The sequence below is a fragment of the Bacillus rossius genome, chromosome 13 (genome assembly GCF_032445375.1).
Source record: "Bacillus rossius redtenbacheri isolate Brsri chromosome 13, Brsri_v3, whole genome shotgun sequence".
In the NCBI taxonomy this organism is placed as follows: Eukaryota; Metazoa; Arthropoda; class Insecta; order Phasmatodea; family Bacillidae; genus Bacillus; species Bacillus rossius.
Window position 1 is genome coordinate 30680996 of NC_086340.1, and position 144179 is coordinate 30825174.

The 144179-nt window shown below is 38.7% G+C and overlaps 2 protein-coding genes across 6 annotated transcripts; both read right to left on the bottom strand.

Annotated features, from left to right (window-relative positions):
• Positions 1-21096: 21096 nt before the first annotated feature.
• Positions 21097-75232, bottom strand: LOC134538615 (cadherin-related tumor suppressor-like). The gene is made up of 3 exons (XM_063380046.1): positions 69883-75232; positions 23679-23869; positions 21097-21178 (listed from the first exon to the last, which is right to left on the bottom strand). Exons 1-3 carry the CDS (start codon positions 75040-75042, stop codon positions 21097-21099), a joined length of 5433 nt encoding a protein of 1810 aa, XP_063236116.1. The 5' UTR covers positions 75043-75232.
• A 30468-nt stretch (positions 75233-105700) lies between these two features.
• On the bottom strand, positions 105701-134783 carry LOC134538423 (serine hydrolase-like protein). 5 transcript variants are annotated; one of them, XM_063379742.1, is made up of 4 exons: positions 134438-134783; positions 132908-133064; positions 127481-127859; positions 113056-117781 (listed from the first exon to the last, which is right to left on the bottom strand). In XM_063379742.1, the coding sequence occupies exons 2-4, from the start codon at positions 133026-133028 to the stop codon at positions 117313-117315; spliced, it is 969 nt and encodes a 322-aa protein (XP_063235812.1). In that variant the 5' UTR covers positions 133029-133064; positions 134438-134783; the 3' UTR covers positions 113056-117312. The 5 variants fall into 5 exon arrangements, with proteins under 5 accessions (XP_063235814.1, XP_063235815.1, XP_063235816.1 ...); XM_063379743.1 differs by having other exon boundaries at positions 132908-133050; positions 134438-134766; XM_063379744.1 differs by lacking the exons at positions 113056-117781; positions 127481-127859 and adding an exon at positions 105701-106724 and having other exon boundaries at positions 134438-134766.
• Between the last annotated feature and the right edge of the window lie 9396 nt (positions 134784-144179).

Sequence of the window (144179 nt, forward strand, 5' to 3'; positions counted from 1 at the left end):
AGAGTGTCGATACTTGTATCATAGCCACTCACGAGCAGAGTGTCGATACTTGTATCGTAGCCACTCACGAGCAGAGTGTCGATACTTGTATCGCAGCCACTCACGAGCAGAGTGTCGATACTTGTATCGTAGCCACTCACGAGCAGAGTGTCGATACTTGTATCGTAGCCACTCACGAGCAGAGTGTCGATACTTGTATCGCAGCCACTCACGAGCAGAGTGTCGATACTTGTATCGTAGCCACTCACGAGCAGAGTGTCGATACTTGTATCGCAGCCACTCACGAGCAGAGTGTCGATACTTGTATCGCAGGCACTCACGAGCAGAGTATCGATACTCGTGGCGCAGCTGCCCGGGAGAGACCTCACAAAGACGCCGCAGCGCCGGCGACCCGGGTAATGTTCCCTCGCGCGAGGAGACGCACGCCCGTGCAGCCGACGCGCGGAATGCCGGCCGTATTGTAAACACCATTGTCATTACCTTCGCCGAGGGACCTTGGGGCGCTCGCGAAACCTACCATTTCTAGCGTCTGCCAATAGCGTCATTACCTGAGGCCGGGCGCATAAACTACGCAACAAACCCACCTGCCAGCCCGACGAACGCGCAACACGCAAAATGTTCAGAAATCACATTACAGGGTACCGGTTTACAAACTGCGCAATGCGCAATAGCGATACGAAAGAGTTGTTCAGCTTCCATCTTCATTGCGTGTCGGCTTGCGTTTATCAACGACCACATTTGAAGAAAAACGTGTCAAAAACTTTTAAGAACGAAAACTTTTGTGAGTGGAAGAGCCCGATGTTCTTTTTATTATATTCACACATCAAGTTTATACATGTTAAACTTTCACAAAGTGATGGAAAATAAGGTCCTTGGCGAATAATTCACCGACGTTTCGGTTACTGTCCCCTGATGATGGCGACTGCAATGTCGACCGAAACGTCGCCAAGGACGCGGCTACAACCCAGAAGCCAAAGCCACTTCAGACAATGGCCGTGAAAGCCTGCGAACATTATTGATGGAAAATAACTATTTTTTTATCCTTTCTTGAGTGTGTCCAGATGTACCAACTCGCGATTAGGCGATTTTAAATTATTAACTCGTAGCTTCTGAAGCGTAGATGCTGGGGCTAGGGTTTTGCAATGACGGACTGGATAATTCCGCTATCTGCCGACAGCCTTTTACGGCGACAGGCGACCTGCCGCTCTGTCCCTTCTGCAGCGAGACCCGATGTGCCAGCTCGCGATTAATTAACGTGACGGAACTAACACAACTATCTTATATGCACTCAACACATTCTTGTCTCCTAGCTTTAAGCACAAGCGCTGACTGAGAACCTGAAGGGCGACCAGTACTGTCACCCGCCACCAGGGGCGCATGCGTCACTAGTACATTCAGGTGCGCACAAGCAACAACGTGGGCCGAAAGGTCCAAGCTACCGACCCCAGGACGGTTGAAATTGAAATTGTTCTGCCCCCGACCAACTTTTCCTCCTGGACCATCCTTCTTGGTCCTTGCCTTGAACCTGCCTGCTTGATGCTTGCAAAATTTAACCCCGCGCGAATGAGCCCAGGGTTTTCCCTGTGTCTACGCAGATTTTACCTGAGCCCAATTCAACTAGTTAGAATCTATATTTCAGATTAGGTGAGTTAGTCATGATATCAATTGCTGCCATGGCTGGCCAAACCCCGAACAAATTGCTACCCTTTCTGCATGGCTGAAACCCAGAATGATCAGGCATAAAGGCTTCGGCCTGGGACGCACTAGAGTCTTCCCTATCCCAGACCCCCACCCAAAAAATATATACTGCTCTAACGCATTGCTTGCGAGTCGGCTAGCTAAAACATCTACGACACCGATATTCATTTTTTTTGGAGGAACTAGCTTTTTTTTAACACTGGATTGAATGTGGTCGACATGAAAACTTCACTAATACCTAATGTGTAAAGTACACTACTCCAAAAGTACATGACTTAAACGAGACCATGGGAAAAGCGAGAATGAGATGGTATGTTCATGTCTTGAGAACGGAAAGGGGGGGGGGGGGAGAGAGAGAGAGAGAGAGAGAGAGAGAGAGGTTGCCTAGGAAAATGATGGGTGTTGAAGCACACAAGAAGAAGGCCCCAAGGAAGACCAAGGAGGAAGTGGAAAGAGCAGATAGCTAATGGGGTGCAGGAGAGAGGAGAAGTGAAGGATGAGGAATAGTGGAGGGGCAGAGGAATATGGAGGCATCCTACTTTCCTGACCCAGCCGCATGCTGGAAGCAGTTGATGATGATAATGATGATGACTTCTAAAAAAAAGTTTTGCACCACTCAGTCATCGTGCAAGCAAGGTGTGTACCATTAAAGAGCACGCACATGTATGATTCGCAATGGTGGCCCCAAGGGTTTCTTCCGGGTTGGGGTAACAAACACAAGTCATCTCACCAGGCGGGCTAGGCATAGCCCTATATTCATGCAATAAGCGGAATATTTTATAATATTCAACATAGTTTTGGCTTTATTATTAGTACGTTTCTCGTCTCCGAATCACAGTTACGATTGCCACCACAGTGAGTGGCTTTTTAGTTCCAAAAGCAACCTGCCCCCTCCTCGCTCTTTTTCCCTTCCGTGGAATCTACACAGAAAAAAAAAATATTTATGGACTTTCCTTTGGAAACCTGTTGTCAAGAAATAGTTTGTAATATTACAAAAAAGATATTGTAACTTTGTACAACACATGGTTATTTTTGCACATATGAAATACGTTTGTCGAGATAATACTGAGTATTTCTTACGCAAATTGGCGCATTATTTTATATTTTAATTGATGTTTCATTTAGACGTTTTTTTAAACATGGAAAATATATTCTGATATTCAAAAATTGGATTTTATTTTGTTCTATTATGATTACTAATGTGCGCAGTTAATACTGGAAAGCTATTCAGGGAACGGTTTACAAATAACTTTTAACTATTGTATGTACTATGGCAACACAATATTACTGTGCACGCTATTTTGTAGTGATATAGCGGTTTTCATGTAAATGTACAAATTTACAAATATCTGAAATTTTACATAAATATTTCTGTACCATTTACAAAAAAATCATGTTATGGTCATGGTACAGGATTTCCAGAGCTTAGGCTTTATTTTAGATGAGTTTTTATGTTAAAGTTTGTGATTTGGCGTCATACGTGTGCACTTTCATTTTTACGCTTCGCAGTAAACTGTTGGTTCCATGCTTGCACACAATTGCAGGCGAATCTGATATTTTTAACGAATATTATTATTTGTTTTTGTGGTGACAAGAAACTTGATAGCGCAGATCTTGCAAGCAACCGCACTTTCCGAAAGAAAAAAAAAGTTAATTCCGCTATAAATTTCAGTTAGTAAGTTCATTGAATATATTCAATGGTAAGTTCAATAAAGAAAATGAGAAGAAGAAAGGGAGAGACAGAAACAGGATCCGTGTAATTTGCTTTGCAATGCCGTATCCTTTGACAAGTAAAAACGTTCAACCATTACAAGTACTTAAGCTCGGAGATATTTCTTCAGCGTAAATATTGCTACAACTGAAGTGTGCCATCCGAGAGAATCTTGTCTTCCATAAGGCTTACCAATGAATTTTATCGCACAGCGCCATCAGTTATGAACAACCCGTGACAGCAAATAATACAAGCTGGCAGTGAAATCGAAAGATTCAAAATAAACTCCGAGTTGATAAAAAAAAGTTAGCGTATTAGTTTGCTGTTGAAGTAAAATAGATTTTTCACGCAGAAATTTGTTTGCAACTCTTCAAAAATACAAAGTGACAAACAAGTCTTACTGCAAACATTTCGGCACATCGAAATATGTGCAATTATACACTTGAATTAATAATTTTTTCACATACTTTTATTGAATTATCCTCACAAGGGCGAATATTGGTTTAACACAATTTAATATATATATATATATATATATATATATATACGCTAATGTTTATTTTAATTTGTCATTACTATTCATTTGTGTAGTCCATTCTTGAGGTTTTTCTATGCGACATCATGATTAAATTAAAAAGAAATGGTTCAGGACCATGAAATGGTTTTAAATTGTATTATTTTGACTTCGTATTGTTACAGCTGGTTGTTTTGTTTGATAGAATTTTAAGTCTCATGATCATGTATAATACGTGAGTTTTAAAACTAAGTTCTAGCTTATAATCCTATCCTACTAATCATAGTTCTCATACAAATATATAAATATTCCCCTTAAGATATTTCAGTGTTTGTTACTGAATCGATTTCGATGACATTTAGAACAGCGTTAGCCTGTTAACTGGAATAACACATCACTACGAAATTATCCAACTGCAAGATCGGATTTGTTTAATAAAGTCGAGTGTCGGTGTATATTTATTTGACTTGGCGTGATTTGAGAGAATGCACAGCTCACGACAAAAATATCCAAGCATTTTCTTGGAAAATCCTCGGGAGACCATTGAAATTTGAAATCAGGATTCTGGAATGGAATCCGTATCCGACTTGACTGTCATGCTGTCCAACCAACTTTTAAAAAGTATTTTTTTTACAATGTAAATTGGTTCATTCCCAACTTTAAAGACGTGTTGACAGCATATGGAAGCACTTTAGACCATAAGTCGTCACGAGGTTTTCATCTTATATCGCCGCGATGAACCTGCAGCCGAAGTTAGTCGGTAGAATTCAGACACTTCCTGTATAGTCCGGCTCACGCCTGGATTGCAGCACAGGGTAAATTGCGAGCACTGTTTCCAGATTGCAATTACCCAGCCCGTTAACAATAAAAGTCTTATTTTGTATACCATCGATAGTTATAATTAATTTTAATCATTTTTTAAATTTTTTCTATTTGTTAATTTTTAATGCTATAGTTTTATCACGGCTGTAGTCATCCTTACAAAAAAAATATAATTTAATGTTAAACACCAATTATTTTTCACAAGAGAAACAATATTTTGCTTATAATAACATGTAATTTCATAATATTTGTGGTATTTACAAAAAGACAAAAAATAATATTATAAAGAATAATTTTGAAGTAAGAAAATCTGTTGAAAACAAGATGACGTCTTTCAATTACCAATAATTAGAAATTAGTAATGAATTTTATCAGATGTTGCTTTTAATTACATACAACAGGAAAATGTATTTCCCAAATTTGTATTTCAAAAATTCATTACATTACAATGCTGTGTCCAAATAGATTTATGGTCAAGGATGTATATCTTGCAACAGAGCACACCGAAACCAAGGACAGCACTCACAACAATAATCGCGCATTGCAAAGAGAGATTAAACGCCACATTTAAACGCTCACTGCAATCCAAGGATAAAACGCGCTGTACACTCTTAAATATTTTCAGCTTAAATTTGCGAAGAATGCTGGTTACAAATAATCCATGGATCTTCGTAAATTTACGGTTATCTTCTTCGATGCACTCACACTCAAGCTTGCTTTTGTGAGTGCTAACGTTCCTGTTTGATTTAGTGAATTACAGTCGAAGTCTAACAAAACAAAGAGGAAATAAAACGTATTATTATTATAATAAAAAAATGAGAACAAAACTTACAAATATGCAGCAAGTTTTCCATAAGACATAGTTTTGATACCAAACCTGTTTCACAGTCACACTTCTGCAAGCTCACGTGGGCCCCCTCAGTGAGGGGAATCCCCACCTCCACCCCCCCCCCCCCCCCCCCCCCGGGATATAAGCCCATGCGCTTGATCGTACTGGGTTTCAGCCACGCAGAAATGGTAGCAAAACATGCAGCGTGTGCTACGTTTGGGGATTGGCCAGCCATGGCATTACTTAAAAAAAACAGATCTCGGAAGTCGAAATGCGGTGTGGTTTGTACGAGGCTTCGGTTGTGAGAAATTGCGGAACAACTCTCTTCGTTCATTTTAAGTGGGTTCTTCGTTGGAAGAACCTAGCGACCTTCAAACACACGCTGAAGAAACACCTACTCAGCATGATAACTACGCGACTCACCTGCTGTAAGAATGTGTGTGAGAGAGTTAATATGTGTGGGAGAATGGTATTTATGTTATACTATACCATACTGGCAACTAATGGCTCTTAACCTTTAATTACATTTCAGCAGGTGTGTATGCCAAATTCGAGTACATTTTGTCTTTGTATATTTAGTTTACATTCAAGTTTGTTTTATTATCAAGTATTATTTTACTTTTGATATGCAATGTTGATTTATAGAAACGTACATGTTTAATGTGGTTAGGTGTAAGAAACGGCGTAACGCCTTAAGGGGCCCGCCTCGTAGGGGTTGTATGTGTGTCAGTGAGGCGGGATGATAAGCGCGACGCTCGCTGGTGCTTCTAGCGCGGTGTCTCGTCTAAGCGCAAGGCTCTGAACTGATGCGCAGTCTTCTCGTCGTCAATGGATAACTGTGAAATTTAAGCGGTGACCGTAACATTATATTGCGGAGAAATGAAGATAAACGTGTAATACAAGTCCCTCAAGTGCTTTCAAGAATCTGTACCGGTTGTTCTACGCCTAAAAATTACTCTGAAACATGCGTTTTAGCCACTTTAACTCTTCTAAAAATACAGTTTAAAAACTTAATCCGAAATCAAAAGTACTTTTCGGCTCTCAGCGAACCCTTAAAATGCTTTTCGTAAGCAGACCCCACTCGGATATCTTGAGTAGTTTTGAAATTGCGTTGTTTTTCCTGAAGCTCTGCGCATCGTGTGCGTGCCCGGGTAGGCGGAGCCCTTAAGGGGATTGGTGCAGGACAAAAAACAGTCATTCGTCAGAATTTGTTGGAAATGAGCTTAAGTGTTTCATAAATGCTTGTTTATTACTACTGTATGGCCAGCCAGCACGTATATAAGCTAGCGGGTGAGATTTGGCAAGTTAGTGGCGAGAGAGCTTCTGTGAGGGGAGGTTGTCGAATGTTGCAGCTCTGAGGCCTGCCATCTAGCGGGAATCTTTCGAAGGTCTTCCACAATATCGCCTTTCTCTCTTTCTCTCTCTCTCTCTCTCTCTCTCTCTCTCTCTCCAACACGGACACCCAACCAGCTCTTATCTTCGCTTCCCATCTCGCCCTATCCTTCATTCTCGGATCAGGTAGCCGCCCTTCCCCGCGTAGACTTTCATGTTACTCCAGGAAACCACGACAACCTGTGAAAAATTTGTCCAAAGCTGAATTTTTGTACTGTGGTAGAGTTGACTATGCTTAATAACATACCGAAAGTTTACCGCTGTAGACCTTGTGCGTTATCACCGAAAATTTGCATTTAAGTCCTAGGTGACAGCAACTTGCATCAGTCCATTAAAATGCTACCCATTTATACAGTTTTTAATTTAGACTGTCCATAAACTTACCAAAATAATCTAGAAACTTTAATACACCCATTAATGTTAGAAAAAATTTAAATTTTTAATATATATGATATAAAGCGATTAATTCACGACATATTTTTTTTTTATCTTTGCCACCCAGATAAAAATACGATTTACACCGATTTGAAGAGCCCAATGCGAAAAAATGTCTAAATAAATGTTTTTAATTATACTTTTAGCTTTAATATAGTATATTTATAAAGAGTCTAGCATAATTAGTTGCCTCATTAAAGCTGCCCGAGCGTTGCAGTGTACTGCGGCCGTACTGATCTTTCACGGCCGGCGGGCTTTGAAACACGCTGCGTACTGCGACACTCAATAAACTTGGTCTTATTTATGGATTACTTAAAATATATTTAATGCATATGATAGGGTGTATTCATGTTACATCTATTGAGATATACATATTATTTTTTTATATATGAATCATTTTTGATACAATAAAATTAACAATAAACAATTTCTGCTTGGAACTTGTAAATCAAAATTCTAGAGGACCGCTGGTTTTATATATGTGTGTTCGTATTTTGTTACAAAAATTTTATTATTAAAAATTATTTTAATACCAAAAAATATAATTATTTTTTATTTCTAATACATTATATTATTTTAGATCAGAACTGTGCAAAATTTTAATGTAGCCTATATTATAAAATATATATATATTTAATTGTATGAAATTATTTTACTATATAACAATTGAAGAAAACGATACACCGTTAATGTGCTTATTGAGTTTTGTCACTTTTATAACATAATTCGGATGATAATATTATTTTTTTCCAGAAAATAAATAATACATAAGTTGTGTTGTAAAATGTATTGATAGAATTACATATTTAGTAATTTTTTTTCTAAGTTAATTCATTGGAGTGCTGCGCCTAGCTTACTTCGTTGAATTGCTAGTGGCAAAGAGCGGTGGTGGATGTTTTTGCAAGAGTTTGACCGTATTTTATGACCCCAGCTGTGAGAGGGTGTTCGTCCCAGAAATCCTAACGGTCAAGGAAAATAGCCTTTCTCTGTAGTCACGTACGGGTCTGCTACTCGCGCAATATCGTCAGTTTATCACAACTTTCCGGGAAGTTCTATTGTTGTTATTTATTTATAATTTAGAAATTAAAGAGTCGATCATACTAACATTTTTATCTATGCAAATTGCATCCTGGAAGATTTTTATCTACGTTTGCAGCAAAAATCACTTGCAGTTAGGAAACTTTTATTCTTTCAGAGTAAAATTCAGTCTGGAATTACCATACATTAAAAACCTTAGTTTTCTGGAGCAAAAAACGTCCCAGCACGAGCGACTTTAACACTGCTGCACACACACTACGCAGCTTGAAATACATCAGTGGTCAGACTATTGTACCAGACACTCAAAATATACACATTTAAACCTTAAAAAAAAAAAAAAAACACACAGACAATATTTATGAAGTGATTTTGACGTTACGCTCAACATATTTATGTAACATGTAGTCAAATTTCTATAAAAAATATATTTTTTTTCTTACCTTTTATGATTAAAATTACCAATTTAATAATAGGACGTTTTAACTTTGAGGTGTTTATCACAGTTACCATGTAGGACATTATTTTATATTACTTTGGTGCCATAATGAGAACCGACTTAAAAAAATATTAAAGTTATTAAATTTACGAAACATTTTTGTGGATCATTGTAGAAATTATCATTAAGGACTCAACTGCTCATTTATTGGTGTGATCACAAAGTTTCATCGGTAAACTTCTGACGTGTTACTAAGAAATGATCATTCTACTACTGTACAAAATTTTTCCTTTGGGATAATTTTCCATGTATTAAAAATGTTTGTTTCTTAACAGCGAAATTCGTCTCGATCCGAACCTACTTCGACAACCTCGCAGTAGTATACACTACGCGGCTCGGATCGCTTTAGTAGTCAGACTAATTGTATGAGACACTTAAAAAATATACCAATTGAAAGATGAATAAATATGCAACAACGATTACTTTAAGCGATTTCCACGTTGGGCTCTTTAAGTTTATGTAAGATGTATTTATATTTCCTTAAAATTGAATGAAAGTGAATTCGTTAACTTTAATGATTTAAAAGGTCTATTTTATAGAAACATGTTAAACTTTGTGCTTTTTATCACTATCCTCAGATAGGGCAATGTTTCTAGATTATTTTGGGTTCCATACTGAGGTCTACTCCATAAACTGCATTTGCAATATCCATTATTGTGGATCGTTGCAAAAAAATTTAATTTTGGACTTAACTACTCGTTTTCGGTGTGACACACAAGGTTTGCGGCAGTACTTACACTTTTGACGTGTTACTAATAAATGTTCATTCTACTACTGTACAAATTTCGGCTTTGGGATAATTTTCTATGTATTAAAAACCTTTGTTTCTTCACAGCGAAATTCGTCCCGACCCGAGCCTACTTCTGCAACCTCGCAGTAGTATACACTACGCGGCTCGGATCGCTTTAGTGGTCAGATACATTGTACCAGGCTCTCAACAAATAAACTAATTTAAAATTTAAGAACTAAATCGTGATCGTAAATTGGCCGCCATGGTGATTTGCGAATTTATGGAGAAATAAAAGCAGTTAAAATCTTATGTAGTTTCCAAGAGACATTATTACATCACCAATCATCTTAAGTAACAAGTTTACAAAATTTCAACATATTCATTAACTAGTCAGTTTTTTTTCAAATGTGTTAGTATTAACAATCTGGACCATATCTAGTCGGTGAGGTCTGTATTGTTACAGACTATCTGTATTCCGGTATTTGGATTTTGAAGCTACTTAATGATTCGCTTTCAATGTCTATTAAAATATACCTAATGCTAATTGCAGAAATATTTCTACTCGATTTCAAAATTATAATTCCTGAACATTTGTAGCGGACACATTTCAATGTAACACTCACTGATTTTCGAGTTGTGTTGAGGTTTCGCATGCCACTTCGTGTACACGAGATGGCCCCTGCTCTGGTAACAATGAGTAGGGACACCTGTATTTCGCGAATACATTTCGTGTCAAGGTATTTCACAAAATACTGTAGCTTTTTATAAGAGGAAAGGCAAATTGTGAGGGTGCAGCAGTACTGTGACCACATTCTCATTGGCCTCGTCAAGAGCGGGACGACACCTCTCACCGCTCTCAGCCAATAACCACAGGAGAAAAGCTACAGCATTTTGTGAAATACCTTGACACGAAATGTATTCTCGAAATACAGGTGTCCCTAACAATGAATCATCACAACCGGTGCCGTCTGTACGAGCGTCTTCACAAGTTATCCTGAAATATGTTCTTAAATATTAATTCAAGTGAATTCTTAAAATCCTACACACCTTATCTTAAGTGTCGTAAATGAATCGTTATATTTTGTAAATCCATATAATATAGGAGCCACCATGGCGCGAAGCGATGGACGCGATACGAATAATATTTTTTTTTACCAACCACTACATCAGTAAATATTTGTGGTTTCCATTCGCTATGAATTCAAGCATGTAACATTTGTACTGCTTCTTCAATTCGGCCACAGTTAAATGGGAGGCTCTGAATCCCTGAAAACTCCTTAACAAAATCAACGATGAATCACAGGCATTATAACAAACAGTTGTCACAAGTCAAGTAGCCAATGAGCAGGTGACATTTTTCGAGTCCGTAGAGGATTGACTATCGTACAGGTCATTGGCAACACGCCCTTACGCGCATGGTTAATACCCGCATGAGTAGAGCAGAGGTGCCCACCTCCCCCCCCCCAAACACTATGACTCACCCCCCCCCTAAACTAATTATGCCCCCCCCCCCCCGAATTTTTTTATGCCATTTTCTAAATGATTTACAATTATTTTATAATATTATACTTTTTTAGTATTATATTTTATCACATTTTGCATTAATTAAAACTGATTTTCTAATAATAATTTTGGTAATATCAGGTAATATTTCCATCCTGAACCGACAGATGCCAAACTGCTTTTGTTGAGGAAAGTGCGGGGTTGCCAATTTGATTTACAAGACCCCTTTCATTTATCAAAGCACCAGAATCGTATTTTCACATTAGAAGCTATAATTATGTAAATAATATATACATTTTTCTCGTCTTTTAACCACCCCCCCCCCCCCTGAAATTTTAATGACGCAGTCTGCGTCGTTACCCCCCCCTTGTGGGCACCCCTGAGTAGAGTGTAAAGGCGTAAGCATGATACACATCTGGTCCTCATCTAACCGCGCACACTTAGAGTTAACTCAGGATAGGGTGAAAAATGTTTACTAATTTTGCAGTCCTAACAGTCACCAACGAAACGCCAGCAAAATAAATAAATAAGGCCACGAATATTGTTCGTGAATGAAGGCGAAGCTGATACTTTGGAAACGTTACCAGCATATATTAAATAATGTTTAACTATTATTTACGTAGCTTACTTCTTAAAACTGCATTCATGTAAACTGATTTTGTGTGAGACTATGTTGAGTGTTTTCTGCTACACTTATTTTTCTGAAAAAAAGTATATTGTGGCTTAATAAACTTGTTAACATTGATGCCTGTCATAAAAAAAATTCAAACGTAATCATACGGATACATGTTGAGTATAGTTTATGAATGGTTCACGCATTGCTGGAAAAAAAAAAGCATGTTTACAATTTTACACATCTTTATGTTGTCGCATCGCGTCCATCGCGTTGTACATACGCCACTCTGAAAAATAAATGTATGGTAAAAAAGCTATAATAAAATAATCTCTTATCTTTCTTTATTCTTTTTTCTAAGCGCTCTAATGGCTTTCGATAGTTTTGTTCTTTTGTGTACTATGCTTGGTGGAGGTTTCTTCGGCATTTTATTCCTGAATAAATCTCACGCTTACAACAAAAAACATCTAGCTAAATCACTGTGTTAAATAATAACAGAGAATAACCATTCAATTATACGCCGAGCTAGACCAAACACGTTCTCTTATCTACTGAAAATGAGTACGTTGACCTTCATATCAGTTTCGCGCGAAATCCCGTCTCCCCTTCGTAAACAGCAGACAGCTGAGGCAGGGTGGGAACGAGAGAAAACACTGGCTGCAAACAGTTCGGGAAACTGTCGCAAGGTGTCACTACTGTCCAGCGCGCTCCATAATTTCTCGTATCCGAGCTTGCACGCTGCTCAAACTTCTACAGCTACGTTTTTACTTTAGGTCCGACTGCAATAAGCTAAAGACTAAAATAAAGTCAATCATTCAGCCGACAGATATATTGGCGTTTGAATTACAAATGAAAACGCGAATGTTATTAAATTCGCAAATGAATATCACGCAATTTCGTAGCAGCTCATTTATTAAAATTAAAATTGTAAATACGTTAAATTAATAATGATTACAGATAAAATAATGGTCACAGTCATATCTCCCGTGTCTGAAAATTTATCTGCGAAAGTTTTACCACTGAATTCTTTATAGTTTATTAATAAAGCTTGAATTTAAAAAATTCCCGAAAATCAGCAATAACTTAATTAAAATAAAAAAATTAAAAAAATAATTTTACACCAGAATGGTTCAAATCTTCTCTAGTAGCTGAATCATTAACAAATATATTGTTTTTTTTAATACGATGCTGGTGCACCAATCCCCTTAACTTCGCCACCAATAAAGTCGATAAATTAATAAATTAATGAATGAATCCACTGCAGTTTCCAACGGCGTGGCGCGGGCCGCAAAGAGCGCGCGACCAGACCAGAACGCACGTGCGCGCGCAGAGCGAATGACCGCCGGTAATAACCGTTTACCCTGAGGGGGGGAGGGGGCAGCGGGGGAAGGTAGGGGAGGTCCGCGCGCAGTTCCCTTCTCTCCCCTCCTCCACGAGCCCGCGGGACTAGGGGGAGGGAATGGTCCAAGGCGAAGAAGTGGCAGGCGGATCGCGACTCCAGCGGGCATGCACACCCACGTGACGGAAAATTGCGTGGAAACGATTCGCAACACTCGACGGTTTTTTTTTAAACAATAGACCTGTTAAAAAAAAAAACACACGCCATGAAGTACGCAGTTGAAACATTGTCCATGCTATGAAATACTGTCGTACTATTGTGCAAGTTTAGCGTCTTGCGATCCGTTCTCCGTAGTTGGGCCCGGTCTGCAACGGCACGGGAACAAGGGACGGATCTGCAGGCACACGTCGGTATCGCGTCTGCTGCTTCCACAATGCCCGGAAACGTAGCAGAATGAGATTGCATTTCAAGCTTGCGGAATTTTAATGTAACAAATAAAATATATAATGCTTCGAGATTATAGCACGGACGAAATTCACACTTAGAGTAAAAATAAACTGCAAAGTAATATTCTTGCACTTGAAACACGTTTAAACGTATTCAAAACATAAACAAACATGGCTACCACCGCAGCCAAATACTCGTCTTCGATTGGTCTCACGAAGCGACGTAAACGGAAGAGCTAATCCGTACTGGTCCGTCTCCGTCTGCGTGCTTTTGTAAACACTCTCTGTTCCGCAATATCCATCTTTGTTTACGTGATCCGTCGTCTCCGTTTCCGTGCCACTGTAGAACGGGCCTTAGATGGAAACTCGTTGTTCGATACGGGATTGCCAGAGCCAAATAGGAGGATTACTACGGATCCAAATTGTGCCAACTTTGGTACGGCCCAGTTACACCTCGGCTGTTATAAAATAAAATCACTCAAAGTATTGACGCTGGTGATTGTATATACGTATCGCTCGCTAAGAACTTCATGTTCAACATATTTCGAAAGGGTATATCACTTTTATTTTTTTATTATTGATAATCTAACTAAAAACTAACTGTATTTGTTTGGGAGGGGTCTGGGTTAGGAAAGACTTTAAGTGCGTCCTAGGTCGAACCATATACGGCTTTCAACCACGCGGAAATGGTAGTAAAGCATGCATCGCATTCTTTGTTTGGGGATTGGCCAGCCATGGCAACTATTGATGTCATGACTAACTCACGTATCTTAACTCTAGACTATGACTAGTTAAGTTGAGCCCCGGTAAAACCTGCATAGACACAGGGAAAAACCTGGGTTCATTCATGTGGTGTTGAATTATTGCAAGCATTAAAGCAGGCAGGTTCCAAGGCGGATGGTCCAGGACGAAGTGTTGGTCGGGGAAGAAAGTTTCAACCATGCTGGGGTCAGGAGCTTGGACCTTGCAGTCCACATCGAACCGCCTTGGACGCGCCCCTCTGATAAGTATTTCCTTCCCCTACTCCCTCTTCCACCCAAGCTTACTTCTCACGCTCCTTCCATCGTGCTGATAGCTCGGAAAACTTGGATGTGCTAGTTACCGAGGTTATATGTTACACATCACTGGAAATTAATGAAAGACTCGCTAACATTTTTTTTTTTTTTACTGTATGTGTCCTGCATTTATTGTGTTGTTGCGTAGTTTATGAACCCAGCATTAGGGAGGAGACTTCAACTAACGATTCGATCGGAAACCTTTCACGGCTATTCGCGGTCGTCGCTGACCATTGCCCTCTGGTCTCAGAGGCGTGGCGATGACCCACTGCGGCGGCAGACACCCCCCCCCCCCCCCCCAACCAACACCCTCAGGAATTTAAAAAGGTTCCTCCTTAAGGAGGCCACTCGCGCTTGCAAAATCTTAACTTTGTAATGGGAATGATGAACGTTTTCCGATGGCCACCCCGCTCCATTCCTTCACCGCGGGAATTTCCTACGTATTTTTGCCCATGCACCTCGGTTTAATGTTAAGGAAGCTTACGGTTCACTGACAGACACCCCCCCCCCCCTCCTCCTCCCATTTTTCTCCTTCCCGATCGGTCCACGAAAATATCACCTCTCGCTCGTGCAACTTCGCGGTCAGAATAAAAAAAAAAACACTTTTGAACAAGATTATTCCAGTGTGCTTGAAATGGTGTTGATATAACCTAACCAACACTTCATTTTGATCGCAATCACCTAGACGTGAGCTAACCTACACTATCACGACCAATAAAAATAAAAAAATAAAAAATAATAATTTTTGCGAGAATTTTAAATCTTTAGCAACGGTTTTACGTATCATTTATCTAACTGAACAAACCTGAACAAACTTTCTACCCGGAAAGGGTAACAAACCTAACCTAACTTTTACTTTTACAACAGATATTTATAGATACATCCATATCCGAAGGTGCACGAACGCAGATTTATGGGGGGCATCTGACTCGGGATGTTTAAAGGTATGTGTATGCGCGCGGGAATGCACTGCAATTTTTTGTGTGAAAATGGAACAGAAATATTAATATAAAATTACTGATACTTGTAAATTTTTACATTTACATGAAAACAGCTCTGTCACTAAAAAATAGTGTTCGAGGTAACAATGGGTTTGGATTCTTACCCGGAAATTTATGCTTTGTGTTGTCCCAGTACCTCCAATAGTAAACCGTTCCCTGAATAGCTTGCCACTATTGACTGTACACATTAATAAGCATAATAAATTGTGCTTGAATGAAACATCGATTAAAACATAAAATTATGTGCGAATTTCTCGAGAAACACATTTCATATGTGCAAAAATAACCATAGCAATGTACTTTACAAAGTTGAAATATCTTGTGGTACCTATTACAGATTATTTCTTGGCAACTGGATTCCAAAGGAATTTTTCTGCGTGCGAACACGTAACTTGAGAGCGCAGCAGTTCTGATTGGTTATCTGCTCCCCCTCACCTCTGTCCCTCGACGACAACTGACGCCAGGGGCGTAAGTCCTGCAGCACCCCCCCCCCCCCCCTCGGGGGGGGGGGGGGTGACTCACACCGCCCACCGTACGAACATCGCGAGCTAAAGGTCACGTCACTAATCGCGAGGTGGTAAACCACACTACGATTTTATTACAGCGGACGTGGTTTATTATTCTTGTAAAACCCACCCTCCGATGAAACCGCTGCGTTCAAAACAAAACAAAAAAATATATATTTACGATTTGTCTGGGGAGTTCGTCAATTTTACGCGAGGCGTTATAAATGCCTGCCTGTTTGTTTAAAGCAATTTCCATGGACATGCGCCATTGTTAGTTCACACGGGTCGTCATAGGAAAATCTTCAAGAATGTTGAGAACAAGCCAGTATCAGCTGATGTCAAATGCAAATGCTACACACACTCTTTCTTAGAGATTACAGTAGATTTTCAGACCTTTCAAAGAAGAATTCACCTCAAATAAACTAAGAGTTCTTCGTGATTTCACATAACTGAATCATCGCAGAAACTAGGCCGTGTTTCAACTTCTGAGTTCTGTTTTTGGGGGGGGGAAACAAACTGGTAAAAATGAGGAAAGTGGTTTTTTTTTCAGGATTCGTAAGAAGTTTTAGAATGTTCTGCTGGTATGCCAATATAATGTTAATGGATTCCATGTTAAAAGTAAATTAAGTTAGCACCCGTAAATTTACGAAGATAACGGTAAATTTACGAAGATCCCTGGATTATTTGTAACCAGCGATCTTAGTAAATTTAAAGTGAAATTTTTTTAACAGCGCACCTAGATAATTCCGTGAAAGAAATTTAGGAATTTACAACGCAGGCGAACGCAGTGAGCTGATAACGTACAGATAGTTGCAACAAGAACTGTATCTTGGACAGCACAGCGACAACAGACGACCCCCAAGATGAGCATAACAAAGTAGTTGCGACGTTTCGGGAACTGACATCTCTGCTCTCGTCATCCGGCACAAGCAGACTGACAGCAATGGCGTCAGTCCATGAAACTGCTACAAATCAATCTTTCCCATTGAATGATCATCAAACAACCAGCAATGCCTAGTCTTACTCGTCTTACTCAGGAATATCGTTACAGAAATAAAACTAGAAAAAAAAAATCGACCATTGTCAGTTTAACACAACATTCACAAACGCAGGAGCAGAAAACTTTAAAGAATGCAACAGAATCGATACGAGTAATAATTAAGTTGGGTGATCTCTTACCGAGGCTAAATATTACGTTTAAACTCTGTCAGAATGTGCAAGGAATCTAATATACCTTCCCCTGAATTTGCAATACAGTTACAATTACACAATACGTGACAGTATATGGCTCAATTACTTTCGTAAGAACTGAGAAAATAACAAAAAATTCAGTATATAAGAATAATGACTATGAATTTGACAGTAACAAGCATTTGTTACAAAAATAATAAAACACAAAATCATCTCTTGAACTTTCAGCCAGGCGTGTTTTAAGTGCTTAGTAAAGTGTAAACCCTTATTTCGGTTTCTATCAATATTTTTAAAATCAAATAGTACACTAATTATATTATGAAAGAGTTTTAAAATCGCTGACCAGTTTCAGAGTAAATATTTGAATACGGTTACAGATTTCAGATATTTGTTTAATACTTTCAGTAACACTTTGTCATTTTAAAAGATATCACTTATTTTTTTTAAATTACATTGAATATTTTTATGATTTATGTAATAATAATTTGTAATACAATTATAATACATATGAATTCATAATTTTTATACTATAACATAACTTTATAAAACATTTTTTTCATTGCACTAAAGAATTATGTCGACTAGAATGTAGGCTACATCAAACCCACACATTCAAAGTTTAATTAATCCATGTTAGCATTAAGATATGAACTGACCACCTCAGTTGACAAATGGATCGAAAGAGTTAAAGGTGTCGCACATTTTACCAGTCGGATGGTCAAAAATCCCGTTCTTTCACAAGGAATTTTCACAGAGGATTGGGGGTTCAACAGTGGAAGGACCCGCCCCCTCATAATAGGTATAAATCAAAATTTAAAAAAAAAAGTATTTCGTAAATTTACAATACGTAGGGCTATGTATTCATGTATCTGCTGAATACGAAAAAAAAATGACAGGACAGTTCGCGTCGGTTGCTTTTCGACTGATGCTGGAATCACAACAGTGTGACGGGTTCACAGCGTATTTTTCAACAACCACTCACTCACATTGAAAGCTTCCACCAAGGAAGTTATCAAAGAAAACCTCAACGGGAGGCTATTAATTATAATTGTAGACAGTGGCGTAGCCAGGATTTGAGTATGGGGGGTGTTAAGAAGCATGCGCCCCCACCCCCCTTTCGTATTAAAGCGAGGGGTGGGGGGTCCTCTCCCGGGAAAATTTGGAATTTAAGGTGTAAAATAATGCTATTTTAGCAGTTTTCAGTTCTTAAATTTAAATATTGTAATGGTAAAATTTTTATTAATTTTAATATGATATTTGTTTGAGTTATGAATAAGAAATTAATTAAAGATTTGGTGCTAAGGGTCTCCCCCCCCCCCCCCTGGCTTCGCCCCTGATTGTAAACCAGAGGACTGAGTCCGGCGAGCGGCCGATGTTCTCGCCACGGACCGTAGCGGCGGGCGGGCCGGATGTTTGCCGCCGCGGCAGTACAGCACGGCTGGCCTTGGACGCAGCCCGGCGGGCCGACGAGACGAGCAGCGGCGGAGAAACAAGAGACGTACGGACTGGAAATGTCACGGGGCTGCTGTGAGCGATGTTTACGACGCCCGGGACGATGGGACGATGGACTGGGGGGTTCTGCGCCTGGACGGTCGTGTGTTCGACTCCCGCGACACTCGAGGGGGTCTTTACGACGGGGGTCGTAAGTCCGGGGCCGTCTCCTCCGGCGATCGCGACGGACGCGACGCCCTTTCAACGGGTCGTATAACCAGTCGCGCGTCCGACACGTCCGCGGCCAGGACTTCATGAAGGACGGGGTCGCTTACGAGTACAATCATCATACAGTCCTTTATAGCTGGATTATACACTAGTTATTGATTAGGGAACTATTAGAACTCCAACGTTCACGCATAGAAAATTTGAGTAATGATTTTGCTCCACAAAAGCAAACCGAACTTTAATAGTTTTTTTTTTTATTTTATTCAAACTGTCTTTCATACATTGTTATTATGTCAATAATTTAATGATTTCGTTAAAAAAAAAAAAGTCTAAAGACTGTGTATGAGGCATATCGGGGCTATAAATAGGCAGGAAAACGTTATTGCAGCCCATCAAGGATTACAATAGTTCTTCTAAAATAATCTCTCTTTAAGTATGTATCAGTAATTCTGAAACATCCTGTAGCAAAATAAAAAACAATCCAGGTATGATGGCGCCGTTTTGAACGGTCCAGAAGAGAGATGGGTTGCGTGCGAACGAACGGACCACGGATATTTTCTTTTTTATTGTTCTGAGAATTGCTAGTTCAGTTCGATTTTCATATTCATGATTCTGAAGAACTGCTCTAGGTTATTCGTACCTGCATGCAAACTCAGAAACAACGCAAAAAAATATATATATATATAAAAAATTGTTGGAAACGTTAGGAATGTTCCCGGTAAAAGGCGAATTTTAATTTAGAATTGTGCTAGCTAGTAATTTAAAAAGGATTTTAAAAATAATAAAATACATTTCCGCTCCAAGATAAACGAAAATTTTTAATTTCCGTTGAGGGCAACACGTTATTACAAAGTCAAGCAAACCGAAAACGAGTTTATGTTATAATTACCAAAAATAGTATAAACATTATATCATAATGAAAACTTTTAATTAATGTACCTTTATTTTAGTGGTTAAATACTAACATAAGCTAACAGCGTCTCGCCCGATAGAAATTTTTGCTAGAGTAATGCATCGAATTTTCTTTGCCTAAAAGTAACAGCGAAAATGTACGAATAAGCTAATTTTCTTAAAGAAGAATAAGCACTACAACCCAATCAAAGTTACATTAGTCTTGAACGTACACAGAAACTTTATTGAGTGAATTGGTAATTGTGAGCCATAACATGCTGACAGTGTAGTACTTTGCTTAAGTCCAGGACTGTGAGCTGTAATGTCTGTCTACCACTAATACTGCGGAAGGCGTCGATAACCCATTGCAGAATCATCTTGCCCTGAGAGACCCAAGTACGTCGCGGCTACTACACCACTGCAGTTTCCACACTCTTACTTAGTTTCCACTGTCCAATATAACATTTCGTAAGGAAAAATTTCGTGAATGGAACGGAAATGTGTAACCACGGTGCTGCCATCTGTGGCGGATGGCGCAAACAAAGCTCACAAAGCCAAGGGAAACTGTATAGTATTAACTGTTTGATGAATTTTAACGATATGGGCTGTATTTTAATCAAATTCCTTGTCGAAAATCATGTCCAAAGCCGGGCTTTAGTACTTTTCCAAATCTTTTTCGCTTTTACCGGAGCCATTTATTATACAGTTTGAAATTTCGCTCTTCAAATCACATTGCATGTATGAAATAAGTTTTTCCAGGTAATACATGAGCATTTCTTACAAAAATTGGCACATAATTTTATATTTTAATTGATGTTTCATTCAAATATATATTTTTAATGGAAAAAAAACTAATATTCAATACTTACGGTTTTGTTTTTGTTTATTCTGCTTATTTATGTGCGCCATTAAAACTGGAAAGCTATTCAGGAAACGGTTCACAAATTACTTGAACTATTGAATGTATTGGGACGACACGATGCATAAATGCCCAGGTAAGAATCTGCGGAGACTATTTGTGGTACAGTTGCTTTTTAACGTAAATTTACAAATTTTGCAAATATCTGTGATTTTAAATGAATATTTCTGTCGTACAAAAAAAAGTTTTCAGAGTGCAGTGGCGTTGGCCTGGTGAGGGGTAAAGAGGGTTTGAGAAGGGAAAAGGTGGGGGTGAGGGGGTTACATGTCATCACAGAGGCAAACTATTACGCCGCGCAAGCCGGTAATTTAGACGGTTGCAGGAGGGGCGGGGGTAATAGAGTCGCCGCGCGCCACCCAGGACGGAGACCGCGCCGGCCACTTCTGAGGTCTGCACGGAAGCCGTGCCTTCCGCCAAACACACACCCCTCCACATCCTCCTCCAGGGCCAGATACAGCCCATAGCCAAGGTGATGTGATCACTCTTCAGCCGAGGCCACACTAACTACCCTTGCATGTTGTGTGTTCCCAGGGGCTCGTCGTACACTACACACCACACCCGAGTTTCACTAGGTCACCTGAAATTACAGCACACAGACAAGCCTCTAATGCACACCAACACGACACTACATCACGCCAGTTAGACGATCTAACTGGTGGGGAGCTTCACTCCCCCGCCGAATTAGGCACACGTAACTTTTATAGCATTACACAACCTATACCAGCGCACACACAGGCCCGTGTGCCAAACCTATCCCACAAAGACACGCACCCCCGCCGTCGATTCAAATGATTCTTCGCCAATGTGTGGGGTGCACCTGAATTACTATGCACTTGGCGAGTTGTAGAAACTTCTGTTTCTGGCCTCGCCCACGCTTACTGCCCCGGATGGCAACATGATGAATCGGCGGCGGCCGAGGCCACACAGACAGCTGCGCTATGCTCGCTACGTCCGCAGCGCCAGGTAGCCAGGCGCCAGACAGGACAGTCTAGTTCGCGATGTCGGAGAGACGCATGCCGTGGGTATTCCAGTGATGATTCCGACGATGATAACATTCTTGCTGGCTCTCGCAGCACGTGAACGTAAAAATAAATGGGATCATGAATTTAATACAAAAACCAAAAGAATTTCATCATTTGAAGAAACAGTTGCTAGTGAGGATAAAACCAAATTTATGGATTATTTCTGTATCAATTCAACTCAGTTTAATATCATTCCCTTGGAATCAAATCCCAGACATTGTCCTGCACATCTACACACATTCTTCCTTCGATTTATTCCATAAACATGGATATTTTCGTAATCTTTAAATTAACTTCTCCGTCGACTTGACTATTTAAAGCTCAATACTGAAAGAAATTAAAAACTACATAAAAAGCAAACGCAGAAGTACAGCCGCGCGAAAACACCTGTTTTCCTTTATCTGCGCATGCGCGAACTATAAACTATACAATTGTTTGTTGTCAAGCTGTTGTGAGATTTAACAGATTAGTGTATATCATACCTGTATTTGTATTAAAGAAGGCAACAATATTTTGTTTTCGTAAATTTTTTTTGTGTGTGTACCTGAATGACAGGTACTAACTAGTTCCCACCCGGGGCGAGAACTCATCTTGGGCTCACGTTATTAGCCAAACCAACCAAACCAAAACCATTCCCGACACCTCATATCGCCACCACATATTAATTCCACTATCCCAGATATTTTTTATTCAACTTATATGTTAAATAAATATATTTATTTCAAGTATTTCGTTTTTAATGTATCGCAAGTTGGGCAGTACGCGAAAAATACCGGTTTTTAAATATTTGATGATATGCATGTATCAGTAAGTAGCTTTCAAAACAATCAATTCTGTCCATCTGCCCTCTTTTTTTTGTGTGTGTTTTAACACTGCGATATTCAAGTAAATATCTATAGTAAAATTTAGCGCCCCCTAAATGCAGCGCCAGGCTACACTGTTACAAATATTCAACTAAATTTTACGAAGAATGCTGGTTATAAATTGTCATGGGGTCTTCGTAAATTAACGGTTATCATCGTACGTTTGCGGGTGTTGAGTTCACACACTTTGAACATTAATCGACAAATAATAATCTTATTATATTAACAAAAAATTGACAAACATTTTGAGTCTACAGCATAAACCTTCTCCCCCCCCCCCCCCCCCCTTCCGCATGTGTTTTACCTTGTTCAGAACGTAACACAGAACTCGAAATTTGGAACCCGACGTTGTTTCTACTACGAAGATACAGCTATCTGAGGTTACGAATAAATCTTCGCTTATTTCAGGTCAAGGGCCCCGCCTACCGGGGCACACACACGGTGTGAAGAGCTTCAGGAAAAAAACCACGCGATTTGAAAACCACCCAAGATATCCCAGTGGGGTCTGTTTACGAAAAGCATTTAATAATTCGCTGTGGGCCGATAAGTAGTTTTTTTTTATAAAATTTTAGAAGAGTTACAAAGGCTAAAAGGTGTGTTTTCAGGGGGTTTTTTTTACATTAAGAAACCAGTACAAATTGAGGGACTTGGATTATTACACTTTTACATTTTTTTTTTTTTTAATTAAATGTTGCGGCCACCGCTTAAATCTCATAGTTGTTCTGTGCACGGACGAGTATAGTGTAGAATATAACTTTCAACTTTTAGAATGGCGATATCTTAGGAATGGCGATTCTTAGGGAAAAAAGTATCAGGGCCATTTTTTTTTTAGATAATTTTATAATCTACAATTTTTGTCTGGGCTGTATTTTTGATAAAACTTACAATTTTTTGAGAAAAATAAAAAAAAAACAGAAAATTTTGACCTTTGACCTTGAATAACTTTTTTTAGCACACGTGGGATCTATGGGGACTTTTGGCACTTTAATAATTATACTGGAGTACCCAAGGTCTCTACCAAAATTCAGCTCTGTCGGAAGCTCCCCGGAGCGACCCGGGACAGCCCCGCTACACGACCCGCGCGCGGCGCTAACACGCGTGCCTCGCCTCCCACGCCGACCGACGACGTCCTTGCTTTCCTTCTCCTGCGCCGAGCAGGCGCCTGCCCCGAGGCGCTGCGTGGGCTCGCTCCGCCACTGCCGGGTAACATATCTCCCCTTTGTTACATCACTCCGGGATCGAGGTCATTCCAGTCGAACACTCGTCATTCAAGTCGAGGACACTGCGGAAGCGATCGGCCGTGCGCTGTTGCAGGTGGACACTCTCCATATTTATATATCACTCTATACATTATATATACATCCCTGTATATTTATACCTCACTCTATTTACATCACTATATATTTACATATCACTCTATTTACTTATTCACTTAATGTAACATCACGGGTGTAAAAAGTCGCGCAAGTGACGGTAATTGCAAGACTTTCAGTGTTTTTTCGTTACCTTTATTGCATTTGCTTTCGGATCACACAGTCTCTAGCCAGATTTTCACTAAGTTTTGATTTTAAAAAAAAAATTTGGAAGGTCACGCGAGCGATCATAATCTCAACGCTTAATTTGGCTTCTTTTTTTTCACCGCCGTTAGACGATTTTTTAATCAATATCTGGCGAGGAATCAGAGACAAAACATAAATTGCGAGGGAACGATCGTGTATATTTCACAGGTAAAGCTCTCACGTGATAGTAACTACAAGGAATGAAATACAAAAGTGTCTCGAATAAATGAGTTACACTGTAATTTATTTTTTGTAAATGGAACGGAAATCATGTAAAATTTAAGTTATTTGTAAATCTGTACATTTACAAAAAAAACTGCATCACTACAAAATAGTGGGTTCTTACTCAGAAATTTATGCTTTGCGTTGTCCGAGTAGGTACCTCCAATAGTTAAATTTATTTGTAAACCGTTCCCTGAATAGCTTTCCAAGGTTATCTACGCACATAATAAGGAAAATAAAATTAATAAAGTCCAATTATTGAATATTCGAATATATTTTCCATTGTTTAAAAAATCTTGTTTACTTGAAACAAAAATTAATTATAAAATTATGCGCCATTTTTCGTTATGAATACGTATTTCATATATGCAAAAATAACAATAGCCATGTGTTGTAAAAAGTTACATTATATTTCTTGTAGTATTAGAAACTATTTATTGGCAACTGGTTTCTTAAGAATTTATTTTATTGGTTTTCAGTTTGACAGTGGTATCATTTTTCCAAGTAACAATTTTTCTAACTTATCTTCAGTATAAACTCTTTCACGTCACTTCTTGATTCGCTTAACCAGTAAACAGAATCAAGATTAAATATGTTGAGATGTTTCAACAATCAAGTCTTACCCGGGAATTGCACTCTGTCGGCTCGTATAAAAAGGAACTCGATAGACTCGATACTATTATTTTTGTAAATATTCATGAAACTCTACCGCTACAAAAAAAAGGTCGCAGTAATACTAGGTCTGCATTCTTAACCAAGCATTTATGATGTGTTGTCCCAGTACCTCCAATAGTCAAAATTATTTGTAAACTGTTCCCTGAATAGCTTTCCAGTACGTACTACGTCCAGTATTATAATAATAAAACTTAATATTATTAATAATGTTCGAAGGCTTTGTCTGAAGTAGCTTGGCTTCTAGGTTGTAGCCGTGTCCTTGGCGAATAATTCACCGACGTTTCGGTCGACATTGCAGTCGCCATCATCAGGGAGCAGTTACCTACTGGGTAGCTGCTCAGTAGGTACCCAGCTACCCAGCAGGTAAGTTAACTGCTCCCTGATGATGGCGGCTGCATCGTGTGTCGCCAACTCGCTCAAGAAGCCCTGGGCTCCCGGCGTTGGGCGGTCTCTGCCGCGGCCTAACGAGCATGTCATCCGGCTGTCAGGCTGTCAGTCAGCCTGTCTCGCCGCGGATGGTGACGTCAGCCCGGGATCTGGCCTTTTGTATGGTAATAGAATTATACATGCAGATATTCTCAGCCAAGTAGGGTCCGTTCTCTCGCTCTCTCTTTTTTTTCCGCCACGAACTCTGACTTAGAATCATCGGTAGCACAATGCATAGAGAACAAAAAAATAATTGTCTATAATTTTAAAAGTTTCCTTTGGAAACCAGATGTTAAGAAATTGTTAGTAATTGTACAAGAAGGATATTGTAACTTTGTACAACACATGGCTATTGTTAATTTTGCATAAAATGAAACACGGTTTTCGAGATAATACTGAGAAGTTCTTACGAACATTAGCGCATTATTTTATATTTTAATTGATGTTTCATTCAAGCATATGTATTTTAAAAAAAACCGTGGCAAAGATAATCGAATATTCCAATCAATGGATTTTATTTTATTTTATTATGTGTGCAGTTAATACTGGAAAGCGATTCAGGGAACGGTTTACAAATAACTTTGTGTCTTCGCTGGCCAGGAAACACCCCATACAGGAGAAGGAGGGAGGGATTGTAATCCCCTCGGCAGCCGGGCCAATGGAACACCTGAAGGGCGCGACGAGTTCTTCGCCCAGGGGTGTACACACACAGGCTTGGCAGCTCCAGCTGATCGCAACACTGTAGACTCGGCGTGTTCCACCACAGCACCCCCCCTGCCAGTGATTTGCGCACAAGTCACGAAAGACCACCTTGAAGGGGTTAAGGAAGAGGACGTGGCGGAAGGATCTCTGGGGAGACACGATGCCGACATCATTGCGATTCGTTGAAGCGACCATTCCAGCGGCAGGACACGTCATGGCATGGTCCTCTGGAAGGATGTCTTGAATGGTGTATGCAGGTTTGAGGCGAGCCATGCAAACAGCAATCTGCCTACCATGCATCTGGAGAGTCGAAGTTTTTGCTGTGCGACAAACAACGGAGAAAGGCCCTTCATAAGGAGGTTGCAAGCACCATTTTGGACCATCGTGGCGAACAAAGACATCGGCGGAAGTTGCTAGATCATTGAAAACGAACGTCGTTGGTCTATTGTGTCTTGTGCCGCCAACAGGTCTGAGGTCACTTAAATGCTGTCAAAGCTCTTGGCTGAGGCCTGGGGCCTCTAGCTGTCGTGGTCTAGGATGGACGACGAGAAACTCGCCAGGTAGGCGTGGTGGTCGCCCGTATACCAAATATGCCGCAGAAGCACGGAGAACCACACGCCATGTAGGTAAAACGTGCCCCCAGTGCTCTGTCAGACGGCAACGTATGGCGGTTTTGAGATGTCTGCGCATCCGCTCCACCATGCCATTCGAGGCAGGATGAAAAGCGGTGGTGTCCGAAAGCGAGCCAGCTCCGTCGGATAACTGAGGTCCCTGAATAAGAAAGGACTCCAAATGTCGCTCTTGGTCGGTGGTGATTCGCAGTGGAGTGCCAAAGCGTGGATCCAGGTGGTGTAAAATGCTCAGGCTAAGGTTGTATCCTCAACGTTTTCTACTGGAACTACCCCGGACCACCGAGTGAAGCTTCTATAACGGTAGCCCTGTGAAATTGGCAAGGTTCCCATGATGTCGACATGGACATGGTCAAAACGGGAGGAAGGTGGAACGAAGGAACCAATAAGGGCTGAAAAGTGACGAGAAATTTTGGATCGCTGACATGGTAGGCCTATTGTCGACAGTCTAGCTTGATAGAGGGCCATCTTTGGGTGACTAGCCGTACAGATGCATTGATGCCTGGGTGAGCCAGTTCATGAAATAAGTTGAATGCAACCTGTTCAAACGGGGCTATGATGAAGGGCCGTGCTGTTGGTGTGGAGACATCGTAGTAGATCTCAAATGGGGAATCTGACAAGCATACCTTCTGTAGCTGCAGACCAGAATCTATTTGCAAGGTTTTTTTGGAAAACAAAAAAGAGGGGCTAGTGGTCTGTATACACTGTTAATATCTGTCTTCAACTATATGGTGAAACTGTTGGCTCCCTAAATAAATGGTTAGTAGCTCCCGATCGTTGGCACCATATTTTTGTTGAGTGGGGTTGAGTTTCTTGGAGAAGATCGCTAACGGCTGCCATGAACCTTGGACAAGCTGTTGGAAGGCTGCCCCAACAGTGAAGGTGCTGTCGAAATGGGATAGGCAAGCAGAGTGGCTTGGGCAAGGCTAGGTTTGCATTCTCAAAGGCCTTGACACTGTCAGGGGTCCATGTCAATGGGACTTTCTTTGCCTTTCGCATCACCCCTTAGTAGTTCATGTAGGATGCATTCCCAAACTGTTCTATTTACAACCAAAAAAAGTAGGAAAGTACCAAATATCAGTGTTGCAGACAGGATTTTACGTCGTAAAAGGGTTATGGGGTTTATACAATTAGTGTTACTTCAACCTTAGGTTATTGTGAAATTCAATTGGTGTTTTTTATATGAAAACTTTGAACTAAATATTACTTTTTGCCGTCATAAAAAAACATAAGTAGAACAACCATCCTGAGGTCAATAATGGTTTTTTTTCTCATTGTATTATTATGTTTGGCGGAAGGAGTATGAATCCCACACGTTTTAATTGAGCACTTTAAAAATAATACTTGGAAAACAGAAAATTTTGTGGGCCACCTCATTTTACCAAGACTCGTACATCAGTTTTAGAATAATGCTGGTTTAAGCCAATACCTATTTTTCATTGAAATTTTTATCTTACTTATCGTCAAACAAAACGTTCATCAGAGACGAATACATCCGAAAACTAGGGGAGGAAACGGTCATACGAAAGAGTTTTCCTGGAGGGATTTCGGAGAGCCAAAACGGAGGGGGCGGGGAGAGAGAGAATTTGTTCACAAACCAAAATTGCCGGGCGGAATTTGAATCTACGTACTCTAGAGTGCGAGGCGAGTCGATATTTTTCCCATTTCATCACCTTGTTCGACATCACACACAAAAAAAAAAAGCGTGTTGCGGAATTTTAGAGTCACTGCAATCAACAAAACATTTCATTTTCAGCGCGAATATTCTTTCTTTGATCGATTCTTGCAATGGGGAAGACTGACTTTAAACAATTGCTAGTGTACTCCAGCATTGGTGTATGTATGTATGTATGTGTGTGTGTGTGCGCGCGCGCGCGTTTTTTGTGGGAATTCTAGCTAAACTTACAAACGTAATTTATGTTTTTTTGAAAAAAAAAAAAGTTTTAAAAAACATTAGGCTTTATAAGAAACACATTTCAAAGCAATCATGGAGAACTAATCACAGCCCGCTATCTCCAAATATATCCAAACGCTTACTGTCTGATAGTAGGCACCCAGTTGATAAAAGGGATATAACTAGAAGGGGGAAAACGGGGTTTATGCCCTGGGCGCCGCATTTGATTTGGAAAGGGGGGAGGGGGGAGTTTGTAGTAACTACCTTCTTCACAAGGTAGCTAGCACAATCTCAACATCTGACTGGTTCCACAAATAATGATATTCAAAGAATCTTAAAAAAAAATGCAAAATGTCTCTATGTCTCTACACGAACTTAGCCAAGTGTCGAGCCCAATAAAGAAAAAGAAAATAGCAGACAACTTATCAATTTACTGGGTCTAAGTGGGTATTTCGTAAAATCAAAACAACTTTAGCCATCATCATTTACCAATTTTATTTTACTAAATATTTCTTTAAAAATGTATTAAAATGTATAAACTAAAAAAAAAGTAATATGGTTTCAAACATCATAATCCAATTGCTGATACAAGATGCAACTATAATTTACTTCTAAATACTCTAAAAAATAGTATTTTTATTTGCAAATATACATAGCATAAAATCTATACCAAGGTTTTAGTCGTAAACTGCAGGCAGTTGAAAAATTACAAAGGACGAGCTCCATTTAATAAACCTTTACAATTAAAAAATATATACATTTCAGAATTATAATTTTTATAAATTTTATAACGCAACGTCCTACACCAATTTGGGGAGTGCGCGAACCAATTAGAAAAACGTATTTAAAACTTCATTTTAAACTTCGGTGTCAGTTTTAAAGCTTCCAAAATGTTTCGTTTTACGACCAAGACATTCCTGCCGCGAGCGCAAAAGAATATACAAACTCTTATTATTTATGCTTCACTTTACGGTGTCGACGTTTTCCCAAGTGTTAAATTGCTCGTGGAAAACTTCGTAAATTAATCTACCGAAGTTCTCATTAACCACCGGAAGCAAAACCAAAAACAAGGAACTCGTAACATTTACCCAATTCAGAAACTTGTATAATGCGTCCGAAAATAGCCTTTATACTTGCACAAAACACCAATCCTGTTAACGTCAGCGCAAACGTTTGAACCAGCATCAGCAAAAACACCAGATCAAAGTCCTTACGGTTCTCGTCAATGTTGAACGAGGTGCTCGTTAGCTATAGCAAAGGTATTAAAATTTTTAAAATTTAAACCCATTTAAGTCTTAAGTTCCCTGAACCCGCAACGGAGCAAACGGGCTTCAAGTTTCCGTCGGAGCACCGAGTCCACAAAACCCGCGGCTCGCGAGCACACGTCACGCACACGTCACGCACTCGTCACGCACTCGTCACGCACTCGTCACGCACTCGTCACGCACGCTTGTTCCAGGCTGACTGCCTCGGCATAGGCGAACAACCAGCCCCGTGCTGTCCTCGTGGTTCGCACACACGCAGACACGTCTCTCTGGCACCGAAGCGCTGACCAGTGAAGTGATGCCAACTGTCGCAAAAACCGCCCAGTGCTGACACACTCGTTCGCCACTCCCCAGCTTTATAAGTTCAATAGAGGTAAACGGAAATTAATAAGACCAAAGCTTATAAAAACTAAAATAAAAACAAAAATAAAAATTACATTAAAACTTTTAAATACTTTTAAAAACAATAAAAAAGCTTTAAAAAGTATAAGCAACTAAGTAGATTCCAAAAATAAATTACTGATAACCAAATTTTTAACAACAAAATTTTTAAAAGATAAGGGCTTTAAGATAAACGGCCTTAAACAACTAATGGAAATAATTTGGCCAGAGGCCAGGTCCCAGGAGGGGTAGAAAAAAAGAGGGGGGAGGGGCGGTGTGCTAAACCGGCAGAGTAATTTTTACTATATATATATACGTGTTAGAACAAAAACAAATGTTGGAGGGCAGATGAACTGAATTATTTGTATTGAAAGATACATACATGCATTTCGTAAAATTTAAAAAAAAATCTTGTATTTTTCGCGTACTATCCAACTTGCGATATATTAAAAATGAAATGACAGCAAATAGATCGTATTATTTACCATCTAAATTGTATCAAAAATATTTGGACATAGTGACATTAATATGTGGTGTTGTCGGAAAGTCGGGGGGAGTTATAGGGGGCCCGCTTGCTCTTTCTAAATCGTGACTGTTAAACGGGGTTGATAAATGTAAACGTCAAAACTGTGCTTCATGGAAAACTTCCCGTATTTTTGAAGTTTTCTGCTTATTGCATGCATACAGGCCAACATATGGGCAGTATATACAACATACAAGCACGCTATCCAGAGGGTGACTTGTGTCAGTTGAAACCCACGCGCTAAACTCTCGGGCCACGCCCCTCCCCCTTCCCCCTCATACGCGGATTTCCACCGCCCCCTTGTGAGTCCTATGGATTTGCGCCCGAGCTTGTACACATGTTTCACGTATTAGTCTGCCGTACAAATTTCCTATCCCTCTGACTGTGAAGTTTCCCTTCTAACGCGCCGGGCGTCCACACGCCCATTATTTTTCTTTGAAAAAGTTCGTTCGCACGTTAAAAAAAAACTCTTTTTTATTTTCCTCAGACGTCTTCCGTTTGTGCGTGGTTGTTAGTTCCCCTGATTGCACCGTTTCCCAAGCACTAATTATCACGCGCCTAGCAACAATTAACTCGCATGGAGAGTATTTGGTGCCTTGATAATCTGACTAATTGTAACTTACGGTTTTTGTAACTACTACCCCGCTGCGACCCGGGTGCGGCCACCGGTGATTTATTCCTCAGCCCTTGTTTCAGAGCGCAGCCCTAAATGTACTCCGTCGTGGCTCGGTAGACACTTCTGTTCCGTTCTTTGAATGTACTGGCAACGGGGAAGATTGAATGCAGATGTCGTTTTCAACATAGGCCATTGTTGATAAGAAACCTCAATCACAGACGAGAAGATAAATATGCAAATACACAGAAAACAATCCAAATAAATAAGGCGATGTCAAAATATTAAAAATCATACACAACGCACAAAATTTCGTGAAAGGAATTAGTCAAAACATTGATTACAGAGCAGACGAACACAGAGGACTTACAACGACGAGACAGTAGCAACAAGAACAGCGAATAAAGACAAAAATACGACCTTACAACACAACGACAAACAGAATAACCCAACGATGATAATACACCTATAAAATGGACAATACGACAATGCAGAGACAAACACAGGAGAACCCAGCGATGTGACACCACAGTGACAGCACAGGCGAACACATTATTTGGAAACCAGTTGCCAAGAAATAGTTTGTAACACTACAATTTTGTACAGCACATGGCTATGGTTTTCCAGATAAAACAGTATTTCTTACGAAAATTGGCGCATTATGTTATATTTGAATTGATGTTTCATTTAAGCATAATTTTTTTTAAACCATGGAAAAGTTAATCGAATACACAATAATAGGATTTATTTTATTATTTTTGTAGTTAATACTGGAAAGCTATTCAAGTAACGGTTTGCAAATAACTTTGACTACTGGAGGCACTGGGACAACACAAAACGTAAATGCCCTGGTAAGGATCCTAATCCAGTAATACTGCGAAAACGCTATTTTGTAGTGAAACTGATCTTTTCAAGTAAAATGTAAAAAATTTAGAAATTTATGAAATTTTCCACGAATATTTCTGTCCCATTTACAAAACAATTACACCGTACTATTTCGCCCTTGGATTTTCGCAGCGATCCAGTGCCTTTGGGACACGATGACCTGACGGCCCGGCAGTGCTGACCCCTGTGGTTGCCTGCACATCACCAGACACCTCTGCCACGACAGCTGAGGATGTCGAGGACCCCCCCCCCCCCTCCCCCCCAGCAGAGCTCGCACTGGTGAGCACTGGCGGTGCTGAGAGGCCCTTCAGTGGTCCACTTGGATTCTGCCTCGGACACCAAATGCCGACGACTCAGGCGGACAGGACCGCAGTCGTTCTGCAGAATGATTCAATGACGGTTTAACGTGCTCTTCCCTACTTTTCCGTTCGGCCGACATGTGGCAGACTCCGATCGCTTGGAGCAGGCTCCAAGGGTTCCCTAGCCCGATGCGGAGTCGACGTGGTGAGCGACGACACAGCTCCGGTACTAGCCTGGACAGCTAACAGAGTAGCAGAGGTTGGATAGGCCTCCACCGGACCACAGGTTCACTGGGTGTTTTGAGGGGTCCCAGCGTGATGTGGGAGATCGGGGAAGGCGCCAGCAGTGCTGATACAGTCTAAGGGCTCAGGACACAGCCAACTGTCTGGTTAGCTGAGTGAGGTAGGGCGCTAAGGTGATGACTATGCTGGTTTCCCTAGTCTGGTCTCTTACTGAGGCTCTAACACCTTCCTGATCAAAGGGGGATGGAGTAATCCCTTGACAGCTCTGTCTGAATATTACTTGCTCTGTAATGTTTGTAAGCCACTCCCAATCCACCCTTAAGGGGCCCGCCTACCTGGGCACACACACGGTGTGCAGAGCTTCAGGAAAAACAACGCGATTTCAAAACTACTCAAGATATCCGAGTGGGGCCTATTTACGAATAGCATTTAAGAGTTCGCTGAGGCCCGAAAAGTACTTTTAATTTCGGATTAAGTTTTTAAGCTGTATTTTTAGAAGCGTTAAAATGCCTAAAACGCGTGTTTTCAGAGTAATTTTTAGGCATACAACAATCGGTACAGACTCTTGAAAGCACTTAAAGGGCTTGCATAACACCTTTATCTTCATTTCTCGGCCATATAACGTTACGGTCACCGCTCAAATTTCACAGTAGTTGTCCTATGCACGACGAGAAGACTGCGCGCCAGTCCAGAGGCGACACCGCGCTAGAAGCACCGGCGAGCGTCGCCTCACCAACACACACACAGCCCTGTGACGAGGCGGGCACATGGGAGGACAGGCGGGGGATGCCGACCAAAGCTGCCTGAAAGTACCGCGAGTAGCCGTGACCCAGCCTCTACTGCCGGAGCGGTGTGAGCGGGCACTGGCACGCGAGGCTGCAAGTACGCTGGTTCGCTCACCCCCGCGGTGCAGATGGACCCGGGCCGTGAATCCGCGCGCTCCCCCCTCCCCCACCCCACCACCCGGCAGGGGAAGAATGCGAGGAACGAGGCCCGCGGCCAGCCGGGGCCTGGCTGCTCTACATAATCGGCCCAGGGAAAGAAGGCAGGAGAGAGGAGCAGGAAGAATAAAAACAAGAATTGGAACCCGTCATTCCTGCTGGCCGGGCCGGCGCAAGGGCTCGTGAGACGAACACGAGACGGGGGCCTCGCGCGGAGGAGAGACAGCGATGGCAACGGAAACGATCGTGGAAATTCACAGATATTTGTGAATGTACACATTTATACGAAAAACAACTGTGTTCGCAGTGATGCTGGGTCCGGATTCTTACCCGGATATCCGTGCTTTGTGTTGTCCCTGTACCTACGTTGGTTAAAGTTATTTTTTGTAAACCGTTCCCCGAATGGCTTTTCAATATTAAATACGCACATGATAAATTACGCAAAATAAAACAAAATAAAGTCCAATGTTTGAATATTCGATTTGTTTTCCATGGTTACAAAACATCGTGATTAAATCGAGAGATCAATTAAAATATAAATTGAAGCATCAAATTTCGTAAGAAATACTCAGTACTATCTCGAAAAACGTATTTCACATTTCCAAAAATAACAATAGCCATGTGTTGTACAAAGTTACAATAAATTTCATGTCGTATTACAAACTATTTCTTGGTAATTGGTTTCCATAGGAATCTTTTGTAATAGTACAGAAAATGTTTTTTTCTGTGTGGAAACTACTGCAGATTCCGAATTCCGAGTTTTCTGTTTAGTTGTTAACAAGGTAAACACACACGTGAAAGAAACCGGAGTGTTTTGGCTGTTGTATCTTGTTTTCATATGTTTTGTTAAAAGTCTAAGTATTTTTTATATTAGTAGCTCTCCTGTAAAAATATGAAGATAAACAAAATTTATTAAGATCCCTGTTGTTTTTTTAACCAGAGTTCTTCGTAATTTTAAGAAAATCATTTTTAACAGTGTAGACATTGATACCACGGTAAACAGCCTGGTATCCAATTACGTTGGTCATTTACGGATACTAGCATTTACAATCTAGGCTTCCGCTTGGTAATAGCACGAATTTTGCACGTACTTAGTTATGAGTATTTTTTACTCAACACTTAATCACGATTATGTCACGGATAGTATGGATAGCAAAGCGCGCGCACACACACACACACACACACACGCACGCACGCATATATATATATATATATATATATATATATATATATATATATATATATATATATATATATATATTCTGGCTTCACATTGATGGTTGGAATGCAGTGCTCTTGACACTCCCCCTCGAAGAGCCTGTAGCCAGTTACAAACAAGCAGAAGACATGGTTACTCAATCACGTGTAACCCGCCGAAGGATGTGACCTCATTATCGACCAATAAGCATTACGAAAAGGCTTGATCGTGTATAGGCAAGTTGAGTCTAGCCTGGTAAGAAATTAAATGAATATGCGAAAACAAAAGTGCTTAACGTTTTTTACACGCTTTATATTAGCTTCACCTGTATGTTTGTAACCGACTCTTTTGGGTGCGATTTTGACCCACTTTAAACGACCAGATTTCATTCAAACTTTGTAGATATATCGAGGACCGATGACAATGCACTAATTTGATAAGATTATTCCATTATTTTAGTTCATCCTTGCGCAGTAGAGAAAAAGTTTTAAGTTTTTTTTTTTACATTTTCCATTGCTGTTTACACTTCTTAGTCACATCGCTGAGTTCGTATGCGAGTCTCTGTGTTGTCTAGAATGTATTATTAGTGTCACCGCTTGGTCCATCCGTTTGCGGTCGGTTTTGTCTTCTTTATTTACTGATCTTGTTGCAAATGTCTCGTCGTCTTTGCTCTCGTCTGTGATGTGATATCAAGTCTGACTGATTCCTCCCACGGAATCCTCCGTGAGATCTGCACGTCCAACTTTTGACATCAGCTTATTTCGAGGAGTTTTTTTTCTCCTGTGTGTTTGCGTATTCATCTCTTGTGTCAATTATTGAGGTTTCTCTATGAAATGCAGTGTAACAGGAAATGGCATTTGTCAACAAAAAAAATTATAATACGAATATCTTATTCCAGAAACAACATAAGTCACTGAAAAGTACTTTTTCAGGAAGTAAAAAAAATTCACTGTAATTGTTGCATGAACATTTTCATACATTTTGTTTGTATTTTTCATCGTAATTGCATGTTAACTGCGTTTTTGTTAGAAAAGATAACAATTCTCAGTTTTCTTTTTTTTTATTAATAAAAGCTGACTTTATGATTTCTGAAATAAACTCCTAATCCCTAACAACTAATTCAACTATATTTAACTGCAATGAAATTAAAACACACAAAACATTTAAACCAATACCATAATGCTTTGTATTTTTCATAAATAGCTACAAGAAATTGCACAATAAATAATTTAAAAGTTACAATATATCAATATTTTTATACATCTATTCTGCGTAGTTAATGTCACTTGGCAGTTGCCATGATAGATGGAGGTAATTTTATATTTTACTGTTTAGTGAAGAATCTGCATAACTATTTAACTTAAGTTGTATTTGCACTAAATTGTTATTATGTGCCCGTGGCCGTCTGGTCGGTGCACGAGGTCCAGAAGCGCGGGGCCGCTAAGGGCGACAATGGCTCGCGCATCACACGCATATTCGCCTCTACGCGTCAGGCACAGGACTGCCCTGCAGTCTTCGCCTCGGTAGCGCGCCTCTAAGACACTTGCAGCGGCGACCATTTAACTGTATACCGCTTACAATACTGCGTGTTTCATTTTTCATACCTATAAATATCCCGGAAAACATCCCTTTTAGCATTTTTTTCACTGTCCAAAAAATTACACGTTATAGACGAAAACATGGAACGAGACTATTATAGAAACATGCAACGAATCATACATTCCATTTGTAGTCAGACACTTACAGTAAACCTCAAGTGATTTGCAAATGGCGCGTCAACACCTGGAGCTCTGCACGCCTTAACTAAAAAAAAGAAGCCAAAATAGTGACTTATGCCGCAATAATTCATTTTTTCGACTTTCATTTCAGGCAGTTAAGGCGTGTGCGCCTTTTCGTTAACTGAACCACCAGATACAAACAACGTATAAGTTGTATCTAGGAATCAAACATGAAATTAAATAATAACAAATGACAAATTATAGTAATTACTGATGAATCACCCATCAATTTAACATACAAGTTTAGTACTAACAAAAACCATATAAAGTAAAAAAAATATGATTAAATACTAACACAATACATTAAATATTGTTTTTAATTAAACCATAATAAAATATCATTAAAATTCTTATTGCAATACTGTTTTTCTCTCACACACTCACACACACTTTCATTCAGTATTCCCTTGGTTACGTGTCTGTGAATTTAGAGAGACTTTGACGCGAGCTTAAAAACGCAAAATGTCGGGATAAATATTGAGGAGTGTCTGCTGTAAGTTTTTTTTTATGTGGCAAAACTTGTACGATGTTTCTGAAATAACCGATTCACATGCGGTTCTACTTGAAGGGTAGTTTGCGACCGTCGAAGGCACGCAAAGCTCTGGCAGTTATCGAGACAGAGCAAGGAAGACTAAGAGTCGCCTCTCAATGCTATAACTAACGCTCTTATTTTCTTTGGAAATCAGCCAACTGTGCGGCATTTATCGGCAACCTAACTACCTAAAAGTCGTTAACTTTTCGAAAGAAAATGTTGGCTACCTTGACTTTTGTTTTGTCGTACGTTGTTGGGAACATTTACCAACAAAAAACGTTTCAGACTATCTATTTTCCAATATATAACAACCAAAACACTTTGTTAAAGTGCCTTATCTTTTGTTTTAAAAACTTAAAAACTGTATAACCGCAAAGTATGAGTGTTGAAAAAAAACTCCAGTTTCAATTGCAAAATAATATACACACCTGCACACGCCTCCACATGTGAACTTGGAGAGCAATGCTCATTTCATTGATACGAAGATAATTCAACACTGTCAAAAAAATTCCCTAAGTATAATAGTTTACCATTATACTTAATACGCCATTCCGTTTAATACACCATTGCTTCAATTCTGAACTATTAATGTTTGTAAAATACTTTTTTTATTTAAGTCATGCTTAAAAAAATTTCTATGTTTTATTTATATTTAAAACTTAATATTTTATGTTGGCATGTCTCAAAAGCATAGTTTTTTTATATAGTGGCAGTATTCGACCTACTGAGTTGCGCCCCAGAAATTAACCGTCAGGCATTTTTTTTTTTCTGAATTTCATATACCAATATGGCGGTTGTTTGTTTACATTTGTATCAGCTGTTATAGCCTGCTTTTATTAACGACTGTAGTTTAAGTTTGTTCGGAAGAAAATTAGATCAAATTATTACCGGTTAGGTAATATTTTTTTATACGTATGAAAAGTCCGAAACGAATCTTCATACATAGCTGCCAACCTCAAATCACACCCATCAGTAATGACAATTATATGAAGAAAAAAAAGTACGCGTAAATAATGCACGATAAATGTTTCCTGGGGAATTATGACACATACAAGATAAAACAAGGAAAATAAAATGCAAAAAAAAAAATGAAAAATATAGGCCTATAGGTATATATGAATACAATGCAAATTAATGAATAAAAAAAAACTATTTGAACAATACATTCATCTGAATATGTAAGAAATGTCAATAATTTTACTGGAAAGTTTGAACCTTCAATTCAAAGTATTCAAAGTTAAACTTGTGAACAACTGTCTTTTTATTTGCTTCTTTTATCCTGGTTGGATTAGAACTTCCTTGTAAACAAACAACAGAAGACAAACAAAAGAACTTGTAAACAATAACTCTGCGTTCGTTACTTTCGTTTCTTCAGATGTAGCGAAAAAAACGACGATATAGATATATTAATCGTCATGGCTATAAAATGTTCCGCATGTTTCTTTGATTCAATATGCCGTTTACAGTCATCCCTTCCACCATGTGCAATCGAAAAGTCACACGTGCATACATTACAAAACGCGTGGTGTTCCAAAACATTTGAAGACGACAAGCATGGCCATTCTTTTGAATAGTTTAAGTCGAAAGTTCTGAAGAATTGCGTTCTTTTTTTCCCCCCAGAAACACTTGTTCTGTCACACGCTTCATTTCTACAACCGGCACTGAAGAACAAAACACTATCGAAAAACATTAAAAAAAATTTCACGTCTGTAGAAAGACAAAAACACTATGATGAAAAAAATGGCTTTCAAAAAAAATTAAAACACAGGTTAGCCAAAGTACCGTGCAAAAATTATCGTGATGTAAGTAGCCGAAAAACGAAAAGTCCGAGAATATGTACTAGTTTTGTCGTACAACGGACGTAATACCATCCCATTACTATTTGAAAACACGAGAATTAATCTACTAATTTCAATAGTACATGCGCACACATACTAGTTCCGTTATTTGCGCAACCACGCGATGTATTCGAACTGCGTTCACGAAACCGCACAGCAGAAACTGAATTTTTTCCGTCTCCGTGCAGCACAACGCCTCGTTTCCGTAATACACCAGCGATGTTCCGTAATTCCGTAATTCGGTGTTAAATCCGTAATAATTACGGAAAATCCGTAATGGTTGGCAGCTATGTTCATAATACAAATGCAATGGTATCTCCAATTTAACCTCCAGTACGCGTACATATTGGCACGCGCAGTACCCTGGAATCCCCACCCCCTCCCCCCAGGGACCCCACGAGGCCGGAGGTCCGCGCTGGTAACCCAGGTCGGGTCACGGCCCCGCCGCCAATCCAGGGGAGGGGGGGGGGGAGAAGGGCACCTCTGCGCGCTGACCTTCGCTCCACTCCTGCGCTCCAGCCTCCGCGGACATCACGCCGTCTCTCCGGGCTAGACTCAACTCGCCTACGTAAAAAAAAAAAAAATCTCTAACCTCGGTAACGAGCGAATTCATGTGTTGTAACGTCGCAAACGCACTTTTAATGACGAAACTTCAACACGAAATTTAACGTAGAGTTTTTTTGTTTTTTTTTTTTAAATAATGCCGAGCGTAATGAGTATACGGAAATTGCGGTATTAACTGCATTTCTCGACGCGAATCACGCGTAGTTCCCGCACCCGCCGCTAGAATTCCTTGCCCGAGCAGCTACGTCGACTATCGACTATTGCAGACAGAAATTTTGAACTACATATACCTACAGCGAAAGACTTGAAAAAAAAATAATACTAAATGTCAGCTTTAGACCTGATTTCCGACAAAGGAATTTTATTAAAATGCTGCCCATTTTGTTAAAATTCATTAAATCGTTAAGATTATACTGTTATACCTTTGCCTGTGTGAACTTCAGTTCGCGCAATCCACCGCAGATGGCAGCACCGTGGTTACACTATCCCGTTCCGTGCGACTTACGTTCCATTCGCGGAATTACTCCATCCAAATGCTGTGTACCGGGAGACAAGATGTAAGCTTTTCTAAAGAATGCTCGTTGATCGATGACAAGGACGCATGCCCTTTTTGCGGGTTACGCGTGATGGGGTAACTACTTCTCCTTTCTTATAACTGGCTCAGGGTAACCAACAGCACTGTTCTATCAATCATCGTAAAAGCAACTGTTTTATATGCTTCAAGTCTCAATTGCTACCCATCAAATCCCCGAAATAATCGTGGCTCTTGCCACTTCACGTCTTCCAATACTGGTTTAATTTAATATTTTGAATTCAGTTCATTAACACGTACGATTTAAGTCACGTGGAATTTCTGCTATAGAGCACTAAAGTTTTAGATGCAACTTTGTAATGTGTCAGAAAAATTACTTTTCTTGTAAGATCGTGAAACAGATTTGAAACTTTAAAACAAATTGAATTATTGTATCTAGTAAAGGGAAACTTTAAATGACAATTTAGGGAAAAATTGCATCTTCTTGTTGTATTTCGTCAAAAGTGTAATGTATTTTTTTTTTTTACTTCTAATGAGACAGAACCTGAGTTACCAATTCGTTTCAAATGCCTTTTTCAACAAAAAATTTTTTAGAAATCGATTTTTATATTTTAGGTCTGTTCGAACATTGCACAAAATTTAATGGAATGCCTGAAATAAATAGTGACATGCTGCAACAAATAGTTTCTCGTGTGAAATAATTGGCGTTTATTATTGAGTTAGTGTTTTCAGAATTACTTCAACTGTAATGATATCTTAAAGTCTTTTAAAGGTCGATAAATATTAAAATTAAAAAAAATTAAAACGTCAAATAATTTACGATGGTACATAATTAAAATGTTTAGTGTAAAAAGGCATATGATTAAAAAGTGAAACTCAATATTGTAGTATGTTAAAGGAAAGTCGTCGAAAATCCGCGAGACAAGTGATTCCCAGCGATCCTGGTGGCCTGTGATGTAACTAGCGATGTAAACAATGTTGTTAGTGCGGGATTTTTGAGTTTTTATTTCACTTTAATTGCTATGTAATGCGTAAATAGGTTATAAGCAAATGCACCAGAATACAGATGAAACCCGTGCCAAAGTCATGGAGGTAAGAAGAAAGGTAATTGGTGTATACAATCTTTTAATATTTACAATATTTTAATACTTAATAAACAACCCCCTTGTCTAGCTGCATAGTAAACAATTTTTGGTTATATTGAAGTTTAGCGCTAATTTCTTGCATATGTGCTGGTATTATGTTTGTGTAGCAATATTCGCTACATGATGGCATCTTCAAGATTCTTCCTAGCGAGTTCTTCTCGCTTTCATACTGCCACCGTTTGTTTTGCTATCCAATAGCTAACCAGTTCACTCCAACTTAAGAATAGACACCCAAACGGTGGCCAAAGTCACCCATTAAATCGTACATAAATTGCAATTGCTCGCGATTGCTTACAGCTTACGCCGCTAGGATCGTTGTAATAAGGTGTCTCGTGCTTCGCCCATGTTAGCAGGCCTGAGTTTCCTACATTGTCCTATACAATATTTTGTGGAAGTAAAATAATCTGTCTCGCCGAGCAGTGTCACTTACTCAACCAAGAGAGAGACGCTTTGCATGTGTCTAAAGGTTTCCGTTGGAACGGCCCGCACAGCTTACAATACCAGATTGTTCCCACACTTGGAATTTTAGCACAATTACAATCCTCTGTTGTTCACCATCACGAAGCTGTTAGTCGAACCAGTTAGTCGGACCAGTTAGTCGAAACTTCAACCCAGCAGTACCAAACATTCCAGCGCACACAGCGGACGTTTCGCATCATTCGATGCAATTGTTATGGCAAACATACTAGAGGGAACAGGATCATCGCACAAAAATAGAATCGTCTTTCTAATTTTCTCAATTATTTTTTATGTTGCGATTATTTATTGTTATGACCATCAAAGTGTACAAAATGTATTCCAGGATGGTTTCGCTACCATTAAAAATTCATTTGGCACACAAACGCGCTTGGCACGTCCCCCGATGATCACGAACGCGACTATATACGAGTTAACGGCGCCAGACGCGGGTCCGCCTTCCGGAGGGAAACAAAAGAACAAGCGAGCTCTGCGCACGCGCGGAATTTGGGCAACAGATCGGCATCTCGGATTCAGGACACCACAGTCCGTTCCCCTTAATAATTGAGGGCCTGGCCGTGTCCTATCGTGCACTCGGAATACGGTTGGGAAACAGGTGGTTGTTCAACCTTTATTCGTGTGTTTTGGAATACCGGCCTAAACCGCATACCAGCGGACTTCCCTCGCCAATGTTTCATCCGGGAAAGGAGAGGAGATGAGGGGTATGGGTATGGGGAAGCGGGAAGGAAAAGGATCGAGGATATTCCCCTTAAGCCCCCTCCCCCTTCTCTAGAAGGACGCGAATACTCATCACGAGTTATTCGTGCCCGGGCCCACCCACCGCGAGAGAGGACCGTAGTTCGTCCGGTGGCACAGCCCGAGGGGGGGGGGGGGGGTTGTCACTAGACAGGGCCTACCATGCTCTTACTGCCCTCTAAAGAGTCCTTCTGTACCAACATCAGCATATCCCTCACATTCTGAGCTCAAATATTAACAATTTTTAATAACGTAACTTGAGAACAACGTGTGATTTTACTCACTTAATACAATTATTATTTTGACTCGTGCAACATTTTAGTGTTGATGAATCCTTTTAAAGAATGAATTTTTAAAAAAAAATAAAGATGCGAACCAACAAATGATGCACTGTCAGATTGGAGTCCCTTTTTTTCATATGCCTAATACGTATATATAAAAAATAATAGTTTGCATAGTTATTACATAATGTGTAGCGCCTAAATGTAAAGGTATCTCGGGAGACCTCGTTAAACGTTTATGTTTAAATACCAACATTTATGTTAATTTTTGTGTGTTTTTGAACGTATCAGTTGATTCTTGAAGGCACTAGTTCTGATACATTCATATTTGCGTATTTGCAGTATTTGTTGCTATCGCTTCAAATAAAGTCAATTTGTGTGTATTGCATTAGATGGGGCATTTATGTTAATTCATACTGCGATTTTACGAGCCAAAGATGGTTATGACACATTGTATTGTGAAACAATTAGGTTAACCTAACATTGTTTTAGACCACCATTGAACTTCACTTTCAATTCCAATACAATCTTACAAAAATCCTTAATTTTGTCATGAAATACAAATTAGATAATATTTTATTTAAATGTATAAATGTATTAAAGAGACCTAGATTCTCAACCCGAATACTTATAATAATAATAATAATAATAATAATAACGTAGATCTCGATATAACTCGGGACAAAACTAAATTTCTGTAGTTCTATGCAGTGTGGTTGGTAGTGACTGATTTCAGAGAACAACATAATGAATTATGTTTAACCTGGGAGTTTTCTTCTACGCTCATTGGTCCGGCCAGAGGCTTTCTTGCCGGCACTTCGCCAAGTCGGCCATGTTTGGAGGCGAAGCAGAGCCGTAGCCAGTAGCTCGTGACGGAGCCGTCCAGTATAACCATTACGTACACTTTCACGAGTAGGCATTCTTTATAATGACATTTCTGGAATTTTAAAAAGAAAATTGTTTGTCACACTAAAATCTCACGGACTAGTACTCCAACGGTTTACACATTTTTTAAGTAATCATTTTACTCGAGAAAAGAAAACTGGACATTTCATATTTTGTTTGTTTTTATTTAACTGTTTTAATACTTTGTTCTTAAGTCTTTTTTTCACTAAGACAAGTCAAAAAAACATATAAATTAATGTTAGTACATAAATATGAAACGCACACGTCAAGTTTGTATGAAAGACATACTTACATTGTGTGAAAACTGGCATGACTACTTGGAAAAAACAATTCCTGCCGTTTTTCTGTGTGTGAGGGCTGTTATATGGAGGCAATTCACCAAAGTTGCCCACAAAGGTTTACAATAATATTTCCACAAATGATATCTTTGTGACCGTATGTAGCTAAATTGCTGTTATTTTCTAATTCTGTTTTCGCATATATTTTTTTTTAGTTTTTAAATTCCGGAAGGGAGGGTTTCGGACCCCCCTCCCCCTTCCTTCAGGGTTTGTCCCTGGGCGGAGGGTGCGTCGTGGGCGAGTGAATTTTAGGACTTATGCCCTACCCGGGCACACACACGGTGTGCAGAGCTTCAGAAGAGACAACACAATTGGAAAACCCCTCAAGATATCAAAACGGTGTCTGTTTACGAAAATCATTTAAGAAAGCGCTGATGGTCTGTTTCCGTACTGCGTGTTTTCAGAGCAATGTTTAGGCATGAAACACCTGGTAGATATTCTTGAAAGCACTCAAGGGACTTGCATTACACCTTCTCATCTTCATTTCTCCGCCATGTAATGTCATGTTCACCGCTCAAATCTCATAGTTGTCCTACGCACGACGAGAAGATTGCGCGCCAATTAAAAAACCTTGCGCTTAGAGGCGACACCGCGCTAGAAGCAACAGCGGGTGTCACACTTATCATCCCGCCTCACTAACACAGATACGCGGTAGTATTCTAAAATATTTTGTTTCTGATATTTCGAATTTTTTACACGTGCTTTTTAATGAATTTAGTTGTTTTATAAAAGGCTTTATCTACTGAACAAGTCTTTACATATGATCTTTACACTCTAAAACAAAATTTGTACTTTTACAAGGGAAATTCTTGGAAACCCTGTTGCCAAGGATATTTCTTGCAAAACTACAAGGCAGAGCCTTGCAAAATCGCATATGGTACAAAGCTCTGCCTTGTAGTTTTACAAGGAATATCCTTGGCAACAGGGTTTCCAAAGATTTTTCTTGTAAAATATACAAAAATTTCTTTCAGTGTATGATAGTCAAGGCAAATGCTGATGTCAGTGATAATAGATATTGAAAACCTATCAAGTAATATATTATTCATCAACAAATAAAAATTATATTTTCCCAATACTCTAATAAACTCACGTTCCTGTGGTTTCAGAGTAACCAAATTTTTATTGATCAATAAATATAATTTAAACAGCGAATGATAAAATAATAATAAAAATAAAGAATTTTAAAATTAAGGATAAATACGAACGGTTAATTCTAAACTGGATGCCACATTATTTCACGCTTTTAGTACCTGATACGGTAAACATAAAAATTTGCTTTTAAGTTCATAAAAACCATTAAATAAGGAATTGTTTAGAAGACAAAGCCTTTTATAAATAATCAACTATGGTTGAATTATGAATTATTTTTAATCACGTACAACACCCGAAATAGGCCTATTAGAAGCAAAATAATTTAGTACACTTCCCATTTAAACACGTACAATATTAATTCTTGCACATAATTAGGGCATACACCATCGCATATGTAACGCTAGTTGTCATAGAGAATAAAAAGAGGAATGGACAGCAAAGATGAGTACATAAAACACAAGGAGAACAATTCAATATTAGTTAATTTCAAATGCTACATGCTTCCAAAACACTAGTGTATTCCTTGAATGACTGAAACCCCGCATGTTAAAACGTATAGGACACCGCCCAACCCAATACACTCAGTTTAAGTTAGGTTAGAGAGTAAACATAATTCGCGTAATACGGCGTCTAACTAAAACGGTAACCAATGAACAGAACAGTTTGGGTATTCTTGATCACTGAAGTAGAAACAAGGTTAAACGTGGTAAGAAACTAGACTGTAGACCTAACACAATTTTTTTTTTAAAAATGGAACAGAAATATTCGTGTAAAATTAAATGCATTTGTACATTTACATGAAAACAACTGTATCACCACAAAACATTGTTCGCAGTAATACTGTGTTCAAGTTATTTGTAAACCGTTCCATGAATAGCTTTCCAGAATTTAAATGCGCTTATTAATAAGCATAATAATACAAAATTAAGTCCAATAACAGAATATCCGATTACCTTTCCCATTGGTTAAAAAAATAATGCTTGAATGAAACGTCAATTAAAATATATTATTATGCGCCAATTTTCGTAAAACGTATTTCAAACGTGAAATATTAACCAAAGCCATGTGTTGTACAGAGGTACAATATCTTTCTTGTAGCATTACAAACTATTTCTAGACAACTGGTTTCCATAAGAATATTTTGTTAAAACACTGATATTTTTTTCTGTGTGCTGTAAGGGGGAAACACACTTAAATTCTCTAAAGTGCCTGCTGGATGGAGGGGAAAAAAACCTATAGATTTCTCCAAAGGGCGGTTCTACTTTCTCACCTAAGTATTTCCCATAAGCTAAAAGAAAATTTATGTGGATCAATGCTTGGTATTATATGCTGAGCAATTTGTTTCATTTTCTAGTCATTATTACAATTATTTAAAAGTTTATAAAATAATATATTAACAAATTGTCTCACCATATATTTACTAAACGTTAATTTTGAGCTGCAGAAGGTTATACACTGAATCATAATCATGAACACTTGCGTGCGACTATTAGATAATAGGCATTTAGTATAGTGACTGGCCAAATTCCAATTTTCTCGAATTCCATTCACAAAGAGTAACTCCAATCCACACCCCGAATCTGAATCTAGACCTTAAGTGTAAAAAATAAACACGTGATCAATAAATAAAAATAATTTTATTTACATTCTCTACATGTTCAACTTACAATATTTTGGGGAACGGTAATAGGCAAGGTAAGAAAGAAATATCCAAATATACCCAGTTAACTTCAGAATTGTCAGTTATCAGTGTTGAATTTTCGAATTTAATTCAAATGGTTTTCCTTATATCTCAAATCTTTAGAATACTAAAGATTCGATGGTTCAAGGATTCGCCAGGTTCATTCCTAATATTTAGGAAATATATGTTGAAAAAATTTGACGCGAAATATTAAGTGCTACAAAGCTACAGTGATAAATTAATAAAAAACAGTAGTAATAAAAACATTTAAAAAAAAGTTTTGAGAGACCGGACGTAACGGAACTTGCAGTAAATTATGTTTTTATTATTAATTTTTTTCACTTCCGTGGTTCAAGACTCCGGAAACTTGAACCTGCTTGAGACGTGTTTAACTTCTCGTTGTTTTGTTTAACTCCCTGAGGCACTGTGACAACACACAGCATGAATGTCCGTGTGAGAGTCCGGACCCAGTATCACTGCGAACACTATTGTGAAGTAGATACAGTTGTTCTCATGAAAATGTACAAATTTACAAATATCTGTACACTGTTAAAAACTCTCACCTAGAACTCGCGAAGTTCTTCGTTGATATTTACGAACACTCAGTTCATTTCTTTGAACATTAATCCAATAGAATATCCTTTGGTACCTCGACAAACTTTTCAAAAAAAAACTTGTCAAGAACACTCTTCCTTCGTCCAGTTGTGTATCAAACGAAACATACAAAATCAGAAATCAAAATACTGCGTAGTTTTGTTTTACGGAGATTCACGGTTATTTTGAAATTACGAAGAAATGTTCGTTTATTATAGGGTTGATTCTTCGTTGAAGGAAAAAAAAAAATCCTGTGGATTTACTGTTATTTCTGACGGTGTATTACGTATTCTTATTTCTGTCCCTTTTTAAAAAAAAAAAAAAAAGCAAATGCCAGTGCAGCGTAGCGACGACGGTACGTGTGCTTCAACCCCCCCCCCCCCCCCCCCCGGCCCAGGGGCTGATCCGAGCAGGACCGCGGCCCGCGAGATGCCAAACAAAAGGCTCTGGTGACGCCGCGCGCTCAAATATTTGCGGCCGCGACTGGCTGTCCACCGAGGACGGGAGTTCGCGGGTCAACACTCACCGCGCAGCGCAGATATTCCTCTCTCTCTCCCTCTCTCTCCCTCTCTCTCTCCCTCTTTCCTTCTCCGGCTGTGCGTTTTTGTCTCGCCGAGCAGAGACCGACCACCAAAGGTACTGCAAGGACCGCTGAGAAAGTCCCCGCAGGACCCAAGGCATACTGAGTGATGCCGGGTCTATAAACTCCACCTTGTGTTTAACACTCCGTTATTTCTATCATTAAAAAAAGAAACCCAGTTAAAAGTCAATGATGGGTGAGCGAAAGTATAAACTCAAAGGTTTATTCCTGTCACCTCGGATCCTCAAACACGGGAGTATGTGCTCCTGAGTTTTTACCATTTTTTTAATTCGTATCACCACTACGAGTTTTAAATTTTTTTCATTAATAAAAAATTATAAAAAAATTTTTTAGAGGAATTTCAACTACACCACGTGAAATTACACCGATTGGTCATTCCACGGATCAGAAAATTATAGAACACTTTCTGTTTCATGCTTTCAACTGAAATGTATTTGGAGATTTGTGTGTGGTGTGCGGAGTGTGGTATGAATTAATACAGATTTAACACGTTTTGCAGCACTTTCACTAATGATTTTCTGTGTGGTACACAACTGACTCCGGATTATTTTTTTAAGATGTTTATAATCGGCAGAATTAATGAATTTTAAAGATTCAAGAACGGGGTAAATTCAATATTTAATAATAATTGATAAAAACTGCAAAATATTTGTTTTTTTATTTATTCGACTCTATTTTGGTGCATTTAAGGCGTGTACGCCTTCTCTTACAATGAACCATGAGACATAACAAATGTGTAATATGTTATATCTAGGAATAAAACGTAAAATTACATAACAAATTACAAATTACAGCAATTACTGAAGAATCACCTACCTATTTAACATCCAAGTTCAGTATCTACTACATAGCATAAACCATATAAAATAATGTATTAAATATAAAAATAATAAAATATTATTTAATACTAACCTATGCATATTAAAAATTGTTTGAAATGAAATAATAATAAAATATAATTAAAACTATTATCATGATGTCATTATCTCGCTCTCACACATACACATATTCAGTATTCCCTTGCTTAATATTCATTCAGTAATTCCGTTGGTTACGTGTCTGTGAATTTAGATAACCTATTTTTGATAAGATTTATTTTTTAATCTCGGTAGGCCAGAGGCGAGATGCAGTAACTGTGAAGGATTGACCCCGAAAATTTATCGTGGTTAGGCCCTTATTTTAATTGGTGAGAAAAATAAAAACATGGGATTAAAGAATTGTCAACCTTGAAAATAATAAAGCGAAGTTCATAATATTGACGGAGCCCCAGGCTTACAATCAGATATGGTAAGGATGAATAAATTAAATACGTTAGGTTATATTATAAAATAAATTAAAAGGGTAGTTTAGGGATGAAATTCCTGCATAATTTTACGTAACTCCGTATTCCCACTGCAAAGGAGTCTGATTTATAACACTGCAAGAGTCATCAATCGTTTTGAATCATTTCCAGTACTTTAAGCATGCGCGGTTATTTTTATTGCTGCTCATAGCGCAAAGATATCGCGAAGTGGTCGCGCCCATTTCAGATAGCTTTATTGGCAATGTTGGCAGCGCTGGGCGGTGGGTGTCGAGGCGAGCCGGTTCGAAAACCTTCGTCTTCTTATCTCGACACACGACACAATCGCTTTTACAACTCTATTAGAACCACTCCGGAAATGCTGTGTGCGAACTTGTGTGTGCATTGACGACTCCGCGAAACGAAAATACGTAGGTATCAGCAAGTACACTATAAACCAATATCGGATATCTCCATGCGACGAGTGACACAGCGTCACGCAGCAATAATAGATATATTTTTATTAGTTGTTAACTGATGTATTTTACTATCTGGCGGGGAAAAAAAATGTTTACGTCTAGGCTTGTTTGAAAATTCGAAGCACAATAAAGTTCTGTGACGATAAAAAAATATATTCTAAGAGAAAATAAAGTCATTTTACCATCATAATGTTTGTATCTTAAATTTTAAACTAATACGTGTAGTTAATATTGCACATGTATTGACGACGGTAGATTTGTCGCACGAAAATTGTGAAGCTCTCCTGTATTGGTTTCTAATATATTTGGTATTTGGTTGTCTTCGAAATCAAAACATAGTTGTATCAGGAGTTGGTACCTATGTGTACTGCGTGTTAATATATATATTTTTAAAATTTCTTAGAATGAATTAATTGTGCGAGGAGTATTTTACTGGTTGTAGATACTATCTGTTTTTTTTAATTACTTCAAAGAACAAAAAAAAATTAATCTTAATATTGGCATGCTTTTATTCTGCAGGGAACTCACTAAAGAGGTTTCGTTGCATTGGCACGCCTGAGATTGGTTTCACGCCGGATATGCTCCCGTGCACGCACACCCGCGCAGCAACCACTACACCCCCCCCCCCCACCCCCCACCCCACCGTAACAATCATAATTAACGATAAACTCCTCCGCGCCTCGGAAATGCCTATAATCTGTAAATCTCGTTACGTCCCCCAATTTGCGGCGATTATCAATTCCCGTGTGGGCCGGGCCTACTTCCCCCCTCCCACTCCTTAAACACCACACAATGTCGGCAACTGTTTAATGGCTGTTACGCCCCGCGACGGCTGGGGGAAGTATGAAGGCGCTCGCTTCCTGAACGCCAGAGAGAGAGAGAGAGAGAATGAACGGCGCTCAGCAGTTGGCCACCCTGACGCCGCCGACTCTTCTCGGGAAGCCAAACATTCACAGACTCCGGCTCCCCATCAATCCCTTCAGGCCCTGTCACGTGGTAAGACTTTCGCTTCCGACACCTTCCAGTATGGTTTGTCAAATAACATCGGAGGGTTAACTCCGTGGAACATCACTATCGCAGTCATTTTTTGTTTAACGTGTTGGATGAACTGAGTGCCCGTAAATATATTTTGCGTAATACGGAACGGGTTCTAAAATATGTTGGATGTTGGCCGGAATCAACCAATCAGAATCGTGACCAGTGAAAACGAAAATGGCGTACATTTACATCACAAAAGAAACTATAAAATGGCGAATAACACTAAGAGGTAATAAAAGTTAAATAAAATAATGTTAATACCTGTGTCGAATGCAAAATAATTGTATATGTAAAATGCTACTGATGTGTCTATAACTTATAAAAAAATAACCTAAAATTAATTTTATTATGTGACGAGTATTAATGTGATATCAATTTCAAGATATTTAACAGTTTAAAAGTTCACCAAAAATTATCTAAAGTTAGAAAATTCAATTTAGGACTGTGATGTATATTTCATTACAAAATAAATGAAATTAAAGTTGAAAGGTGTGAGGTAGTTCAAACCAAAAATAAACTTCGAAAGTGTGACATGATTAAAATCATATTTGAGGTTATCTCTCCAAATTTATTTTATGGAGAAAATTAGTAGCCATTTATCCCTTAACTCTGTTTACAAATATAGTTGGAGACAAACATTTGAAGGTGTGGCACAGCCTTTACACATAAGAAGTTCAAATTTGCGGTCAAACTAAAATAATCTCCGTGTTACAAGATCAACACATTTTCAAGATTTTAGAATATTTTAAATATTATATAACCAATCTTTCACTTTAATCACTACCACCCACACGTGCGAAAACTCACTTCATGTTAAAAATAATTGTGAGCTAGTCTTTCAGTATACTCGCCAGATATGTATAACATCTAACCTCGATAGCGAGCAAATTCATGTGTTCTCGTGTTGCAAATACACTTATAATACGAAACTCGGACATGGAATTCAACTTGGAAATTTTTTTAATAATGCCGAATGTGATAAATATACTCAAATTGTGTTCTCAGCTACATTTCTGAACGCGAATAACGTGTCATTTCCGCACCCGCCGCTAGAATTCGCTGCCGGAGCAACTTCGTCGACTATCTAATCATTCCATTTTCAGACAAAAATTTTAAACTATATAATGAAACGGCTTTATAAAAAACCTGCTTTGGACATGATTTTCAACAAGGAATTTTGAAGTGAAACTTCTTTGCTGCGGGGGCTACAATTTTCTCAGGCGTTGCAAAAATTCCGATTGCAAGAGGGGAATAGTTATATAGCTACGTGGTGGGGCGACGCCACTCGAACGCATGCACTAGCGGTCGAATGAGAAGATGATGTACGTAGCGCAGCATGCTGTATGTTAGTTGAAACGGCCGGAAGGGGAGACGGCAGAAATGACGCAGCAGTGATGCTATGGAATTCTCGTAAAGCTGCTTGTGTTTTTCTATTCCTCAGTTTTCGTAACGGCTAACGATTGACGCAACCATATATATATATATTTTAATTTAAAGTATCTATAATTTATTTATTCGTTATTGATTATACTTTTATAAGTTTCATTCATTTTTATGTGAAAAGTGTGATTTAAACTGTAAAAAAGACTTAAGACGTTAGATTTATAAGTGTAATTAATGTTTGATTGGAGTGTTTTTTTTGTTGTTCTTTCATATAATCAGCTAGATATCGTTATATAGCATCATGCCTAAAAATAATAAAAAGGCAGAAGCAGATAAAAGGTGTTATTAAAAGCAACGTGGGACTAAACCACCAAAAAGTGCAAAAGACGGATGCAAGAGAATAGGGCGCGGAAAAAGAATTTTTTTTTTTTCATTTGAGATCATACCCGCATCCTTAATATTCTCAATATTTATCTCATTTCGAATAAAAAAATACTTATAATTTAATATAAGTATATATAAATTTATAAGCAAGAAGTTTCACTTGTCACCCGTGGACTCCACGCACAAAATTTTTATTAAAATACTGCACATCTTGTTAAAATTCAGGAACAGTTAATACTATTAAGCTTTGTTAACGTTGGTTCACGTCATTCGCCACAGATGGCAGCACTTTCGTTACACATTTCCGTTCCATGCAACTTCCGTTCCATTCACGAAATTACTCTCTCCAAATGCCGTAGCCTCGTACCGAGATATTACACATCAAAAATATATTTTGCTAGAATTTTAATACTTTGACAAACTTTTTACGGTACTATCTATGTAAAACACTTAACCTAAACCACTTTTTTTCTTTTATAAAAAAATAATAATTCCGAAGATACACGAACTCTGATTATTCGTACGTCTGACTCACTGTCAATGAATCTTGGGTTTTTTGCTCTCTCTAGCTCTCTCTCTCTCTCTTTCTCTCTCTCGGTCCTCCCCATCCGAGCGTTACGTAATGCGAGTGCGTGTTGGAGTCGCGTAGGAAACGAACGACTCTGCTAGTGATGGACAAAATCGCATGATGTAAATAACTGGTTATTCACTCGATTCACTAGATGTAAATATTACACTGCATTTTTTATTTTGTTAATTGAAGTGAAATAATCAAGTAAAATTACAGAGTTTTGTAATTTTACACACTTTCGTGACATATACAAAAAAAGTTTACAGTAATACTGGATTCGAATTTTTTCCCGGGCATTTATTCCGTGTGTTGTCCCATGTTTCTGCAGTAGTCAAAGTTATTTGTAAGCCGTTTCCCGAATAGCTTTCCAGAATTAACTGCATGCGTTAATAAGCATAATAAAATTAAGACCTATTATTGAATATTCTATTATCTTTACTGTGCTTTAAAAAATATTATGCTTTATAAAAGTTCAATCAAAATTTAAAATTATGCGCCAATTTCTGTAAGCGCGACAAAAAATATTCACTATTGTTTCCCAAACCGTATATAATATATTCAAAAATAACCATGGACATGTGTTGTACAAATTTACTATATTTTTCTTGTAGCATTACAAAATATTATACTGGAAACTTGTTTCCAAAGAAATCATTTGCAAAAGTACAAAAAAATTGTATACTGAATCGTTCAAAAACATCTCATTTTTTTAAAACAGAATTCCTTGACTATTCCCTGATTTCTCCAGGTCTTTGTTAATTACAAAGTATACGTTATAGGCCTACACATTGGACACTTACTTAAACCACTAGCTACAGGAACACAAAATATCTCTCAACTATATAAAAATTAATGATCTGCAAGTAAAACCCTGTTGGAGCATCGCGTAGCAATATTTTGCGAAAATCTAATCAGAAGAAATAATATTATTTTAACCATTCGAATTGACGCAACTCAAACGTGCAATTGAAAACTCGATTACATTATGCGATCATGAGTTGTACACCTCTGTTTATGGCCTTAAAATGGATTCTTGTTCCTGTTGAGCAAATTCACCACTACTCCTTTTTTTTCCTGTTTTTAAAACGTACTTTCAAATTCGTGTTGTATAAAACAATAAAAAAAAACAATTATGTGGCCAGCATAAAATAATTTTGTAAATTCATACCCCAGGTGCAATAATTTTGTGATGGCAAGTTAATTTTGTAATCTCAACAGAACCATTCATTAGTAACAACAATTCTTTACTTTTACTCATTTAGCCACTTGTAAATATTACAAAACTATTTTAAGTCACGACGAAATATTTGGTGGGGTTGCATACTGGCAAAATATTTTAAGGTGGTCTCAAAGCAGTTTTTTCTGTGAAGATATGCCACAGTGTCAATCGTAGCTTGAAATACAAAACTCTTAAAGCCTCCTTAGACCAAATAAACGTGTAGACATCTTTAAACACTATTTCCGCGTTACAGTTTTACATTCATCACGAGTAGCTCGGTCAAATAGAAACTCATATTTTTTTAAAACGATCTGTAATTGGTTGGCAGTAAAAATTCAAAATTATATAATTTTTTTTTAAAAAAAAATCAGGTATCATGTACGACTGAGACCGTAAAGATAGTTTGGCACCAGGGGCGGACAAAGGGATAATCTGAAAAGGAAAAAAAAAGGATTGGCCATGTGTATTACAAAAAACTTACATTATAATTCTCTGACAAATAGGCCTACAGAAGGAGCAACGTGGCTTCCCACGCAGCTGAAATTGCAGGTGTTGTTAACAGCTCAATTTACGTCACACAAAATAAAATATTCTCTTTACTGATATTTTGAAAATTTTCCATATTTTCTTTTGGGGGGGAGAGTGTGGGAATCCCCCCAACAACCCCTGCATCCGCCAATGGTTAGTGTAATACGAATTCCATATATGGGTTTTAAAGTCAAAATGTATCCTACTTGTGCTTCATGAAGGTGTAAGCAATTGAGAAATAATATACATTATATTTGAAATAATTTATAGTGTAAACACTGTTAAAAAAATGTCATCAAAAATTTACGAAGAATACTGGGTACAATTTATTCAGGGATTTTCGTAACGTTACCGGTACTCGGTTAAATTACTTCGAACACGAACTCGCAAGAATCATCTAAGGAAATAAAAAAAACTTCGAAATTCTTGTGAATCTAGCATTGGTGTTTGAGGGGCGGGATGATAATTGCGACGCCTGCTGGTGCTTCTAGCACGGTATCGTCTCTAAGCGCAGGCTGTGGACTGTGGAATTACTAACCCGCCCTCAGAATATTCTTAAATGCTTTTCATAAACAGACCCTACTCGGATATCTCGAGCAGTTTTAAAATTGCGTTGTCTTTCCTGAAGCTCTACACCGTATGTGTAAGTGGACAGGAAAAACACACTATTTTCCCTTCTGTATACGACGGAACACAAAACCCGGAAGTCATAATCCAGTGTATTTTACGAATATCCAGTTGTTGGAACCATACGAACAATTTTTCGTTTATTTGAGAGATAAAAAGTCCGTAAATTCACTGCAATATCTAACACTGTACCCACATTTTTGACGTGAATACGTCTTTAAAATTGCTTCCATAGTGGGAGGCAATTCAAAAAACGAATAATAACCAAATCGGGAGATACAGTTTGGTGTTACAGGTAGGGCTACATATCAATTATCTCCATCCAAAATTTAATTACACCACCAGATAGCTAAAGGATCAAAGAATTCGTTACGCTAAGTGAGGACTGTGACGCATCGCGCGCGGTGAAGGGGGAAGCGCCGCCATTTTGAAGTCATTTTGCCGCGTTTCGAGATTTCCATTTAGTATAACTTTTGACTCGGAGAAGCTACGACGTTCGTTTGAGTTTCAATAGTCAGCTCCCGTCAAAATCTATCGATTGCATAATTAAAACATTAGTGTAAAATAGTTACAGTATATATATATATATATATATATATATATGTATGTATGGAGTTAAAATAATATATATATATATATATAATCAAAAATATATGTCTGCCTATACGCGTCCAAAAGCCAAATCCAAATACAGAGATCGTATACGGTTGGAAAGGGCTTCCAAAAATCAATATAATGATACCATTAAAACACCATATGACCAAGTGAAGCAGTGCCGGGAACGTAAAAGAATGAATGCGGCCGAGAAAATCAACGACGGTGCCAGTACATCTGCAGCTGGGGTGGTTGAAATTATGCAGGTGGATGATGACTTCTTAGTGTTAAAACATGATTATAACATACATTAAATAGCGTATTTTAATATTTTGTATAGAAAATATTACCTCTTACGTACACGTATTCATGTACGTTCAGCCGTGTCCATGACATAGCCACACCCCATTTTTTCAAATGTTTTAAGACTCGCCTATCAGCACTTCCTCACGTTATCCACAATGTTTTGTCACTTTAAACTCGTAATTTTTTTTTCCACAATGGTATGATACATCACTTACAGGTCTTCTGAGTCCAAGCCATAATGCCTTAAATTACAACAAAAAAATAATAATACAAAAAGCGCAACATATACTATACGACAGCTCAAAAACATGGTACTGCACGATTTTCCTTTACGTTACTATTTCTCAATGCATGCTTATTTATTTCAATGCCAAATAGATTTTTAAGCAATGTGTGACTGAATTAGATAAGGCGAAGAAAATAATTTCAGCTAAAAGTGGGTTTTCTACGATGCGTAGAACGCCTGTCAGGTTGCGTGGACTGTAAGAAATATATTTTTTTTTTGTAAATGGAACATAACTATTCCTGTAAACTTACAGATATTTGCATATTTGGATCCCTTCACATGAAAACAACTGTATCACTACAAAACTACAAAATAGCGTTCGCAGCAATACTGTCTTCGGATTCTTCCCAGGGCATTTATGCTTTTTGTTATTTCAGTACCTCTAATAGTTAGTTATATGTAAACCGTTCCCTGAATAGATTTTCTGTATTAACTGTGCGCATAAATAAGCTAATAAAACAAAATAAAGTTAAATCTTTGAATATTGTATTATCTTTTCCATGGCTGAAAAAAATTTTGCTTGAATGAAACATCAATTGAAATTTAAAATTATGTGCCAACTTTCGTCAGAAAAAAAATCAGTATTACTTCCAAAAAAGTATTTCATATATGCAAAATAACCATAACCATATGCTGTACAAAGTTACAATATCTTTCTTGTAGTATCACAAACTATTTCTTGACAAATGGTTTCCAAAAGAATCTTTTGTAAAAGCACAGAATTTTTATTTTCTGAGTGGTGCGCAGTTATGGGAAAGGAAAGTCAAACTTGGAAGTTTACTTTAGCAGTAACCACTCACGCGCGTAATTTCTCAGGAAAACAATGTATTTACACAAACGTAAGATTTGAAAGTTCATTTCAGAGCGAGTGTTACTTTGGCAGTAAATATTAGTTCAGCCAATTCAACTTACAGCATATGCAGCGACTGAATCGAGTTGCATGATACACTGGATTATTTCAATTTAAGGTTTATAGTTATTTTATATTCACGCAGTAAAGCTTTTTCCGCGAGCTATGCGAAGTACTGAATTACTTGTTTCGCTGCAAATACAGTGATGTGAAGGAAAAAAATCTTAGAGCTGGCTTTCTAACGGCTACAATCTGAACAAATCACGCAGATTATTTTTTGGTTTATTAATTAGCTGCAACCAATAAAAATTTTTATGACAAGTTTGGTTAATATTTAGAAGATTTTGAACAATATAGAACGGCTCTACTAAGGGAGTAGTTTTCCTTTTCCTGCAACTTAATTTCTATATCCCCTTATAAAGAAAGGGTGGTCGAGTTTAAAATTTTTCAGTAATAAAAATTAAAGGTTACTACTCTTATAAGGTTTAATAATTCAAAAACATTCGATGTTTTTCATACTAAGGGAGATTTAATGATTTTTCAAAAAAAATTCAACATTTCTACCCCCTTGGTCATATTCGGCCCATAAACGAAATCTAACGAAATTTTCCATTTCATTATTATATGTATCAGTCTGGAAGTATTTTATGTGTAAATTTGCAGTAGCCTAGTTATCGTGTCCATGAAAATGGTTTTGAGCTCTAGGGATCATGAAACAAAAAGAAAAAAAAAAACATGGTAACGACTGAAATACGTGGTCTTTCGTCAAAATCTACCTTAAAACCGGGAAATGGTCTAAGCTATGCATACTCTAAGGAGGAGCAGGAATTTAAAGCTAAGTTGATATGCATGTTTCGCAAAAATCATTCGCATATTTGTAAATGTAGGTGACACTGCAGTCTGCAAATAAGCTTTTACTGATTTGGTGACGATTCGCGAGGTGTTCATACTCCAGGAAACACGGCGCCAAAGTAGATGAAAGAACCAACAGGGAGATAAGAAGTTCTCGACACTCGATTCATTCGTAATCATCAAATAACTATTGAAGCAAAAATATTTTAGTTTTAAAATGTTACTTCTTTAAAATATTTAGGTAATCAACAATACTGATGATAAGGAATAGTTGTCACTTGGCAGTACACAAAACAGTAGCGCTTCTAACGGATATATCAAGGGCGGCTTCCAAAAGTCTGTAAACCAGCACCTTATTTTCTGATCTGCATCATCCCCTAGTAATTCATTAAAACTTACCCCACCTACCTAACTTTTTTTACCACTGAATGATCTAATGGGTATTACCTACATCTGCTATTTCTTACTTAACTTCCCCCCCCCCTTACTGTCTACCCACTTATAATCACGTGCAAGATTTATTTTTTTCGTTAAAATCTTCATACTAAATTTGAGAGACCAAATAAGACGAAATTATCCAAATATTTTTTATCTGTAACTTGCAAAACCTGAATTTTTTCAAAACCAAAAAGAGAGGATAGATAATTTAATAATTATTCTCGTATAAAAGTAATTCTGCAATGAGAGCACACAGAAAGGACGAATTAAGTAAAAACATTTTTAGATTTCAGTTTCCGATCTATTCTGTAAGCCAATAAATATATTTAATATAAGCATAAATGTCAAATAATTGAGTTTCTGTTGATCATATGCAAAACAGTAAAACAAATTCCTTTCAAATGTTATTGGGATCTACTTTTAAATTCTACATATCAATTCCGGTTAACTCTCAATATTGGTTGTTTAATTTAAAAGGGACAAGGCCTCGCCATCTTGCAATTTAAAATATTTGCAATAAAGCTTCCGTGCTACATTTTTGAATTTGATGTGTTACAGTACTTAGCTTTGGCTACATGGTGAAGTCAACACTTATGAACCGATGTGATTTACATACAGTCTGTTAATGAGTATGTGGTTTCAACAAGGTGTAGGTCTGGCAGATATGATTTATGTCTTGATATGCCAAAATTATAATTATAGCAAACAGATGGACAAAACGAAGATGGGGGAGGGGGTCTCTTATTACTATTATTGGAAGGATTTTCCTGTACATTTATTACGAAAGCTCTTTAGCATTTTATGTATCCGTCTCAAATTTTCTCAACACATATCGATTAAAAATTATCGAATACAATAAAAAGTTCATAATTAAAACCACTTACGTGACATTTTACGACTCGAAAATAACGTTAATTAAATATCGGGTGAGAAAATTTGTGACGTCAACAAATAACATGTATGAGAGACTGCGCCTTACAGACGCTACGCTGTAATATTGTTTGGTAAATGGAACAGAAATATCCATATAAAATTACAGATAGATTTTTGAATTTGTACATTTATATAAACAAAACTGCATCACTACAAAATAGTGTTCGCAGTAATACTGGGTTCGGATTCTTACCCGGGCGTTTATTTTTTGTGTTATCCCAGTACCTACAGTATTTAAAAGTTATTTGTAAACCGTTCCCTGAATAGCTACCCAGTATTAACTGCGCACATTAACAAGCATTATAAAACATAATTAAGTCCAATTATTGAATATTCTATTATCTTTTCCATGTTTAAAAAAAACCATAATGCTTAAATGAAACATCAATTAAAATATAAAATTGTGCGCCAAATTTCTTAAGAAATACTCAGCATTATCTTGAAAAACGAATTTAATGCATGCAAAAATAACTATAGCCATGAGTTGCACAAAGTTACAATATCGTTCTTGTGATATTACAAACTATTCTTTGGCAACTGGTTTTCAAAGGCATCTTTTGTAAAAGTACACAGATATTTTTTTCTGTGTATGGGCACTATTAGACAATAAACTCCGAGAAAGAATATTTGTCGAATTTTTTCCGTCGATATTGTAGGTGAATTCTGAAACAGATCCAATAGCACGGATCCCCGCTCTTACTGAGAAAAATTTTGAAATGGTAACTTCGCACTTACGGACCACAGTTCTATAACTCCGTCAGACACCATCACGCACATTTACGTTTAAAGAATAATTGGTTGCAATTCCCAACCTTCGCTGACAACATAACAATAACACTTCTCCCTCTCTTTGTTGATGCAGAAATTAATCTCTGTAACATCTTCACATCTCACTAAAATCAGCTAGATTGGAAAATAATTAAATATAAGTTGGTTTTACTAGAATGTTTAAAAAAAACGTACAATAGTCAACGAAAAAATATATATATTACCATAAAATACCAGAGGTTAAAATATTATAGTATAAAATACATTCAATGTTTAATTTTTTGTACCATAATAAAAAATAAAAAATAAAATATAATTACGTAGTTATAAATTTTTATTTTCATATTAAATAAATCACCATGTGTCGGAAATTTGACTGTAGGCACAATGTATAACTTTAACTGCTAAATGTTGATTTCAACAATAGAAAAACAAATTTTTGTACAAATTTTGTTTCTAAGCTACCGTTAAGTATAAAAGCATCCAAAAATTCAAAATTAACAGTATCAGTCTTTAAAAATATAATAGTTTATAAACCTATGCCTACTTACTCGAAACTTAGTGTTTGGTTTATTTTGTAATTATATCACATCAAAATGATTTAGCAGATATTAATATTGATTGAATATCTCTTGATACTTTATTCAAGCTAATAAAAAATTGGTATATTACAGTTTAAAAAGACAACAAATAAAATTAAGAAAGGTTATTTTATTTCCTAGACCTTTTATTTTTAACATATCTGTGCAAACTGTGAAATGCCTCTGTCTGTACAATTCTGAACTTATAAATAAGATTGTACTGCAGAAAATGCCGAAAAGACTATTTTGGTGATTACAGGTCAATCTTGACAGTTTTATCATTTCACGAGGTTATAATAATTTTAATAGTTGTACATGACTGGAAGTGAAAAAATATAACGATTCTAGAAACTAGATTTAATTATTATGTGGAAGTATTTAATCTACATATAAATGAAAATTATATGACTAATACAGAAAAGGAGTCTGCTTTTTTTTCTCGGTTAAATATAATCAGCACGATTTCGTTGTGTAGTGAGGGTTGAACCTCAGGTGTGTCCAAAAGGGCTTTCGGGCTTGAACCCCTCCTCTTATTCATCCTCATATTCCTTTCATGATCCGCAACTCACAATGGATGACATTAACGTTTTCTGAAGAAATTGTTTATTTCTGAACACGACCCTTGTTCCTCGCTTTTTTTCCCTTCTCAGTGGTTTTCAGGATCAGCCACTAAAGTGAAACGCGACCCCATTCTTACTACTGCCAACACGAAATGGCAGAACCACAACTGATTTCCTAGAACTGCATCGCCCACAGAAACATCACAATAAGCTATGGAGCCCCGTGCTACAGAGCTGACGAGAAAAACTATGAGACCTCGTGGGGGGGGGGGGGGGGGAATAAATTTTTTCGGGCCACCTCCCCATCACTTAATGTACAATTTAAAAAAAAAAAACTCCACAGTAAATTATTTTTAACCCTTTCATCCTATTCGTCCATTGAAGTGGACACTTTGTATCTCAATGATACAAGGAGTTTATAAACCTTGAATGTGTGCGTTCAAATATCCCTACATCCTAGTGGACATGATAATTTATGGCTTTGAAATTAATATTATTTTACTTTTAATAATTTTTATAAAATTAATAAAATTATAGCGTTAGATTATTACCACACAAAAATAGTTCACTTACAATACAAAAATTAAAATTATGTATATGTGTGAATGAAAGGTAAACGTTACAACGGACTTAACTGCAAACGCTTATATGCATGTATCAATGACTTGTATGTTTTCAAATAATTGTATTAACAATAGATTTGTAAATTTTTTCGCTTCGCTTGAGGTGCATTACTCGTTGAAAAGTCCGTTAACTGACCGCCATTTGTAACAGCGAAGAATACCATACGACGCGCCAAGGCAATGTCGCCTTTAAGCTCCCGTACTTTTGGGTCTGATGTTCAGCAGCTGAGAGTCGCAATCAGAATATCTCATTAAATTATTCCAGTCGTGGTTTGCGTCTGAAAATTTAAAACATTCTCAACATTTAAAAAATACATATGTACCTACACGTACTTTTTTTCGGGGGAGAAGGCCTTTGCATTGATTATGTTTGTACTTTTTATTTTTTAGTTAAAAATATACTTATATATATTTGCTTCGACAAAGTAATCATTACCTCAGTTCACCAGTTCTTGCCATATACACCTCTCAAATACATTCCCCACATTTATAAAAAATATATCATTTTCGGTTCTAAGTTACTTTGAGTTTTACTTTGAGTCGTTATGCTGTTCTCAGTATCTTCCGTATTAACTAATGCTGTCTATGATGATGTACAATAGTAAAAAAAATTGGTTGTCTGTAAAGTCGACGATAGTTTAACGTGACAACGTCAAAACAAAACATTAGTGAAATGATTGCATACTTTTATGAATAAAATTGAATCATTTTTATTGAATTATCACTATTTTGTATGGATACAAAGGAGTGAAATGAAATCTACAATTTAATTGATAAATTTACTTTTATTTGCACTCATTAATTCAAATATGTTTATTACTTAAACGAAGAGATTATTTTAACTATAACTTTTATAAATGTTCGCAATTTAACTTCTTCCAATCTGTGTTATTCTGTTAAGGATAGGAAAAGTAGGAAACGAATGGGAGTGTTTCAAGTTTAATGTGCCTCGAAAAAGTCAAATCGATGGTTGTTCCAATCGAGTGGAAGAGAGATAGATGCGGCGCAAGCGTACAATGAGCGTAACGGGACACAGCGTAACGGGACAATGTGCGTAACGGGACACTTTTTCGTGCGTGCAGCCGGCGTTCATCGATTTATTAGACGTTGTCACGTCAAAAAAAATAGTTATATTACTACTAGAGACGGGTCAAATCCCAATTTTCTCGAATCAGGATTCCGAATTTGATTCACAAATAATGCCCCTTGAGTCTGAATCTAGGGCTCTAGGGTCAACATTAAAATAACGTATAAGAAAAATATATAAACTTAAGTAATAACACATTCAACTACTTAAATGTTCGTTTCACGAACTAAATTTCCAGAATCAATGCTTATCGTAATTTTATTCACGTTAATATATAATAAACAAACAATACTTTGGAGAACGGTAATAGTCTATAGGTACGAAGAAAAATACAAATAGGCCTAATAATCATCATAGTGGTCAATGTTGAATTTTCTAACTAAATAAATTTTCTAATTTTTTTTCCCTCGAATATCAAATCTTTCAAATAAATGAAATTCGATTACATTCAACGGTTCAAACACTCGTTCAGCCTATCCGTACTTCGTACTTAATTGAAATATACAGTTGAACGACACATTAACTTCGATTTTGTGATAAAATTTAACACGTTAGCCATTTAAAGGAAATATTGTTCAGGAAGTGATATTTCATTTAGAGTAAAATTACAATCTGTACCACAGAATTAAGTTTTTTGATTGCATAGACTGCAATAACTGTTAAAATATGCCTAAAAATCGTATACAAATATTTTTTACATAAATTATTATTTTAATGGGATATGTAATTTGGTTTTTACTTGGTACCTACTTAAAACTGCCACTATTGGTTGGCAAACCCTATGATGATATCGAAGTCCTTAATTAAGTACTTATTATCTAATTCACTGTTACCCTTGAAATATTGCCAGGATAAAATTAATTTACGAAACAAACCTTGTAGTTTTTATATCACTGTAATGACGTGGCTTGCTTAATCTGCACCATTTTACAGTTTTCATAAGGGGAAAACATTGATTAATTTCATTACCCGATATATTTAAGTTTTAAAATATTCAACTGAAAAAATATATGTAGTAAACAATAATATATAATAAACTCTTGCACTCAGGTCTTTGAATTAGCCACAGACTGTAAATTATATACATATATATAATTTTAAATTATAACCTTAAATAGCACAAATATTGGCTTTTGAGATTACTTCGACATTTTCTTTATGTTTGAAAATATGTATACTATTAGTACAGTTTTCTACATGCTTGATTAATTTTTTTGAAATTAGTTATTTAAAAACATAAAAATATTTGTAACTAAAAAAAACGTTTTTTTATTTACCTTAAATACGCCATATAAGTTAGATTAGCATAAGATTTGAATCCATGTAAAATATTACATTACAACCCTAAAACGCCATTAAAATGCCTACGGTATTAAAATTTATATCTGCTTAAAAACTTTTTTTATATTATTTAAACATTTTAAACATCTTGAGCGCGTGATAAATTAACTACCACGAATTATTTTGAAGATGAGAAATTTTATAAGTAGGCCTATTGATGCATTGATGGTCTATCGAAAAAGATATATGTATGTTGTCAAAGTGTTACTGAACAAAAGATAACTAACCACAAAAGTTTATGTTTGTTACTTACATCAGTAATGCTAGTTTGAAATACTTATAGGGATACTTGACATCGTAGCAAGAAAGACTAGAAAGTTGCACATTCTTTGTTTAAATATCTCGAATTTATCTTTCATATCGTCTACCTGTATGCAACCAAAATGAGGAATGAGTAAATGGATTGTTATCACAAAATAATGTACAATCTCGTTTCCCCCCCCCCTCCTCAACATCTGCCGCAAGAAGCCTCATTGCTTTGTCTATGCTTCACGTTTTCCATTCAACACAGCCAGTTTGCTTCAAATAAACCATGTTAAAAAATAAATATATATAACGCGTGATTAAAAAATATATATAAAATCTTAAGTAATCTCTTAATCTCTCATAAATAATCTCCAAACACAGTCCAAAGGTAGGTATGGTAATTATGATAAATAATATAATGTGAATGCACTTCTTGGTATTTCAGTTGAGGGTACATTTGAAATATTTTGTGAATCAAACGACAGATCATCACTTTTGAGGGGAAGATAAAGGAAATAAAAGACATCTTGTTTTAAACTGTTTTCTTAGATGATAATTTTCTTTTCTTTTTTTTTTTTTTTACTAAAAAAATTGTTTTATTGTCCTCGAAGTTAACATTGACAGGTTGCTTCTAATGTCAATGGTGTCAATGGCCAGTGGAGGTCAATGGTGTTTGGAACTAAATTCATCTTCGAAAATTACTACAATCTTCAATATTAAACGATAACAAATTTTTATGGCATAAAAAAAAGTTTATATCAATATCTCCACTCATGAAACATTAGTGTGTATCTTTCTTGCTTATTTGAAAATTTTGAGTATGTACGTAATGCCTTAGATTCAATAATTACCGCAGTTTACAGCGATTTATATTCATGATATGTCACTGAAAATTAATACATCATGTAAAAAAACACTATAGCTGTATAATCTCTTAACATAGTTACAAAACTTCAAAAAACCACTCGGCAATTGCAAACGCAATTAATTTTTTTTATGACTGTAAATTTTGTCAAAATTTAATTACGTCTGTCAAAGAAACAGGAAAAACACTAGAAGAGAGAATATTATTTTTTCACTTACTGATTGGGCTCATTTAATACATTGGGTGAGTAACCACATTATACTAAAATGAAATTTTTTATATTGCAACGAATGCAATTATGGTAAGTACAAAGTAAAATCTTTGCTGGAAATTTTTATAAAACAATAGCATTCCTAAATAAAATTTGTATAAACTTGTTTAAACCTGAAAAATATTCAGCCCTGATTCGTCTAGTAATTTATGAGAAATAATCAACGAAATTTTCTTCACTAGAAAGAAAAGAAAATTATGTCTAGCTCATTGTAGCCAAACATGACGAGCTATTATGACAGTATCAGGCCTCTAAGATCAAACATGATATACATATATGTATTCAGCTACATTAACTACGAGAGTAGGCCTAACCGACAACATTAGTTTTAGTATCAAAAAATAACTAATCAAACAATCTGAGCATTTTCACCAAAGTTACAATCGTGGTATTTTTAAAAACTCCAAATGATAATAGACTAACATATTCAAAATTTCAACGTGATATATCAGGGAAAATATAAGTACTTAAAGTTGTGGGCTGAAAAGTTACGAAGGTGCAGTCCCACTGAAAGATCAATTACTATAGCACCATACAGTTTGTGTTTAGACTGTGCAAAAATCGTAAAATATTTTTTACCATTTATTCTGACAAGTTTTCATCACACGGTTTGAAAAGAAAATGCTATGATAAGTTCAGGGGGTTTTATAACTTCAGATTAAATTTGAAATTCACGTCCCTCCCCTCCATTATTAATACAGATGCGCATGAAATTGTGCGGCGATGTGTAGGTTATCAGTGCAGCATGTAATGGCCCGACCATTATGCTTACCCGTGTAATTACGGGCTTTCTCAGCTCAGAGCAGTCCTTGAAAAATCAGCGATGAACAATTGCGTGAAGATCTGTGTTGTCTACTCGCTCATGTACATGACCGACCGCCTTCCCTAGTTTATCACCCTAAAACGAATTGAGTTCCGACATGAAGAATCACTTTTCTAAACCTTTTATTCGTAATCTTTTTTTTTTTTTGTATTTTCCATACCAACAATTTCTTGTTATTATTTTAGACGAACAAACATTAGTTACACGCATGTAACAGTCGATGGTATTTATAAAAGTGTTAATGCTGAGAAACACCTGCATTTTCCCGATTGGCACTGTTTGTAAACAGAATGGTCACTATAATCAATAAAGTTTATAAAAATTATCTTTATCGATGTTCTGGATATGAGGTCCGAACGGATAACCTTTATTCATAACACAGTTTTTTAAATCATCCTTGGTAACAATGTATAGTAGCGCAGATACATCAATAAGTGGACAATTTATAATTTAGGACAAATGGTGATTTTTAAAAATTGGAGGTAGTGTCGTAATTGAAATAGGCCTTAAAACATTCAGGCCGTAATTCTTGTTTTCATCAAATGAGGAACGGAAATTGTGTTGTTATTGGAGCAAATTATTTTTATAAAATTTTTATATTACAATTGTGTAAGCTTTCTCTAATCCTTTCATTTTTTCTATTATGTGGATTTAAAAATTACAGAATACTTTAAAAAAAACTGAAAACCAAGTTAAAATACGGCATGAAAAAAAATTAAGACACATTTTATTTTAATTTATCTCATTAAACTTGTCTAAAATTTTAAATTTCTTCAAAGCAGTATCCTTTTGCTACTGTTGTTCTGTCAACAGTATTTGTAAACAATTTTGGTTTGTTTGTAAACAATATTTGTTATCGTTTAATATTGAAAATTGTAGTCATTCGCGAAGATGAATTTAGTTCCAAAAATCCATTGACCTTAAAGGGGAAACTGTAGTAACCTATTATTAACTTCGGGGACGATTGGATAATTTTTAATTAAAGGATATAAAATAATATTATTAACTTAAAAACCTAATCAAACTAAAATTTCTTTCAGTTCCTTAAAACACATTTCTTTTGATTCCCGAAATATCTTAAACGTATCCTTAACTGATGTACCAAGAAGTGAATAACATAATATTATTTGTTATCAACATTACCATTCCTACCTTTGGATTGTGTTAGGAAAAAATTTAAAGGTGATTAGGCCCCGTCATTTTGGATTTTTATATATTTTTCTGCTGTAATAGTAATTCATGTCATGTGTTCATAAACAAACATCATGCGATTCTTTTCAAGTAACATATGGCACATTTGGAACCACTTTTGAGAGCTTTCAAATAGAGACAAGTTGAATGGGCTTAAACTCAGCTAAGCCAGACTGAAAAGAAATTAAAAGGGTGACACAACCGTGTATAATATTAAACTATCGCATTTGACCCGAAATACTGCTCACGACCGCTAGCGATAAAAACCATTCAGTATTATTTTTCAAATAAATATTAGTACCACTAATGATAGAAAAGAATTGCTCTACAAGCATTTTGAGCTAATGTCTAGGTAATTCAACACTATTTTCATTGGAAAATTCTGATGTGCTTACAATTAAATTGTGTATAGTTTTGCCGGAATAATTGTAATAAACGTGTAAAATTTTTTCATTTTGAAAACAATTTGTAGGCGGTTCTCTCAAAACTCTTGTTACATTTTCAGCAACCACATTTTCTGATCATACAAAATATGTGTATGGACATAAATCAGGTAGGCTTATATATCACTGTTAAAATTATTTAACAAAATAACTTTCTTTTTCAGAGATAGCTAATACGCAACGTGATTTTGACTTCAGGGCAAATTTAAGGGCACAAGCACAGTATTCATGCAAAACAGAATGACTTTCCTTGATTTTCCTTGACTTTCCATGAACAAAATTACAAATTTATTTGACTAATTTATTTTTAATAAATTACATATTGGGAAATTTTCTTAAATAAATATAAAAAAACAGCCTTCATGATCCTCATAGCTGACCTAGTTCAAACAGAAGAATCTTGCACACGCTACATTATAGTTTGTAAGCATTGAAACACCATTCGAAAAAAAAAAAATGCTTTCACAATCTGAATGAGGGCAGACTAAATAATATTTTCCCTTCAACTACCATCACTTGGGAATTTCTATTACTTTTCGAAATTTAAGAAAAAGCGTGTGACTTTCCCTGGGCATTTTAACTTCCCTGATTTTTTTTTTCTGACTTTCCAGAATGTAGAAACCCTGACAAGTAGGATAGGCCTATGATTATGCATCAGATGTGCACAAATGTAAGTTACCGATTAGGCCTACTGATTGATATTTGAAGAAGAAAAATATGAAGGAGCGCTTTGAAGGGCAGTGTCAAACAGGGATGCTACACAATTATGTACGAGTCACACATATAACAATTCTGCACGGTTACAGTATGCTAGAAGCGGCCAAGGGATTTTTTCTTCTTCATTAATAACCACATTATTACGATGTTGAGAGAGAATTGACATAGTTTGGATATTACTATCTAAAGATGAATAAAAAGTATTTTAGTGCAGTTTTAACGATATGGCTTAGCATCGTATCTACAGATTCCTGGTATTAAATTTCGCTGTTTATATTTTATTTAAAAAGCTATGATCATCAGGTCCATATCGAAATGAAATATTTGCTGTTGAAAGCAAACATGCATGCTGCCGTCAGAACAAGTGCGACACTGACCTTGACGGAGGCCGCCTTGGGGCGCGCGGGGCCCAGCTCCACCGCCAGGACCTCCACCTCGTACGCGCCGCTGCCCGCCTCGCGGTCCAGGCTCTCCGCCGTCGCCACCACGCCCAGGCGCGGGTCCACGTCGAACAGGCGCTCCGCCTGGCGCCCGCCCGCCCCGGTCACGTTCACCACGTGGTACTCCACCTCGCCGCGGCGCGCGCGGGCCGTGACGCGCGCCACGCTCGTGCCGGGCGGCTCGTTCTCCGCCACGCTGCCGGCGGCGGGGCCCTCGTCGAACTGCGGGCCGCCGGGGCCCGGCCAGGCCGCCGCCACGGTGATGTAGCCGTCCGTGGACCGGCGCTCCGCCTGCCCCGCCTCGTCCGTGGCCTTCACGGCCAGGTGGAAGCGCGCGGCCGGCGGCTCGGCCGTGCGGCGGCGCAGGCGCAGCTCGCCCGTGCCGCGGTGCAGGCTGAACAGGTCGTGCTCGTCGCCCGCCACCAGCTCGTACGTCACCAGGCCGTTGGTGCCCGAGTCCAGGTCCCGCGCCGCCACGCGCATCACCAGCTGGCCGTCGCGCGGGAACACGGCCGCCGACATGCTCACGAACTGCGGCGCGTTGTCGTTCACGTCCTCCACGATGACGGTGACCAGCTTCTCGGCGGACAGCCGCGCCGCCGGCGGCTCCGCCTGGTCCGTGGCGGCCACCGTCAGCCGGAACGTGTCCACGCGCTCCCGGTCGATGGGCAGCAGCGTGTGGATGACCCCGGAGGCCGGGTCGATGCCGAAGTGCGGCTCGCCGGCGGGCTCCTGCCGCGTCACGGCGTACACCACGCGGCCGTTGGCGCCCGAGTCGGGGTCCTCGGCGGCCACCGTCACGATGGGCGTGCGCACGGGGATGCCCTCGCGGATCTGCCGCACGATGGCCGTGCTGGGGAAGGCGGGCGGGTTGTCGTTGAAGTCCTCCACCAACACCTTCAGCACGATGGTGGAGGACAGCCGCGGGCTGCCGCCGTCCGACGCCGTCACGTTCAGCGCGTAGCTGCTCACGTCCTCGTAGTCGAGCGGGCGCCGCAGGTACAGCGCGCCGCTCGCCGGGTCGATGAGGAACGTGTCGCGGCGGTTGCCCGCCGTGAGGGAGAAGGTGACCTCCGAGTTGACCCCCAGGTCGGCGTCCGTGGCCTTGAAGCGCAGCAGGCGGGTGTTGGCCGGCGCCGTCTCCATCACGAACACCTCGGCCTCCGGCTGCGAGAACTGCGGCGCGTTGTCGTTCTCGTCCAGCACGTCCACCTCGATGTGCTCCGAGGAGTTCAGTCTGACGGCGAGGCCGGCGTCTTGCGCCATGACGGCCAGCCGGTACCGCGACACCGTCTCGCGGTCCAGGGGCCTCACGACCGTCAGCTGGCCCGTCGCCTCGTCCACCGCGAACGCGGAGCCCTCGTTGCCGCTCGCCAGCGAGTAGAACACGTCGCCGTTGAGGCCATCGTCGGCGTCGGACGTGAACACGCGGAACACCTGCGCGCCGACCGGCGACGCCTCCGAGATCTGCACGCGGTACGGCGTCCGCAGGAACCTGGGCGCGTTGTCGTTCTCGTCGGAGATGTACACGTCCACCTTCACCTTGTCGCGCAGCCTGATGGCGCCGTTGTCGCTGACGGTGGCGTCGAGCGAGATGCGCGCCAGGCCCGTCGTGCGCACCAGCTCCTCCCGGTCGAACACGTGCAGCGTCTTGATGAAGCCGTTCTTCGGGTCGATGGCGAAGTCCCTCTGCGCCGCCCCAAGCGAGAACGTCAGCTCCGCGTTGCGACCGATGTCGGCGTCCGTCGCGGTCAACTTGCCGACGAAAGAGTCGGGCGGTTCGTTCTCCATCACGTGGAAGCTGAAGGTGGTGTTGGTGAACTGCGGGCTGTTGTCGTTCTCGTCGATGACGTGCACCACCAGTGGCACCACGGAACTGCGCGGAGGAGTCCCCGAGTCTTGCGCCGTCACCGACAGGGAGTAGTAATCTCTTTCCTCGCGATCCAGAACGTTCCGCACGTACAGGAAGCCGTCCGGGAAAATCCCGAACTTCCCTTCCGCGTTGCCTTCTGTGATGTGGTAGCTCACTCTGCCGTTGTTGCCAAGGTCAGTGTCTGTGGCCGAAAGAGCGAAGAACCGATCGTTGACGGGCGCTGACTCCAGTAAAGAGGTCTCGTAGCTGGTGTGGTCGAACACGGGCGTGTGATCGTTCACGTCCTCTATGACCACCGTCACCTGGTGCTTCGATGAGAGCGGTGTCTTCCCGCCGTCTGTGGCCAACACTTCCACCAGCATGGATGTCCCGGGCGGGGCGCTTATCGGGTTGTCCAGGTATATGACGCCCGTGGTCTGCGACACCCGGAACTGGTCCTCGGGGTTCGCGGACAGGCTGTAGGTGACGCGGCTGTTGGGACCCGAGTCTCGGTCACGAGCCCGCGAGAAGTACACTTCACTGCCGACGGCCGCGTTCTCGGGCACCCTCGCCTCGTCCCTGGCGCGCGGGAACTGCGGCCTGCAGTCGTTCTCGTCGAGCACGGCCACGCTGACGGCGACCCGCCCCAGCGCGTGGCCGGCCCTGGCCGCCACGACCAGGCTGTAGCTCGCCACCTCCTCGCGGTCGATCCTGTTGGCCGTGGTGATCACGCCCGAGCGCTCGTCCACCTGGAAGCTCCTCCACGGGTCGCCCAGCACGATGTAGTACCTGGTGGCCTCGGCCAGGCCGGCGCTCACGCGGCCCACCTCGCGCCCGATGTGCGGCTCTCCGCCGTCGGGGTCCTCGCCGATCTGGAACTCGTAGCCCTGCGGGGAGTCGAACTGCAGGTCGTCGACTCGCGTGTCCTTGATCACCTCCACCTCGGCGTCCTCGGGCGCCCGCCTGCCGCCGCGGTCCGTCGCCGAGATCCTCAGTCTGAAGGAGGGCTGCGGCGACTCCCGGAGGGACTTGCGCAAGGACACGACCCCGGTGCTGCGGTCCACGTGGAACAGGCTCTCGTCGCCCGACTCCAGGCTGTAGGTCACCGCGGCGTTCTCCCCCTCGTCGAGGTCCGTGGCGGTCACCGTGAGCACTGACGTCCCGGCGGGGGCGTCTTCGGGCACGGGGGAGAAGTAGAGCCGCGGGTAGAACTCGGGGCTGTTGTCGTTCACGTCCAGCACCCGCAGGAACACGGTGGCCGTGGACGACTGCGGCGGCACGCCTTGGTCCCTGGCGATGACCTTGACCTCGTACCGCGGCGTCGCCTCCCTGTCCAGCTTGGTGCGCGTGGTCAGCTGGCCCGTGAGCGCGTCGAGCGCGAAGGCGCCGGTCTCCTGCAGGCTGTACGTGACACTGCCGTTGGTGCCCTGGTCGTGGTCGCTCGCCGTCAGCATGGCCACCAAGGTGTCCGGCGGCGCGCTCTCCGACAGCGTCACGTTGATGCGCTCCTGCGAGAACTGCGGCCGCTCGTCGTTCTCGTCCAGCACGGTGACCTTGAGCGAGGTGTGCGCCCACTTGGGGTTGGGGCCGCCGTCGCGCGCCGAGATGCGCAGCTCGGCCGAGTCCTGCAACTCGCGGTCGAGCGGCGCGCGCGTCGTCACGAGCCCCGTGTCGGCGTCCATGGAGAACCAGCCGCGCTCGTCGCCCGACACGATGGCGTAGTAGACGCGCGCGTTCACCCCGGAGTCGGCGTCGCTGGCCGAGATGCCCGCCACGAAGGTGCCCGGCGGGGCCAGCTCGCTCAGCACCGCCTGGTACTCGCTCTTCTCGAACACCGGCTCGTGGTCGTTCACGTCGTTGACGCGGATCACGAGGAAGGCGGTCGACGTGCGCGGCGGCGTGCCCTTGTCCGTCGCCACCACCGTCAGGTTGTACTTGCCGACGCGCTCCCGGTCCAGCACGCCCGCCACGCGCACGATGTCGAAGCTCGGCGTGCGCTCCAGGCGGAAGTGCCCCAGCTCGTTGCCCGAGCTGATCTCCACCGCCGTGTCGCCGTTGGGGCCCTCGTCCAGGTCGACCACGGACACCGCGGCCACCACCGATCCGTTGGCCGCGTTCTCGTCGACGGTGGCGTAGCCCGCGGTGGACGGGAAGTAGCGGAAGCGGATGACCGGGTCGTGGTCGTTGGCGTCCACCAGGTTCACCGTCACGTACGTGCGGCCGTCCTGGCGCGGAGAGCCGTGGTCGCGCGCGTACACCGTGAACACGCAGCTCTTGGGGCAGCGCCGGGGCGTCGGCTGCGGGCAGTTCTGCTGCGGACAGTCCAGGGTCTCCGCCGTGGAGATGACTCCCGTCTCGGGGTCCACGACGAACCTGCGCTCCTGCTCCGCCAGGTAGTAGGTGACGCGCGCGTTGTCGCCCGAGTCGCTGTCGGTGGCCGTGACCTGCAGGAAGGGAGTGCCGGGCGGGACGCTCTCGTTCAGCGACACCGAGTAGTCGCTGTGGTCGAAGATGGGCGGGTTGTCGTTCACGTCCAGCACGCTGACGTTGACCCGCAGGTAGCCGAAGAGCGGCGGGTCGCCGCCGTCGCGCGCGGACACGTTCAGGTCGTACTGCGCGCGCGCCTCGCGGTCCAGCTTGCCCGTCGTCTCCAGGTGCAGGTAGGTGACCTTGCCGCTCGGGTTGGAGGTGACCGCGAGCCGGAAGCGGCCCTCCGAGTTGCCGCCGACGATGCGATAGTCCTCCGAGACGCCATTGCGGCCGGCGTCGCTGTCCGTGGCGGCGTCCAGCAGCAGGCGCGTGCCCGGCGCCGCGCTCTCCGAGAAGCTGACGGCGATGCTGGGCTCGGGGAACTCGGGCGAGTTGTCGTTCACGTCCAGCACGGCGACGCGCACCTCGATGGGGTAGGTGGGCTGGCTGGACAGCACGACGAGGTCGTAGCGGCCGTGCGCCAGCGACTCGCGGTCCAGCACGGCCGCCGTGCGCAGCTCCCCGCTCGCGGCGTCCAGCTCGAACTCTGCGGGCGGCTCGTTGAAGCGGTACGTGAAGCCGGGCTTGGTGGGGATGCGGCCGACCAGGGTCCCGCGCGGCCGGCCCTCGGCCACCTCCAGCTGCACCCTCGTGTCGACGGCGCGCGACTGCATCTGCTCCGGCGGCGCGGCGCCCGGGCCCTGGCCCGACGCCGGTCCGAGCGTCGCCAGGAACGCGATGACGAGCAGCCGCATGGAGGGCGCGTCTCGACACATGATGGGGCCGCCTCTCGTCACCGCTCCGTCATGCTCCTCTTCACTAGCGCGCGCACTGCAAATCCTCCTCGCACTTGTCAAACAAAATATATCACTTTTACCGACGAACAATAGTCAAATTGTCAAGTCACACGCTTGTTTCTCCTTCGTTTCACAACTTCACTAACACATTTGCTTTTTTCCCCTGCTCACGAAGTGGCCCGAACATGTCAATTGCTTCAGCGCTGCACCGAAAAAAAAAAAAAAAAAAAAAAAAAAAAAAAAAAAAAAAAACGCGGAATAACAGAACCGAACGAGTATTAAACGCCGATACGCGAAAACCCGAAGTAAAGTCCGAAATAAGCAGCCAGGCCGATACGTGTTTCGTGTTGTCTTTTTGTTTTTATTGCCACTTGTTTCTCGCGATTGTCTCTAAACTCACGTATAAAGTTTTTGTTTTTATTGTTTCTCTCCCGCTCGGCCTAGCGCGCCGTCCACCGACTGACTGGCCGGAGAAATTCCTTTCTCTCCGGCCGGGACCGGGCAGCTTGCAAGAACACCCGCTAGGCGCGCGGCGGTCGTCAGATACCTGCGCAGGTATGCAACATGGCGGCCGCTCTCGTAGCCCGCAGCGCCACGAAAACAAACATTTCTCCCGAGCGCCGATGCACGACGCCACCGATCGTCTCCAAGATACCACGCTTGCAACGCCACGGAAAAAAAATAAAAGTAACACGTGGAGGAAATTTCCTAGCCTACACAATGTTTTTGTTTATATTCTGAAGTTCTAGGTGGGTATTATACTATTATTCGTTCGTCTCTATCTGATGGAAAACATTGAATACCACATTAAAATATTTGTTCGTATGCTCCACGGCTTTCAAATCATGCACACAAAATTTCAGTGGCGTGTAAAATGCACAGCATGTACGTACCCAGCGCAAAAGATAACCTCCTGCAGCGTTTTGATTTTCGTATCCACATGTCACTTCCCGGCACGTAAATAAATCACTTTCCGTGAAGAAAACAGATTTAAAAAACTTGTTTCACCAGGGATGGCAGCACTGTCACCATTTTACACATGTTTTCACGCGCTCACACACGATAATCCAGGTGGCACGTCGCACTTCCTCGATGCACGTATTTTTTTTTTTTTTTTTTTTTTTAATTCTCGTAAACACAACCCTTGTTTATAATCATCACTACGACACTTCACGTTAATTTTATTATCGTGTGACGTTGACACGTAGCATAAAGCTGTGTTTCACGTTAAGTATTAACTCTGAAGTCCTCGCGCAACTAAGATTTTAAGGAACTTGAGAAAAATCTGCGGAAAAGATGGGCACACGGACCATCCCATAACCGTGCCGTTGGCATCACTTGTCTTTTACTAGTCTCGCTGGCCTGCCCCAGCCTCTGAGAAGAGTTGAAGAGAGAGGAATTCTCCCGAGCGCTCTTTGCTGGGCGGAGCCTGCTCTCTTGAAAAGTCTCTCCGCGCCAATCGTAGCAGCCAAACCGCGCGCCCGGCTACTTACAGGGTTGCCAAACTTCGCATTCCTCTGTCTCCCGTCACTTGTCGAATAAATACCACGCGCTTTGCTTCTCCTTTATCACGATTATCACTACTAAACCAAAATCATGTTATTCAGAGTATAGGTGCGTATTTATTTAAAGCAGATCACAATAATAAAGTGGGATTTTTAGTTTTGTAAGTTAAAATTTCACATGTCGAGATCATCTACCAGCTACGCGGTACTTTTATTTGCCGTGCAGTCAACTCGTGTGTCGTTTTTGAGCGCTGGCAAGTGCAGATTTTGATTGACGGGTTGTGGCACGCGTTTGTTATTATTGAGGATATGGCAACACCGCCGGAACTGGAATGAGGCTCCTCTTTTCTGCTTGTACGCGCGCGTGTGCGTGCAGCATCTTTTGTGTTCTCTCTCTCTCTTTCTCTCTTTTTCCTCTCGTCCAGGCTGCCTCAAGATGACATGAAAAGTTATTCTTCGTAGCTCGATGATTGTTCAGTTTCCTTGTTCTCGTAACCCCAACTCTCCGGCGCTCAGCTGAAATCGATCAGCCATTAAAACAAACAAAAAAAAAATACTCGCTGAAATGCTGTCCGGATCATTGACCTCGCAGACAGACATGAAGGAATAAGTAAAAATGAAGTGGGTGGGCGGTAGGAGAGAAGGGTTCGGTTCATACAATCTCAATCACGTCACAGCGACGTGTCCGTGAAAAAATAATCCAGTCTGTTTGACGAACAGAATTGGTTTTTAATTCCGAAAGTGAGCTGAGCGTAGCAGTTGCAGTGTTATTTGTTATTAACACAATCACTGTCAAAACCCTCGTTTGTAATCCAGACGCGCTTCTATTGCTTCATTAAAGTCTCTCGCCGGGCGTGACTGGAATTCCGTCTGCCGGCTGTGGTTTGGAATTGCTGCGCTATCTCTTGGCTGAAATTGGAACTTCTTCCACTAGCTATATCGATTCAAGATTATTTTAAAAATGTGAAATACCTATAATACTTACATATTCCCATTACTATAATTAAATAACTTAAGAAAACGTAAGCTTAATTAGTACGAATTAAATTAACTTTTAGTTCTGAAACGGTTAAACGAGTTTAACACTGCATTAGCTAGATACTGAATAAGTTCAAACACATCCTAATATCAGTTTAAAAATAATGAAAATCTAATTTCTCAAGGTAACACATCGGTAATATTAAAATATACCACAAACATTTCAGACACACCAAACTTTAAATTAAGCAAATTAATATACTTTTGAAATATAAATATCAGGAAATACGAAGATAAAAAATTAAATCTAATCAAATGTCTATATAATAATTTCATATTTTAGAGTTTATATATAGTTAATGCAATTTAAATTATATTCTCTTTGATTGGTAAATTCTCTCTACAAGTAAATAGGCAACTTTAATAAAGTAGGCCTACCTATTTAATATTCAAGCCACCCATAAAGGCATAGTTTGCTATATATGACACATAATTTTAATAGTTAGTAGCTCACTCTGGTCAATATTTTGGGTATAAAAATTATAATTTATTAAAGTAAACCAGTACATAATGCCACTACAAAGTACGTATTTAAAAATTATGTGTAATCATTATATTTAATGACAAACATTTATTACGGTGGAAAAATTGTATTCAGTAATGTTAACTAAAATTGTATGTGAATTGATTTTATTTTCAGCATAACAGAAATTTAAGCATTTTGTAGATTTTGATAAGTTAAGTTTCATCATCAGTGCATTGTCATCTTATTCATTCTTGTACACACACCTGCTAGTGTCATAATCCTTCTACCCACTGTAGTGATGATGATTACAACTTTTGAGGGCAACTTAAACAAATATCGAGCATTCTTAGATAGTGCAATCCAAGGGATTCTCATTTCAGAATTGTTAACTCAGAAATGTCTGCAGTAGTACCTACCTACTGATAGAGTGTCCGCTGTCCGGGCTCTCCCAAAGACAAGTTAAGAGTCGTGGGGTAGTGACAACTAAAAATCAAGTCCACGACACTAGATTAGCAGAGATCATACATTTCCTATTTCTAACCAAAAATCACTAATCTCTTCTCCCTGACACATGTGACTTCTGACATTACCAATAGGTTAGGCCCTCTGCCATTAGTAGACCCTGATTTGACATTTTTGACACGTCTGTTAGTGTCGAGGGGATATTAAGCGTAGAAGTGTTCTCTCGAGCCCTTGCAGGATGTAAGGTTAGTTTAAGGGATTTTTGCCGATCTCTGTTGAAACTAGTTTTTATTGATCTTCCAACCAGTCAGCTAGGTGGCCAATCTGAGGCATTGTTGCATACCACTTCTCTTGAGTCCACCCTAAAGAAATTTTGGGATTTTAGAACTCCCATATGTCAAACAGCTGTCGCCAGTGTGGGACACCAGCGAAAAATATTTGTGTGTCATTCCTCTTCATATAGCTTACTAGGCCTTCTTCCATGAATTATTATTGTTGTTAATAATGCTACCCGATATGTATCCTTGAATTGGAAGGAGTATAATGTTAAAATAAAGAACATATTGTGACGTGACTCCGTCAGACGTCCCGCGTACACCTATACACATAACAATAAATAACCTATAACATTTGGGGGGTGGTAGCTGTTGATAAGCATGGTACTCGAGATCAAGTCTTCTCCCTATACAGGAAGTGTAGGGTATTATTTATGTACTGAAAAGAAACGTGATTAGTTCATTCAAGCACAGGTTTTATTTACTAATCCAAATATGAGAAGGACAATAAACAAACTCTGAGAAATAAAACAAAAAAAAAGGTTAACAGAAGAATTCATAAATAATAATTTATCACTTAGATTCACGAATAAATAAATACCTTAAATACATATTAAAGTGACGTCCGCCGGCAAACAATTATCACTACAACATGGCGGTTCTCTCGTCATCGCAGCTCCGCGGAAGAATAGTATACTTCCCAGTAACCACTACCTACATGCTTATAACCAGACGTCGATTTTTCCCAAAATCAAATAATAAATAATAGAGGTGGAACAATACTACATTATTACTTAAAAGATTAAGACGAAGATCGTCCAAGAAATGATCGTTGCGAACGAGCCATGGCCAACCACTTACCCTACTGACTTGAGGCGAAGCAAAGTTGTTTCAAACCGACGTGGACCCGGCTCCCAGAGAGGTCCCCAGGCAAAAAGCCTCGGCCCCTCCCTGGAAGGAGGTTTTAACTACAAAACTGGGCCAAGCCGAAAAAAAAAACACGAACACCGGGGAAACTTATCCACAGGGCAACTCGCGGTCCCCTCCCTTCCCACAAGGAAAAATTGGAAAACAAATGAAGTCAGCTATTCCTTCTGCGCAGGCGCGAGCGAGTTTCCCCCTCTCCCTCTTGCGCTGCTCGATTGTTAATTTTCCGTCTACGTTTCCAAACTCGGACGCAAGATGGCATCACTAATCAGGACAGAGTCCTCGAAACGCGTACACAAAGGCCTCGCGTTGCAGAACACACAGAACGACAAACAAGAGACAAGCGTAGCGCAGCGGGTTTTTCTGGAACGGCGTGTTGCAACCTCTCAGCAGGCCCTGGCCAGCGACCCACGAGAATCAGCAACCCACGCAGCCTCGCAAAAGCCCGCGGCGCTTGCAAACTTCTATCGCAGTAACCTATATTCCCATACCCGCGTGTCGAAATCAACCGGCCGAGCCTGGAAACGCGCACGTACACCAACACGTTAACAAAAGTAAACTAAATTTAAGAAAAAAAAAGTAATGATATTTTCAGACCGTGACAATATGAACAGTTCTCACTTAAAATATTATTAAATAATTTATTTCATTTTTTTTTTCTTCTTTCAAATACCTACCAGCGAGGTGACACACCACATTCTGACACATGTTTCTGAATCATATAATAACATAAAATTTAAATCGGCCTTCATATTATGCTTTTGAATTTTTTGCCTACATAGAAAAAAAATTTACTCTTCAGATTATAGTAAGGAATATTTGCTGAAGTAGGACTAATAATTAATATTTTATCAGTTCGTTTTCCTTTCCAAAATAAATCCTACAGAATTGAAAACTATACAGTGGATCTGCTCTTCCTAGATGGATATCAGACAGACAGTAGACAGGCATCTACCTAAAATAGTGTGGCACCTTGTGTTTTACTCTAACTTGTTACATATACGGGATGTCCATAAATTATCTTGACAACTTTAACAATTAATAACTTGGGCACTAGACTAGATAAAAACGAACGGTTTGCACCATATGACATGTACACTTATAAAGTTTTTTTCTAATGTTTCAGGGACAATGATTGGCTAAGACATGTGGACGCCGCAGGAGAAGGCTCAGAGTGTAGCCTGGATCATCGAGACGAAGTCCGATACTCAAGTCCAAAGGAACTTTCGGACCCGGTATGGAAGGAAACCACCGTCTCGACAAAGCATTAGGGATTGGCATAATTCATTTATGGAAACCATTCAAGGAGTCCGTCAAAGTCAGTGCGTACGGCGTCCACACAGTTGCAAATGCCACGATCAACAGTGCACAAAGTGTTGCATTCAAGGTTACGACTGTATGCCTACAAGGTTGAGTTGCTGCACGCACTAAAGCCGACAGACAACCCCCAGCGGGAACAGTTTGCAGTGGAAATGCTAGCTAAGATTGATGCCAACAATGATTTTCTAAAGACGATTTGTTTCTCCGATGAGGCAACATTCCACGTATCAGGCAAACTGAATCGACATAACATTCGTATCTGGGGATCTGAGCGCCCTCATGTGACACATGAAATGGAACGAGACAGTCCCAAAATGAATGTGTGGTGCGGGCTTATGCACAATTGCAGCATTGGTCCATTCATTTTCATTGAGTCGACCATCAACAGTGGTGTGTACTTGGACATGTTACAAGAGCTTGCAGTGCCACAGTTGGAACACCTGCAACCTGACATTATCTTCCAACAGGATGGTGCACCACTTCACTGGTCTCTGATTGTTCGTCAGTTTCTGAACGAGAGATTTCCGGATAGATGGATTGGACGCGATGGTCTGATTCGGTGGCATCCACGATCACCTGACATAACACCACTAGACTTTTTCTTATGGGGTTTTGTAAAGGACATGGTGTACCGAACAAAGGTAACAGACGTACAGGACTTAAAGACACGCATCCGCAATGCATTTCAAAATGTTACCGTGGATATCCTGGAGCGTACATGGCATAAATTAGAATACCGACTGGACGTTCTTCGAGCCACTAGGGGTGCACACATTGACGTGTATTAATATGGGTAAAAAACTTTATTCGTGTACATGTCGTATGCTGCAAACCTTTCAGAAATATCTGGTCTAGTTCCCAAATAATTAAATTGTGAAGTTGTCAAGACAGTTTATGGACATCCTGCATACCTTGTCCACAAACGAGTCTCTACATTTCCAAACCATGATTTCTTCACTGTCTCCGACCTTCTGGTGTTCAGCGAAGTATTAATTCAAAGTAAACACTATCTTATATGATACAAATTTTTTTTCTTCGCCACAGTTAATATTAATCATCACTATAAAATAGCTAAGAAATTCCATTCCGTTTTTTTTAACACAATTCAATAAGAAGCACTTGTATGCAGTACCTGCATTACATTATAAACGTTACATCATATTCTTTGTCCGAGTGTAGCTGCAGTACGGCAACTCAATGTGTATCAAGCTTAGTACCGCCCTTCCAGTGTCCTGGGCTGACATTTACTCTTTCTGGACTGGCATTTCCTCGATTTGCGGTGCCGAGCTATGCAAAGCTCAGGACTTTGTCTCGAAAGGCATGTATTGAATTAATAGAGCTACCGGCCCAGTGAAGCTGGTATCGATGGGGAAGATCATGTAACGACATGGAAACGAACTTATCCATCATAGGTGGAATTAAGTGGCTAGTCCTCTCATATAATGAAGTTTAGTGGGACTCGAGGGCTTGAAAGTGGGTTGGATTAAACTTTTCGCCTTGAAGCTGAGCATGTACCTACTTCCAAATTCGAGAAATCCGCAAATTGCATTAAGTTCGTTCAATCTCCCATCAGTGATGTGCTTTTACCTTTTAATAGACCTTAATATACTAGCATATTGCTGTGCGGTACCTTGAACAAACTGAAATAATGCTGAAGCTTTAAAATGAACGAAACAGGATTTTCACTCTGTCTTCCCCAGAATTATGGTAATTCTTCCATTAGTAATCTAGATGGTGGTGGTGCAGGAAAAAAATAGTGCTGAAGGTATGCTACTGCTAGCTGGCACAGTCTACTTAGAGAAAGGATTACAAGTATCGGAAAAAATTTGGCAAGACCAAAGCGAGCTTACAGTTGCACTCAGCTCATGTCTGCAAATCAGCTACAGGTGTCATGGTTGCTTTGTCACTGCTACTGCTGACTAACCTCATCCAATAATGTTTGATGGTCTGATTACATTGTTCTGTTTCAATTGGCATATTAGTTTCCCTTTGCTAGAAAATGGTTATCATCTCTGTATGCTAATTGTTTAATTGAGGTGAAACAGTTTCAATAAAATTCATTACAATTTCCTGTTTTAAGACATGAATCTAATTGCTTAATTCCCTAGTAATCATGTTGGACTGTTCAAGTTGTTATTTTTAATTTCCCTGCATTTCAGCCTACCGACATTCACTTGTCTTCTCTCTCTTGCACCTCAGCCAGCCTTTGTTCACTTGCCGCTTGTGAAAACTCCAAACCTTTTAGAACACATAATATGGATATCAGAAATTCTGGGTTTATACATCTTCCAATTCAAACATAACAGGGAGCATTACTAACAAGAAGTTCATAGCAATCACTACAATAATCTATGGAGGTAATAAAATATATGAAGAGGAATGACAAAACAAATATTAGTCTCTTGTGCCCTACACCAGGATATGTTGTGTGTAAAAAATATTACAATGACACTCACTTCCATCTTCCATATGGTGTAGTTTTAATTAAGATCTTAACCATTTAACATGTGGGATCATGTAAGAATTCATCAAGAGAACCCAATACATATATTTCATCACTCACCACAAGGCTACGAAACTCTCCAGCTGAACAACTAAGCTTATAGTGTCTTTTTTGAAACTGTAAAAAGCTAAAATAGAAATCACTTAAATTTTTACCTGTATTCAGGACCTAAATTGCAAACATATTTTATGAATGTAATCTGAAAGTTTCAAACATGACCGTTTGCATTTTTCTGCAACCGGGCATTAGGGCAAAAAAATGTACAAAAATACTTTCATCCGAATAATAGAAATCATAAGCTTAATTGGTTGCATTCAAACCCAGCAAGGAACTTCATATATTTATTTAGTTTAAGACTGTAATTTAGAGAGTTACTTTTTAGTTATTTATTCTAAGCCGTTCGCTGATTGCATCAGCACAATATTGACGAAGGTCATATCTTTCCTTGAGCTGCTAGCAAAATCTTCCAGGAGCACACTGAGCAAAAATCTAATTTTTACAAACGATTAACATCAAGCTCATAGTACTTCTGGGCTACAAAGGAATAGAGCATTGTACAATTTCTAGCTTGTATGGCAAGAGAGTCGAGTCTCAATACCAAGCAATTTTCGCTGTCATACATCCCTAAGATAAAGTTTGGTTGGTTCATTTGTTGATGAGGGCCAAAATATTTTTGCAGCCCCTGTGGCTACATAATCTTGGCAGGTATGATCATTTTTCTTAGACTACTGCTTACTCCTAGATCCATGGCAGACATTCTATGCACGATATAAAGACCATAAACACAGTGTCAATCATTCGACCATATGCAAGTTGTCAACTTATTAGTATTTATATCCATTATTTTTAACAAAATTATTTCTCCAAAGTGGTTTACTTACATCACATTTTGTGTTACTAGTTGCAGATGGTTGACCCCTGTGATGTGGCCCAAAATATTTATTCAGCTACTTTGGTTACAAGGTCTAAAATGATAATTTTTCTTACGTACTTCTAGATCCATGGCAGAAACTTTATGCATGAATAGAAACCACTAAACTCAGTGTCAATTCCTAGACCATATGAGAGTTGTCAACACAATGTTCAGAATCAAAGTGTTTCACAATAATTATTAATTTTTCCCAATGGTTTCTTTACATATTGTGCTGTGTTAGTAGCAAGTTGCAGTCACTATGCAAGAGGAGATATTTGAAAGCCTTTTTGAAAACTTATCTTGGATTAAGCTTGTGTGTGTTTTTGCTTGGATAAATTTTTACCCACAATTAAGAGAAGCCAGTAAAGGAATTTATTTTAGTACATAAGTGAGTTGCATACTGTTTATTAAGGGTGTATTGTTAAGAATTGTATTTAATGCATAATAAGAAAGGATTCCGTCCTAATGTTTTAATTGCTCCTCTATTGCAGCGTGCCTTCATCTCGCACACACAAACAACTACAGCAAGGTTAACATTTACATTTGTTTACAGACCTACTTTCATAGCCTCCATTAAAAACATACTACCATAGACAAAAATGTTCACCCCTTAAGTTTTTAGTAATGTTCAACAGAAAACGTTTGACCAACATTTCCCCTTGTTACATACATTTTCTACATATTTAAGAACTAACGTCTGTACAAATTCCGTTATCTTAGAACCAGAACGTGTTTTGGTTAGGATGTCTGCAAGGTTATTAACACAATTTGGCGGTTTTCAACACACTCGCGCACAAAATGTTATCTAACATCATGTTTGCTCCTTGTTGTAGCCCTGACTCGAGTGGTCAGTGTCATGGCCGACTGGAGAGAGGGAGCATGTCGCTCGGAATAACAAGCAAGGTGGTCTGAGTGTTATTTCTCTCTAACCTGCATCAATGCGCCCTGTAACGGATACAACATGGTGGCAGCGATAAAATAACAACCTAAACATTTATTTGTAGGCCTAGATCTGCGCTACGAATGAGTAGCTAGTTGCATCTCGGAAGTGTGTAATCAACATGGCTACAGCGCTAACCCAGGCTGCCAGCGACGGAGAAGGCAGGCCACGCGTGCACCATCAGATTAAACCGCCGGGGCCGCTATATTTTACCGACCCGAATGCTTGGTTTCGGTGGAAGGTGCGTTTTGATAGGTATCTTAGTTTGAGCGGACAATACGGCTGCAACGAGACCGAAAAAATTGACTTGTTATTGTATTTGTTGGGTGAGAAGTCGGATGACGTCATGGTGACTTTTGACAAACCTCCCGCCGGGTGGACATATTACGAGCTGGTGAAAGCTTTTGACAGACATTTTAAGCCCCGGGTCAACATCATATTTCAGCATTTTAAGTTCAATTCACGTGTTAAACAACCCGGGGAACCTGCAGAACAGTTTATCACGGTGTTACATAACCTCGCCGAAGCTTGTGACTATGGGCAGCTAAAACAGGATTTGGTTTTCGACAGAATCGTTGTGGGCATGCGAGATGTGGTATTAAGTGAAAAAAAATGCAACTCATGAGTACTCTGACATTGCAAGAAGCTGCCAATATGTGTCGTCAGTCGGAGTTGCAGTCATCACAATCGCTTTAGTTGCGCGAGACTCGCCTTGAGGACATCAACTTCATCCAGCAGGGGAACCAGGGAGGAAGCTGCCAGCAACGTGGAACATTTCGTTCTGGGACACGAGGGAACAACCACCAGAGCTACAAGGTATTTTCAACCACTGAAATTGTCAGCACACGTGATAAGTGTGGTCGGGCCAACTGCAGAGGTATGTGTCCTGCACAGAATATTCGGTGTTATTCGTGTGGTCGCCGGGGCCACTTTGTTAAGGCGTGTAGAGCTAGTAAGAAAGTCCAGCATATCAGTGAAGTTCCAGACACACAAGACCCCAACTTTGACTATGTCGTGGCACATTTGGGAGACACTCCCAGGGGTACATCGTCCCAACAAAATCCATTTCAAGTAAAAATTGCGGTTAGGGAGACAGGTAGGTCAATTTACTTTGTAATAGATACAGGGGCAGACATTAGGTGTCTACCTACAGAATTTTTGAGATCTGCAAATGTTGTTCTGCAAAAATGTGCCAGCAAAATAGGTGGTCCAGATGGTCGTGCATTAGAGGTAGTAGGTTTCCAACAGCTGACATTCTGCTACAAGACTCAGGAGACGAAAGTGAATGTGTATTTTTTCAACAACCTGAGTAACCCGTTGTTGGGCAAAGATGCACTGCAAGTGCTAAAGGTTGTTCAAGTTGTAAATAATGTGAATGTTGAGAGGGAGTTTCCTACTGTATGTAAGGGTTTTGGTAAAATTGACAATGAAATGGAAATCCATCTTGTACTGGGTTCTAAGCCTTAGGCACTGACAACACCTAGGATAGTCCCACTACCAATGCTAGGAAAAGTGAAACAAGAATTGGACAAGATGGTTAAGCTTGGGGTCATCACTCCCGTCGATTTTCCAACCCAGTTCTGTGCCCCATTGGTGGTAGTGGCTAAAGGAAAGGGTGTCTGGATCTGTTGCGACTTCACAGAATTGAACCAGTATGTAGAGCGTTCAGTATTTACAATTCACAAGGTTCAATACACTTTGTCGCAACTTCATGGAGCAAACGTGTTCAGAAAAATTGATGCAAATTCTGGGTTTTACCAGGTACCCCTTAGTAAAAACAGCCAGCCTTTAACTACATTTCTTACACCATTTGGGCGATTCATGTACAAGCGACTGCCATTTGGACTGAATGCAGCCCCTGAAGTTTTCAGTTGTAAAATTGCCAGGGTACTAGAAGGAATACCCAATGTCCTTTATCACGTTTATAACGTCCTTGTTTTTGGGAAAACAGTGGAACAATGACAAAACACTTCGTCAAGTGTTACAAAAGTATAGTGATGAAGGTATAACAATCAATATGTCCAAGAGTATATTTGGGGTGGAAAAAATTACCTTTCTAGGCCATGTAATTTCTGCGGAGGGTATCACAGTTGATCAAAGTAGAGTAACAGCAATTTGCTATTTCTCAGTGCCCTCAGATAAAACGGAACTGTTGCGTTTTCTAGGCATGTTAAATTATGTTTGTAATTTCATACCTAACAAGAGTAAGTTGTTAGAACCTTTGAACGCATTGTTGAAATAAAACCAACCTTTCATTTGGGGCCATGAGCAACAGTTAGCCTTCCAGAATGTAAAACAACTTTTGCAGGCAGCACCGTGTTTAGCCCACTTTGACATGCGCAAGAAAATGATTGTCAGTGCAGACAGTTCTTCATATGGCTTGGGGTGTGCATTATTTCAAGAAAGTGATGATGGGTCACGGGTAGTCGTGTGTTACGGTTCTAGAGTGTTGTCTAAAACTGAAAGTAGGTATGCGCAAATAGAAAAGGAGACATTGGTGCTGACTTGGGCCTGCGATAAATTCCAGGAATACATCCTAGGACTCAAGGTTACACTAGAGACTGATCACAAGCCATTGGTTCAGATATTAACGTCTAAAAACATAGGTAGATCAATTAACACCCAGATTACAGAGATTTAGGATACGGTTAATGAAGTTCAATTACATGGTGTCGTACATACCAGGTAAACAATTGGTGGTAGCTGACTGTTTGTCACGGAATCCAGTTAAGGGAACAGATGTGCCTGGGGAGGAATTGTCTGCAGAGATAGCAGCACATGTGAACATGGTTGTAGCAAATGTATGTGTAGCACCTTACATTCTGGATCACTTAAAAGAGCACCAGCACACTGACCCAATATGCCAAACGTTGAGGGATTACTCTACTACACAGTTTCCACCCAAACGCCAAGTACCAGCAGAATTACTTCCTTATTACCAACATAGGTCTGACATAAGTGTCTGTAAAGGGTTTCTCCTAAAAGGTTCTAGATTAATAGTTCCAGCACCATTGCAGCAGTATGTTTTGAAACAACTTCATATAAAAGGCATTTAGGGAGCACAAAGTGTAAGGCTCGTGCACGAGAAGCAGTCTGGTAGCTGGGAATTAGCACCCAGCTCGAGGCTTTGGTTGAAGTTTGTCCCATATGCACTGAACATAGAAGTTATGCTAAAGAACCCTTTATGAGAGAAAATGTTCCAGATTATCCATGGCAGAAGGTTGGAGTCGATTTGATGAAGTGCCAAGGCAAATGGTTTGTGGTAATTTCTGATTATTATTCAAAATACTTTGAACTAATTGAACTAACTAGTTTAACTGAAGTAGTAATAGTTACCAAATGCAAATCAGTATTTGCACGATTCGTAAACCCAGAAGTCGTAAGGACAGATAATGGACCGCAGTTCAAGGGCTCATTTTCCCCGTTTCCGAGAGATTATGGGTTTGTGCATAAACAAAGTAGTCCATATTTTAGCCAGTCCAATGGCTGTGTCGAAGCTGCTGTCATAACAGCTAAAAGACGTTTAAAAATATGTGACGATGTTTATGAGGCTCTTCTAGCTTACCGCAGCACACCTCTTGACTGCGGATTATCTCCTCTAGAGATGATGTTAGGTAGGAAAGTTCGGACGACTATACCTACCTTGAATTTTTCCCAGAAAAACATTCAGAAGGAGGTCAAATTGAAATTAGAAAATCAAAATGACTATCAGGCCCAGTGGTACAACAGACATCATAGGGTAAGGGAATTGGCTCCTTTGGCAAAAGGGGATTGTGTTTGGATTCCTTCTGCAGGTGTATGGGACAGTGTCAGGCACGCCTCAGGATCTGGCTGTGCCCAGATCATATCTAGTTAAGGTAGGGGGTAGCATGTACAGATGCAATCGTCAACACTTGATGCATGCCCCAGCTTTTAAGGGAAGAGGGAGGAAGATAGGCAGGGAACAATTGCAGATAGGTAGGGAACATTTGCCAGCAGTCATCATAAAGTGAATTAGAATGGCATGGGTGGGACAATGCCATTAAAAATGGTCCTGATCAACTTCAGACGGAAAGAAAGGTCCCAGGAGGAGTACGCCATTCAGACAGGAAAAGGGTGCAACCTGCTTGGATGAAAGATTATTGTAAATAGTAAAATTTGTACACCAGCACTTCAGCACTCTAAGAGAAACCCATATTTCTTACGTTAAGTTATGTATAAAACTAAGTATCAGAAGTTGAAAAACATTAGTGAATGTAGAAAACTATAACCGGATTGGTAATGTGTATTCATGTTTGATTTATGTTTGTAATGGTAGCGCTCAAGCCAAGATTAGTTAAACAATAAAGAGAGAGAGAGAGAGAGAGATGTTGTAGCCCTGACTTGAGTGGTCAGTGTCATGGCCGACTGGAGCGAGGGAGCATGTGCTCGGAATAACAAGCAAGGTGGTCTGGGTGTTATTTCTCTCTAACCTGCATCGATGCGCCCCGCAACGGATACAACACTCTCCTCTGAAGTTAACTTGTTTTGCATCAGGCTGATAGCATCCTGATTGTCTGCATTTATTACACATGGACATTGCAATAATTGCTCTTGTCTTATCTTTCGCAAAAACCTTTGCCGCTACAGTACTTCTTTGACAGACTCCGACATGGATACATATTCTGCCTCAACTGTTGAGCAAGCAACCATCCTCTGTTTCTTGCTCTCCCAAATGATTAGGCTCCCGGCCAGCAAAAAGACAAAAACCTTAACTGATTTGCGATCACTGCTGTAATTTGCTTGATCCGCATCTACTTATATACACTTGAACTCGATCTCCCCTTTTCTCATACGCTAACTTCGGTGTTCAGTTAACTTTATATACCTTAATATGTGATTCACATCCCCCCCACCCCAATTCTCCTTGGTAAGGTTACTACACATTTGGCTCTGCTTTTACACTGAAATGATGTAGCCTATCAGGACATGTCCCAAACTTAATGTACAGAAGGCCCCTATTTCTCTTCTGTATGTCAGCTCATCAAAGGGTATCCTTTCTTCATTTTCTAGCTGGATTTTGATATCCAAAAGACCTTACCTTCCTTAGCATTCTCCATTCTGAAGACTCAAAGAACCTTTCTGTCATAATTCACTTGATCAGTTGATATTGTTACATTCCAGGTTGGCCCGACAATACAATCCAGAACAATAACAAATACATTTTAAACACTTTTAAAGTTTTGTTTATATTTAAAGATTTTCATGTTCTTTTTTTAAATTACATATTTTAACTGCTTTTTTTTAGCGAGCTGCCGACGATGAGGCTGGACGTTGCGACGATCGAGCGACAACTAACTCGCACTACACAGTTACCTTAAGGCTCAGAAATTTGCTTAATGAAGCAATCCCAAGCAGACTCTCGTCCGACTGACAGGGATTTCATCATCGCCAGTGTGGGCCTAGGGGCCCGAGTGCCGCGACTTGGCATCGAACCCCGAGGCCCCTGTAGGAGTCCCAGGTCGCTTGCTGCGACCCATAACCTCCTGGTTTGACCTATAAAAATTTTTGTTGTGATGTTTTTATTGTTTTCTAAAAAATATGCTGCGAAGCAGTGGTGAATGCAAATAGCCTAAAATATTTAAATTTAATTTCGTGGTGTTGTCCAGCCCTCCCTTTAAGTTTAAGTTTAAAGGGGTTCTCAGGTTGTCTTGATTTTATTATTATTTGTTGTTGTGTTGATTTAAATTTTTGCTTGTGGGCAATGGCTGGACTAATTTACTGTATTTTATACGTGTTGTCTTTAAGGCGAGGTTCCTAAGACCGTGGGCCGCTGACCCTCTCCCTTTAACGGGAGAAAGGGCTAGGCCGGCGGAGGGGACGAGTCCCCTCTACCCACGGCTGGCTCGCTGTGTACCTGTGACGGCTCAGCACCGCAGTTAGCATTTCTGCCAACTGCAGCACTGTGCCGCGAGGAATTGGCTGCAGCTTGTTGCTGCCCCAGGCCCTGGGGAGCTGCGGCATGGAATGCGCAGCCTCTGATTGTGATGCCGGCCTCCAGCAGGCGAGTGGCCTCCTGTACAGTGGCGAAGGCCACTCTGTAGAGGCCGGTGAGATGCCCTGTGGTCCGGCTGCATACGCGCCAGCACCTTGTCGGCGTGTGGCCGGCAGTGCCCAAGGCCGCGTCTTTCTCTTCTGTAGGCATCCCGGCCCCTCTGCCACCCCTGAGGACGACAAAGTGCCAGGGCGCACGGCGATCTTGCGGGCGCCGTCGGGGCTGATCGTTCGTGGGCTGCCGCGCCGTGGTCCCCACAGCTGTGGCCGCCTTGGGGGCGGTCTGTGTTGCTGCAGATGCCACTGGCGGCGGCAGCAGTGGAGAGTACTCTGGTGCTACGAGAAGAGCTGCAGTTGAGCTCTTCTCAGCTGTTAGAACAGCTACTTGGGTGCCTGTTTGCAAGCACTTTGTTGGGGCGGGGTCTGGCTCCCTTTGTGCTAGCGCCGCTCTGCCAGCTGCTGTTACCCAGCTCTGGGGCAGGCTGAGCTGGCGAGGACTGTGTCTAGACTTCCTTTCTCTGTGGTGGTGTTGTTGTTGTTGTTAGGGCATTCCATGGTGCAAGGTGCGCAGTGTCCATCTTGTCCGACAGCACCATCTGTTAGGTGGCCCACGAGACATACTTGGCGGGACACGAACACGTGCGGACCGCCTGCTCCTCGATTTGCAGCGGGGGCTGCATTTGGTGCGCGAAAATTTCTAGGTCGATCATCTCTTGTGAAGACCTCACGTAGACTATGGCCCCCCATACAGCACACAATGTTTCAGTAACATGTCTGTGATATTGCAGTAACATTACTATGTTTCGAATAGATTACATTTCATCTGTCATGTTTCTGGAATATTTCATAAACATTTCATTGGACACATAGTACTCATGTCTATAAATGAAGTTTCAGATACATTTCAGCAAGATTCGTTTGGCAATATTACATTGTGGTTGATTCTGAAATGTATCTGAGACATTATATTGAAACTTCCCATCATGCTTGTTGGCACTGAAGTTTAGAAATCTTTGTCTTTGTGTATTATTTCTTGTTTTGGCGCAGTATTTTGGTACTTGGATTTTTATATGTGGTGAATAAATTGTAAGTTTTAACATTATTTATTTCATGTTAGTTTACTTTTTTTTTGTTTTTACTTTCGCACTTAAGCAAGTACCGGTATAGAAACATTCTTTTATGCGTCTTCGAAATGTGTAAAGCTGTAGGTTAAGGAATGTCTTTTTTTGTCGGTATGCTTAACATTCCCGTGCCATATTTATATGTGCGCTGTTTTCAGTCTGATTTTTTAATTTATGTGATGCATTAACAGGATATTCGCGATTTAATAAAATTGCGAAAGCATCTAATGAGTTTTCTACTTACTGTAGCTATATATGGTCGTTGACTGTAGAACACGAATGCTAAAGGCCGGGCTACATTCGCAATAGCACGCAAACAGCACACAGATAGCACACACGCACAGAGATAGCACAGAGCTTGATGCTACATTCACGCACAACACAACACAAAAGAATACCGGAAGCATTCAAAAAAGTGTTTTAAATGTAAGACTTCCGTTAACAATTTTGGTCACTGAAGTTGGCATAAGTGACGTTTGTTTAGATTTGTGTGTTGTTATTGTGGTACGGTTTTCGTTAAACCCAGAAATATTTTAAATACTTCAATGTTTACATACAAAACACAATGAGCATTCAAAAATACATCACACTGTTTATTTCAAATCCGGCTTCTTTAACACATTCATACACAGACTTCCAAGCATTTAATTTAGCTTCTTCAAATTTGTATCCTGCGGATCCCCTGTCATACAAAATATTTTTACTTTCTATTACAGCAATCAAAAAGTTATCAAATGTGCCTTCCATTTTTACGTTATCGTGCGTTTGAAAACAATAACAAACTACTCATGTCAACAGCACCAATACTTTCGTGACAATTGTTCTTTTATAAGCCCACTAGAGTAGTACTTAAACTGTTTGCTGATTGGCTACCACCAGGGTCGCGCATAGAAAATAACCTAAAAGTTAAAAGTTAATGAACTTTCTGTGCGTCGATCCTATGCTATTTTTCTGTGCGCGTGCTATTTGCCAATGTGGCAGCTCATATCTAATAGTGTATGTTGAACTTCTGTGCGTCTGTGCTGTTTGCGTGCTATTGCGAATGTAGCCTGGGCTTAATGTATGGGTTATTTATTATCTTTAGTTAAAAATCACACAAATATAGGCTTATAGGTTCCTAAATATTTTGGTTTTAATAGCATTTGATTAAACCAATTTATTTTATTCAGTTATCACCTTCGGGCTTTTATAATATACTTAAGTAAATATATTTCATAACCTATAATATGTAGTTAAGTGTAATTAATGTTTATTTACTGTGCACAACACATACATTAATTATGTTGTGTTTATTTTAATATAAATATTGAAGTGTTTTATTTGAAATAATTTACAATTCTACTGGTTAAGTAATTATTTTTATTATGTTATGTTCTGCACTCTGTAGTACTTACATCGTATGTTGTAGGCCTACGTATTACTATTAACGGAAATTTAATAAAGCCTGCTATTATATCTGGCTTGTCATAAATGTAATTTATTGTAAGTGAATGCACTAGGCCTACACATATAATTAGACAGCGGTTTCATTAATTGCCATTTCGCTTAACAAAGTTATTTCTGCAATCTGGCCTTCATTTTATTGGTGGGCTGGAATTGCAGCGCAAAATAATTGAAATAAATCTTGTCCTTTACTGCAGAGAAGGTACAAGTCTTCGAGTTGTGTTGTACTAAGCATAAGCATCATTGGTTTTTCTATTTAAATTAGTTTTTCTTATGCTAAATTATGGTAGTAACCAAGTATGTTTGATTTGGAGAGTTTGACAAAACCTAATTCCATCCATTATATGACAATAAAGGAAACACATTAAATGATGATTTATTAGATTACATGTGTATAGTTACGTAGTGGTAGCAATTTAAATAATGAAAATAAACATTAAATGTGCACTACAAAGGATAATATTGAGAATCTGCTCAAAAAATTACTAGAAATTTTAGAGTATTATTGCACAAAAACATGGGCTGAATTGTAATGATGTAACATCACAGGCACTGTTCACACAGACACTTATTAGGAAATCATTAGGATTTAAATTTAAGTTTTCTTTTAAAACTTTGCTTAAAATGTGTTATTATACAATGTCATGGGCCTCTTTGCATTAACCAGACACCATTAAATTGATTATTAGGAATGTAAATAGCATGTTAAGAAATTCCCAGTGAAGAAGTATTCCTGCTTAATAAGTTTGAAAAAAAATGCATAGGTTGCAATACCAATTTGTCCATTTTAAGATGCTTTTAGTTTTAAAATTTATCATTGGCATCAGAAACTTTTTTTTTCTGTTTGCATGGTAATTTAAAAATAAATAATGTAACAACTTAGTGTCTACATGTTTAAAAATCTCACATACATGTCATAATTGACCTGAAACAAGTTAAAAATAATTGTTTTTTCTTCTTTTTTTTCCAGCAAAAATCTCCAAAAACATCTGCATAGAGAGTCAGTTAAAAGTTTCATGTATTGTATATATTATTTATATATATATATAGTTTTTTTTTATTAAAGTCTACTTCTCAGACTATGTTGTTATTTGTTATTGAAAATACCCCTTTGCATTTTTGCCTCTATTGTTAAGTATTCAAATGGAAAGAACCTGGTTTGACCTGGTGTGGCTTTCTGATTATGGTTATACATGGTTCTTAACTTACTTCAGGTGCATTCTTGGCTGGTTTCATAACATAGATCATAGAAGTTACAATCCAAAACCCTATTGTCTGTTTGAATAAGTTTCTCTATCTCTAATGACTTCATTGTTGACGAGTTAGGCCAAACTAGCTACCTTCTATTTTGTACAAAGTATAACTCGCCATTCATATTATTTTAAAATTTTGTACTGCATATTACAAAATTATTTATATTATTTGTTTACAATAAATTTGTGATCTCATTTGAATATAGTTTGTGTGGAAGTACTGTTGTGTTAATATTATTTTGTGTATTTACTTTGAAAATTTGGATTTTAGAGACCCTATATACTATTGCCATATTGTATTTGTTGTTTTATCCTTAGGCTATTTAGTCAATTTGGTAGTATTAAAATACAAATATAAAACCTAGCTTAATCCACGAACTTTAGGTAGATTAACATGCTATCTATAGAAAAAATTAAGGAAACCAGATTTTTTATGGACTGCCACTATTGTATCTTCAGCAAGTCACTGGCCACTCAATGTTAGGGAAGCTGGATCAATTTGAGCTCTTGTCTGATACAATAAGTCTTTCAATTAGGGAAAGTGACATTGCAATGTTAAAGAGTATTTCTCATTGCACATTTGTTTCATTCCCATTTATATTCCACTACTACACCACCATCTCACTTCATTTAGGCTGGTCAGACAAGTTTTTTGTTTAGTGAGGACAGCCGATTCTAGTCCAGTCTCATTTATGTTGAGCTTGTGTGAAATGGAAAACAATATGTCGATTATAAAGCTATATGATGAAATTGTATTAAGACTGCATTGTTTCATATTTAGACCCTCTGTAAATTAGTATATGTGTTTAAGAAGAAAAAGACATTACATAATTATAACATAAAATTGTTACATGTCTTTTGAGGGTTTTCAAGCGCACATTTTTTTCTTGCAAATGTCCAAAAAACAAGCACCAGCCATATATACTTACTATAGCATTAAATAAGGAGAAAAGTACATCACAATACGAGCACAGGTCAAGTCTCATGGCTGTTCATTATGTTAATACCGGTTTCCTGTGCAACATACAAGTAGGAATTTTCTATAATAATATGTTAGTGTATTGTATATAGGTATATTATTTTTTTATTTCTATAACATTTGTTTGAGGTTGAATGCGATTTTTTTTCTTGTGTGTATCAAGTATTTTAAGTTAATGTAATACCACATGATTATCTAGACCACTGATACCGTACACAATAACAGTGTCGTGATTTTTGAGAATGTCAACATCTGGAATGCAATAGAAAACCATACCCAAATTCTCAAGACATTGTTCAAATACATATAAAGACATCGATGGACAAGTGCTCATTTATGATACTCAAAAACAAACTTGAAGTGGCCATAACACATTGGGTTGTGAAAATTATATTTTAAAATGCTCAGTAATCATGTCTCCTATGCAAGTGGGGTTTGGTTGTTATGGATTAAGTAAATATTAGCATACTTTCTGTGCTGAGCATAAGGAGATCACATCCAGATAGCTTGGGGAGCCTCAATTTAATTTATTCATTACAAGATGACATTGTCATTGTATTTAATAATGGAACCTTTGTGCATTAGCTTGTCCCTTTTTCCCCATGTACTGATGTAGATGCATGCCTGCCTGCCACTATATCACATTCATATTCCCCATTAAAATAAAATGCAATGGACAGGAACCATGGACACCAATGCTGGGCTACCTATTACATTCATGTAAGTTTCATTCACTTTGCAAGCATACTGAAGACTTATTTAAATTTAAATTTTACTTTTATAACTATAATTTGTTTTTAGAATAATAAAATAGTTTGTAAAATTAATGTTAGGCAAGTCTGGTACGATGACCTGGGAAAACATCTGATGTCTTTATTAATTAAATTATTTTTTAACTTGGTTCATATATATATATATATATATATATATAAATATATATATATATATATATATATATATATATATATATATATAAATTATAAATTAAGATCAGTAGGGTGGAGAATATGGTTTCATTAATTTACCTGAATTGTTGGATTTTGTCGGCAGGCCTTTTTAATCTTACATTAGAAATTATAAGTAAATTTTTAATTATTGTACAAGCCAAATTATTAAGTAATATAATCAATTATCATTACATTAAAAATGACAAAAATTTACATTCTATGCCCTACCAGAGCACATCTTTAAAATAATTTCAAACAAAATAATATTACAATATCTATTTTTTTATATAATCAAAAAATGACACATTACTATGGACAAGCAAAACTTGACGAAAACAAGAAGATACGAACAAGATCATATCAATCCACCGATTAACACTTTCTAAGGGTGTGGTCAAGGGGCATTATGCAAAAAGTGATCAAGAGGAAGTGTACGAGGGAATGCTGTGATGAATTGGAACACAGTCACTGCACTTCACTGCAACTAGCTGACCAATGCAGCTGTAACATTATGGTATCTGTTAAAGTGCAATACTCTTTTAAATTATAAATATACCCTCAGTCATCCTAATTTCCAGAGGTATTTTGGGTCACATGATACATTTTATATGTATTTCAGAACATTTATGGAAATATTTCGGTTAAATGTTTCAGAAATATTGATGGGACATTAGTGGAAACATTTCAGAAACATTACCATTTGAAGTTGCAGGGAGGTTTCATTGAAACATTTCAGAAACATTACCATTTGATGTTGCAGGGAGGTTTCATTGAAATATTTCACAGGGCGGACATTTAGACGTTTCTGAAATATATCCGAGATGTTTCAGGTAGGTTGCGAAATGTTTCAAACATGTTACAATGTTTCAAAAGTTATATTTCTGAAACATATCTGTAACATTTTGTGCTGTATGGGCCTATAACTGTCCTCCAGGTAGGGCCAGAGGTGGGCCTTGCGCAGCGATGCATTTTCCGCAAGCCGCGCGCCTAGGTCCGCTGGGATGCTACTCGTTGCGTGCAGCTCCGCGGTGAATAGCGGACCCTTGTAGTCGGTGGCGATTCCGCTCTCGTAGCGATCTTGAAAGCTAGGTCTCCTTGGCATGGTTCTCTGAGCTGAGGGAGAGGTCCGCTCACTCCAGAAGCTTGGGCAGGAATCGAGTTACCTTAACTTTACAAAGCCAAAACAAAGGGATGCAACCCCGTAGGGCAACTGACCAATTACATTACAGAACCTAGTATTTGACCATATAGGGAAAAATACTTAAAAAATAAAAGTCTGGAAGATGCATCACACCACCTCAAGGCTCGCTCTGATTGGCTGGTGAGACAGCACCCAGCGAAAGTTCCAGTCTATTGCTGCGCAGTCATGCGTCCACGTGCTGGGTTTTTCCAACAACACACTAACTTGAGGCATAAAAAAAAACTTGCTGGCGACTGCGTATTGCCCTTTTTTCGAAACTTTCTAGAATGTTTTTGAATGGTACAGTCTCACTACACAGAATATGCTTTAAAATTTCGACAAAACGTAATTAAAATACATATTTATTTGAAGTAATTAAGTAAACAAATAATAATAAAACACACTACTTTCTGCTTTATACAAAACAAAACCCAAATTATTAATACCAATCACTATTACAACACAAACAAAATACTTAAAAATGCCTATGCATAATAAAAGAAACATTAGTACAAATTAATTATGAAACATTCAAAAAAACATAAACATAAAACATTCTTTGTCAAGTATTATTGGTAGTAGGGGGCAGGAATTCTGCAATGTTACAATATCATGTTCAAATTAGACGTCAACATGTGTAAAATAAGCAAATTTGGAACTTCACCTAAGTCCTTAATGCCCAACGATTTCTTCAGTTTACCTTTGATTTGTTTTAACTGAATTAGGTTCCTAATGCAAAAATTCCCACTAGTATATTATTGGTAAACACATGATTAGTAATAACTATCCCGAGACCAAATATCTTCAACAACTTGTTCACATACACAGGGGTGGACCCAAGATTGACTTCTGGGTGGGATACTTAGTATTACTTCAAAAGTTGTATTATCCAGTGCATATTTTACCCTTCTGGGAAGGAGGGGGTAGCACATTCGCCTGTGCCACCCTCTAAATCCACCACTGCATCATACATGTTCCAGTCTCTGCCTGTTTAATGTAGACCATAAAGGCTCTTTCTTAAGAAACATGCTAACTCTGAAGAATTCTTCCCTTCTTCACTGAAGAACTCTGGTTGTTCCATGTAGACCTCATCTTGTAAGGGGATGTATAGATATGCTGAGGTTACATCATAAAGCTCAATTTTCCAGCCTATTTCTACAGCCAATACTATTAAAATCCTGAGTGTTCGGCGATCTGATTATAGCCTCGAGCGACCAGTTTTACCTTATAGCGCTCTTATTTCTCCTACGTGGTTGTACTTGTGCTTGAAAACCCACCTTGATCAAATTACAATCTTGTCTGCTAGTTTTCTGACTACTTCCCATGTATCATTTCTTCTGATATTTTTTGTCACCTTCCATTGCCACCTTACCTATTATGGACTCTTTGCTTGACAATGCTTCTCCTGCTGTCTTAGATTCACATTGTTCTTCCAACTAAAAATTCACGAGATGACAACTAAAAGGACTTCACCGGTATCCGCTTCCTCACAGACCTCTTTGACTTGTATATTTCTGCATCCTCATTTTCTGTACCTTCCTCTTCCATTTCACAGTTTCATTATTTGCATCATTATGAAAACTAGTATTTATGGGGTCTGTCAGACCTTCCTCAATTGGGGGTAGGTAGCAATGATATTTATTTTATTCACTTTCCTTCAAGACTTCATGGTTAAAAAAAGTTTTCTTTGATGGGAACACTAGTAGTATGTAAATGGGGCCCCTGCACCAGGGTCCAGGGTGAGGATCTGAGTGTACGGCAGCCATCTTAGATTTTGACGTCACCTTGACCTTCAAAATTGCCCAAAAATCCTCAAAATTCACAAAAATTTCAATTTTTTTTTGGAAAAAAATCTCAAAAATTTTGATAAATTAAAATTTTCTCTTTTTGAGGAAAAAATTCCCAGTTTCAAGGGAAAATTTACCGTTCTTAGTCCTTAAAAATCCCAGCGGCTAGAAATGTCCATATTGAGGCTTAAGCATCCATGTCTACAGCCTCCGATAAGCCTCTGACATCATCATGGATGATGTCATCTTGGATTATGATGTCATCATTGCAATTTCCGTTACGGCCGTCATCTTGAAAATCTTTATTTATTATCCGATTTTAATGAAAAAAATTCAAAAATTTATAAAAAAAAAATAATAAAATTTTAATAAAAACATTAAAAAAAACATACTTTTTCGACATGGAGCTCGGAGTCCTCGGATCGAACCTGGTGAGGGCAAAAAAAATAAAAATGGCGTCCGATCCTTCCCTCACGGTGGCTGCTGGCAGACTGACACCCCCACCACTTATGTCAAAGTATAGGTATATATCGTCACCTAGTATGACATCATGTCCGCCATCTTGAAAATCCGTAATTTTAATGCTAGAAATTCGTGAAACTTTTAAAAATCATTAAATTAATTAATTAAAATCGAATTGAATAATAAAAATTTAATAAAATATTATTTAAAAACCACTGTTGGACTTATGTTACGGTTGCCATCTTGGATTATATAAATGTTGCATGTTTCCTTACGCCTCGTCAACTTGGTTGAGTTCGATGTCATTGTTACACTTTACGTTACGACCACCAATTGGATCCTATTAAAGTTGCATGTTTCATTACGACCGCCATCATGAAAATCTTTATTTATTACCCGATTTTAATGAAAAAAAAAGTTCAAAATTAGCAAAAAAATTAATTTATTAGAATACTGATTGATTAGATCGATTCCCATCCTTTGTTCGAAACCGGTAAGAACAAAAAATAAAAAACAGATCCTTCCACCACAGAAGCCACCTACAGACTGACCTACCACCGCTTCAGTCAAAGTATATTATATCGTCAACTGTTATGTTGTCTTCGTCCGCTGGAGACCACCATCTAGTTTACGTCTGCTAGTGTGTGCTGATGACATGTTAGTATAATTTTCTGTTCATAACTTTGACCTTGACCATTGTCCTTGACCTTGAAATTTGACCTTGTAATCCATCATGGATCCGACATTTTATGTTCAGTACATGCTATCAGGAGCTACCTACCACCTGCTAGAGGACATTGTCACCATCTTTTTTTCGTCTGCAAGAGGAGACCATCTTGTGTGTGTACTCATCTTATAAAGTACATTACCATCATGCTGGTTTTATTCTAACCCGATAGAGTGCAGTCATCATTTATCATTACCTAGGTGTCCACCATCTTGAAATTTGGGCACCATATAGGAATTGTGTAATTATTTAGCTAGAAATTCGGGAAAAATTCCAAAATTCACTGAAAAAATAACTCATTAATTTACATATTGAATCAATGGATCCCTGTCCTCGGTTCGATACTTGAACAGTGACAAGTGTAACTAAATATTAAATAAATTTCAGATTCTGTTTTCCATTACATTTCATGGAGTTTATAAATCATTCTCTCTTCAAAAATAAAACTCAAGACAATGTACGACAATGTTCGACGAATTAAATATATTGCCGATAAGCCTAACATGAAAGTCTAGTTTTTCGATACTTAGAATAACCTTTAATCCGTTCATGTACAAAGTCATACATACATATAGACCAAGCATCTTCGGACCGCGAGACCGGGTCATAAACAATGTCAGACGTATAGACCAGTTATTTCCGAACCTCACGACCTTCTTCGATGTCAGCTAATTATATTCAATTAAACCAACATAGCATGTTTTTACGCTTACAAGAGGACCAAGAATCCCATCAAAAAGGCAGCACCATCAACAAAAAGGCAGCACATTTGGAAGCACCAGCAACAAAAAAGGCAGCACATTTGGAAGCACCAGCAACAAAAAAGGCAGCACATTTGGAAGCATCATCAACAAAAAGGCAGCACATTTGGAAACACAATAAAAAAAGGCAGCATATTTGGAAGCACCAGCAACAAAAAGGCAGTACATTTTGGAAGCACAATCAAAAAAGGAAGCACATATTGGAAACACAATCAAAAAAGAAAGCACATTTGGAAGCACCATTAACAAAAAGGCAGCATATTTGGAAGCACAATCTAAAAAAAAAAAAAAGCACATTTAGGAAGCACAATCAAAAAAGGCAGCATATTTGAAAGCACCATCAACAAAAAGGCAGCAAATTTTGGAAGCATCATCATCAGGCAAAACATTTGGAAGCACAATCAAAAAAGGCAGCATATTTGGAAGCACCAGCAACAAAAAGGCAGCACATTTTGGAAGCACAATCAAAAAAGGAAGCACATATTGGAAACACAATCAAAAAAGGAAGCACATATTGGAAACACAATCAAAAAAGGAAGCACATTTGGAAGCACCAGCAACAAAAAGGCAGCATATTTGGAAGCACAATCAAAAAAGGAAGCACATTTTGGAAGCACATTTTGGAAGCACAATCAAAACAGGCAGCACATTTGGAAGCACCATTAACAAAAAGGCAGCACATTTTGGAAGTATCATCATCAAAAAGGCAGCACATTTTGGAAGCATCATCATCAAAAAGGCAGCACATTTTGGAAGCACCAGCAACAAAGAGGAAGCACCAGCAACAAAGAGGCAGCACATTTTGGAAGCACCAGCAACAAAAAGGCAGCACATTTTGGAAGCACCATCAACAAAAAGGCAGCACATTTTGGAAGCACCATCATCAAAAAGGCAGCACATTTTGGAAGCACAATCAAAAAGGCAGCACATTTCGGAAGCATAATCAACAAAAAGGAAGCACATTTTGGACGCACCGTCAATCAAAAGGAAGCACATTCTACAAAACGAAAGCTCATTTAACGAAAAGGAGGTACATTCTCACGTACATTCATCTTGCTAGGATGCGATTGACAATGTTAAGTTACGATATAATGTCTCAATCAGTCTATGAATCCATCAGTCTTTAGTTCCATAAGTCATTGGCTCCAATATTCATTGGCTCCAATAGTCATTGGCTCCATCAGTCATTGACTCCAACATTGTTTGGCTCCAAAAGTCATTGGCTCCAACAGTCATTGGCTCCAACTGCCTTTTGCTTCAACAGCTCCTATGATATTTGGCTAGAACGCTAAGAGTCTAAGAGACTATGAGGCTACAAGGCTACGTGTCTACAAGGATCTAGTTGGTTACGAGTTATACATGGCTGCAAGACTTCATGGCTCAAAGGCTGCATGGCTCAAAGGTTGCATGGCTACGAAACTACATGTCTATGAAGCTACAAGGATACAAGTCTACTCGGCTCCAAATGACTGAAAGACTACATGGCTCTAAGACCACTTGGCTACAAAGCTTCAATTCTACGAGTCTACAAGACTCCTCCAACTGCCTACGAGTCTACAAAGCTCCAACTACTCCAGCAGCATTGTTATAAGATTACAAGACTACTTGTTTACGTAGCTACAAGTCTACGAGGTTACTTGGCTACGTAGATACAAGTATACAAGGCTCCAAGACATCATAACTACGCGACTACGAGCCATGAGGTAACGAGACTACGTGAATACGAGTCTTCAAGTTTACGAGACTGAGAGGCTACAGAACTACAAAGCTTCTAGAACACAAGTATACGAGACTGCGAGGATACAGGACTACAAGTCTACATGAGTACTTGACTACGAAGCTACAAGTCTACATGGCTCCAATTGAGGCATCTGTCTTCGGCTGAATTTTCTCTTTGGGTCCAACTGCTCCAGCAGCATTATGTTATAACATTACAAGGCTACTTGGTTACGTAGCTACAAGTCTACAAGACTCCAATTACCGCATCTGTCTTCGACGGAATTTTCTCTTTTGTTCCAACTGCTCCAACAGCATTATGTTATAAGATTACAAGGCTACTTGGTTACGTAGCTACAAGTCTACGAGGCTCCAAGGCATATTGGCTATGTGACTACGAGACTATGCGATTGCAAGTCTACATGGTTACGTGATCGCGAGGCTACAAGACTACGAAACTTTCAGAACACAAGGTTACGTGATTACGAGGCTACAGGACTACGAAGCTTCCAAGACACGAGGCTACATGGGTACGATACTACATGACTCTAACTGACTACAATAGCACCATTCAGTGGTGAGAGTTAATTTATCTCATGCAAAATAATCTGTTAGAAGTAGTGTTGATTATTGGCATCAGATGACACCACATGCTTACAGTTAAATATTATTTAGTTCTTTTATGTGGGATGCGGGATGCTCACTAACGATCGTAAAAGAAGGATGGCTTTGCTAGACACCAAGGAGAAGGAAGTTCGTCTTGCATGTTAGTGCTTCACAGATGTCTCATGGTATATTATTTGACTGAGTAATGGTAGTTTATTTTTTGAATTCCACCTGGTGAAAAAAAATTGCAAGTGCTGATTTAGTAGCAGAAATTCTCGAATTAAATGTAACTCCAAATAAAATGTCATGACTCATTAGGTAAAAAATCCTTCATGCAGAGAGTGGTTTCTCAAAATAATCGGAAGCACACGGAGAAAAACGTCCCCAAGTTTTCTTTGATATCATAAAATTACAGCTTAACAATTCTATAACTACACAGACAGGTACAGTGTTATTAAATAAATTGATACTTAATTAAAAATAGATACGTAAGTAAAATAACTATTAAATATAATGTAATAGTTAATAAGAAATGAAAATTATTAATAATTATGTATTTATCAATAACTAATAAACTTTATATGGCGTGTGTTTGACCAGGACTACCGGTTGACCTTAAATGATGCTCTAACCGCACACTCTCCGCCCTTTATCTCGAAAACGATTCAACGTATAAACCAATTTTTGAAACAAAAGTTGTAGGGAATTTAGTCCTCTACCTTATTGATAATAAATACAAATAGCAAAAAACCCATAGGAAACAAATTATTTGCAAAAAAAAAAAGTGCAAAAAATAGATTTTTGTGACCTTTGACCTTAGATTTTAATAGTCGCGTACACCCTACCATATGTAGGTTTTGAGAAAACTTTTAGGATGTCAAAATACATTTATACGAGTTTATAGCTGGGTATCTCAAATTCCGAGGTGAACTTACTAAGATGACTCATAAATGAGTGAGACAGTTGTGGAGAATTTTAATTGCAATTTTAATCATGAACTGTAAAGACTACCTGTTCGTTGAGACTAATTTTGCTTATTTGAAGTTTAAAAACAAAATACAAGTTATTGTCAAGTTAGTGTTAAGTTATTTTTAAACATCTCCTTTACTTCATCTCTCACCAGACATCCTGTATGGGATGACGGACGATTCGATCCTAGAATGAAAATTATTTTATCAAGTTAAGTGGTATTGTAAGAATAAACCTCTTGTTAGCCTAAGCAAGTATGTTCTCTGAGTTACAGTTCCCCCCCCCCCCCACCCCCCTTTATGAAGTTAAGGAAAAGTCATTGTAGTTTTCGATTGATTGATTTAATTTAATTTAATTTAAATATTTATTTAATTTTTAACCACATGCATTACAATATAAATACATATAAAATTTAGTCACTGGTTTTCTTCACAAATAACTAAACAAACAATGACATGTCTTTTGTACCTTGCAATTCTATAGTACTCAAATTACGTACCCAGCACATCATTAAAGCGTGCTTGTCTGCTTGACCAAAAACTGGGATATGTCTCCGGAAATCTTCTCAGGACTAATGTTGTGGATATCGTGACTTCCCTCAACTTCCACACATGTGAAGTTGCCTCGCTGGCTATATTCTTTGAACGCATTCTGGAATTCTTTTCTGGATGCTATCCGATGCCTGACATAGTCTGTGATTACCGTTAGCTGTGGACAGGCTATGAGTTTGGGTATGGTCAACCCGGTTCCTTCAGAACCGAAGCTGAACGGCAAGAGCGTCCGCATGCGGGGGTCCACGGAAAAGCTGTACCCGTTTTGATTCTTGACGAGTCCCCTCTCCAGAAGTTGCCGCGCCGCCTCGACGGTTATCTTGTCGACGCGCTTGTCAACCATGCGCCGAAGGGCTTCTTCGTACGTGTGGCTCGGGGGTTCTCCGTCGACGTCCAGTTTCAGCAGCGCCTCGACGGAGTGCCTGTAGTACGCCTTGTACCCGTCGAGGGGCGTGGCGTAAGGAGCCAGCGAGTCGAGCATCACGAGCGTCCGCACGCGTCGCGGGTACATCGCGGAGAACACGGCGCACACCTGCCCGCCCAGGCTGTGTCCCATCAGCGTGACTCTGTCCCAGCCGAAGTGGTCGGTGACGCGTCGCAGCGACATCACCAGGTCGCAGAAGTCCAGCGGGAGGCCGGGCGGGAAGCGGGACGACAGCCCGTGGCTCGGCAGGTCGACGCAAGCGTAGTAGTGGGATCTGGGCAGCAGCGGTATCAAGCGGTTGAACGTACCACAGTTGTCCATGGACCCATGAATCGCAACAACTGGAATGCCAGATGGATCATTCCAAGCTTTAACTGAAAAATAAAAATACACAATACATTGTTAATATTTCACAAGCATATTTATTTTATTACATTGTTTTAAAAATCTATTTTTAACTGCCAAGGGTTTTGGGTTTTGTATTTTTTTGAATGATATACAAGTTCACAAAAATTGTGTGTAAATACATATATAAAAATACTCTAATTGTGACATATTATTTTATTTTATGTATCAAAACCAGAAACTATGTTTTGGATTTACTCTAACTACATAATTTTTTTTACCAATTGCAAAAAAAGTTGATTGCATGGTTCTAAATTAAAATTTATTTCTGGTGTTCACATAGTTTCAAATTTGAATTTGCCTATTGTCACAAAGTATTACAATACATATTTGTACCACTAATATAAATGACAAATATCAATATGCAATGTTGGAAGCCTACATTTCTTTATGGAATTCCTCATAATTTCTCTCTGTGGACCTTTAGCCACATTTGTGTAATATCAGATATTAACTGCTTTTATTTACTTAACTGTCAATTACGTTTTTTTAACCAACATATTTTCGTTCTCAACCTTTCCAATTTACTTCGGAAAAAACCATTCACTAAAATCTAAATACATTTTTTATAGGTAGTACAACTATTTACATTTTTCAACTATCAGTCTACAATAAAGATTCTTAAATATAATTTTGCATTTTAGAAGACAAAATTAGGCAATTCTGATGATTTTTGTCGCATTTGGTATTTTGCCTTATATTATATAGCCTTGTTATGCTATGTATCTACTTTCATTTTGGTAGGTGTATAACTATTTCAGTTTTATTTTTATTTAATGTATAATCTCGCCTTTAACACACATGCGAATTACATAGCTAAGCATATTTTTTAACAATTAAAACCACAATAAATTCACATAGTTTCAAATTTAAAAGTTATGTTGACAAAGAATTTCTATAACTAAATAAATTGTAGCTTGAATAACTAATTATTTTGAGTAGGTACTCTGAAGATTTCAAGTCATCTGACAACTGTCAAGTGATAAATGTTTTTTTTTTTTTTTATTCTCCGAGTTGGGCGTCTGTCACTTTCCACATTATTTATTCACCTTTTACCAATGGGCGGGAGAGACCGGTGTTGAATAACCCAGGCAAGGCCAAATTTTAGTGAAAGGAAAAGGCAGAACGGAAGTCATTGAACATGGTGTAGCTACCAAAAAGAGGGGGAAGGGTCCAGCCCCCCCCCCCCTCCAGGAATCAAAAAGCTCCTCTCTAATGAGCTTGCTTGTGCTTGCTGAATCTTTAACTGTGAAACGGGAATGATAACGTAATCCTGCGACCCCTCCCCCCCCCCCCCCCCCCACCCGTGGAATTCTACATTTTTTTTTGCCCATGGACTATTTCCTGACTATTCCAAGGTCTTATACTTTTTTTTTTTACTGCTCAAAAACCTCAAATATTTCCCTGGAAAACAACCAATATCAATATTTTAGTTACTTTTCAAACACTGCCATGGTCACAACTTACTATCAGATTCTTTAATATCGTGAGAAAACTGTTCACACTGTAACAAAATCTCTGGAACTTCACACAAAGTTAAGATTCTAAAAATCCCTTCCAAGCAATGTTACAGATGAAATTAAGCCTCACATTGTCAAAAAAATACAACTCAACTCAAAAATACTTGGCACACCAACATTGCGGCATAACAGATTAAACCTAAATACAGGATTAGCCTTTGTTTAGGCATTTAATTAAAATAAGGTCTGCAAGTATTCAAAAAATATTCAATATTCATGAACAGATATTTGATTCCAATAAAATAATACCTTTTAAATAATTTATTAGCAATAGACACTAAAAATTGTACTCATCAAAAACACACTAATGAAAAGAGTGTAACATGTATGACACCAAGTTTTGAGAAATTTATATTTGTTTTCTGCAACATAGTACATACAGTACATGCATTTCAAATGTAATAAATAATGTGATTATAATTATTAGTTATTATTAGAAATATTTTCAGGGTGGCTACCAAACTGTACAGAATAAATTCCCTGACTTTTCCCTGACTTTTCCAGGACAATCATTTTTATTCCCTGACCATGCCTAACAATCTCATCAATTTTTTTTAAGAGTAAAACCTTATTTTTACATATTATAACTAACTTATCAGATAACATACACAAATATATGTCAAAACAAAATCAGACAAACAATAATAGCTTTTAGAAATTAAAATTTTTCGATTATAGGGCCATTCCATTGTCACGTACGGGACATTTGTAAAAATTTTCATACCGATAATTCTATAAAAAATTATATTATAAGGGGTATATTCATGTGTTTTCTTGGTTTCTACAGAAGTTACACATTTAGTGTAAATTTTCAGCTTAAGACATGATAAGAAATACCTTTGTTAACAACATATTGCTGTCAAATGTAACCGTCACGTATGGGACACATATAGTCAACCATTAGTTTCACGAGGACACGTTTTACTGAAACTTTAGCCCGAATTCTAGCATGATATTCTTGTATTATTTTTTGTGAGAACTTATAAGAATAAGAAAAACAGACATCAATAAATGCATGAAAAAATTCCAATAATGAATCGGAAACAATTTTTTTTTCTGTTTGTCACGTACGGGACAATGCTGTCACGTACGGGACATTTACATATTACATTAGTAAGATTGTGCTGAATAAATTTTTCAGTAGAAAATGAAATTAAGTTGTACTTTCTAGGCTTCTGGGTTGTAGCCGCGTCAAAATCAAAGTTTTCATCGACGTTTCGGTCGACGTTACAGTCGCCATCATCAGGGAGCAGATTAATTGAATTAATCTCTCCCTGATGATTGTGACTGTAACGTCGACCGAAACGTCGGTGAAAACTTTGATTTTGACGCGGCTACAACCCAGAAGCCTAGAAAGTACGGACAACGGCCGCGAAAGCCTGCGCTGTTTATTGAAATAAGTTGTGTTGAAAAAAAATTAAATTTATACAACCTGACTCATAGAGATATGTTAAACGAAATTGATTAAATGTAACTAAATAAAATGATAGAGTAGTTCTACCTGCCTATATCCTAACTAAAAAAAATTAATAACAAAACTGTTACTCTGTATGGTCATAAAGATCACTTTAAATGTCAATAAATTTAAACAGTCCTCTGTTGTTCACCACTACTGGAGGAGAAATCTCTCTTGCTACATCTTCTTTTAAATAACAAATGCAGTCTGGTTGTCGAGGCCACTTGAAGTGATGTGGGGGACCTGTAGGGACCATCACTGACACCCGCACTTGATCTCCGCTTGCATCCACCACTTCTCCAGGGTACTCTTTTCCTTCATAGCATACGACTACCCATTTTCCAGGGAAGTTAAATAGATTCCCTTTCGGATTGGAGAGTGCAATTTTTGTAGACAGTGCATTGTTTTTTGCATAGAACCCTGACGAAGTGCTACATGTAATAATGTGGAATTCCTTGATTCCTGGGATCGAAGGGACATTTCTCCAAGGATTTTGGGATAAAATTTCATTCCTAATGTGGTCCTCTTCTATATACCATAAATGGCTTTTGGTATCAAGTTGTGCAGCTACTTCTGCAAAATCCTTAGCTGACTGTATTGTGCATCCCTCCCCTTGCGTCATCATTTTCATTCTTACTAAGCGTTTAATATTGCCACCAACACCATCTACTACACCTTTACCATGAGATGTCGCAAAGTATTTCCAGGTAAATGTTCTGTTGTGTTTCTGGTTCAATATTTCCAATGTTTTCACCATGAATTTATTTTTAAACTCTGAAGAGGGCCCATCACTCCAAATTATTTCTTCATAAATTGCAGAATTTTTTTTAAGTACTTCTGTGTAAAAGAAATCCAAGAACACAAAGACTGTGTCCTTATCCTTATTTTTTGTGTCTGAACAAAGTATATAAGTTTTGCAATTTCCATTACAAAAAACAGCAGCAGTGAATAAAACAACACTAGCACGAGACCACAAAGCACTTTGTATTTCATTTTGATACTCACAACTGAAAGACATTGCGAAATCAACCTCCAGAACACGCTTTGTAACGTTTGCTTTGTCCTTCTCAAACTCATCATGTTGTATTCTTTTGGTGTTTACATGGAGCATCATTTTAGGCATATCTGCTATCAATTTTTCATATATATCACCTAAACAGTCTTCTTTTATAACTAACTTTATTTTGTTTTCATCATTTTTCTTCCATTCTTTCCAAGTGGTTTTAGAATCTGGTTCTCTTGGGACTACCATTCGTTTCCCATTACTACAAACTTCACAGAGGTTCTGCCAACACAAAGAGTTCAAGCTATCATTGCACAACAGATTTTTCCAAAATTCATTGTTGTATGTATGTTTTAAGGCCTTAAGTTTTAAAATGAAGTTCTCGTGTATTCTGCATTTACACTGCTCTGCAGGAGTCTCTTTAAGTAACAAAACATTTTTTGGCCTTAGACTACAAAATTTAGAGTAACCAATTTTATAATCTGGATTTTCTTCTTTGAATATATAAAATGCTTCATGCAGAAACATAGTCATAAAGTGCTTTTGTAATTTAACTTTTTTTCTATTTTCCCACACAGTTAATACATCTTTCATCCCTGGGCATGTGTATACTATATCTGGACGATAGAAAAAATTTATAACAGAAGTCTCTTCTTTACAACTGTTTCTAGTTCCAGCAATACTTTCTTCCATTGTCGTAGTTAGTTGAAGACCAATGCGTTTAGCAAGACCTGTCACAACAGCTTTTTGTTTTCGTGGTGAGTTTGGTAAGGCCCTTGCAGTCTTCCAAACTGCTTTTGATAATGTCTGCTTGCAACTGTAAGGTGTGCCAGAGGAAGACATATCAGAACTGTTTGCTTTTGCTGCATTTTTAGCATTTTTCTTTGCTCTCTGAAGTCTTTTCCTATTTCTTTCATAAATTTTTTGGGCAGCCTTGTCTTTCACTGTCATTTTCTTTTTCTTATTCTTTCTCAGTTCTGCAATCCGTTTCCTTTCCTTCTCAAGATAACCATCTGGATCTGCAGTCTTGTTTTTCCCTCATTTTTTTCATCCGAGAAGCACTTGTTGTCTTCTTAGATTCCATATTTGTCACTGAAAACCAATTAAATTGATTACTAATAGTAAAACATTTAAATAATAAATTTATGTAACACATAATATGTTATTTTAGATAGGTGAATATTCTACATATGTTGGGTAAAACATTATATTTTTCATATGTCCCGTAGGTGACGTCACGTACGGGACATGATTGTATCTCAAAATTTTTATTGTTTTTAATGCAATTAAAACATATAAAAATTAGGTTAGCTACCTGCATTCTAATACAGTTTGAATTTATATAAGTAAGATATAATAACAATTTGTTCCTGATGAAACATGAAACATAACCTAAATTTGTCACGTACGGGACATCTTCAACACTCACAATTGAATAATTAATTAAGTAGCAATAAAATGTTATTAAATTATTTTTTTGCAAGAAATATGTTTGTGCATACCCTATATTTTGAACTTAAATATAAATATACATTCATTTATGTGACATGTACTTACCAAAGAACCTGAAAGTAGCCTCTCTCTGAGCAAAATAGAAACAGTTGAATAGCAGCCACATTAGAATCAATAAAACAGCTGTTCAATATTAAATGAGTCAAAATTCAACATTGTCTGTCAAAGACCATAACTTTAAAATCTTTTACGTAATGTTTTCTCAACCAGAAAAAAAAAACATTTAAATTAATAAAATTTCCTAATTTTCATGGAATGGCCCTATAGTGTATGTTAAGTGATGATGAACTTGCTAATATTTAGTGAATTATATATAGGTACTAATGAACATACACATTCTTAAGCAATATTAGCAAACAATCTTACTTAAGAGTTTTTATTAGTTTTTCTATGTCTAATTGTAAGGTAACAAATTAAAAGAGTAATGGGTCTTTTTTCTTAATAATGTACGTAATTTTGTTGCCTGTAAATAATAACGCAATTTTTGTTGATTATTTCTAAAACTTAAAAAAAAAATTAAAATTTGTATATTTATAAAACTGAATTTTATTCACTTAAATAAACACATTTCATAAATAATATTTCTTTAACTAGCTATAAAATAAATCCTTTTATAAATTAAAATTTTTCGATTATATTATATGTTAAGTGAAGATTAAAAACAACTGTTAACTATATATGCCATTTTACCCAATTATGTAAATTATTGTTTTATTTACTCATTTGATGTATAATAACCCAAAAAAGAATAATAGTCTAGGCGTTCAAAACACTGATCATTATAAAAAAATAACTACTATAACATACAGAGAAGATCGCCTGCAGTAGCGGTAGCAAAGCGAACGAACTATCTGTGACCTGTCTTCTTTGAATTCGAGATGGGAGCGGACGAACTAAAAGAGCGACCTAGTTCGCACGTGTGTGCTTTTTTTTTTTTTTGTTCCCAGTCGTGTAGTGCTTCTTTACGTTTTACTTTTCAGATGTACTATTTATTTTATTTTGCCGTCCTCTTTGTGTAAACGTTTTTAATAGGAGCGCTTCCGGTCGCGAACTATTATGCGCAAGTCTAATGATTAGCTACTCTTAATATTTACCTTTCACTTTTCTTATCCTGTATTGGAATTCATTAAAAAAATGTTTTACTCCATAAAAGTAATGGGCTAAAAATTTGAATATAACCGAATAAACACTTTAACTCATTAATCACCTTTACTCTTAGCTTTCGGCAACGGCAATATTCTTCCCAAGCCCACACGTTCATATCTGATCCCGCGCACATTTTTTCCCCATCTTTGTCTACTACTTCTATTCTCTCCTTTTTATCTTCAGAACAAAGCCCGACTAGCTTACTAAATAATACTGAAAACATGTACACGCCACTATTCAAAACGTTTACACAAAGAGGACAGCAAAATAAAATAAATAGTACATCTGAAAAGTAAAACGTAGAGAAGCACTACACAACACGACTGGCAACAAACAAAAGCACTCACGTTTTCATCCCAAAACGTTCGTGTACTTGTACCATAGTTGCCAATAATACGAGAAACAAAAATAAAACTATCTCGGTCATCTCGGTGTACTATGAGCTATAAAACTAGTAAGCATAGAATAATTTGGTACACGTACCATAACTATGGTGGCAATACAATGCATGCGCGCGCACGCCAGCCAGCTGTTATCAGCAATGCAAACACAGCAGTTTTTCATGGACCCGCGACATCAAAAATGGCTTCATTAAAATGTCAAACTTCGTATAAAATATAGTATTCAGAATTTCAGTTAATAATTCGCTACATACAATTAACAAATTAACAAAGACTATAAATAATATTAAGCTGTAAAATGCTGCAGCAGGAACTTTAGACAAGATTTAATTTTTTCCCTGACTATTTGAAAAATTTCCTGACTTTTCCATGACTTTTCCCTGCTGGCAAAATTCCCTGACTTTTCCCGGTTTTCCCGGTTTTCCCGGTTGGTCGCCATCCTGATTTTGTAAATAATCAGTTTGACAAAAAAAAAAAGCATTATCCAAACTAAACATTTTTCTGGTTTGAAAATATGCATTGCAAGTTTTTTTTTTTTTTTTTAATTTTCTCGCATTTTACTAATTTTAATATGGGTCTATTCATTTTTATTTCATTTGTTTATATTATTTAGCAACAACTTTTCTTGGACTTTGTGAAGTATGAAAAATGAAGTTTCACAGCATATTTAAATTTTATTAAAAAAAATATTTCATATATATGAAAGATGATATTTGATTTTAATTTAAAAAACACCTTTTTCACTTTTTCATGACTCATCGCATCTTAAAATTGAGTATGTTTTACAATTTATGGTACCCTCAATTTTCCAAATTTACTTGATTCTGAGATACACCTTTGTCATGACTTTTCGGCTCTAAAATTGGCATGCCATGGACAACGATACATTTTAAGGCAAACTCATTTACATAACTTAGAAAATTTAAAATTTAAAAAAAAAATTAGCCTGACAAAAAATTTATTTTTTCACTCCATTTAAATTCCCTGAACTAAAATATTGCCGTAACTATTCCATGATTTTTCACATATTATATTAGTAATCCCCTCACAATTATAGATTTTAAGCAATGCTGGACATTCTGTTTAAATATTGAAAAGTTATGAAAAACAGCCAAATGAGGCACTTGAAACAAGACAAATCAAATTTACACTCAAGACTTTATTAAATAGGTAAATCATTCAGGCACACCGAAATAGTATTGAGATATGAATGATATGCCTTTAATTTATTTATTAAAGTTAGTTTATAAGGAAATCAAACAAATAAAGCACTAAAAACTTTTAATTTTTACCCTTCTCAAACATATTTTTAAAATAAAGCTTGGCAGTTTCTGTACGAAAAACAATGATATAAAATTTGTGACCATTTCAGTTTATCAACACATTTAAATGGTTTAGCTTCTTGCAGTTTATAACAGAAAACTTCATATCCTGGTTAGCACTTCAAATAACAAATCATCACATGCCAGCATTTTCATAAATGTTTTTGTAGAAAATAGTTGGTTTCAGAAAACAACGCTTACACAGATTTAAGAGCATTCCACTCAATAAAATTTTGCTTTAAATAACAATACATTTTTATATAATTCAAGTCATTCAAAGTCATGTGATGTCAGTAATATGTACCTAATTTCATGCACAGCTTTTCGTTCAATATATGAAATGCTCCAAATTGAACAAAAAATAATTGTTTTAGACATGCTATGAAATATTCTCATTTAATTTTCAATTACCTTTTTATAACAGCTTTGGAGCTTTTGTGGAAAATGTATGTGTGTTTTTTTTTAATGTATTGAGCTTTTAGAAAATAAAATAAAAATTTTCAAATAAAATTAAATCTTAAAAAAAAAAGATTGGAATTATAAAAAACAATTATGTACTTTAATATAATTTTATTAAATAAGTCAAAGTACTTGAATGTGTGTGAAATGATGTTCAATAAGCATTTTCAATTTTATTGAATCCAATCTATGAATTGCATTCACACATTCAATGGAATTAATGCAATAGATTAAGTATAAATTTCATACATTGAAATGGCTTAAATTATCTAAAAATCTATAAATTATTGAAAATACCTTTATATAAAACCAATTTCTACATAAACTGTAAGTTGAATAAAGCCTAATAAATCGTACCCATGATACAAATGACATTATGTACCTGTTTCAAAAATACATATTTGATAACAATAGTACAAATACATAAACGAAACATGTTACAAAAGAAACAATGAGTAAACATGTATAAAAATATTATTTTTGTTGTGTATTTTTCTGGTTTCTTTTACATATTTTCTCTTTTAATGCTTGCATTATCATTATTGTTTGTATTTGATAATTACCTGTGTTTATCCCTAAAGTTTTTTTGTATAGCAGTGTTATCAAAACAAATACTTTACAATAATATTGTTAATAAAATTATAGGTAGGGACTGGAAAAAATTTGTGGTTTCAATGCCCTATAGGATAGACTCCATGATCCTCTATGCATTCGGAAAAATAACACTTGTTCATTAACTAATAGCAAGTAGCACCTGTTAACTCTGATGTTTGTAATTCAATACTTCTTTCTTTGAGGGTTATTTATTGGCTCAGAGTCCTTCAGACAAACAGTGGACCAATCACAGAAGCCGAAAAAAGTTAAAACACATTTGGATTCTACCTTAACGCAAAACGAAACCGCAAATTTTTCCTATCAATAATTATAGGCAACAGCACAATCTCATTAAATTTATTAAAAAATATACATTTTTTTAAATTTTTGGCAAAAAAACTTAAGATTAAAAATATCACTTCAGTTAATGTTTAAGTGGTACAATGTTTCATTACAATTTTCAAAAATATACGATTGTAATACCTTTAAACAGTTTTAAATGTTCATTTTAAAAACTTACTTTGAAAAATCACTACAAAATTAATCTCATATTAATTAGTAATGAGCAATTCCTGAAGTGTAAAACTTTTAGGACTGCTGGTAGTTCAAAAATATGTGTAACTGCTGCAATAAAAAAGTTGACATCTTGCAATGCAAGATAATGAATTTACTGGATTTTAAAAAACACCTTTTTCACTTTTTCATGACTCATCGCATCTTAAAATTGAGTATGTTTTACAATTTATGGTACCCTCAATTTTCCAAATTTACTTGATTCTGAGATACACCTTTGTCATGACTTTTCGGCTCTAAAATTGGCATGCCATGGACAACGATACATTTTAAGGCAAACTCATTTACATAACTTAGAAAATTAAAAATTTAAAAAAAAAATTAGCCTGACAAAAATTTAGGATGTTTCACAAATTTTTTTTTAGCTAGATACATCTCTTTACATAACGTCACATGCCACTTAAAATATTAAGTACAACTTCATTTTTTCTTAGGAGTAATACTGCCAAATAGGATAAGTGCATGGCTGACCAATAAATTCTGCTATGCAACACTGTGGGGTTTGACGTACTATAAAAAAAGTGTGCCGTATGATCGATGACTGCGGCCAAGGCGCTACCGGCGAGGTACTTCACAAGGAACTGTCCGGAGTGTACAGGAAACTCATCACGAGAGGGGCGACCGCGCCGGGGTTGTTGAGGTGAACGTCGTGGCCGCCGTCCACAAGCTCGTACCGGAACACCGGGCAGTTCCTCCTGAACGTCGCGGTCAGCTCGCCGGCCACCGGGACGTCCTTCATGGCCGAGTGCCTCGCCACGATCACCATCAGCGGGCAGCTCAGCGAGCCGAGCATGGCCACGTACTGGGCGGAGTCCAGGGTGGGGTACATGAGCCACTTGAAGCGCTGGTCCTTGCGGAACACGAACCGCCCGTCCCCCGCCTCCTCCAAGTCCCGGGACAGCAGGGTGCGGGCAGAGGCCTCGCTGAGCGTCGAGGGGCGCTGCGTCATCAGGGTCCGGACCGCTTGCTCCAGCGTGTACGTCGGCGGCCTCCCCGCCTGCAGCTTCTTCTCCGTCTCCAACAGTTTCCCGTAGTAATACCTGCACAACCAGAAAAAAATATCATCTATACTAATATTATAAAGCCAAAGAGTTTGTTTGTTTGTTTGTTTGTTTGAACGCGCTAATCTCAGGAACCACTGGTCCGATTTGAAAAATTCTTTCAGTGTTGGATAGTACATTTATCGAGGAAGGATATAGGCTATATTATATTATCAATAACATTAGGGATCCTTACTAAAAGTCCAATTTAGAATCAAATGCGTTGGAGGGTGTTAGATACAACATGCAGTACACGTACAAAGTGTGTGTTGACAATGCCGCAGGCGCTAGAAGTTTATTTCCTATTGCCTATTAACATTGTTGCCATGCACTAGATGCCTTATCATTCTTAATTTTCCCATACAAGTAAAAAACACCCGTGTGATATTAACAACGAAGCAATCAGTACCCTCATAAGAGTTCAATTAGTATTTAAATACTTTTTATCACTTTAAATCGCAAACCTAAACTATTGTTTTTTTCCTCTCTCTGTATTTTATTTGTTTTTTATTGCCCTTTTTTTTCAAGTATATATATTTTACAGACTTGAAACTTCACAGTAATGTTCCTTATGTTACGCAGGATGACATTTTCCAAAAATTAGATCCCATGGGTGGTTAAAACCAGGCATCAGTGGGTACTTTGTCTGCATGAGAACAGGATTTTGCATTGTTCATGCCTTCTGCGTCTCCATGGCAACGGGTATCGCGCGGCAGTGGGGTACCCCAAAGGAGGGGCATGTATAATGAGCGGCGCAAGAGTGATCTGCCTGTAGACTGCCATAGCGAAGTGCGGGTACATCAGTTGTACGTTGCGTGCACAAGTCGGGAAACCATCGGCGCTATTCATTTTATCTCCGGTACATTATACAGCATTGTAATAAATTTTCACTGAATTTTTTTTATTTACCATTACTGTAAATGGGAGATGTGGCTTAATTTTTTTCCATTAGTATAGACGTGCGAAGCCGGGCCGGGCAGCTAGTTATGTATAAACTGAGTGTGCATCACAGTGAAGTTCTCTTTTTGTACAATCATTAATTACTTTCCTTACACAGGTGAATTCTTTAAAACTTTTAAGGCTGACACACATCTAGAAACAATACCACCATACAGTATTAACAAGAATATAATCATTCACAATATTTTCATCTTCAAACTAATACTTGCTATATTTTTTCCAAATAGGAATCATATGGTGCCAAAACTCTGTATGTTCTTTAGAACCTACTTGAAACAATGGAAGTATGAAGAGGTTTTTTCATTACTTTCCTACATCAGAACCAAAGTGAACAACCTTATTTGGATCAGGCATACATGGAAACAGCTTCCATTACTGGCTGAACCCAAATTTCATTATTTTATATTTTTTGATAGGTACCAAGAAACTAAATAATTTGAAAACTGAACCATACTTCTGAGAAGAAAAATATCAGTTTGCACTTTATTAAGAATACAGTAGTTTCAACCAAATACTTATAATCCTTTATAAAGACTGACAATTGAGAAGGCATCCGGAATACAGGCAAATAAGTCAAGTTTTTAAACACTTATAACTGATAACTCTTCCAAACCACGAGGCCAATCATGTCCTGACTACAGACTTAAAGATCCAAAATCAATAAAAAGGAAGAGAGATAAATGATTTATTAATTTTTTTATAAGTGTTTTTTACAACTACTTACATTTTTATCTGTATTGTGTGTTTGATCTTAAAAATTCTAGTTTTAATTAGACAGTTAAATAATAAGTCTGTTATGTACCCCTTTTTCCAAACAGGGGTTAGGTTAATACTGTATACTCTAAGATCTAAAAATTTGAATATTCATTTATTGTACACTCAAAAAGTATAAAATATCTTGGTTGTATAAATGAGTATGTGGAAGAAAAATAACTATATGTGGTTAAAGAGGCCTACAAAATCAAATCTGTTGAAAACATATTGGTTTGATTGCCTATGTTATTGATTTAGGCTCATCCAATATGTGTTCAATCCAATCAGTCTCTTTAGGGGTAAGTGTGTACACAAACTTTTTACGTCATGTATTTTACAAGCACTAACAGTGGTAAAGGGTACAGTTGTTAGGTTAACATTCTTCAGCATTTCTAAATTGAATGTTGCCAAGTAGGTGAACGGTGTGTACATTGGGAAGTAGTTTTCTGAACACAATACACTACCACTTTTAGCATACTGTTACGATTTACCACGAGGGGTTCGTAAAGGATAGCCCAATTAATAGATTTTATTGCACACTACACAGTTTTATTTACTACCACTACTTGTCACTTACAAATAATCTTCTAAATTGGCAGATAATAAATTACACGTAAAAAAGGTCAATTCCCCAGTCACTCGTTTCACACACCTCGCTGGACCGCACCTCTGGCGCAACTCTGACCGCAGCACCCCTCGTGGGTCTCCGCCGCGGGACTCCGTCGCCGCACTCCGCCGCCGCCGTCACACCCTTTACCGAGATCCCACACGACGACTCGCTCGCAACTTCACTCGGGACTCCGCCGCGCCCGCAACTCTATCGCCCGGAAACTCCCGACTCCACTGAACTCACTCACTCCCTGCCCTGGAACCTTCGTCCAAGGACTTCGCCACTCTGCCGCACCCGCGGCACTATCGCCCGGAAACTCCGCCGCGGGAGAACTCCCGACTTCACTCACTCACTCAGACTCTCTGCCCTGGAACCTTCGTCCAAGGACTTCGCCCCTCTGCCGCACCCGCGGCACTATCGCCCGGAAACTCCGCTGCGGGAGAACTCCCCACTGAACTCTCTCTCTGACTGACTCGAAGGTCGGCCCAACCTCCTTAAATAGCCCTTGGGTTCCCATCCAGAACAATCGGGCATGTCTCCGAGATATCGCGCGACCTTCGCCGTCGAAATGCCCAGAAACGCATCGTGAGTCCTCGAAGGACGCGGTGGCTGCTCTAAGAACGCCGATAAAGGCGTCTTAGTCATTTTATTCCGCAGTGCGGCCTCTTTTAAGTAACCCGATCTGAGGCAGGTGCGCGCTGCGACGGTCAGGATGTTGCGAGACAGTATGACACGAGATACCAGGGAGAGGATGCGGGTGGAAGGGGGGCGCAGACAGGCCGAACGAGCACGGCGATGCCAAGCACTGCAGCCAAGCGCGATCGTAACAATACTTTATCATCACAAACTTCATTATAGTGAACTTCTTAAATAAGCTGTTGGTGCTGGAAGAAAAAAGTTGGATAGTGCCGTTACCCAATCTTTGACCAAGGCTCGATCCATCGTAATTTCAAATCTTGAAGGATTTTCTCTACAAGTAACAATAGCTTCTAACCAAGAACTTGCACTTCCAATAACTTCCCTCTTCTTTAGTTTTGAGCGAACAAGACCAAAGGTACGGTCACACTGGCTGAATGAGTGACCACGTACGTGATATAAATGAACCACCTCTATTTCATGAGTTTTTGCACACCAGGTACAAAATTTAGTTACAGTAGCATTCCGGTTCTGTCCTCTGATGGAAATAGACAAAAGGATTGTCTTGGGGTTTGGGAACTTCTGCAAATTTTTCTTCAATGTGTCATATACGGACACTACAGAGTTGCTGTTTCCATGTGGCAATAAAATACGACGAATCGTCATTAAACACACGAACATAAAAAAGACATATAGCCAAAGACACCTTTTGTAAAACTGACTGTTCACACTAAGCTTGGGAATAGGGTAGTTTTGGCCATAATCAAACTCTACAACTAAGTAAGACTCATTTGCATCTTTAGGCTTGAAAATAAAATCTGCCCTTAGAGAGTGATTTTTTTTTAAATTTCCATTTGAGGATTTCCAGATTCACTTTGCAAGGATCATTTGCATCTCTGAACAGCTTTTGGGAACACTGACAACAAAAATCACATGTCTGTCGTAGGACCTGTAAACCTGTATTTAAAATAGCTTTTAAAAAAATCACGATAGGTAATGTTCACATGAAAGTTTGAGAGGCCTGTTAGTCATTTCTTTTTAATAGATCTTAAACATAACAAAAAGGTTTTTACAGTGTTTTCTGTATTTTCAAAATACTTCTATTTGTTTTATAAGCACAATAGTGGCTAAAATCACTAGGTAGCAGTTGTAAATGAGCCTTCATTAAGTCTACATCATCAAGTGGATCACTTATGTAGATGGTGGTTGTGAGTTCCATGCCTTTCTTGAAAATCAGCTCCACTTAAGGACGTAGACTGAATAACACAAAGCCTTTTAAACAGATATCTGAAATATAGAAAAAACTTTTGACAAACAATAAATTGAGTGCCATTCTTCTGGAGTAAGACCAAGTTTTGAGACGAGGTTTCTTTTGGTTGTTACTAATGTTGATATTAGCAGACAGGATCATACAAGCTGATAGGTAGGCATCTTGAAGTGCTTTGTTTTGCCCATTGTAGAATGAGTCAAATAATTTACACTGGTTTTGAAGTGGAAAATGTTCATAACATCTATTTTTACAACATTCACTAAACAATGTAAAATATTTTGATGGAACTACTTCACCTTTGCGTAACATACTCTTCACCTCGAACTTTACTAATTTTTGAGCTTTCTTGTATCTTATTTACATACCTATATATCAATTGTCTCCTATTCAACTGGCTCAGTTATATTCATCACTTTAGTTAGTTAATAATGAACATTTTAAAGCACAAACTACAAGATAACTGTATCACTAGGTTATGTTACATGTTTCAACATGCTCACAACTATAAAACATGTGTTTACAAAAACTGTGCTACTGAACTCTAGTGTTGAGATACGGAACTGAAATTTTCACAGAGTATTCTCATCACTATGGCGTTTTATAAAAAATGATGGTCGGAAAAAGGGCACACAGGCCTGTGAGACTTTTTCCGGATGCTGCCTCAATCGTACATACATTTTTTGTAGTAAATATAAGTCTCTACAACTGTAAGCCTGAGGTGCCTCAAATATATATGTGACTAAAAGTATTAGTGATAAGAAAGTATCTCTTCAACTCAACCAGAGACGCTTTAGCAGAAAATTTTGTGATTGCAGATTTATACTTGTGTTTCAGTGAACGTAAATATGATCACATACAGTATTTAAATTTATTCCTTCTTTGCAGAAAGTTACTCTTTACAAACACAAATGAATGAATCCTGTGTTTAGACTTTTGTGAACATAGACGTCATTAAGTTGGATGAGGAGAGAAAATGGCGGAATACGTTGTGTGGGAAACAGAAGAAAATCCATGGCTCCCAGCAATGTCCACCACTTCACCCAATTACAAAGACATAAGTTTGTTCTCATTGGGAACAAAATGTGGATCGTTAGGAGTGAGGCGAGAAATATGATGTTTAAACACAGTGTTTCCCAAATAAAACTGCGTGAATCCGAATGTATTCTCCTTGAAAACAAATAAATTAGTGTTGTGCGAGATCTCGAACCTCGAGAAAAATTTCGAGAAATATTGCATTCTCGAACAGCGAGCGAGAAAAATAATTTCTCGAAAAAAAAAACGAGAATTTTTTTGGTACCGGTAACAACTCAATATGGAATGGAAACTAAATTTGATATTTATAGTTGTATTTTTATATGTTGAACATTACATATACACTGCCATTATTTTAGTTTAAATGTTTTAAAAATACCAAACGCATCTGCCTGTTTGGACGAAAAATGATTTGGCGGAACACAAAGCAAACATGATGCAATCATTAAGAGATATTAGACTAGCCGATAGTCAACCATCCAAAACCTTTATCAATAACCGAAACTGTGAATAAAAACTGTCATAAGAAATTCCAATTTATCCTGAAAGAAAAACTGCCGTATTTAATTTTTGAATTACATAAGCGTAATACATAATAAAATACGTTCGAACCTAACCTACAAAATTGGTTTTGTTTACATACACGTTATTACGATAAAGTTATAAAAAGCATTACCTTTAATTTAGTCATAATATTTTGTTCGGTAATGTTTAATAGCATACTGAAATGTTGATTATTACGGCAAACTACAAAATTTACTTTTTAACGAACAAAAGGAAATGGTGGTCATACTGCCAGACCGAGTCTGCTTCGCTGATCCGTTTCTTATTTCATTTCCAATAAAAGACTGTGCAAGTCATGTGATTGCTAAATGGACTGGAATGGAAAGGAATGGATTGAACACGCAGAACAATTCACGCCCTTGTATTACGTAAAATTACGTGAATGTGTGTGTTCAAACCCGTTGAAAAGGCAGAATAAATAGTATGTTCATTTCATTTCCTTTTCCACCTTTGTTTCACTCAGTCGTAAGATGTCACGAGTAATGAATCCCGCATATCAGTGTGGAAGTATTACACAAAAAGTGGCGATAAGTCAACGGGAACCACAATTAACATGTTAGCTACTAGACTTTTACCTAAGTGAGTGAATGTTTATTTATAATTTAGTGTAGGCTTACATAACGTGTGGTGCATGTAAGTTGTGCACAGGCAACTAAATTGACATTCTATATGATAAACAACAGTTTTATGTACAGAACAATGTATTTTGAAAGTGATATCTACAGTAAATCTTGATTATTTAAAAATTTCTCATTCTTGTCTCGTTTCTGGCGAGAAAAATATTTTCTTTCTCGAAAATTTCTCGAGGCCTAAATCTCATTCTCGCACAACCCTAAAATAAATAAATAATAAAAAAAAGTTAAATCCCTATTTTCTCAAAACCAAATCTCAAATTCAACCCTTGAAACCGAATCTAGGTTTTTAGGGTCAAAAATTAAGTAATATAAGAGAAAAAATTTAACTATGGTGTTAAAACATTCAATCCCTCAAAGGCACATTTCTCGAACTAAGTATCTTGGAGATCAGTAATAGGATAGGGACAAAGAAAAACACAAATAGATTTAGTAAACTTCAGAGTTGTCAGTGTTGAATATTTGAAATTACCTAAGTTTCAATTATAAATACATATCGTAATTTCATTTACATAATTAGATGTTAAAGCTATAGTATCTTAGAGAATGGTAAAAGCATAGGGATAAAGAAAAACACAAATAGATCTAGTAAACTTCAAAGTTGTCAATGTTGAATACAGTAGAGTCTCGCTAATCCGGACTTGTCCGGACCAGACCCTGTCCGGATCACCGAAAGTCCGGATTAACCGTAATCAACTTTAAAATGTATCAAAAACAAGTTTTATAGGCTAAAGAAAAAATCTTTATGCTTAAAAATCAACTGTGTTTTATTATAAAGTACTTAAGAAACTAAGTACATATATGTAACTTATAAATAACACAATACATTAAATTTAAAATTAATTTACATTTAATTTTTCGTTGAGTTTGAGCGCGAACGCTTGTAATGTTACGCCCGACAGCGGAACGCCTTGTTCACGTTGTTGACGAAACCAAATGTACAAAGCCTCGTCTAAAGTTTCATTTTTTTTTAACGTGCTTCCTTTACCCAGACTGTCCTTACACACCATTTTGGCACAAAAATCTTCAATTTCTTTCCGATTTTTTTTTCCAATTAGAAACAGTTTGTTTTCCCGCTCCTAAATCTTGCGCGATTCTAGTTAATGATTCACCCGCATCAATACGAAATAAGACTTGGTGTTTTTACTCCATTGTTACAGTCACTTTCTTACGTTTAGTAGCCATTACGTTGCATTTAATAAGTGCACACAATACAACACTCGCACTGAATAAAAATAACTGTCACGGGCACCTATCACCAGCACGAGTAACCATCGACTGAAGGGAACAAAACAAAACAACTAGCAGATATAGAGTGAGTCACTTCTTGGAAAACAGACGATGAGCAGAAAACTAGCGGTAAGACTCCCGGCAACTGAGGGCAAGAGGACTTTCTCTTAGAAATGTATTTTCCTATTTTCTTTTGTCACAACATTCTTTTTCATCATTTTTTTTTTAGATCCGTCCGGATTAACCGGGTGTCCGGACTAGCGGGGTCTGGATTAACAAGACTCTACTGTATTTGAATTACTACAGTTCCTCAAATCTCAAATCTTTCAAACTATAGAGATTCAACGGTGTTTAAGGATTCAACTTGGACCCTCCCTAAAAATAATATACTCTGACATACATAAGTACTTGCAAGCTGATACTTGCAGATTCATACACGAAACTATAAAGTAAGTTTTAAACAAATTATTAGTCATAATGTTTTACTGTTTGTAACTGTTTATTTGGGCAGCACACAGATTAATGAATGGTTTATGTTAGTACAGGCCAAATCAACACCATACTATAATTCACTTTGTAACTGTGTGGCTGACCATTTACAACCTATAAATCATCAACCACAGAGCACAGTTCAATTACATTATCTGAACAAGCTAGTCCACCCAAAGAAACATATCACTTGTCAGTGCAAAAAGAGTCATCCTACTTTGTTTTTCTACAAGGATAAATTTTTCTGTTGACTTTTTACTTTAGAATAGCATCGTGGCAGCCTGTTTTTGCTTGCTCTTGTAAAGAATGAATAAGAGATGTAGCCTGAAATCGCTTTGTTATCGCTCACTTCAGCGGACGAGACGTGGAATGTTACTAAGTGTGCACACTGTGCAGTGTGTGCCACAATAGGTGACTTTTTTGGTGTTTTTTTTTTTTTGCAACACAGGGAAAGAGATAATTGCTTCAGCTGTCAGGATAACCCTCGCCAGTTGTTAAAACAGTAAGTAGGAAGGTGTGGGCCTTGGGCATGCATCTCAATATTTTTCTGTTGCATTGCATCCTATGCTTCGCACCGTTGCGCTGTGATCCTAGCAACATGCGTTCACTCACAAAGATATTCGCTGTTGGCCTAGTGGCATGGAACAAATAATAAAAAAAGATGTTAAGTCTCGCCTGCTTTAAAGAGGAAAGTATTACAACAAAACTTAACATAACCGGAATTATCTCAGAATTCATGGCTTTTTACCGGTTGGTTTTTAGTCCCGTCAAATCCCCACCATTTTCCCAGTTTTTCTGGCTTTCACAGTTGGTAGACACCTAACGTGGTGGACATTGCTGAAAGTTAAGCATTCCTCCCATGCTCCACACTCATAATCACCCATTATTGTCTTTGATGTCAACGAGATGTTACACTATAATAAGGGACAAGATTTTATTATTTTATTTTTAATACAATTTAGTTTTTAAAACAAAGTGTTATTATTTTAATTTTATAAATCTATTCTATTTATATAAATATAGTGTTTTTAAAAGTATATTTCTCAGATATATCATAATACTAATTTATTAAAAATAGAGAAATTTTGACTATTAAATTATGTAATTTTGAAAATATAATCATTTGTAACAAGCTTGCCTAGAGCAGAACTATCTGGAATGAAGATAATTTTGCAAATGTTTATGTGTTTGGAAAATGTACCATCAGACATGCAAATGAGTTACTATTAATAGATACAAGCTCAAACAATGCTAAATTAAAATTTTCCAATCAACACTTTATGCTGACAAAATTACATTCATTGAATTCAAAACATTAAAATTTAATTATTTTTTTTAATTAAAGTGAAGTTATCTGAAACATGGATTAATTGTATGATTTCAGTTGAATTTAAGTGCTTTGTGGTGTATTAACATGCATTTCAGTGTTACATGGAGCACTGACATGCTTTTCCATGTTATTTCACCATGTGATCTTGTCCATCCATTCAAATACTAGTACCTAATACGGAGCACACGTGTACCTGATGAGCGAGACGTGGTACTCCTTAGGCAGGAAGGCGTGCGAAACAAAGTCGATGACGACCATCTTCCTGACGAGCTCCGGGAAGGTGGAGGCGAAGAAGTAGCCCACGATGCCCCCCAGGCTGTGGCACAGCAGGGAGAGCCGCGGCCAGCCCAGACGCTCCACCAGCATCCTCACGACGGTCACGAGGTCGAACACGCGGTACAGGGCGCCCGGGGGCAGGTGCGAGGAGCGGCCGTGCCCGGGCAGGTCCGCGCACACGAAGTAGAACCGTCCCGCGGGCAGGAGCGGCAGCAGGCGGTCGAACGAGGCCGCGTTGTCCATCGTGCCGTGCAGCGCGAGCACCGGCTCGTGCGAGGGGTCGCCCCACGCTCGCGCTGCGCACGCCCACGGTTCACAGTGACAACCTTCCCAGGGGCCCGCCCCACACCGCCGCAACACGCACACTGTGCGCAGAGCTTCATGACAAACCACCGGCAATATCACGCTAAACAAAGTCTATTTACGAAAATCATTTAAGAATAGACTAGTTGCATATTCCATTTATAAACTGTCTTCTTGAGAGCGAAAATGCCTTCCAGTTTTCAGGATAATATTTTGGTGTGAAACTCCCAGTAAAAATTCTCGAAAGCAGTAGAGAGAGTTCCAATACAACTTAATCTTCATTTCTTATGTTCTGGTTACCGTTTAAAATCTCGTAGTTCCCTGTGCACGACGTAAAGACTGCACGCCAGTTCAGAGCCTTGCGCTTAGAGACGATACCGCACTGGAAGAAACCAGCAAGCGTCGCACTTATCCCGCCTCACTAATATGAGTACAGCCCTTTAAAACAATATGTACTGCTTAGTAATTTTGAATACCTTTTGACTCTAAATTCAATCAAGACTTAATTTATGGTTTTATGGTAGAGCATAGGTTTAGATAGCTCTGCAGATACACTGAAAATTTGTTTATATCCCAAACATCTCACTACGAAAGAAAAATACTATCTGCTATGTTGTAAATAAAGCTCTTAACTTTGTAATGGAGCCTAATAAATTTTCCACTTTCATTGTTTGGTAAAAAAAAAAAATTTATTTTAAAATATCATACCTGAAGGAATTTACACAACTTTTATTTTGCGCAGAGTATAAACTAAGGTGCTTAATAAAACTGCTGCAAAACTTACCAATGCACGCAGCACACAATACCTCATCCCATGCAAGTTAAGCTGTTTGTCATATGCCAGTCACCTAAATATTGATAATACAAGTTTAGCTTTATAGAACCAGAATAAAATCTAAAGAAAAACACCGAAATGTTGATACAAAAAAACTGCATAAATGGTAATTCTGAACTAGTAGCTAGTCACATTTAGTAATTTGTATAGTATTTACACAAAAGAGTTATATTTTGCTCATTTATATCATGTATAAAATAGGATGTTGTTATGTATGTATGTACGTATGTATGAAAGTTTTACTCTCTGACACAGTTTGACCGAGTGCCATGAAAGTTGACACATCAAAGTGTTTCTTCATGGAGGATTTTATGCTATCCATTTTTTTGTAACTCTCCACTAAATGGCACTGTAGTGCATCAACTTCTAAACCGTTCAACCGATTGCCATGGGTAAACAGGAAATTATAGGTCATAGACATACACACAGTAATTGTGCGACATTTCTCTTTGTCCACCACACTGTCATACAGCGCTATCCATTTTGCTTTAACTCACAGACAATATATCACCCTGTGTTCAGCCTGGACAATGCCAGGTACTGCAGCTAGTAATCTATATAAATAAAAATGTAAATGTTCATTTGTACAAAACAGCTAATCTCAGAAAAATCTTCACTGATTTCTTTGAAATATTGACATAATGTTGCATTCGTATACGTTTTTATATAATAAAAAATTGATTTAAAAAATGAGCGTGTGTAACTCATCACACATGATTTGGCAATTACAAAAAAATTGTGTGCTTTTTATTTTCCATTTAACCAGACTGAGCCACGGCAACACAAGGCCAGTACAACTAGTGCTAAATAGGAAAGTCCAGTGAGACAAATTGATGCATTTATAAGTATGTTGGAGAGCAAAATAAAATAACGTAAAGCCATAAATGTTTATGATTCAAAGTAAAAATTATGTTTATTATCAGGCTTATGAGACCAGTGAGAAGGCAAAATAATGGTGCCAAAATGACCAACTTGAAAATTAATAATCACTGGTGCATTCAGCAAAGCACTGCTAACATTCAAGGCATGCAGCAGCAGGGTTGGTTTTTATATAAACACAAAATGGTTTTTAAAATAATGTATTTTTAAATCAAATATCTTAATTTTTTTTAATGAAAGGTCTGAATCCACTCTAATAGCAACAAAAGTTAGCTCATTAATATTTCTTGTGATTTACAGGAACAAAAAATTATATTAGAATCAAGATCTTATCATTTAAATTATCTGAATAAGTTTCAAATCATACCCAGCTAAATACTCGTGTAAAATTAAATTAATTAGTGAATTGTAGACAGTGCAAAAAAAAAAGATTAAAAATATAAATTTATTATTAAAAATAATTCCTTTTCTGTGGGAGACACCCATTCTATGGAGAATACTCTTCCTGTGGGGAAATACCCTTTCTGTGGTTAAGTCCCAGTCAGATGTGCAGATTTGCTGGACTTAAGTTCTTTGATGTTATAACGTTTCTGGTTCAACAGGAGTGGCAGAAAGTGCAATGTTGTATGGCTTTCCTTTGAACATGCTAAAATAACTAACATAATAAAAAAGCTGGTTTAAAAAAAAAAGTTCAAACAAAAAAAATAGGTTTGGTTTTTTTCAAAACTGTTTATTTTTATAAACCTGGTGTGCATTGATGTAGGTTACGCTGAATACATGTATTTGTCTGCTACAACTGGTACAGCAAGGCAAATGGTTCGTGAAGCACTGATGCAGCGGCGAATTGTTTCCTAATGCATCCGAAGATGTTCACTAACCCTATTCAAGAAAATAGTGGAACTCAAAAGATGACTATTTTACACGAAAAACCTATGTATAAACAATCATTAATGAAAACAAAAAGGTTCAAATTATAGTAAACTCTCGATTATCAGTGTTAATTGGGACCTACTGATGCCCGGATAATTGAAATCCTGTATAAAAACAAACAAACTGGATAATCCGTTTTATGGTAAGGCCAGCTCTCGAACCTGTTTTCAGTAGAATTCTGGGCACAAGTGAAGTCTTTGTTTATTGTCTCTCAGCTTATTGGGATGTAAACAATATGGCATTGTGTCGCCATGCGGTCTTGCTCCGTATTTTGGCGGAGAAAGAGGCAGCAGTCACAACCCCCCCCCCTCTAACCAATGTATGATTTAATTTTTCTACCCCTCAGCGACAAGTTATCATTTCTTCTCAGTACCCTGTCCTTTCATAAAACTAGCACACAGAGAAACTTGTGCCAGGCTGGAGGAACATATAAGTGGCACTTCAATACACCCATTCTTAGAAGCATGCTTTTCACCGACGTTAACACCAGAAAGTTTCCATTAGTCAAAGATGGATGCTGCAATACGTTCGTTGCAATCGAAGCTGTGGCAGTGTTCATCATTAAATGTTCGGTCACAAACGTAGGAAATGAATAGCACAAGGAAACAATGTTGTTGGCAGGTTTTCAACCTGTCGTGATAAGACACGTGAAAATTGCCTTAATTACGTTGCTAGTTCACAGTCATTTACAACAGCATTAGAGGGAAAGTTAACTTAACACTGCTCAAGATAACTTCACGCAAACCGTGCATACACAAATCCTGGCTAGCTTTTTTGAAGTGAAAACTTCTATAGGAAGGTTTGGATAGGGAGTAAATTCATGTAAGTCGTCGTCGACATGGTCACGTGACGTGTTAACGATAACACTATATCTGTTCAAATTGTGTTTTTGTTCAATTTTTATTTTAAATCTTAAGTATACAATTACTGTGCAGTAAAAAGTGAGTATAAAATATACTAATATTCTCATATAGATATATAGTTTGAATAACGACGAAAACAGTCTTTGTAGCAATATAACCTAAAAATTAAGAACATCATTATTTATTGGTTTAATACCTACAATTACTATGCAAAGCATATTTTATAGTAATTTATGAGCTATTTTACTAACGTGATGAAACAAATTTGTTGTGTGATAATATTTTTTCATAAAAATTGCGAAAATGTCGCTGATTTTTATCAAAAAATATTTTCTTTTGTTACACAATTATATTTTACAAAGTTAGTATTTCTTATTTCAAATTATATTTGTACTTTCTTATTATTAATAATAGTTAATCCTATTATTATTATTAATTCTATCATTTGAAGCTTAGGAAAAAATGTTGTGTACATTATATTGTTATTCTCTCTAAATATCTATTTTTAATATTTATTTTAGATCCTCGATTCTGCGTGGAAAACAATGATGATGTCTTCAGACGACAGAAAAATAAAATTGAAAATAACAACTGTTTGTTTATAGTTTTAAGTTTTCACTTCTGTCAGCAGTCCTCATGACTGCTTTGAAATTTTTTTCTGGTGTCCTTTCCTCCAGCCGGTCACATCACTTGCCGCGCTCCTGCCTGGCTCACGGGTAGGTGGAAAGTAGCATATCGGCACGTGAAAAAAAAGATGGAGACATAAAGCAGCAGTCCGGGTATCCCCCTCTGGTTTAAAGTGTGACAAATGTGACAGGTGAGGGGGTAACATGGTTAAAAATATAGAATGGCCAAGAGAAGAAGTTTGCTGGGAGCGATGCCACACTTTTTTACAGCTGCAGAATATAAAAAATGGGAATTGCTACGTATAACGTACCCACGTTTCATCCCTTGATCCTGATGGCATGATCCTGTATGATTGATCCTGTGGTATATGATGCTTGCTGTTTTAAATTAGTGCGTCGAAAGATTCTGGACATATCAAAATGTTAGGAAATGAAAAAAAAATTATTTTTGGTTTTATTATTTGATTTTATAATACTATCATAATTCAGTCTTACATTTAAATTTTTTTATATTCAGGACCTTTCAATGTACTAAATAAAAACATCATGTACCACAGGATCAATGTATTCAGGATCATGTCGTTAAGACTTGGATACGTGATACAAAACTTTTACCGGTTACTGAACTTCAAAAAACAAAACTTAAAAATAAAATCTAAATTTTTAAAACCATTAAGTACAACACCATTATACTGGCATAGAAAATTAAAACCAATTACAGCGCACATAAAATAACATAGGCGGGCTAATCATTGAAAAAATACATGCTGTCCATAACCACAATTATAATTAACTTAAAAAGGAAATTAGTTTCAATAATCATTCAAACCCTAAGAACCAGACCATCAATGAGAAGCTAAGCAATATATCTGGGAAGCAGATGGGACGGAAATCGTTGTGTCATGCACCTGCTATGTGACCCCACGGAACTGGTATTTTCAGTTCCGCCACTTGGTGTTTCGCAGGCGAACCATTAGCCTCCCCACTGCAAACTTTGACCAGCTCTGTCGTGTTGCTGCTTCTGGACATCCTGGCGACACCACCGCTGATTCTGAAATGACAAGTCTAGAAAAGAAAAAAAAACTACAATTAATCCCTGCATCACGAGCGTGAACCTTGTGTGTCACTTTTTTTTTTTTGCAGAAAACTTAATAGGTCAGTTAAATGAGAAGTTCTTATAAGTTTTTTTTTTTATATAGACAACATGGTACTGGTAACAGGAAATAATATTTAATGTTTTTAATTTCTGAGGGTAGTAATACACAGATTTACCACTGAAGGATAAGTTTAAAATGATTCCTTTAACTTAATCAAATTGTGAATCTTAGGTTGGCAGCTGTCCCTAGCATCATTCAAACATTTTAACTCATGTTAGCATGGTCCAACTCATTGACTCAGCTTCTTCTAGACCCTAGACTCCAGTGGGGCCCTAATATTTTGAAGAAGGTCCTTGGTCTGTGGGGTTAATGATTCCTCTAAAACATTGTTTTTAAGTCAACAAAGAACTTAATTTTTAACAATTGTTTTGCTAATTAATTTGCATGTTCAAAGTATAACTAGATAAAATAACAATGGTTTTAGAAATAGTAACATTTTAATAGAATACATTGTGTTTATGTTGTAAAATGAAGAATATAATACTATTAAATGATGAACATTTTAAATTATGGGTGCAACGATAAAAAAAAGTTCCAGCGCTGTGCCCTGAGCTTTCCCGGCCCTGCTTTCTAGTTGAGTCAAAGGTTCTATGTTGGATTCCTAGCTGGGTTGGAGATTTCTTGGAAATTTCCTTCCCAGGTTCAGGACTAGGTGCTGTGTTGTCTTTTCACCCACATACTGTGTAAGGCAAAGAATAACCACTGCAGTTTCACCACGTCCATTTTGCCTGTCAGCCATGGTCGACTCCCCGTGGGGATGGCTGGGATATGATCCAGTCTTAAAGCTGCTCACCCCATCGTCACGTCAGCAGGGACCGAATGTGATTCACGTATTTGAACTTGTTAGCACTATCATTAAAGTAAGTTAGGGCAGCAGTTATTCTGAAATTCTCTGGCTAATCGATTTTAGTCGGGGGAAAGGTGAAGATTTTACTGACGTTTTGGTCGACGTTGCAGTCATCTTAAGAAACTGCTGCCATGAAATTGGGAACCGAAGAGTTGGTGTAATCTTCGCCTTCGATACGGCTCGAAACCACAAGCCAAGCAAATTCAATAACCGCAAAAGTCTTAGATCCTTACTAACGGCAGTTAGTCTTTTTTTAATGCACTTCAGTCTAACCAATAGTTTGAGTGAATGACAATTAGATCCATGCTCAATACAAACTTTCTTAAAGCAACCCACAGAACTTGTTGAAAATGCAGCACTAAGAAATATGACATTTCAGAAATAAATTCCATCAATGACAGGTCAATAAAAACAATATCCCCAAAACCACATACCTACTGGGATCCGCGGTTATCTCATTCCAAATTTTATCTTCGCATATTCACACATCAACGCAAAGTTAGACTTCAATCACCCAAAAATTTAGAAACGTAAGATTACATTAGAAGGTCACGGGATGTAAGTGCAAAAAAAAGTGCATAATCACGATCATCAGCGGCAATCACATTATTTAGATTCTGTTCACACTAACTTAAAAAACCCTTTTATGCCAATATTTTAAATCTTCATTTTTATTTTTTTATTTTACTAGAGAAAAAATAACTTAGAAACTATCATTGGTTAAAAAATAACCTCAATTAGGACAACACATCAAAGATATATGAATATGACAAAGACTATAAACAGGCTTGAAACATGAGTGGCCAAGTCTCATTTACTCTATGACATCAAGATGAAAACAAGGTAAAATATTGGGGATTTTTTATTATTATTTTTTTTACTTTTTGCGCAAATTGTTGCACCATATTGTTTAGACACTCAAACACTAATTTATTGCGATGAAGAAGGGTACAAAAATTTTAGTAAGTGCCAACATTTAGTCACGTTTATAATTTGAATTCCCGCATCACTCGCAACTGTGCTCGCAACTGTCTAATGACAGCAAAAAAACGGGATGAGATGACTGCGTGTGTGTGTGTGTGTGTGTGTATACATTAGAGGTGGGTTGTTACAGCAACCGCCTCGTAAAACTAGGCTGCTATGCGGACGACACAGTCCTATACAGCCGTTCACATAACCTACAATTAGCCATAAATAGACAACAAACTGCACTCAGCTCCATGCAAGACTGGTGCACAAAATGGCGCATTAAAATAAACACTACAAAGTCTGAAACAGTTATTTTCAACGTAAAAATCTACCACCACATGATCGCAGACCTGACTTAATGCTGTTCGGCGACCAAATTCCCCACAAAGACGTTGCGAAATACTTAGGTGCCACATGGATCGCAAACTACTATACAGGATTCACATAGATTCGAAGAAGGGACAGGCACATGGTAGAATGTGTGCATTGTACCCAGTAATGAGTAGGCGCCTCGGAGGCACAGTTAAAAACGGACTGCTGCTCTATAACGCCCTCATCCGCCCAATAATTACATATGCAGCCCCTGTGTGGGCTATAGCAGCTAAATCACACCTTCCAAAATTACAGTGAATACAGAACAAATGCATTCGCATCGCTACAGACCCTCCCCGATACTGCCCAGTCGAGGCTCTCCATCGGGAAACGAACACAGAAACATTGCATGATTTTTACGTCCGAACCACGCAGACATTTTATGACAAATGTGCAACACATGAAAATTCACTTGTTTCATCACTAGGACAATATGATCCAGATGAAATAATTAAATTCAAACGACCGAAAATGGTACTTGCGCACCGACCGCCGTAGTGCGCTGTGATTGGCCGGACCCTCCAGGCAATCCAGCGCGCGCGAATTTTTTTTTTTTTTATTTGCCCAGAGTCCGGACCCCGACCAAATGGTTGCAAACTGTTCAGAAAATTCGGTCCAGCGCTGAGTGTGGCTATACTTTAATGGGTGGCCATGCCGCTGGGCACAATGCACAAGCCTGCTGGCAGCTCAAACACTTACAACAAGCTCTCACACAGCCCGTACAACACCGTTAGAAATAAAGCGTAGGAGTTGTTGTTAGGGACCCGCGATGAAGGAGTGGGCAATTTCTCTAACTGCCGACAGCCTTTTACTGGCGACAGGCGACCTGAAGCTATGTCCTCTCCAGAGTGTGTCCCGACTCATCAACTTGCGGGTAACACAATTTAAATTAATTATTCGTAGCTTCCTAGCGTAGATGTTGCGGCTAGTGTCTTGCAATGACGGATCAGATAGTTTCTCTAACTGCCGACTGCCCTTGCTGGCGACAGGCGACAATGAGCTGTGTCTGCTCCGGAGCATGACCTAGTGCCAATACTCGCGATAATTAATGCAATTAACAACATCGTGCGTACACTAAAATTACACTACATTCTTCCTTTAGTTTAGGTACGCGAGCTGACTGGAAGCTTGGTGGGAACAACAACATGTTGCCCCTAAAGACCAGTACCAACCAAACCAAATGCGGACAAAAGGTCCAAGCTCCCTAATTGCTTAGTAGAATTTTTCTATCTGCCCAACTCTTCTTCCAGGACCATCCTTCTTTTCCTGTACTCAACCTGCCTGCTAATAATGCATGATATTTTTGCATCCCACATGAAAGTGCCCAGGGTTTTCCCTCTGTCTATGGAGGTTTTACCTGGGCCCAACTTATCTAGTAATTAGTCTAGAATTAAGATAGGGGACTTAGTCATGGCGCCAATTGCGGCCATGGCTGGCCAATCCCCGAACAAAGCACACGATGCATGCTTCCCTTTCTGCATGGCTTAAACCCAGCATGATTATGCGCAAGGGCTTCGGCCTGGGACACACCTAGAGTCTTCCCTAACCCAGACCCCTCCCAAACAAAATACACTTAGTTTTAGTAAGGTTAGGAAAAAAAAAATTGTTACAGCAATTTTCGGTATATGTTCCAACCTATTACTGTTACAGTAATGTACTAGTTACAAGTAGCTGATACTTCTGTATCAGCTACAGCAGTAGATGTCCCAGGAAACAACAAGGTATCAGCATTCTCGTTACAGGTTACACATCCTCCGTGCCGTCATCACCAGCGTAAAAAGGTATCGGTGTTCTTAACACGTACATTGTTGCGGGCTGTCATGCTTTATAGTTAGTATCTTTATATTGAAATGAGGAATGGATAAGTGCAGGAAAAAGACTTCATTTGTGTGGAATTTTTTCACAGAAAATAATGAGTTTGCTAAGTGTAATTTGTGTGAACAAAAACTGAGTTATAAATCATCATCGACTAATCTGAAGAAACATTTGAAATGTAAACATCCAACTGTACAGTTACCTGATCAGAATCAAGATAGTTTAACATCACTATCACTGTCCAGAAGTAGGAGCGATGATCCAGACATCGCAAATACGACACCGTACCTCAGCCAAAAAAAGATTCGGCCAGATATAGGAATTCCTTCTACAAGCAGTTCGTCGGTTCCCAAACAAGCTGTGTTGGAAAGAACCAATTTGCATGACTGTAAAGTAAGTGATTTTGTTGTAAGAAAACTTTGTGTTTCTGCTAAGAAGAAAATTGATGACCAACTGTTAAATTTATTTACTGTAGATTTTCAACCATTCTCAGTTGTTGAGGACGAAGGGTTTCGAGGATTTGTTTATGCACTAAATCCGTCATATACATTGCCAAGTAGGAAAACTATAACAAACACATTGTTACCAGCTGCTTATGAAACTGTGTACAATAACATTAAAGAAATATTAACAACCACTGAAATTAGTTCTGTCACACTAACAACAGATTGTTGGACTTCTGTTAATACTGAAAGTTTCATGGCAGTGACATGTAATTTCATAGACTGCAATTTCAGATTGATTTTTTTGGTGTTAGATTGTTCATTTTCGGAGTCCCACACCAGTGCTCACTTATCCCAGGAACTGAGTCGTGTAGCAATAGAATGGAGGTTAGAAAACAAAATTTTACTCTTGTGTTTCTGACAATGCAGCGAACATACAGAAAGCTATAAAAGACGAATTGAAATGGAGGCATTTCGCTCTGCGCCTCTCCTTCAACGCCTTCCCCTGCGCATCCACCCCTACATTCTTTCCCTTCTTTATCCCTTATTCGTCGTGCCGCTCCCTCCCCTTTCACAAGCTCCGCCCAAGTGACCGTCATGTGCGATCGGGTTCTGCACACATTGGCCGTGGTGTTGTTCCAGGCGAATTCTAAACTGATACTAAAGTACTTGACACTTGAATAGTGTACTCGTTTGCAGTGCCTGATACAGGCGTGTATCAGTTACAAAGTAGCAGGTTGATACTCTGCAACCCACCTCTAATATACATACATTATGACGACAGTCGTCGTACCCTCCCAGTTACAGAGGCCGTACCTGGCCACCGACGCGGACCTGAGGGGGTCTGTTTTCCCCCCAGTGAGCCCTCAGTGATGTGCATCGGCCAGGGACGCACCCGCGTGCGCCCTAGCACGCCAGTGAGCCAGTGTTAATGTGTAAATGTTTCTGTGTGTATATATTTTCTTACCAAATGACCGTGACTTTTTTAAGTGTGTAAATAATGTAACTGTAATGTATCAACTATCGTGTAATAATCTTGTAATTCTCGTAAACGTGTCACAGTGTCTATATGTAAGCGCGGCCTGGCGCTCATCCGCGTCGCGAGGGGTGGCGCTCTCCCACGCCGGCCGATTCGCCCTCCCCTCCCCCGCTGCCCGCGCGCGACGGCCCGCGGGCGAGCGGGGAAGGGCAGTTGAACTCAGGACTCGAGCAGCGGCGGACGTGCGCTCTGCTCCGCGCTGATCGCGAGACGGGTCTATCGAGCTCACGGTACGGCGACACCGCCACAGTACGAGCATTCGCAGCAGCCGCGCTGCCTACGTCGTGCCGCCCACGCGATTGGGTGTCCGAGTTACGAGTTACGAGTTACGTCACGAGTCGGTCATTATAGGACGCGTAAGCATAGTTACGCACCGCTGAACTTTCGCCGACATTACGAGTCAGTACATAAGAACCGCGCACGCATCACGTGTCTCTGTGAGGAATATAGTTACTCATTGATGAACCATCGCCGACGTTACGAGTCAGTACGTAAGAGCCGCGCACGCGTCACGTGTCTTTGCGAAGCAGTTGATTGTCAGGAACTTTGTTACGTGGGAGAACTGCCGGTACGCGTCGGGACGAGTAGGCCGTACGAGACGGTCTTCGCGAGTCCGGGTCTTCGTGAGAAGGGCGCGCACCCCGCGACGTATCCGCCAGGCCGCGGCAAGCTCTCTGAACGCAATAAAAGAGCTCGTGGGACGATTAACATCGAGTGGTCCTTTCGATCTACCTGTCATTCTACCTCACCATCCCTCCAGGTCCCGCATTTCCTGGTCCCGGCCACGTCGGCCTGGACCCACACCTCTCCGACGAGAGCAGTACGGGCATAACAGACATTTCTAGTAAACAGGGAAATAGGGACCAGAAGCCGAGGGACGTCAATACATACACAATCCCGCTTTTTTGCTGTCATTAGACAGTTGCGAGTGATGCGGGAATTCAAATTATAAATGTGACTAAATTTTGGCACTTACTCAAATTTTTGTACTCATACAAGTTGATATAATGTATATAAAATTAAAATATACCATGGGTTTTCGTAAATACTAGCTTTGAGTAATTAAATCTTGAATAAAACTAAAAATGTTATTTTAAAATATAAACTTGTGCGATGTCAATTGACATCCTGATGCATTTGCGGCCTGCAGCATGCTATTTTTGCAATAAAAACAACACTGTGAATTTAAATGCTAATTAGTTAATGTTTTAGTAACGCCTTCGAAATAAAATTGACAATTGATTGCTGGTAATGAGGTTCGCTGTCTACTCCGTGCGTGCGGTGCTCGCACGGAGTAGCTACGACGCACTTGTTTAATGCCTGTGAATTAATAATTGTGTCCTAATGTCTTGTTCCTTAATTGTTTTATGGGGTCGAGCCCCCGGAGTTTCGTGCCCTGAAGTTTATTTGAGTCTAGTGGGGTCACGCCCGAGGCGCTCGCCTGACTCATTCCCGCCGGGCTAGGGGTGCTCTCCGAAAACGGGATTTGGTACTAGCAGTGTGGAGCACGGGCTTAGAGGCCATGGTCGAGACGACGTCATGATGAAGAATTATATCCAATGTTACATTTTTTCTTCCCTACGAGAATAAACAGTGTCAATAAGTAATGTCAATTTGTATATGTATATATTTGTAATTTTTGACTTGTTCTATATCCCGGAGTCCTTACCTCCATATGGGATCTACAGAACAAAAATTGAATAAATAAATAAATAGTAGTAAGCAAAGCTTATCTATGAACCAATTAAATCTTTTAACATATAAATTTGAAAGATAGGAACTATAGTTCAGGAGCAGTTAATTGACCCTGTAAATCTTCAATATCATGCTTCTGTATGGCATAATTATCATCATGTTTTTGGCTGAACTTCAGTATAAGCATTCCCTGATGTTTAAATAAATAAGTTTCCTTTAGTCACTAACTTTAATATGCATTTTGAAAATAAAAAATAAAAAACTTAATTTGATGTGCCTAATAACCTAGTATTTTGTGTATGAATGAATATTACACATCTATAACTTTTTTTTTTAATCGAAGAAAATGTCTGTCCTACTATAACTATTTTCACGTGCTGTATATTTGGAGCATGTTTCTGAAAAAAATATGGTAAATAATTACATAAGTGTAAGGTTGGTTAGGTTAGATATAATAATAATAATACACCAATTATTTGTCAATTTTTTTATAGTTTTTATTGTAACATAAAACCCTCATTTGGGGACGCGGATTTGTGTCGAAAAGAATAGTGACTATTCCGCCTAAGCAATGGCAAAAAACGGATTTGTGTCGAATCGGAATAGTCACTATTCCATACAAGATTTAAATCTCACAAGTTGGCACGGACTTGTGCCGACCCGGAATAGTCAGTATTCCGGTTCGACACATTTCCGTGTAGTGAAGATTCCGGGTATGGTGGAAGTCGAGTTAGTTGTATGCGGAAAAGTTTCGAATTTTTTTCGATGGAATTCATGTAGTTTGGTCAAACATGGTCCGATCCGGATTTTATTCGAATATGAATTTTTCAAGTAGTACCTACATAACGACGTTAGAGTGCAGTGTTCACGTGGTTTAGCAACGCTATCTGTCAAGTTACTCATAACTAATTGTTGAAGCTCATTGCGAATTATCACTGAGCAGGGTGCGCCAGTATACCCTTTTCCATTTATAATTTTATAATTTATTGTGTATCTCGGTTTCTATTTGCACACATGATTTATTTTATGCCTGTACTGTTTAAGTGCATAAGTTGTCAATTCATACACTGACTATGTTTCTTTATTTTCTGTGCAATACAGAATAAATTTTTACTTTTAAATATAAAAAATAAATGTCTCTGAAACATCAAAACTGCCAATCTCCTGTTCCACAATACCAGACCAAAAACTTGAATTATAATCGGTTGACACAGCTCGACAGGAGTTCTAGATCACGTACGGCATGTATTATGTTGTATAATAATATGTTGTACATATTTGTAGTGTCCCGCACATGGTGATGTGATAATTATACAACTGACTAAGGGCCGGTTCCACCAACGTAGTTTAAGCAAATTAATCTCGATTAGTTTCAATATAAACTCGTTTAGTCGATTGTGTGTTTCACCACATGCGTAATCTCGATTTTTCAGAGTAAAGCGAGATTTTATATTAACTGGCCAAGTTCTTCCAGTTTGCGCAGCTAATCTCGCTTAACGTATGTAAACAAATGGCTCGAGCAGCTTACAATGTTATATTTGAAGAAGAAGAATATTCGGATGGAGAAAAAAAAGGCCACTGCAACCAAAACAATCAGCATGAATGCCATAAAATACCTTACCTGTGCATAACGTTTCAATTCGGTTGTCGGCATGTATCTTTCTTGTCAGTTTCTCCCACGACGATTTCAGCTGGTCTGGCATTCGGTGGTATTGATTGCAAATCGAATTGAATTCGGCCGCAATAATCTCCCATTCTTTCGCCTTCTGCTTTGTGTGACAGCATCTGTACGACGATTTTTAATCACAGAGAAGTGTTTCGTTACCTGATCTAATAAAACTGTCTTCTCATGTGGCGAAAGATTTCGACTTCTTTGTCGCTTTTTTTTTAAATCGCAGCTGAAACTGCACCATTGCCAATCATGTTTTATGCGATATGACAATTTCCACGGTATACCCTAATTTTTCAAAAAAATAAAAACAAGTTTTTTTTTTTTTTTTAGGTTGATGCGGCCACCATAAATAACGCTCGACCAAAAGCTGCATCTACAAGAGGGGAAACAAAATACATATTCGGGTATCTCCGACAGATATTAGGGTATATTCGCTAGGTAATGGGTGTTTTTATGTGGAAGGCATTTATAAATCGAGTTTTGGAAATCTCGATTAATTTAAACTTATGTAACGATGGTGAAACACACATCGGAATTAAACTTACGATTATTCTTAATCTAGTTTTGTAAATCTCGTTTTGTAACAAAATTAAACCTGCTTGGTGAAACCGGCCCTAAGACGGGGGGTCCGGGGGTCCTCCACCGGAAAATTTTGATTTCAAAAGTGCAAAAAAGCGCGTTTTAAGCAGTTTTTGTATCTAACCATTGGATACATCGATGTTAAAATTATTATTGTTTTCTTAAGATAAAATTTGAGAGTGAAGAAATTACAAATAAAGTTGGGCAGAATAATATTATAAAATAAAAATATCATGGTCTAGAAAGTTGGGGGGGACAGTCCCCTCCACCCAAAAAGTTCAGGGGGACACGTCCCCCCTGTCCACCCGGTTCCTACGCCCCTGCTTGTACTAAGCAAGACGCAGGTGGCGCTGGTGGCTGAAATTACCAATAACAACTTACTGCTCAAGTCAAGAGAACGCAGCGTGATATCCAGGCCGATGCCTTCGACGAAATATTATAAGCTTATCCCAATGACATTTAATAATATTGTGTTTAGAAGGAAAAAAAGGAGACATTGAAGCAATTCGTTTTTTTATTTTAATTCTGTCTCGTTTAATTTGATTAACATATATCAATCATTGATTAACATATATAAATATGTAAAATGTACTCACATAAATACAAAAGCTATTTTTTACTACTTCAACGTATTTTTAATTCATATTTGAAATTACCTCTCAAACCAAGTGTACAACAAAAACTTTAGGGGTTTCTGATCGACATTTAGGGGTATTTGAAGTTGGTCCTAGGAGGAACATTTTGTAGGAGTTGGCATCACTGGATAAAAGGCCTGCTTTCGAAACGGAGGGAGGCGTGTGACGTCAGTAGGAGTGGTCCTAGCCTGCCCCGGCCGGCAAGGGTCGAGCCTAGCGCGCGCACGTGTTCCTTCCCTTCTGTAGCTTGCCAGAGGCAGTGTCTCCAGATTGTTTTTTTTTTTTTCCATATTGGGGAAAATTATTTTTTGGGGGGAAATTTTGGGGAAACATATTTTGGTAACGGGGAAAAATGGGGAAGTATTTAATCTGCCTGCCTAGTATTACTTCTAATGCCATCTCTAATTCTTTTTTCAAACAAAACATGTTTAGTTTTTTAAACACTCACTTTATTGAATGCATTAAAAAAGCAGCTAGCTACAGATGGCCTTGATTTGAATAAGTTGATAGGTATTGGTGTTCTCGAATGCTAGTGTGGAGAGAGCATTCTCCATAATGAATGTGGTGAAAAACAAATTGAGAAATAGAATGCATACAAGCACAGCAGATCACATAATTAGAGTGCGGTACAGTTTGAGAAACTAAGGCTGTAATAAATTTGAGCTAAGCACTAAAAGGCTTGCCAAGTTTAAGTCAGAGGATGTATATAATAATAATTACGATGTCGGTGTCATGTTGCTTTTGGCATAAGTATGGTTGTACTGACATTATTGTTGTTTTATTCCAGCATAAATGATATATAGTGTTTACATTAGTAAAATAGTTACATATGTATAATAGATTTCACTTAATTTCATTCGTTAATTGTACTATGTAACACAATCTTTTTACTATAATAGGTCAATCTACTGTAATATTTATGACAGAGAAAATGCATATTTTGTGTTGGTATATAGG

Excerpts from the sequence above, each read along its gene's own strand:
- LOC134538615 (XM_063380046.1), bottom strand. The coding sequence starts at position 75,042 with ATGTGTCGAGACGCGCCCTCCATGCGGCTGCTCGTCATCGCGTTCCTG. Across the intron at positions 23,870-69,882 it reads CCAAGGCGGCCTCCGTCAAG|TGGCGGAGCGAGCCCACGCA; the intron begins GTCAGTGTCGCA and ends GTTACCCGGCAG. Across the intron at positions 21,179-23,678 it reads AATTTTGGTAGAGACCTTGG|ACCTCAGAAGTGGCCGGCGC; the intron begins GTACTCCAGTAT and ends GCTTCCGTGCAG.
- LOC134538423 (XM_063379742.1), bottom strand. The coding sequence starts at position 133,028 with ATGTCCAGAAGCAGCAACACGACAGAGCTGGTCAAAGTTTGCAGTGGG. Across the intron at positions 127,860-132,907 it reads TCCGTGGGGTCACATAGCAG|CGCGAGCGTGGGGCGACCCC; the intron begins GTGCATGACACA and ends GGGCGTGCGCAG. Across the intron at positions 117,782-127,480 it reads TACCACGTCTCGCTCATCAG|GTATTACTACGGGAAACTGT; the intron begins GTACACGTGTGC and ends CTGGTTGTGCAG.